The sequence below is a fragment of the Urocitellus parryii genome, chromosome 4 (assembly GCF_045843805.1).
Source record: "Urocitellus parryii isolate mUroPar1 chromosome 4, mUroPar1.hap1, whole genome shotgun sequence".
NCBI lineage: Eukaryota > Metazoa > Chordata > Mammalia > Rodentia > Sciuridae > Urocitellus > Urocitellus parryii.
The window spans coordinates 100,710,103-100,826,772 of NC_135534.1; the positions used below are offsets into that span (position 1 = coordinate 100,710,103).

Sequence of the window (116,670 nt, forward strand, 5' to 3'; positions counted from 1 at the left end):
AGGCCCTGGATTTGATCCTCAGCACCACATATAAATAAATAAATAAATAAAGTTATAAAAAAAAATTGATACAGTCATATATATATGTATATATATGTATATATATACATATATATATATTGCTGTACATTATTTCTCTGGGTGGTGGGCTTATAGTGTTTATTCTCTTTCCATGTTTTCAACAATAAACATGTACTGTTGGATTAAAATGTTATCCTTCTTGGAAAAAAAAAAAAGATATCTTAGGAGAGCTAACCTCAAGTAGGCACTGACTCTATGATTCCTGCCAATTTTATGTGTCTGTGGGACAATCTGCTTATCCTAGTGAAGCAAGGGCAAATTTCTGTCCTGTATGCAAAGGAAAGGAAACCTGGATTAAGAAAAGTTGCTGAAGGACAGATGTAATATCTTGGGATGGGCCAATCAACTTCCTTTTAGTAGACTTGTATGCCTTAATTTGAATTTTTTTTTTTTTTTTTTTTTTTTTTTTTTTGGTACTAGGAATTGAACTCAGGCTTTCGGCCACTGAGCCACAACCCTAGCCCTATTTTGTATTTTATTTAGAGACAGGGTTTCACTGGGTTGCTTAGCGCTTTGCTGTTGCTGAAGCTGGATTTGAACTCTAAATCCTCCTGCCTCAGCCTCCTGAGCTGCTGGGATTACAGGTGTGCTCCACCAGGCCTGGCCTTACTTTGAATTCTTAATGTCACTAATAATAAATGCCCAATGACATAGAAAGACCTACAGATAAAATTTCTGAAAACTTGTATTGCATATTTATTGAGCAGTTACTATGTGGCAAACACAATGCTAGGTCTGGAAATCCAAAAACCATGAATAAATAATCAGAGGAAAATATGATATTTACTGTTTTGAAGGTATATGAAGGGATGGATCCAGATTTACTGGAACCTAAATCTTATACAGTTGCAGGGAGGGGGAGGACTCCTTAAGAAAAAGAATATAAAATAATATACAAAATTAGGTTCAGTCTTACTACCCCTTAGCAAGGTGCAAAAGGCAGAGGAAATATTGAAGGAAGAGTACCCAGTCTGGATGAATTAGGGAATTTTACAGTAAGGAGGAAGCTTTGAGAATCCAAATAAGTGCTACTTTGCAGTTGAGGTTCTCTGATCTTCTTTCAGGAAACCAATAAATATAGACCTACAAACAACAGCATAAGTTCATGCCTCTCCTCAGGTATAAAGACCACTTAAAGGTGAAGACTTTCTCAGAGTCCAAAGAAAAGAAGCAAGAGCCAGAGGAAGAACAAAAAGCACACAGAATGGATAAGGATTGCTATGCACAATCAGTGTATGCAGGAATAAATGAATGCTTGAATAAATAAAAATAATAATAATTAATGAATGGGTTTTGTTTTCTGTCACCTTACTGTTATGGTTTGAGATACAAAGTGTCCCCCAAAGATTCATGTGTTCAAGTCTTGGTCCCCAATGCAGCAAAGTTTAGAAGTGGGACTTTTGGAAATAACTGGATCAATGGGGCTCTGGCCTCATCAATAGGTTAATCCATTGATAGCTGAATGGACTATTGGGAAGTCATGGAAAGTGTAAGAGGTGGGACCTAGTAAAAGAGTAAGTCCTCGGGCATGCCCCCACGGACTGTTATCTTGTCCCTGTTCTCTCCCTCTCTCTCTCTCTCTATCTCCTTCCTGGGTGCCACTACTGAATAGCTTTTCTCCACCACATCCTTTTACCATGAAATTCTGCCTCACCTCAGGCCAAAGCAATGGAGCCAGCCAATCATGGCCTGAAATGATGAGCCAAAATCTTTCCTCATCTAAGTTGTTTCCTCATGTATTTGTCACAGTGGCGAAGATCTAACACACTGACTTCTTACTAGTTCACATTTATCATGGGTTTATAGGTCTCTCTATTCACAAATTTTCACAGATCATCAGAAAACAGCAGAAAAATCAGGAGCAATGTTAGGATTCCTCCCAATCTATCATGGTTCACACATACGAGGCATATCTGTATTATGAAAGGAAAGTATCAAACAACTCTTGCCATGAATAGTACAAGCAGAGAACATTTCCAAGTTTGCACATGTTATTAAAAAAAAACAACAGAAGGAGGCTACAATTTGAAAAGACATACTATGTATTTCAAAATAGTCACTTTGGGGGCTGAGATATAGCTTAGTAGTAGAGTGCTTGCACAGCATACATGAGACCCTGGGTTCAATCCCTAGCACCATGCACATACAATTCTTTGGTGGGGAAGAGTGTGAATGTGGATGAAACAAAACTGTTAAGAGCAGATAATTTTTGAGGCTGGGTGAGATATGGGATTCATCCATTTTTCTACTTTTGCATATGTTTTAAATTTTATGAAAACATAAAAAAGAGCATTCCAGATGCTGCTGCTTGCCTCCCTCCCCTGTGCCATTGACAATCACTGGCATACCAGACTACCTCAAGACCTCAGTTAGGAAAAGTCAAAACCTTCCTTTCTCAGGAGGTGCTTTCACTCTGCTGGCTGCCCACACCTGTGCTTTCACTCCATATTTAGTGTATTGTGTGAAGTAGGCTAAACCATGAGGGGAACACAATTGATCAGACATTTGTGACTTCAGTAAAATAAATCCTGGTTTTCTTCTGTTTTGCCATAAAGACTAAGACCAACATGCTGTTTCACCGGTAGGCAGGGGAAGGGCAGAAAAATCACCACTGCAGCTGGGGACAAGAACATGAAACTTCCGAAGTCCAAGCCCTCTGCTTCAGGTGTGGTATCTGTTGCCTGCTAACCAGAACTTGCAGTTATCTAATGAGGCTATATGGTGGCAGTGTGAAAATGAAATACAGATAAAGCATCCAGACCAAAGTCTGACATTTAGTCATACTGAGTAAATGCATATTATTTCCTTTCCTCTTCAATCCTGCTACTTGGCAGCAACAACAAGCAAGAATGGAAGCTGGTATGATTACCATCTGTTTTTAGCAGCCTTCCTAGCAGGAACAGCTGCAGCTGCAGCCCCCCGGGAAGGAAGCACTTCCCTTGAGGTGTGTCTAGGTAGGTAACTTGAACTGGGAAAATTCTAATTTTTTTAAATGACAATATTTGTGGGCTTTCTGTTTACAAAAATATTAAATGAGTCCGGCATAATGGCTCAGTGGTCAAGAGTTCCTGAGTTCAATCGCCAGTATCAAAAATAAATAAATAAATAGATAAGAAGAGCTGGGAATGTGACTCAGTGGTTAAGTGCCCCTGGGTTCGATCACTGGTACAAAAAAAATAAATGATAAATTCATTAAATAATACATAGAAAAGCACAAATAAATAAAAAGCTATCCATAATCCTACTATCAATATAAGCAGGGTTAACTTTTTATCTGATAAACACACACATACATATCATGTGTTTTACATATACACATATACCCTTTTTATAAAAATGAAATTGCATTCTGTATGATTATATACTATTGGTCATCTGTTTTCCTCAGTTAACAACATGAATGAATGATATGTCGAAATACATTCTGCAGTCATATATAACTAAAAAGAACAAATGAAAAAATATTTTTTAAATAAAAACAAACAAACAAAAAAAAACACAGTGATGCCACCAGATGGACTTCCATGGAGTTGCTGGTGCTGAGAGACCAAGCCAATTATAAAAAGCAATTGTTAGCACTACAGAAACCTATGTTACAAGTTTTCTTAATCACAAAATATCCATTTAATTAAAATGTGTAAAATAAAGAAAAACAACAACAACATTAAAAATCCTTTTCATGTCATTAAAATCTCGTATAGCATCACTTTAAAATGACTGCCTGGTATTAAAATTTACCATTATTAACAACCTTTCAACAGACATTTCATAATTATTTGTATATGTTCACCAAAAAAACTAGATAAATTCCTAGAGATAGGGTGCTGGATCAAAGTTTGCACATATTTAAAACTATAAAACATGAAGTCCTATTGCCTTCCAAAAAAGATTAAATCAATGTATATCCCCAGAACATTTTTCTTGAGATCTCAGAGATGGGGAGTGATTTTAAGTTTATGAACTATTGATGGCTTGCCATATGGCTTTTTACCTTTCATGAGACCCTCCGCCAAAATCCACACCTACATGCTATCTTGGACACACCCGCTAAACCCAAACATTGCCAAGTTCCTGACACCTGCCTCAGCTGCTGCCTAGAAAACTAATACAGGAACCCTCTACAAATGTGCAAGACTTTCCACCCCAGTCTCCTAAAAATAGTCCCTGCCAAGGAGTTCCTGAGGCACTCATACTCCTCTGCCACTGGAGAGGAAACAACTATGGCCTGGAGTTTCCGAGGGAGAGTCCAGCTTGGGGGACTGCTTCTTTCTTTCCTTGGCTGGGTCTGCTCCTGTGTCACCACAATCCTGCCCCAGTGGAAGACTCTCAATCTGGAATTGAACGAAATGGAGACCTGGATTATGGGGCTTTGGGAGGCCTGTGTGAATCAGGAGGAAGTTGGCACAGTGTGCAAAGGCTTTGAGTCCTTCTTGTCTCTGCCCCAAGAGCTCCAGGTATCCCGAATCCTCATGGTAGCCTCCCATGGGCTGGGACTGTTGGGCCTTCTGCTTTCTGGCTGTGGATCTGAATGCTTTCAGTTTCACAGGATACATTGGATATTTAAGAGGCGGCTATGCCTCTTGGGAGGATCCTTGGAAGCATCAGCTTCAGCCACTACCCTCTTTCCAGTCTCCTGGGTGGCCTATGCCACAATCCGAGACTTCTGGGATGACAGTATCCCTGAGATTGTACCACGGTGGGAGTTTGGAGATGCCCTCTACCTGGGCTGGGCTGCTGGTATTTTCCTGGCTCTTGGTGGACTAATCCTCATCTTCTCCGTGTGCCTGGGAAAAGAAGATGTGCCTTCTCCGTGGATGGCCCATCACACAGCCCCACCATCCTGCATTCAACCAGAGGAATTTGATGGCTCCTTCCACCTCACCCCAAGACCTATGAACCTGCTCATCTAGGACTGGAGTCTGCCAAGGAATCTCTGCAATAAAGAAATGTCAGTAGAAATCCTTCTCTTCCTTATCCTTTATCACTTCTTTTTTGCTCACCTACTTTTGGGGGAAGGTTGCCATCCCATCTGTTGAGAACTTGATTATCTTGGTGATACAGTGATCTTCATTTCAAGAATGAAAAATTAAAGGTACAGTGTCTAACAAACATGTTTATCTCATTTTGAGAGTTTATTTATATGAAAGTGCTTTCAACAGAGCACAATGGCACATGCCTGTTATCCCAGCAATTTGAGATCCTGAAGCAGGAGGATTACAACTTTGAGGCCAGCTTCAGCAACTTAACCAGGCTCTCAACAATTTAGAGAGATCCTATCTCAAAAAGGGCTGGGGATGTGGCTCAATGGTAAAGTGCCCCAGGCTTCAATCCACGGTACCAAAAACTATGCTTTCAAATTCATTAATTATATGTTTGATCCTTTTATTACTAAAAAAAATATATTACAAAGTTACATCCATCACAGAAAAACCTAGTGTGAAGAGGCACGTGTATATAGCTTGAAAAGATGACAAAAGTGCTTTGGCAAAGAAAAATGAATTTTTGACCCATATAGTACCTTAGGATAAAAATCTTTCTCAGGGCACAGTTTAAAAGGGATATTCACAATAGACTTTTGCTGTCTTATAGATTCTTAATATCCTAGAGGGGAGATGGTAGCCTCCCCTGGGCTGGGACTGTTGGGCCTTCTGCTTTCTGGCTGTGGGTCTGAATGCTTCCAGTTTCACAGGATACAATGGATATTTAAGAGGCGACTATGCCTCTTGGAAGGATCCTGGTTTCTGCTACATTGTGAAGCCATATGAGTGCTCTGCTGTTATCCTCTCTTGAAGGTAATAATCAGAGTAAGTGAGAGACAGGGTGACCAATCCTTCTGATTTTCCTAGGACTTTGTAATTCCACTGTTAAAATGAGAAAAGTCTTGCGTACATTGGGACAAACTGTTTACCAGAGGGTGACTGTGCCCATTCCTAGCCAATGTAGATATGTATTATCACACATTTATCAGCTTCTTGAAAATATATTTAACGTGTGCAAAATCACTTTATAAACCCCTTAAAATTTAACTCAATGTTAACAGACCTACCCAAGCTGTGGCTATAAATGAAGTCCCTTTCCTAACAATAATCCCGGTTCTTGTTCTTTCCCACCTGCACAGATGGGCTCTTTCCTGACTGCACGACTCTGGGGCCTCTTGGAGTATTTCTGCAGGTCCTACAGGAGGAGCCTCCTGTTGCTCCTAAACCTGTCTACTGCAATCACCCTGCATATCCACCCTGCTCCCCTCACTACCCCACTCCCACTCTCACTCCCATATTCAGATGAAGAAGAGTCACCACTGACCCTGCCAACAATTTAGTTAAGGGTGATGGTTCCCAGAGTCTCCAAATAGGTCATTTCTCTAGGTTCAGGCACACACTGGATTCCATACAGAAGTAGGAGACTTCCCTTCCCCAGCGGGAACTGAAGCGTCATGATGTCTCTTGCCTCTCAATAAAATAGCTTCAGCATCATGAGATAGCCACTACTCAAGAAGGAGTACACACACAAACAAATTTGCCTAAGTAGCCCACGTCAGTATCCTCCTTAGAAAAGCACCACCCTTTTTCCCTGAGGAAATAGTCTGCAGAAGTACAACTTTATATTCAGCAATTTTTAACTTTCTACCCTGAGCAGGTTTCTCTGGGATTCATATTTTCTCTGGAAAGGTTTTTTTTTCTTTAGTATGTTCATTTGTATGCATCCACTTGACATATACAAATCCAGAGCCAGGCATGGTGGCAAACACCAGTAATCCCAGCAACTCCAGAGGCTAAGGCAGGAGGATCACAAGTTTAAAGCCAGCCTCAGCAACTTAGCAAGACCCTGTATCTAAATAAAAAATATAAAGGGCTAGTAATGTGGCTCAGCACCCCTGGATTCAATGCCTGGTACTAAAAATAAATAAATAGATAGATAAATTTTTTCTTAAAAATCCAGATATCCCAGATAAATACACCTCTCAGGACAAAGGCCAGTCTGCATCAAGGATTATTCTGGCCTTCCCAGGTAAGTCAGAAAACTGCTTTCAATGCCTGTTTTTTTCAGCTACCCCTTCTCAATAGTGACAAAGCTCTTTGGGCCAAGTTTCAATGAAGAACGAGATTCAAATCTCCTTCTGTCCCTACAGTGTCTACAAGAAGGGACTATCACTCACCCATCTGATCATTTATTCTCTCATTTAATAAATGTGTATTCCGAATCTACCATGTACCAGGAACTATATTGGAAACCAAGAATGAAATAGTAAATAAGACAAAATGAATTTCTGCTCCTCATTTGGGCAATCAGGGGAGGCAGATATTAATGTAAAATCACTCAAATAAGTGTAAATTATAACTGTTAACAAATTTCACAAAGTTCAAAAGGTATATGGTTCTATCAGATCATGTAATTGGAGGAACCAGACTTAGTCAGGGAATCATGAGCAAGCTCCCTAAGGAAGAGGTAATTTTTTTAATTGCCCATGGACCTTTATTTTTTTTACTTATATGTGGTGCTGAGGATCAAACCCAGTGCCTCACACATGCTAGGCCAGCGTTCTACCACTGAGCCACAACCCCAGCCCAGGAAGAGGTAATTTTAAAAGGTAAAATAGTGGAGAGCAGTTCCTGATGAAGAGAAAAAAAAGTATAGGGTGAGACTAGTGATGTAGGAAGGAGCCAGACCTTGTGGTGCCCTGTAGGCCACAATAAAGGATATGCTCATCTCTATTCTCAGGATCATAGGAAGCCAAGCATGTGGCCTGGGAACAAAAGCTCAGCACCATTTGACTGCAGCAGTAATTTGCTCTGTTTGTTTTCCGGTACTAGGGATTGAGCCCAGAAGTGCTTAACTGCTGAGCAAAATCCCCAGTCCTTTTTAATATTTTATTTAGAAGCAAGGTCTCACTGAGTTGCTTCAGGACTCAATAAATTGCTGAGACTGGCTCAAGATCCTCCTGTCTAAGCCTCCTGAGCTGCTGGGATCATAGGCTTGTGCCACAGATCTGGCTTGCTTCCTGTTTTCTAACAGCTTGTCCCTGTACATTTCCCCAAAACAGACTTAGTTGTGTAGGGTTTAAGAGTGTTCAAATCACTTTTGTGAATCTTGGTCATCTTATGTAACATATCTTGAAATTTTTTTTCATGCAAAGAAAGCAGCTATTATTGCGTTTGTGTTGTCTATGAGGAAATTGAGATTCAGGATTTAGGCAACATGTTCATGGCAATTATTAGCTGGGTGAGGACTCAAACCCAGGTTTTGATGTCATGGCAGGCCATCTTTTTTCTCCCCAGCCAGCTGCTTTACAGGATAGGCTATCTAGACCATCCACAAGTACAAAGAAAAAACTAACACAGAAGCAGAAGGGAAAAAAAAAAAGACCTACCAATACCAAGACAAACTTCCTTTGTGCTTATGTTTAGGTCCCATCAGGGTCTTTGTTGCCAGATGGCTCACCTGCTCCTGCTGGTGGCTTTCCCCAACATCCTTATCCCATTAATTCCATGTTCCCAGGTGCTGAGGACATTTTTTTCAACAGCATCTGATTACGCAACCAAAGATTTGTTAAGAAAATATTCTGTCTTCTCAACTATCCTTCTAAAGGACACAAAAGTTTTTGTTGTTGTTCTTTTTTTTTGTTGTTTTGTTTTGTTTTAATGGACAAGTGGGTGGGACTGATGAATCACAAGTGTTCAACAGCATTTTATCCCCAGGAGTGAATGTGATAAGCATTCTGGTGAGAATCTACTTTCAGACAAAAAGTCTGAGGAAGGAGACACTTTTCACCTAAAACTGCTACTTTTTTTGATGAGAGGGGAGGAGGCAGGTACTGGGGATTGAAACCAGGGGTACTTAACCACTGAGCCACACTACAGCACTTTTTATATTTTATTTAGAGACAGGGTCTTCCTGAGTTGTTTAGGGCCTCACTAAATTGCTGAGGCTGGCTTTGAACTCACAATGATCCTCTGCCTCACTCCTGAGCTGTTGGGATTCCAGGCATGCACCATCGCACCAGGCAAAATGCTACTGTTTTTATCCATCTGCACTGAAGGTGAAAATAATGAGAAATAAAAATAAAACTAATTCAATCTTTAGCACAACCTTTTCTCATTTAGATCTGTGACAAATTATCTAAGGTTGAAAATATTTATCGTGATTATACATAGAAGATATGTAGTTATGTGTATGATAAAAATAAGGGAACATAAATCAATCAGCATTTCAAATCAAAGCTTTTATTATGTGCAAAATATTGTTTAAAAAAAGGCAACCACAAACAACTCAGGGATTAACCAATTTAATGCAGTTAGAATTCTGTGTGATTTGGTGCTGTCCTCTCTACCATCCTATCATTGGGCCTGAAAATTTCACCATTAGTAGTTAAGGTATGTCCCAAGATCCCTATTAAAATATTCATATGTTACCCCTCTGGGCCTCTGAGACCAGCTCCAGGGAAAGCACCATAAGAAGGAAACTGATGTGGGTTAGATACACATGGGATGAGAGGAAATTTGGAAATGGTTTCACAGGCTTCTGGTCAGGAAGTGTTTTGTATTAACCAGGGTTAGCACAGTTGGAAAATGTTGGATTGCAGGCACTAGCCTTTAACAGGAAACTGAAAGAAGCTGGAGTTTATTTTCCATTCTACCATTGATTGATGTATTTTCCCAAGCAAGTCATTATCCTCATCTCATCTGCATTTATAAGATGTAGAATAGACTTTTCAGTTGCCTACATTTTGAATAAAGTCTCAAAGTCACATGCCATGGGTGATTTGCATCTCAAGAAAGGCTCAATACATTGCCACTTAGAGGTGTCCAAATGGCCAGCCTTAAACCCAATAGCCTATGAAAGAAATGCATCCAGGTTCATTAAGGGAGAATTATAGGAAGGGGATTCATAAGAGTTGAGAGTATTATGATGTTCTGTGCCCTCCCCATGAGGAATGGGGTAGACATACCTCAAAAGAATTACCTGAATAAGTGTTGTTCCCAGGAAGGAAGCCTGATACCCCATCCCACTGCCACCAAGCTGCAGAAACTCTGGGCCCATTCCTACTGCCACCAGAATGGAGTTCACCAAAGTTCTTGGGAATGCCTGACTTGAGATGTAAAGGCCCAGAAACTGGTGCCTGAGCACCACTGACCACCACAGCAGGCTGGCTGGAGCAGGATAGTGGCAGTGCTCTGCCTCTTACTGGGGTGAGGTGAGCATTCCACAGCCTAAGTGGACTCTGAGGAAGGGAGTTCAAGCAATATTGTCCTAGGGGACTATGGAAGGAGAAGGGGACTAGAGCTGAGAGACAATGTAAGACCAGCCAGAAAGCCCCAAAGGTGTCAGGGAATGGAGTGTGGATGTTTTCTACAGGGTTCTCTGAAGCGTCCTCAAAACCTCCTATACTACAAGAGTTAATCACTGGCTTCCTACCTAAGGACACTGGATCAAGGGTTAATTATAAAGTTTTTGAAAAAAAAAATTTTTTTTTTTAAAGAGAGAGTGAGAGAGGGGAGAGAGATAGAGAGAATTTTTAATATTTATTTTTTAGTTCTCGGCGGACACAACATCTTTGTTGGCATGTGGTGCTGAGGATCGAACCCGGGCCGCACGCATGCCAGGCGAGCGCGCTACCGCTTGAGCCACATCCCCAGCCCTGAAAAAAAATTTTAAAAAAATTTTTGGTAGTTGTAGATGGACAGAATGCCTTTATTTTGTTTATTTTTATGTGGTGCTAAGGATGGAACCCAATGCCTCATGCATGGTAGGCAAGTACTCTGCCACTTAGCTACAGCCTCAGCTCTGAAAAAGTTTTTTTAAAGTCCTTTGCCTTCTTCTCCCAGAAACTCTTCTCCCCCAGGTCTAGGGGAACCAAACTGGGGGTAAGAAGAGGGAATGGAGGAAAGTGGGAGAGAGCTTATGACTCCTTCCTTACTGTTCTTGCCTCAACTTCAGGGTAAGGCCTAGACTAGAGACGGGAAGCTCTAAAACAAATGGGTGAGAGTGAACTTTGGATGTACCCTGGTCTAAACTTTATAATACACAAAAATAATCATTTTCATACTCACACATGAAGATAAAGCTATGAGACCTTCTTGAGATGCTGTCAAAGGAAATTAGAAGGTAAATCCAAAAGACCATCTTGAAGGTAGCAGTGATGCATCATATTCTATCAAGTCCAGGCCATTCAATTAAATGATTAAAGAAAAATATATCTAAAGTAGGAAAGGAATCCGATGATATTCCAAAATTTTTATATCCAGCATGATCCCCAAACCCTTCAATAATAACCCTTTCAGTCAGGTTGATTAATATGAACACATCCATTCTCGAGAGGCCCATAATCTTGTGGACATCTACATTATGCCCCAATCATTCATGCATAATGTCCTATGCAGGTCAGGACAACCCTTAAAATTCTTGCCCCATGATGAATTTCCCCATGATGAATTGCACCTGGAGCTCTACTTTACACTGAGTCATTGTTATTTCTGTTCTTTCCTTTAACCCTACAAAAATAAAAACAACTTAGTAAGTATTTTACTGTTTGATAGACCAGAAAAACAATTTTAGCCAGTATTTAAACTAAGCTGTCTCAGATTCTAATGTCACTATACTTGCCATAGAACCACATCTTAAAACAAACATGGATCCTGTAGTTTTATAAAGGAAAGCTATAAAACTGCTTAATTCATGAATGAGTTCTGTCTGTTCCTTAAGTAGAGTCAACATGACTTCATAGCTGGGTAGAATGGCTCATACCTGTACTGCCAGCTACTCAGGAGGCTGACACCAGAGGATAACTTGAAACGAGAAGTTCAGGGCCAGCTTGGGCAGCATAGCAAGACCCTGTCTCAAGATGGTGGAACAAGAAGGACATCATTACCCTAGGTACATGTATGACTGCACATATGGTGCGACACTACATCATGTACAACCAGAGAAATGAAAAGTTGTGCTGCAACTGTGTACAATGAATCAAAATGCATTCTGCTGTCATATATACCTGATTAAAATAAATTAAATAAAAAATACATAAATAAAACAAGAAGATGACTTAAGACTGTACTACTTTCAGGTCATCACTGGGATTCTCTTTGTTAAAAATCTAAATACTAATCTAGAAAGATTATGTTCAGCAAGCAGTGATACTTCCAGCCCACCATCAGGACTAGATAGAAAAACTGGCCATTCATGAATGCTATTAATACCAGGATCAACATATTTAATTTTCAAAGCTCACTTCAGGCAGCTTCTGGGTACTTTTGTGTCCACTTATCAATTCCAAGTAACCTAAAATCTTTAGACTGCTTCTATCTCCTAATGGTATTCAGAGTTAATTTACTCTTCATTATTTATCATCACAACTTCTTGTCCTGCTGGTATAACAGGGGCAATCCAGGTTTACTTATTTTATTTTTTAGAAGGAAGAGACCAGATTTTGCCATGGGGGACCTGGAGTTCTTAAACAGATTCTATTGGCCTAATGGTCAACAGAGAGAGCTTAAGTGTTGTCATGACCAGCTGACAACCTAATAGGCAATGCAGCAATCAAGTGTGCTCAAAAAAGACATAGAAATGCCCTTAAAATATCTCTTAAGCCAGCTCTACTCTCTCTTGTAGATTCCTATGTCACTTGATTGTTCAACTATTTAAAAAAGAATGCAGGATGGGAGGTGAAGGGGCAGAGAACATAGAGAATTACTTTCTAGGCTCAGGAAAAAGTAATATCATGACTGAATAGTTTAGACTTTGAACCTAAGGAACTGTACACTTATGACAATTATAAAGTTTAATTACATACAAAATGATACATTTTTCTGTTTCCATCAAAGTCAAGTTTAATATGAAGAATGTGCAGAAGATAAAATACATCAAGTCAAAAACTATAAAACTTGAAGAGGCCAGGCATGGTGGCACACTTCTGTAATTCCAACTACTCTGAAGGCAGAGGTAGGAGGACCACAAGTTCAAGGCCAGTCTCAGGAATGCAGTGAGACTCCTTCACAAAATGGAAAATACAAAGGGCTGAGGATGTAGCTCAGTGGTAAAATGCCACTGGGATCAATTCCCAGTACCCGCCCCCAATATATTTTCACTTTTTATTTTAAGACAGGGTCTCTAAGTTGCTGAGGCTGACCTCAAACTTGGCATCTTCCTGCCTCAGCCTCCCAAGTTTCTAGGATTATAGGTATGTATCATTACACCTGATTTGTAGACCTTTTATAAAACCACCGAATTCAGTGAGGATGACAACACAAAAGTCACTTTCTTAGTGGGCAAAAAAGTTCTATGAAGGAGTGGTTCTCAATTGTGTATCAGAATCACCAGTGACTTTTTTTTTGTTTTAAAACTTAACAGCATAGCAATTGGACACAATGGCACACGCCTATAATCCCAGGGGCTCAGGAAGCTATAACAGGAGGATGCCAGCCTCAGCAATGGGATGCGGTAAGCAACTCGGTGAGACCCTGTCTCTAAATAAAATACAAAGTAGGGCTGGGGATGTGGCTCAGTGTTCAATCAGGTACCAAAAAATAAATGAACATACAAATAACTTAACAGTGTTAAGGGCCCAGTCCAAATCTAAGACATATCCAAATCTGTAGGGTTGAGACCTTGGCAGCTGTGTTTTTAAAGTGACACAGCTGATTCTACATTGGCAGCCAAGATTAAAACCAAGTGCTGAAGAGTTTTGGATTAAAAAAGCAGGATTGTATTCAAGAGAAAAATAAACAAAGCAATACGTGGTTATTTGAAAAGATTAATAAACCCCTAAAAATACTAACCAAAAAGAAAAGCAAGAAGATATAAATCACCCAGTATCAGCAATGAAAGAGAAACATCACAAAAACCCTAGTCATTGGGCTGGGGTTGTGGCTCAGCAGTAGAGCGCTCACCCAGCATGTGTGAGGTACTGGGTTTGATCCTCAGCACCACATAAAAATGAAATAAAGATATTGTGTGTCCACCAACAACTAAAAAACAAAATATTTTTAAAAAACCCTAGTTCTTAAAACACACATAAAGACACATGTGCACACACACACTTCATGCTATTATAAACTTTGTTAATTATAATTTTGGATGAAATGAATGAATTTCTAAAAAATTTTCCACAAGATTCAAGAGGAATTTAAAAAAATCAAAAACCCAATATATGTGTGTGTATATAAATATCAAAGAAACTGAATCCATAATTTTGCATTCCCACAAAACACACAATGACAATTATTGTAGGCTGAACTGGCTTCAGCCTATAATAATAATAATAATGAATGCTCCCAGACACTGAAGAAAGAACCCCTATTTTATCCAAACTCACCCAACTCATTCAGTAAGGCCAAAATAATCTTGATACCAAAACCATGACAAGAACATTATGAGAATAAAATGAAAGGCCACTCTCTCTCAAGAATATATAGAAGTCCTAAGCAAAATTCTACCTACATATAAAAACAATCATGATCAAATCCAGATTTTTCTGACAATGCATGGTTGATTTAAATTTGAAATCAATAAATATAATTCAAATAGTAACAAAATATTGGAAGATTAATTCTATCTATATGTACATAAAGCATTTGACAAAATTCAAGACTTTTTTTCAACTTTTTAAAAAACTTAAGATTAAAAAAACACACTCAGCAAACTAGGAATAGATGGATCTTTCTTTACCTAGCAAGTGGAATTTACAGCAATCCTACTTAATGTTGAACAGGGCAAAGATCATCACCATTTCTATTCAGCATTGTACCAAAGTGTGATCAGGCAAGAAAAATAAATAAAGAGTTGTAAGAATTCAAAATAAATATCACCATTCACAGATAACACAGTTGTGTATAAAAGAAATATTTAAAAATCTACAGATAAATTATTAGAGTAACTTAATTTATCAAGATCATTGGATGAGCCAAAATAAACATTTATTTCTCAAAAAAAAAAAAAAAAAGATCATTGGATGCAGAGATGATACAGTAACATCAATTTGTTTCTAGATACCAGCAAGAAATAATAAAGAACACAATTTTGGGGCTGGAGATGTGGCTCAGTGGTGGAGCACTTGCCTAGAATGTGTGAGGCACAGGGTTCATTCGATCCTCAACACTGCTTATAAATAAATAAAATAAAGAATGCAATTTTTGCCTGTAATTCCAGCTGCTTGGCAGGAGAATTTCAAGTTCAAGGCCAGCCTCAGCAATTCAGTGAGACCCTAAGCAACTTAGCGAGATACAATTTCAAAATAAAAAGGGTTGGGGATGTAGCTCAGTGGCAAAGAACCCCTGGATTCAGTCCCCTGGACCAAAAAAAAAAAAAAAAAGTAATTTAAAAATTTGAAGCACTAGACCACCAGAGAAAGAAATGTTTTTGTTGTTTTTGAGTTCCAGGAATTGAATTCAGGGGCACTCAACCACTAAGCCACAGCCACAGCTCTATTTTTTGTATTTTATTTAGACACAGGGTCTCATTTAGTTGCTTAGTGCCCTGCTTTTGCTGAGGATGGCTTTGAATTTACTACCCTCCTGCTTCAGCCAACCCAGCCTCTGGAATTACAGGAGTACATCACCATGCCCAGCAAGAATTTAATTTTTAAAATGACATTTACAAAGCTTGAAAATCATCAAAAGCCTAAGAATAAGTCTGTTGGAAGATGTGGAAGCCCTTTATGTAGAAATTAAGAAAACCTAGCCATGCATAGCACCATACACCTAAAACTCTAGTGACTTGGGAGACTGAGCAAGAAGGATCACAAGTTCGAGGTCAGCCTAGGCAACTTAGTGAGTTCAGTGGTACAGCACACCTGGGTTCAAATCTCCAATCCCCAGTATCTCTCTCTCTCTCTCTCTCACACACACACACACACACACACACACACACACACACACATCAGCAGACATCAACACCAGAATCTCAATTCTCCCCACATTATCTAATCATCATAAACCTTATCAAAATCTCTAGATATGAGTGTGCTGTTGTGAAACCAATCCTAAAATTTATATGGAAATGTAAAGGACCAACATTAGTCAAGACAATCTTGAAAAAGTAAAAAACTGGAGAATTTATGATATTGGAAATCAAAACTTATTGTATTAGTACAGTAGACAAATTGGCTAATGGAATAGATAAAAGAACTCAAATAAAAGAACAAAGACTTTAGACTTATGATAAAGATGGCAGTGTAGAGCACTGGGAAAAGGAAAGTGTTTTCATGCGGGGTCAATCAATTAAATGTGAAAAGCAAAAAGTGAAATTTCAAAATGAAAATCCAGAATATCTTCATGACCTTGAGCAATAATTTCTTCAACATGACAAGATAAGCACTAATCATGAAGCAAAAGACAAGTGGCTGGGGTTGTGGCTCAGTGGTAGAGTGCTTGCCTAGCATGCATGTTCGATCCTGAGCACCACATAAAAAAACAAAACCTAAACAAACAAAATAGAGATATTGTGTCCATCTACAACTAAGAATATTTTTTAAAAAGACTAATAAAGTGGGCTACATTAATATCAAAATTATTTAAATAAAAGACACCAAGAGCCACGGAGTGGGAGATAATACATGCAACATATACAACCATTAAAATTTTTGCAACCAGAAGAATGCATGCAGCTAGGCATGGTGGCATGCACCTGCAATCCCAGTGTCTAAGGAGGCTGAGACAGGAAAATCTCAAGTTCAAAGTCTCAGCAACTGCAAGATGCTAAGCAAGTCAGTCAGAGCCTGTCTCTAAATAAAATACGAAATAGGACTGGGAATGTGGCTCAGTGGCTGCGTGCCCCTGAGTTAAAATAAAAAGAAAAAGAATACCATAAAAAAAAAAAGACAAACAACAAGAGGCAAAAAAAAAAAAAAAAAAAAAAACCCACTAGGTACTTCACAAGATAATGACTAAAGGACAATAGGTAAATAAAGAAATGCACAAGATCATTGGTATGTAGGAAAGTTCAAAATAAAGCCACGAGACATCACAGAACATCAGAATTGCTAAACTTAAAAATTCTGACAAAATGTTGACAAGGATATGGAACAACTGGAAATCATGAACTGCTGGTGGGAACTTAATTTGGTATACTCACTTTGAAAAATTGGCAGTACCTAATAAAGATATATCTGTATCCAGATATTCCTATGAACAAGTAATTCCACTCCTAATTTTGTACCAACAGAAATACATTTTTGTGTGCATCAAAAGAAATATATGAATGGTTTTTGGTAGCATCATGCATAATAACCAAAATCTGGTAATAACACAAATGATAATTTGTACAATTTTGAGATGTACTCATATAATGAAATACAATATATTGAACAATGAAAATTAATCAACTATAGCTTCATGAATTCTGGTTCAATTAATTCCCTCTTCTATCCCTGCTACATTCACAATTCTCCATATAATTCCCTTTTTGCTTTTTATGGTACAGAAATTCAAACCCAGGGGTACTCTACCTCTGAGCTGTATCCCCAATCCTTTTTTTTTTTTTAATTTTAATACTGGGTCTAAGTTGCTGAGGTTGGCCTAGAACTTGTGATCCTCCTGCTTCAGACCCCCACCCCGCCCACCCCCCAGTCACTGGGATTACAAGTCTGCACTTACATGCCTGGCTTTACATCCAATTTCTGCCTCTTGTTCACTTATTATTTTGCTGAAAATTCTTGCATGCTCTTTTGGGGTTACCACATATCTAAACCAAAATAGCTATTATGTATCTACCTGGACTTCTTTCCTGAAGTGAGCAAGTTAAAAATTTGTTTAAATGCTTCCCACTTCTTGAAGATAGCAAAATAACAAGAGGATTGTAATCCCAGTTAACTGTGGAAAATGCAAACCTAGTCTAAAGGGGATCTATGTTGCAATCCAATATCCTGCTCAAACTCTTCAATTTTAGGTTAAGGGCTTGTAAACTGCTTCTTCATCCTCCTCATGCTCTCCTTCCCCTTGCCCTTTTTTCTACTGCTTAAAAAAATGTAAAAGTTGTGTTAGGATGGTAAAAAAACTATCTGAGACCTTAATTTGTGGAGCCCTGTAGGAAACGATGCTCTACCCAAAGGAAGTCAGCTATGTGGGGGAAAAAATGGTGTCAGCACTCCCTCTGGTGGTCTGAGTGGATCCAAAGAAAACAGAGAGGGAGCAACAGAAACTACACCATCTATGTGTTCCTTTCTTGGCCAAATGTAGATTTTCAACAGCTGACCAGGAAATAATTAACAAACAAAAAGGACAAAACAAAGTATTTTACAACATGCACAACTAACAGTCGTTAAAAGAACAGATGATGAAGACAGACACACCAAGGATTAGTATTCTAACCTTGGAAAACCATGGTACCTACCTACCATCATCACAGGGTTGTTATTTTATGTATATATTTATGAATTTATGGTACTGGAGATTGAACCCAGGGTTGCTGCTACTGAGCTATATGCCAAGGATTTGCATATTTTATTCTGAGGCTGAGTCTCACTAAAATTGCCCAGATTAGCCTTTAACTTGTAATTCTCCTGCCTCAGTCCCTGAATGACTGGGATTACTGGTGTGTACCACCATGCCCAGCCCAGGGCTAATATCATTGAAGCACTTTGCATACAGTACTTAATAATGACAGGGATTAATAAGTGAAAGGCAAAGGGTGGTGAATAGGATTTCAAATAGTAAAATGGGTAAGATAACTTCCCTTGAAACAAACCTTTATGAGGAACTGGAAAACACAAAAGCTCTTCTGAATATCTATAAAAGATGGGCCACTACTAAGAAATTCAGGGGGTTTTTTTGGAACTATAGATTGAACCCAAGGGTATTTAACCACTGAATCACATCCCCAGTCCTTTTTATTTTGAGACAGGATCTTACTAAGTTGTTTATGGTCTTGCCAAGTTGCTGAGGCTGGCTTTGAACTTGAGATGCTAATGAGCCAATATGTCACGCACAAGAAATTCAGTTTTAAGAAAAAAATGTTTTTTCATTCTAGAACTTAACAAATTACAAAGTGAATATGCTTACACATTCATTTGCAATGCAAATGGGCAAATGACATGAGAAGGTTCTGCTCAGGAACTGAATGCATTTGCTCTTTCAAATGCTGGCACCTCCTGACCCATCAAGTTTCTCAACTCTATTATGTTTTTTAATATTTATTTTTTTACTTATAGGTGGACACAATATTTTATTTTTATGGGGTGCTGAGGATAAAACCCAGTGCCTCACGCATGGTAGGCGAGTGCTCTACCTCTGAGCCACAACCTCAGCCCGAGTTCCTCAACTTTTTAATCTGCCCTTTTCTTTTAAAGAAGAAAAATTGAAATGTTTACGGAGTCCATCCATTTTCAAAATGGAAAAATGTATTTAAATAAGGGTCATACTGCACACCAAAGGTAAAACAAATACTTTATTGCACATTTATAAAATCTGCATAGTTGTATTAAGTGTTCTTCCCTCCCATGATTCCTCCCTTAATTTTTAAAATTTGTTAAAACATAATTCCCAATTAAAAGTCCTTTAAAAACAGTTTTCTCTCTACATATACATATATATAGATAGATAGATATTCTTTTTCTTTTTACAAATCCACATCCCTTAGTTTTTAAAAGCAAAAAAAGAGGAATCAAACAAAGTGTTCTTATTATAGTCTTAGGCAGCAGCCTTAGACAATCCTTCTTGACAATTTTCAGATACCAGAAAACTCTGCCTAAATGTTTAACAACTATTTAAAACGCTATCTTTAATCAAGCTTCACAATGCTATTCTGTCAAAGTCCTCAATTGCTTTTCTTTCATTCTCTCAGGACTGAGTATGAGGTTTTCTGGTTTATTTAAAAATATAAAAGACAGAGAAGAAAGAAAGGAGAGGCAGTTTTCCTTTGACTTTTTGGCATCTTACTGCCATGTGACCTTATATTCTACCCACATGTAAAAGGGTAGAGAGGTTCATCAGCAACACATTTTATCATCCCCTGTCAAAAGCCAAGCAACATTACTACTTTCTTGTAGTTTAGCATTTTTAAATGTCATTTGGATTTGATAAAATAGTAGCTGTTCATTTGGTTTGGGGGTCTGATGAGTCACTCTTATGTTCTGCTGTCAAAAATATTTAGGCCTTTAGAATAATTTGAAAAGAGACAAGAGGCTTAGAAAAGCCCAAGCATTATAGTTCAAAGGCATTTCAGGTCTTCAGGCATAACTCAATACTTTAATACCTGGTTCCTGTCTTATCTTGGTGAAATAGCTTTCATGATTCTGTACCTAAAAAGTGCAATTTTATCTTTAATCCTCCTTTAAATGCACAACATGGGTGGGGTGTGAAACCGAATATTACTCGACCACTTAATCCCTTTCCCCAGGTGAACAGTGTGACTCTGACCATAATAGGTAGGCAGCCAGAGACCACAGCAAGCCTTGAACATTAGTGAACTTATTTCACTGTCACAGCTGAAACTCCTTGAATTGACTCCATCACAGCTGCAAATCTGCTACAAAGGTCATAAGGAGAATTGGGTCGAATAGTTGGAGGCTCCTTCAAGACGATGATTTCTGTAGAAGGATCCAGAAGCCTAGGCAGAAACTCCCCTAAGCACAGTTGCAGATTTTCTGTAAAATAGATGGTCACACATAGAGTTAACTACATCTCCAAGTAAAAAATAATAAGCCTACAACTATATGGTAAGGTCTTCAGACAGCTCATTACCCAATCTCAAAGTTCAAAGCTAACAACAAACATTGATTCCTTTAGAACAATCAGGAACAAAGATCTACCTGCCAAATATACCAAATATACTGCTGTAAACTATGTGTTGTTGGCAGTTACATCACATATTCACTTTATTGTGGACAGGTCTTCTAATCAAGTGTACTTTTAAAATTTGAGAAAGTGGATGTGATACCCTGTACCATACAGATAATGGTGCTATTTTCTTTCAAATGCTTAAAATACACCATTGTGTATACACTACATTAAGTAAAGCTTACACATGGCCTAAGTAAACTGCAAATATTAAAAGGATGGGTCTGCATACTAATTTATTAGTCTTGAGGTCATCACAGTTTGTGATATTCTTATAACTTCAAGCCACAGGAAAAATTAAGAGCCCAGACTCACACCTCATATTTCCATACAGCAGATCCACTTAACTCACATGCTGGTGAGTTCCAACATCCTAAAGGGCTTAACACCCAGTGCTAAAACCTGACCATAGAAATTTATAGAATTCCTAAAACCATAGAAATTATTATAGGTGCCAACACACCTGCAATATCTTGCCCAAGGTAAGAACACCAATGGTTTCTCATGACCTCAATAGCATCCAGATCATCCTTGGAGATGTCATTATTAATAATAAGGTGAATGCAGGGAATTATCAACTCATTCATCACATTAATGCCTTCTGTTACAGAGTGGTCATCATTTGTTTCAAAGAGAGAAGCCGCTCTGGCGTTCAGCTCCTACAGATAAAATACAGAGTAGGGGGAGATAAAGTCTGAAAAAGATAAATATTTATTTAGTAAGAGTTTAAACAAGTAGTTCCCACATTTTACTGCACAATGGAATCACCTAGGGATCTTTAAAAAACACTGATGCTGCCATGCACAGTGGCACATGTCTGTAATCCCAGCTACCGGGAAGGCTGAGACAGGAAGATCCCGAGTTTGAGGCCAGCCTGGGAGACTGAGCAAGATCATGTTTCAAAATAAAATTTAAAAAGGCTAGAGATGTAGCTCTGTGGAAGAGCACCCCTAGGTTCAATCCCTAGTACCAGGGCAGAAGGACCACTGATGCCTGGTTCCCAGGCCAAATATGCTGATTTAATTAGCATGTGAGTGATTGGGGCATCAGGATTTTATAATAAAGGTTCCCCAAGTGATTCTAATGCAATCTAGTTAGTGATCTGCTAACCTAAACTTATATGTCAAGGTCATGCTTAATATCTGCTTATACCAAAAGACTAATTTAATAGTTCTCAATCTCCACTGAGCATTAGAATCATCTGCAGAAGACACACCAATGAGCAGGCCTCTCCATAGAATTCTGGTTTAACTGTTTGGGGAGGGACCTGAATAATAACTACATATGAAAGCTCCCTATGTGATTCTGATATATTTAGGGGTTGAAAGCCAGTAATGAATAAGACTAAATCCCTGTTTCTGTGCTACTCTGTAAGCTGCATAGGATGTTTAAGATGTTAATCTGTGTTATAAAAGCATTGGCTCTAATAAAATTCAGATCTGTCAAATTTTCGTGCCCCCTTTTCCAGTTTCAAAGTAGCATGTCACACCTATAACTGATACAGAAAACAAAATATAAATCAGAAAATGAAACTGGTGAGATGAACATGTCATGATTTAGCATCCTCTGCTTGTTATTAAGAAGATCAGACAGTGGTAGGAATGATGGCCTACTTGTCAAGGGCCAAGCTCCTGGGTATCAGGGAAAATGAACACGAGCACACAATCAGAAGGCAAGACCCTCAATAGTTCTCTCAAGGAGGAGCAGGGTATGCACCCTTGGGTAGGCAGAGGGTATTGATTAGATCTGCCTTTCTGTGTTGCTGAATGCAAAACAGGCCAGAGTAGGTTTAGTTTTAACTGGCATATCACAATGATGCCAGCATGACAGTAGGACTAATTATTATGCTTCTTACCTTAAAAAAAAAGAAAAAAACAAAAACAAAACAAACAAACAAAAAACCCCTGTGGAGTCCCTAAAACTTTCATCTGTTAGCTTAGTAGGGAACAGTAGAAAAAAAATACCACACATGCACTCTATGTGTCAGTCTCAAGGAAAACAGCTGAATAAGAAAAGTCTCTCTGCTCAGTGAACTTACCATGTAGCAGGGAAGTAAGGCCATCAAAACCACAATGCAGGCACACAGGAAGGGCACAAAAAGGGACAGCTGGCTCTCATCTTAACTTCTATTACAGGTTGAAGAATGATATTCACTTAAGGTATTATAAAAGAACCTGTCCCAATGTAAAACTGCTCACAAGAATTGGAAAAAAAAAAATCCAAAATCTGCTAGAGATAATTCTTGTTTAAGTTATATCTCACCATGGTTCCAACAGCAGAGATAAACACACACATACACATTCACACATCTTCTTAAGGCTTCACAAAGAGTACAAACCAGAAGGCATTTTCTTCGGTACAAAGCAATCACTGACTCCTTCACCCCCCTGCGGGGCCCCTTCATTAGCAGAGCAGCATTGCTCTGGTAGGCGTACACCAGGTAGGACAGTGCTTCTTGGTACCTTAGAAAACAGAGATAAACCACAGCTGAGTTCTTCTCCACCAAAATTTAGGGATTAGACCCAACTGTTTCTTAATACAAAAATCTACTTGGTTGCAATTATAGAAAAATCTTAAAGATGAGCTCAGCTTGATATACTAAGAGGAGCCTCTGGGCCAAGAACCATGGCCATCCTCAGCTCTTCTAAAAATTTGTCAAGAAACCCAAGACAAATCTGGAAACTTCTCTAGGTCTCAGTTTTTCCTCTTTCTAAATCAAAGAAGGGAACTAGATGCTCACTGGGGTACATGACAACTTCAAAAACTCATTAATTTTCTGAGTACATTCTTATTTGTCACAGAGAAAGTCTGGGAAACTGGGAATGTGACTCAATGGTAAGCATTTGGCCACATGCAGGGGCTCTGGGTTCAATCCCCAGCACCACCAAAACAAAATGGCACTATGTATCACTTTACTAGTAAATTTATGCTTATTTGAAGAATGAAATTAAATGTGTGATGTTCACAGCAAAACTGAAGTGAAGCACCGGAAAAAGTGATGCAGTGCATTAATGTGTGATGAGGAAGGTCATGGCTGTGACTCTAGGTGAGCATCAGCAAGTAACAGTGTCCTGACCAAGTTTTTAATAAAATCAAAGGCCAACAACATACTTTCCTTTTTGATAGAGTTCCAGTCCTGTTAGGAGATACACAGACACCTTTCGAAACAAACTATAATCTTCATGCCACTTCTGAAAAGGAATGACAGTTATTAATGATTTGATCTCAGTACTCTACTGCTGCATTTCCCACACTGAGCTTTAAATTCAGTACAAATATTTATTGAGCACATTTGGCCACGTCCAAAACAACAAATACAACTTTTATATAAAACCCTATTCAAGGCTGGGCACAATGGCACACTCTTATAAGTCCAGCCGCCCAAGACGCTGAGGCAGAAGAAATGCAAGTTTGATGACAGCCTGGGCAACTTAGAGACACCTGTTTCAAAAATAAAAAGAAAAAAAAAAGGACTGGGGTTATAGCTCAATGGTAGAGCATCCCTGGGTTAACTCCTCAGTACTGCAAAGAAATAAAGAAAAAGAGAAAACTACTCAACATTTAGAATAAAAGTCTACCACTGACCTTAGTTTTAAACGTTCTATTTCTTTCACTGAGGAACAGAAATATTTCACATGAGCTTTAGAATTTATTCTCTGAATTTCCAACAATCGTATCAAAAAGTCCTAACAAGACCATCCAGGGAGGATCAAAGTACAAGGCTATTGCACGTCACACAGAACCACCTCATGCTTAGTGTGAGACAAGCATACTTTGGTGGTAGAATAGTTTCTTAGAATACAATGACTTTTTAAAAAATTATAGCTGTATGTATTTTAATACATATTAGAAAACAGCATCATTTTTTAAAATCCAAAAGCGTCTTTTTAAGAAATTTTATTGCCTACAAGGCTCAAGTAGGTACTTAAAAGGAAATGAAACTGCATCATTCTAAAAGGAGTATGGAAATAGAGAGACCTCTATTCTGAGGGTAAGTAAAGACTGTTTATCTATTCTTTCCTGATTCTGTGGTGGGGAGAGAAACAAGTCCAGTCTGTGATAATACAAAATTGTTAATTTTGCCTCAGGTACCATTTGCCTTCAGAATAAATAGTTTTGCTGTAATGGTGAAATTAAAAAAAAAGACTTCACCTTATACTCATCCATGTTCATGTCATCAGGACCAATTTCCTTTAGTTTAGCCTGAGCCACCTTCATAATACTGATTGATCTGCATGAGAGAAAGTTAACCAAGTAATGAATGGGTGCCAGGCCAAACCTCTTCCTAATATAGATGGAGGCTGAATCACCTGAGTACACCCTTCTCACCTTTCATCATAGCTAAGATTTTTATCTGCAAACTGTTCCAAAAGGGTTCGTTCTACTACTCTTTTGGGTGCTTCATTTTGGAAAAAGTAGACAAGGACATGCTGGAGTCGAGGGTCACTGTGCGAGGTAGGTGTCTCTTTAGAAAGCTGGTAGAGCCTCGAGTATTCTTCATGGAATGCCTATTAAAGTCAGAATTTATAGTTAGAAAAGGGTATATTTGCAGACTTCTGCACACAAAAAATGATGCCCAAGGTCTGGAGAATCTCATAACTTCATGATAATGCTAAGGAATTCTTCTCATTGAGGAATTATAAAAGTAATTAGGGAACCTTTTAAGTTGTCTGCATATCATAAAGGATGAAACTGGCATCACAAATTATAAGAGAAATTTTTTTCAAGTTCTTAAAAAATAAAAAATAATGAGTTGATTTTTTTGTTTTTAGAAATCTATACAAATGTAACCTAATTCAAGAATCTTAAATTTTATTCAAATACCTTAACGCTGTGACATACTTTCTTATAATAAGGCCTCCAAATCACAAAGGCAACAGTATCACCTACAGTTTTAGTAATGGACATCTACTAACAAAAGCAACAGCCCCTGTAGGCTAGTTGTAACAGACAGTGGCACTGCTAACAGGCTGGGTGAGTGCCAAGAGGAGAGGAGCCAATAGTATTGTGGGACAGCTTGCTCATTAGTTGGACATGAAGGGAAGGTTTATATTTCACTTGAATGATCTAAATTAAAAAACACATTTCTCCACATTTATAATTACTGCCCCAATATTAGGATAGCTGGTTTAAATATTATAATTTTGAAAACAGAGATACCTTAATAAGCCCTGCTTCAGACCCATCTCGGTCAAAGGTCTGACGGGCTTTAGCTATGGCCAGGATGACCCCTTGCATGGCAGGGCTCAGCATCACCTACCACAAGAGGGCACAAAACAGAGAGAAAAAGGAAAGAAAGGTTCAAAAGAAGACTGTATGAAAGCAAGGTAAAGAGAGTGCTAAAAGAAAGTAGAGCAGTGTGCTCCTTGGCCAGCACTGATACAAGTTTCAATACTCTATTCCTATGTACATGCATAGCCTCTGCCCCTTATAGAACATAAACACAGCGCCCATGATGAGCTATTCCTCTATTATACATTTCTAACTGAACAAGATGACGATGTATGTCCAAAATTATCTCCAATATGGCACTGCTGAAGAATTGAATTAAACTATAGCTCTTGAGGGGAACTGTCTAGGACCCAATTGTAATTTAGTTCTGTAACTTTGGGGACACAGCTTAAATACACATGTACTTTAGAGCTGTAGTTGGATAAGTGGCATATTAAAACAGTCTGGAAACTAGGAGCTACACAAATATGACTATAAAATGAAAAACTTCCAATGATGATTTAGGGGAAAAAATAAAATAAAACAAAACAAAACAAAACACCCATAGGAAAAAATGGAAATCTGAGAGATAGGATTCATGACTATTTTATGTGTAGTAAAAATGAATACCTTGGGATTCTACAGCTGCTTCAACAAAACTTTGAAAATAGCTTTCTTGATAAAGAATTGAAAGCAAAAACAACTTTAATCCAGATTTGTTTTGCTCATTGGACAAATTTCTATTTAGAGGAAAAACAATTGACTAATATAAACCATAAAAATTCCCTAGAAGGAAATTCTTATTCATAATACCAAAATAAGAATTAAATTCTACCTTTCTGAGCCATCTAGATTCTGAAGTGGTTCCCCTAAGTATAATACTGAATATAAATATATATACACATACAGAAAGAAACAGTGCACAGTAGAAATAAAATTAACTTTTAAAAAGTAGCAATTAAGGTCAAAACCATATAGGACTTCTTGTCAATTATTTGTTTCAATGAAAAATATTAGCTGTTATTTCCAGATACTTTTTTTTGGTACCAGGGATTGAACCCAGGGATGCTTAACCACTGTGCCACATCCCCAGAGTTTTTTATTTTTTACTTTGAGACAGGGTCTCGCCAAGTTGCTTAGGGCCTCACTGAGTTGCTCAGGCTAGCCTTGAACTTGCGATCCTCCTGCCTCAGCCTCCTGAGCTACTGGGATTACCAGGCATGTGCCACCGTGCCTGGCTGCCAGACACCTTTTAAAAGTATACTGTCACATGAGAAGGAAATATAAGACTGACAACAAACAGCTAATTCCTACACTCATCTTTGTACCTCCTCATCATATCCATCTGCATCAGATCTAACCAGAATCCTTCCCACACTGGGAATTTCGACTTCAGAGACCTCAGAATTAGGCTGGGCAGCAGACTCTGCATCATTAGCCTTTGGGGGCTGCTCTGACTGCTCTGCAAGGTTTGTTTCCTGGGGCATGGGCTTCTTGGGTTCAGCTTCCTTAAGCTGTGGCAGCAGAATGGAAAAAAAGAGTAAGGAAAAAAAAAAAAAAACAGGAGAAATAAAGAGGGGTTGGTTAAATGCAGAAGAGACACAGAATAACAGAAATGTGAGACAGTTGGCATTTACTGTTGAAAGTCAGACATTCTTGAATCTCAGCCTCCTAGTCAGTCTTACCTCACTCAGTGCTGCTTCTACACCACTCTTCTCATAGGCATGTGCTGTGTTTGCAATTGCCTGGGCTGTTTGTTCCTTCACAATCACAGCATGCTCAGATGACAAGCAGCGAGCCCCATGAGAAGAGGCTGCTGGAGGGTCTGACAAAGAACCAAAGACATTAGCTTCCACTGATAAATAATGACTAGGACTCTCAGATATCTGGCAAGCAGAATGGATACACAGTTTAATACACAACACTTCTAACACACCTTTTAAAGAGAAACTAGTGATAACAAGAAATGGCTATTTCAGCAAAAACCCACTGATGATTCTGTTAAATTATGCTCTCAACTTTGTCATATTTCTTTACACCCAGAAGACTCCCCGCAAAATCCTTCTGTAAGGAAGATCTTCTTTGGAGGACAGCTCTCATAAAGTCTACCTATCAATCTATTATAGTTTCCCTTACAACCTGAGAAATTAGCAAAACTATATGTACAAAGGACAGGTAGTCTTCTGATATTATTTCTATTCATCAGAAATCACATTCTGAAGTCACAAATTTACTCTATCTGGTTATGCAAAGCCAATTATAAATGAAACATTGTAAAGATAAAAGTATTGCTTGATCAGCTGGGGTACATAGGGCTGTCTGGTGTGCAACTTACATGCTATTAAAACACGGACATATGCCCTTCTCAGATACCTTGTGAGGTAGAGAAATCCTGTGATGTGGAGCTGGTGGAGGATTCCATTTGAGGAATTTTGCAAGACTGTTCTTCTTCCCACTCTTCTACTTCCTGCTCAAACCGCCAGTTGTCTTCTTGAATGTAATGTTTGAGTTCAACAGACAGTGCTTCTACTTCTCCTAACATCCGATCAGCTTCATTTGGGGCTGCCTCTGAGAAAAACCAAAGACAGAATTAAATGGAGTACCATCCAGAAAACATCTCTTAAGAATCAAAAGTTCCTTTCCAGAAAGGAAGAAAACAGAACATTTCATCTTTTGACTTGCCCCTAATTAAAAACACATACATACATGTGCAATTAATCAGAAATACTGACACTATATCAAGAATACAGATAATAATAATAAATTCTGCAGAGGATGTGGAGGAAAAGGAACACTATTAAGCTGTTGGGAGCATTGTAAATTAGTACAACCACTATGGAAATCAGTATAGAGATTCCTCAAAAGAATAGTTATGGTATCACCATATGACCCAGCTATACAACTCCTTGGTATTCATCCTAAAGAATTAAACCATATTACAGTGATACACGCATACTCATGTTTAAAGCAGCACAATTCACAACAGCCAAACTATGGAACCAGCCTAGGTGTCCATCAATGCATGAACAGACAAGGAAAATATGGTCTATATACAACAATGGAGTTTAATTCAACCATAAAGAAAAATGAAATTATATCATCTGCAGGAAAATGGAACTAAACACCATTATGATAAGTCAAACTCAGAAGGACAAGGATCGTTATGTTTTCTCTCATATGTGAAAGCTACAAAGGAATACGGAAAAGAAAGGTTGGGGTGGGGATCTCATAAAAATCAAAGGGAAATCAGTAGAAAAAAGGGGTGAGGGTGGAGGAGGGGTAAGTGCTGGGAAGTGATATTGGTCAAATTGTATTATTATACTGTGTGCTTGGATGCACGTGTAACAACAAATCCTATCTTTTATGTACAATTATAATGCACAAGTAAAAACATGTGGAAGGAAAGAAATACTGACAATATAAGGTCAGAAAGCACAGCATATCAGTGACAGTGCCTGGCATAGTAGTAGGTAGGCACTTATTAAATACTCGCTAAATGAATGAAGGAATAAATGATACAGAGTAAAAAGGATTTGGAATCATGATCAATCACTGGGTATACCAAACATTTCTTGGAAATTAAAAAAAAAAAATCAAGATACAATGGTAACGTTAAGCTAAAAAGTTTTATCAATTGAGCCATTGTACTTATTGATAAGAATGTCCACCTATCTCTAGAGGGTTAAATAGAAATTTCAAGGCATTTCTGTTTCCTCAAGTTTCACTCAATCAAAGCCCTATTATAAAGCAATATGCAGCAATGGTTCAGATGGTCTATAATATCTGGCTCATCAAAAGCTATGATGAAAAACTGCAAGCTTATCAAGGACACATTAAATCTCTTTCTAATCCTGTGACTAAACTGAAACAAAACCTATAGCAGAACAACACATTCACTTATTGATTGGCATCAACTAGCCTTTTCACTAAGCAAACAAAAGTTTCTACTTGTTTGTTTCTACAATATAAAAAGGAATAATGCAAGGAATAGCAAGGCTCCTACATATTACCAACAGCTAGTATAGTCATTTGTACAATAACTCCAACAAGCAGCTATTTGTTCCTTTACACTGTAAACATGTGATTTTGAACACTGTTTATTACTAAATGAACATTCTCTTCATCCCATATTCTTAAACCACACTAGCATATCAGGAAGATAATGTGCTGCCTGGACAAAATGCCTTGCATGTTTGTTTGTTTGTTTTGGGGGAATACTGGGGATTGAATTCAGGGGCACTCAACCACTGAACCCCATCCCCATCCCTATTTTGTATTTTATTTAGAGACAGGGTCTCACTGAGTGCTTAGTGCCTCACTTTTGTTGAGGTTGGCTTTGAACTAGTGATCCTCCTGTCTTAGCCTCTAGAGCCACTGAGGCATTGGGATTTCAGGCATGCACCACCGCGCCCTGGCTCATGTTTTTTTCTTTTTAAAAAAAATATTTCTTTATTTATGTATCTTTAGTTTTAGGTGGATATATTAGTTTGTTTTTATGTGGTGCCGAGGATCGAACCCAGTGCCTCATGCAGGCTAGGCGAGCACTCTACCACTGAGCCACCACCCCAGCCCCCTAGCTCATGTTTTCTTACTTTTGCACACTAACAGAGTTTGAGTACTAAAAGAATGAGCGCCTCCCTCCACCCGGGTCCCCTCACTCCCCCATTCCCCTGGTGGTACAGGGTTTGAATCTAGGGACTTGCACATGCTAGGCAAGCACTCTGAGCTATAATGCCCTGTCTTTTTGAGACAGGGTCTTCCTCAGTCTCTGAGAAAAAAAGCCTTCTATTATTTTACACATAAAATGCTGGTCATAAAGGTCACTCACAGAAGACTGAAAGGAAGAGAGAATAATATAAATAGAATTAGGAGTCAGATCTGAATTTAAATCTATGGCCTGACATTTATTTAATGGCTATAGAATCTAGACAATTGTAGACTCCCTGAAAGCTTGCTACCTAGCTGGAAAATGAGGATTATAAGGATTTCTACCCTGCCTACCTCCCTTTTAGAGTTATATTATAGATATAAATTTGAAAGAATGTATTAAGGAATAAAATACTAATAAATAATAATTATCATTGCTCTTAGTATTATGAGAAATGAGACTGTTTAGGAAAATATGCCTTTAAAATTTAGCTGTCCTAAAGGTGCAAAACTGTATGTGTAAGAATGTCACTAAGCCAGGCACAGTGGTATAATCCCAGTGGCTCAGGAAGCAGGAAGATCGTGAGTTCAAAGACCGCTTCAGCAAAAGCGAGGGCTAAGCAACTCAGTGAGACCTGTCTCTGAATAAAATACAAAATAGGGCTGGGGATGTGGCTCAGTGGCCAAGTGCCTCTGAGTTCAATCCTTGGTAAAAAAAAAAAAAAAAAAAGATCTCACTAAAAAGACACGGAGGAACTAGAGATAATTAAAAACTCTATCAATGGGAGGCTGATCAAATAAACTGTGTCACATACAATGGAATTATTATACAGTTGTTCAAAAAAATGAGGACCTATTTTTGAAATTATAGAGATCATTAAACACTCTATTAATGAAACAGGTGCAGAACTGAACAGAAAAATATCCGTTGGCAGGGTCAATGAGGGAGACAGGATAGATAAATACAATCTAGCATACACAGAGAACATTTCTTAAAGACTATATACTGTATACTTGCCGAAGAGCAGGGCCACTTGTCAAGGATAGAAGTAGAAAAGCAAATTCATTTTTCCTCTTTTCTACTGCTTGTATCTTTTAAGTGAAATATTAATTACATAACAATAAATTTATGCAAAAGAAATATGAGACCATCCTCCTCCCTGGGTGGTACAGATTTCCCCCAGTCTCTGGGTTCTGTTAAAGATCTTTTTACCTGCATTAAAGTGGGGTAGCTTGTCATTAATATACATCAGACAGTAAGCACTAACATTTCTCAGGCCACCATAGGAATCTCTTTCAAGTTCTTCCCAGGAAGATTCAGTAACAGATATATCATTGTACTTCAGCCAGATCTGCCGGGGTTGATTATAGATATAGGCCCAGTAGTGTCCAGCATTTGCTTGTCCTTCATGAACAAGAACTGCATGTAAGCGATAAGGCACCTGCAAATCAGAAAGGAAATTCCTCAGTTAGATTAAGCAAAGTAATCTGATAAAGTTTAGGTTATTCAAATGCAAAAACTGTTTCCAATTATCAGATAAATGAAAAATGACCATTCATGCATGTATTTGATAAAGGGGTTCATTTCAAACATCTTGTTAATTCAAGATGAACTAACAAAAACTCAGCCTTGGAATCTTTCAAGGATACCTCAGTTCCAGAATCTTTAAAACCAGACAGCTGAATTAGATAACCTCTCTGAAAGCTCTTTTAACTCGAAACTGCTCTATTATGATTAAAGATCTAAAACCAAAGATAATGTAGTTTACTTACCCTTCCAACTCAAAAGTCAGGTTTTTTTTTTTATTTTTTATTTTTGGTACCAGGGACTTAACTCAGGGGCACTCGACCACTGAGCCTCATCCCCACCCCTATTATGTATTTTATTTAGAGAAAGGGTCTCACTGAGTTGCTTAGCACCTCGCTTTTGCTGAGGCTGGCTTTGAACTCATGATCCTTCTGCCTCAGCTTCCGGAGTACTGAGATTACAGGCATGTGCTACCATGTCCAGCTCAAAAGTCAGTTTGTTTAAAAATAGAACAGCCTTAGCTATTTACATTGAGAAAATGTTTACCATATTTGGGACTTAAACACAAGTCTGGCAGCTATCTTGTTTTAGTCCTATTTTATTGGTACCAAAATTTAAGTTAGCATATTTCATTATAAATTAGTCACATGCTCCTTATATTTCTTCTTGTGAGTGAATACTGGGTAAGCCCATGTATTGTTTCAACATTTGAAAAGTGCTTTTTTTTTTTCCCAATATGGAAAAAATAGAACAATGCTTAAATTCTAAGTATTGGTGAAAGAAAGAAAAGTTAGTTATAGAATCAAATTAAACTTACACTTAATCAGTACCTTGACATGTTTTCATTGGTGGTGAAGATTTTGGAAATAACACAAAAGAGACAACGGGGAACCCCCGAGATTCACATGGTACATTTCTGTTATGCAACAGAATTGGGCTCACTGCCGTTCTAGAAGCAGAGCTCTCCTCCTGCAGCCATTCTGCCCGTGGTCCATTCACACAGATGCCTCTGCAAGGCCATGCCCAGAATGCTATTCTGAACAAAAATTTGTGTAGACAATAAGAATTTCTGTCCTTCCTGGCTTCCATTTGAAGTTTAAGTTATTCAAGATACAAAGCTTGAAAGCACACTGCTAAAAAAGGTTCTCAAAGGACCATGATACTCTTAAAATTGATGGATAATTGGTTCCTAAGTCATTTTCCCCCCCACTGAACTCCTTAAATTACAATTTTGTGAGAAATATTTATTAATATTTGAAAGTAAACCTTTCTGTAAGATGAAAGATACCACATGGCAGAATCAAAACAATGATGTTTTAGGTTCTACTGCAGGCAAAAGATACATTGCTTTCTTTAACCTAATCAAAGGAATCAGTATCTATCTTGTTCATTCCATTTTTGAGTGTGTGGTGCTAAGGACTGAACCTAGGGCACTGTAGCACTGAGTCACATGCCAAGTCCTTTTTATTTTTAGACAGCATCTTGCTAAGTTACCCAGGCAGGCCTAAAACTTGCAATCCTCCTGTCTTAGCCTCTTGAGTAGCAGGGATTATAGTTGTGTGCCACCACACTGGCTCAAGTTTATTCTCATATTTCAGGAAAATTCCTATTTGTTTAAAAGAAAAACATCATATTTTCCTGTTGCATCTACCATTAGCACATGCCATGACTCTTTTCCCACCATTTTTATTCTAACCTGCTGAAGGAGAGGATCACAGTACATCTGCTCAATAGTCTGGGTGGCGCTTGCAATACAACTCTTTAAATCTGTTAAAAAAGAACACTTTGTTAAAATCAACTCACTCAGCTAAGCAGACAGTATTGCTTAAGTGTACACAAAGTTCTTATGATTTTGATTTCCTGCTGTGAACCACAAAGTAGTAACAGTTTTAAAGCAGCTCATGTTTTAGGATATGAAGGGTTTTTTAAATTAGTTTTTAAAACTGATACCAATATTCCTTTTCTTTTCTTTTAGTACTGAGGATTGAACCCAGAGGTATTTAACCACTAAGCCACATCCCCCACTTTCAACTTTTAATAGAGACAGGGTCTTGCTAAGTTTCTTAGGGCCTCACTAAGTCACTAAGTTTGGCCTTAAACTTGAATCTTCCTTCCTCAGCCTCCCTAGTCACTAGAATTACAGATGTATGCCACTGTGCCCAGCTAAAATGTTTAAAAGAGGAAACTTTATTAGGAAATTAAGTTGGGCATAAAATACTATGTCTCAGTGATAGGATCTGAAAAAAAAAGGTAGGGCTATATTTCTTTGAATAAGAACTTGGGAGGAATTTCAAGTTTTACTTGTCTCTTTGCTCCTTAAAGGAGAAAGAAAGGGAAGGGATAATCTGAGCAATAAGGCAATGAGACCAAAGGACTTTTAAAAACAAAATGATGAATAATTCAATTTTACATCGTGTGCAACAACTAAATATTCATTGCCCCATTAAACTTCAGTACAGCATGCTTTACATGGAAAAGACTTAAAAGAAGAAATCCAAAAATTCTAAGATTGGATCAACTGAAACCAAGGTCTGAAAAACTACTGTAGGAACAGAAATGATCAAACAGAAAATTATGTACTTGGGATTTAGCTCAGTAGCACAGCATGTGCACAGCATGCAGGAAGCCCTGGGTTTGATGCCCAGTACTCTGAGAAAGATGGAAAACATGCAAGAAAGCAAGCAATCAAACAAAGAAGAGAAGGGAAGGGAAGGGAAGGGAAGGGAAGGGAAGGGAAGGGAAGGGAGACAAGGAAAAAAATGAGGGAGGGAAGAAGGAAGGGTGGAAAAGGGAAAGAAGAATGGAGAAGAGATAGGAGGGATAGAGGAAGAAGGAAAAGTAATCAGACCTGAGCAAAAATAATCATGGGTGTGTAAATTTCTACAGATTACCAGAAATTTTGAAGAGGGAATCTTGGAGTCATCTTTCCACAGCTATATAATGGGGGAGTGAACCAATTGTATAGGGCATAAAAGGTGAAAAAGAAATCACAATTACTGAGTCAAAATTCAACAGCCTGTATGTAATAGCAGGAAGTGCATCCAGGGTACCCAGCTTCCAAATATTCAACCAAGAAAAGGCAAAGAGTAGTTGACAAGTTTTAAAAATGCCAACCTTGTATATCTTGTTCAATCTCATTCCTCCATCTCTGAAGACAGGTTTTAACAAAGTTCTTTTCCTCATCCGTGACTGTTCGAGGAGCTGGGTGTGCAGGCATTCCCAGGGAAGACCGAGGGGAAGTTAGGGGCCTACTTGCTACCTCAGTCTTGTGTAGAGAGTCTTCAGGAGAAGAAAAGGTACTTTCAACATCCTGAGAAGAGCATTCTGGACTTGTACTAAAGGAAGACAAAAATCATGCTCATATGATAATTTCCAAAATATATCTTAGCCTAAATTAATGTGCTTTGGAAAACAAGCTGATAAATGGAAAAGCACAGCTAGTATTTAATTTATTTTAGTTTATTTAGTATTTAATATTAACCTTATAAAGATACTAAGCCAAAATTTTTCTTACATGAATCATCCCCCCCTCCTTTTTGGTACCAGAACTTAAACCCAGAGCTCTTAACCTTTGAACCACATTTCCAGCCCTTTTTATATTTTTATTTTGGTGGTGGTGGTGGTAGATAACCAGAGATTGAACTCAGGAACACTCAGCCACTGAGCCACATCCCCAGCCCTATTTTGTATTTTATTTAGAGACAGGGTCTCACTGAGTCACTTAGTGCCTTGCTTTTTCTGAGGCTGGCTTTGAACCTAAGATCCTCCTGCCTCAGCCTCCTAAGCGCTTCTGGGATTACAGGCATGCGCCATCAGCTCCTTTTTTATTTAAGACAGAGTCTTGACAGGTTGCTTATGGTGGCTTTGAACTTGAAATCCTACTGCCTTAGCCTCCCAAATCACTGGGAGGCATGTGCCACTGTGACCAGTAGAATCATCTCATTGAACACAACTTGGTTATGAAGCAGATACTATCACTTCTCCCTATTTTATTAAGCACAAACCTAATGTTTAAAGAAATTAAGCAATTTAACAATGATGGAAAAGCATTAAGCTCATTTTTGCCTGAGTTTATGGTTAATGTTCTTTAATCACTAATTACAATGCTCCTCATGAAGAAAGACCAGAAGGGAGATGGAAAGAGAAGGCTAGGACTAGAAGGAGCAAGGAATCAATGACAGTTTCCAAAATGTAACTGAGTAAAGTAAAACACCTTGTCTAGGAACAAAATTCACAAAAACAAGAAAAATGAAGAACATACACTAGGTGGCTGGTCACTTGGGAGAACTCAGAGAATAGGGCCACATGTCAAGAATTCAAGCTCTCCTACTCCTAAGCTAAATGCCCAAGGAAAAGGGATCAGCGTCAAATAAAAATTTCTCATTTAAAGAACTTTTGTAAATTTTAATTTACTTGCTAATCAATTATCATCAGAGTAAAACTACATATAGACATACCAGTAGGAATACAAAGTAATATTTCATAGGTTACTTGAAACTATAGTTCCTTTAGTTTTGATTTAAAAGGAAGCCTGTTTTCCCGAGGACCCATATATACATAAATATAGAAAACTAAGCCCCACATAAGCAAGAAAGCAGATGTTTCAATTCCAGACAAGGTCTTACACATGCACACATCCCTATAAATTTAAAATCAAATAACATACTAATATTTATTAATATGGAGGGTTAGAGAGAATGATTAGTTTTTTTATATTAAAGTCCTTTTTGGAAAAAATGAATACTAATATTTTAATTAGCCATGACACACACATATCAAATGTGATCCAGGCTGACCCTACTGGCTCCTTTAAATTATAAAGATTATTATACAATCAGAAGGCCATTCTGACATGGCCTCCCTGTTTCTTCAATATATACACACACACAACCCTCTAGTCTGTCCTCTTCAATTCCTTCCTTCCTCCCTCCCTCTCTCCTTTCCTCCCTCCCTCCCTTCCTTTCTCTTTCTTTTTGAGGGGGATAGGGCAGTACTAGGGATTGAATCCAGAGGTATTCTACCACGGAGCTACATCCTCAGCCCTTGTGAGATAGGGTCTTGCTAAATTGTGGAAACAGGACTCAAACTTTTGATCTTCTGGCTTTGGCCTCTGGAGATGCAGAGATTACAGGCACACATCACTGCATTTAGCTCTCCTCTTCAATTCCTAACCAGTCTGTCTCGTTTTAATTCTCTACTCATGAATACATCTCTTTCCTTGATGTTTACTTAGCCCTACTAACTTCACAGTAGATGGGAAAATAAGAGATTTTGGAAGAACAGAGGTTAACCTTCGGGAGAAAGGTCTTTAGTGGCAGCTGGCTCACAGCAAGATAGTCTTTGAAGAGTACGAACACATTCCCAGACAGGAAGAAACTTCTGCAACTATCCCACCCATCCTGGGGGCAAGATAAGTGCACTGGAGGGAATTACGAACACTGTCACTCAAGCAACAGTAGGGAAAATCTTACAGCTCCTTGAGCTCTGGTGGAGTGAGTTGCTCATTAGGTGGAAAGCTGATGCATAGTTAAATTAAACCAGAAAAATCAATACATACCATTTTTTAAAATTTGTTTTCATTACCTTTCCTTAGATGTCAGGTCAGAAACCGGGCAGTGCATTGAAGGAAGTGGTAACCTCATACATGTGTCATTTTGCAATGGACAGCTCTCTGAAGCAGGTTTCGTACTGGCAAATTCAATAACGTATTTCAGCATGTCTGGAAGTGGAAACCGAGTGGGGCCCGAGCCATATTTCACATACCTAAGAGGCAAAGACAATGGTACTCCACTGCCCAAGTTTTGTGTTTTTAAGACTTGTTGCCAAAAGGTCTATCATGTGGAGGGTCAGTAGAAAAGTTTATTCCTATAGGCATACAATATTTCATAGGTTACTTGAACAATCTATAGAGTAAAATTTTCAATGAAAGTAAAAATGTAACAATTGAATGCTTTCTATTTGGTAGGAAACATTTCAAATCATAATCAAAATCACGCCAAATATGCCTTTTCTTGCTGTCATTTTGCATTTAAGATCTGGTCATAAAAATAAATCATTTTTAACAGAAAATATATATGTTACTAGATAATCTGATAATAGCAGAAGTGATGGCAAAGAAATATGTCTAAGAAATAGAGCAGTTCTCCAAGGATCTTCTACCTTTACATATTTGAGATCCTTTTCAATTAAAGCAGTATTTCTCTTTGGCAGGCAGATTCTATTTCTTCTTTAAATTAGTGAAGATGAAGAGGTATGACATATTTCCTTGCCATCACTTCTGCTATTATCAGATTATCTAGTAACTATATATTTGAGTACTAGTTACTAGTACTCAAATCTGAAAAATAATCCTAGTGAACTACGTGAACTACCACTCAAGGGTTTTTTCTTTGTTGCCCTTTGGACCAACTATTTCACAATTGAGAAAAATACAAGAAAGAAGTCTAGAAATTAGAATGATGTACTGATAAAGACCAGAGACTAAGAAAACTGGCAAATGGCTCTTATGTAGCATCTTAAGTACCCTATTATTCATACACTCATTCAATGGCACAGGCCAGGCTAAATTATTGAAGATTTCTATATAAATAATAATTTCCGCAAGTATGTGAGCAAAATAATAAATACATTAATATCTAGTATTCTACCATTATTAGCATATTACTTTAGACTCACTAAAGAGATATAGTTTAATGAATTCTTAAGTTCACTAAAGTAGATAAGAGTTTGAATGGTATGATAATCAACCTGACTGGTTCCCATAGGTAATCCCATAACTCTGGGTTTCCATTTTACAAAAGAATAGTCACTTCACAGTTTTCTTCTCTAAATACAGTAGAAGAAAGTAACAAGTACGAAACAGGTAGAAAACTGTCTGTTTCTAAACCCAAATTGGACATTATAAAATGAAAATACTACTGGAAAATAAAGGACAATGCAACTCAAAGTCAACCACATATTAGAGGACAGACTGCAAAGGCTATCTTAGCAAAGGCAGAAAGAGATCAATCATACCTCTTCATCTTCACTAATTTAAAGAAGAAATAGAATCTGCCTGCCAAAGAGAGATACTGCTTTAATTGAAAAGGATCTCAAATATGTAAAGGTAGAAGATCCTTGGAGAACTGCTCTATTTCTTAGACAAATTTCCTTGCCATCACTTCTGCTATTATCAGATTATCTAAACTCTGCTGGTCTTCTGAACTTCATACACAATACAGCATTAGTAATCATTATAAAATTATAAGCCATCATTTTACATCTTTAATTCTTCCTAAATTTGTTGCTTTTTCTTTTCTTCTTTTTGGGTGGTACTGGGCATTGTACCCGGGGCAACCCTGGATACAACCCCATCCCTTTTTATTTTTTATTTTGAGACAGGGCCTCACCAAATTGCTGAAGTGGCCTTGAACTTGAGATCCTCCTGCCTCAGCCTCCCAAGTCACTGGGATTACAGGTGTGTACTACTATGCCTGGAAGTTGGTTGCATTTTAATACAGTACTTATATAACACATCAGTGAAAAATCTTCTCTAAGAAATTGTTTTTAATTTTATGACATAATTATTTTTATGTTCTTCTACTATATTCCTTTAGACAATTTTTAGGGCCAACTTCATACAATGCAGTACCTGATCTGGTTAGCAGAATCAGAGCAAAAGTTTCCTGAAAAAAGGTAACTATATTGTATACCAGGAATCTTATTTTCAATATTATATCAAGGTAATCTTAGAGAAAAATGGTAAACATTTGTTGTGTGTGTGTGTGTGTGTGTGTGTGTGTGTGTGTGTGTATGCATGGTGCTGGGGATTGAATCTAGGGTCCTGTGCATGTGAGGAAAGCACTCTACCTACAGAGCTATATCCCCAGCCCTAAAACTTTTACTCTTCAACAGTAAAAGTAATCTATACCCCTGGTTTTAAAAAATGCAAATATAAAAAAGTACACAACAAACCTTAAAAGTCATAGACCTCTAATACAATTATTACAATAATAATAATAATAAACATTGTAATAATGAAATTATCTAGCCAGACACAGTGGTGCACACCTATAACCCCAGAAACCCAGAAAGCTAAGGTAGGAGACCTCAAGGTCAAGGCCAGCAACTTGGTGAGACACTGTCTTAAAAAAATAAAAAGGGGCTGGGGATGTAGTTCAGTGGTAGAGTGCCCCTACATTTAATCCCCAGTTCTCCCAAGAAAAACAAAAACAAAACAAAACCCTGAAATTGAAAGTCTATTTCAACAGTAATATTATACTAAGAAAACAATAGTAATATTATATTAAGAAAAATGTTCCTGTACTCTATTTTAAAATCTAAATAATTCAGGGATGGCACCAGTGAGAAATGACTATCTCCCAAATTAACAAGTGAATTACAACTTTGGATAGGGAACACGTGAAATCACTTCTTTAAAAACCCCTTCTTCCCTCTTATGGGCAGAATCACAGACTCTGTGACAGAAGTCCTCTGTTTCTTCTTTGCAAGCAAAACAATAAGATTCCTTTTTATTTAAAAAGAAAAAAGTCGGAATAAACCAGATGCTTTATCAGTTCCTGGTTCCTCCTATTGTTATAAAATATCAAGCATGTTTTGTCCTATAAAAATAATTTTAAGGGTTGGGGTTGTGGCTCAGTAGTAGAGTGCTTGCCTAGCACATGCAAGGCCCTGGGTTCGATTCTCAGCACCACATAAAAATAAATAAATAAAATAAAGGTACTGTGTCCAACTACAACTAAAAAATAAATATTAAAAAAAATAATTTTTAAAAACTATTAGTATTGCAGAGTATCATTAACACACTAAAATAAATTACTGCCATACTTGAAGTCCTATAAATCAAAAACTACCAGGACAGTATTTGAGGAGGTAATATTCAGTGAAGTCTCTATTCAGACAAATACATACTGGAAAAGTTCTTCCTGGATGAAAGGAAGGTGAGGGGTGCAGAATCTGCTGTGGGCCTGGGATAAAAAGTGCTACCTCTCAGGGAAAGGAATGCTTAATCAATGAAGTGAATAGAAGTAGGACAGTGGGAGGAGACAAATGGTTAAATAGATGAAGGGGGAAAGCCACTAACAGTGTATGGGATTTCCTTTGAAAATACAAAGACAATGGAATCTACCTAGACTAGAAGGAAATTGTATTCAATACTCATAAGAAAATCAGGGTGATTCCACTAAAAGTCAATACTAAATTTTAAAAAAAGCAAAGATTCCTCCATAAAGGAAGGAACCTTGTATGAATCATAAATTTATATTAGCCCTTTTAATCAGCACCACTCTAGGTAAAACAGCATTATTTTTCCTTTTTTGGATACTTTAGAAACTGCTGTCCCTAGACAAGTGAAATGGAGCAATGTGACAGTTGCTTCTCTTATGTTTGTAAAGACAGCAGAGGGAGTAGAAAAAGTGGAAAGCTATATATACATAAAATGAGAACAAGGGTTGCCCTAAGTATACTGCCAATAACTAACTTGTGACTTGGTCATTTAAGTCCTCTGGAACTATCTTTTACCCATGGATAATATTAGTGGGTCCAAATGGTTTACTTCACCCTTAGGGGGGAAAAATTCTTAGCTATTTTATGAAATACCTAGTTATTACTTAAATTCTAAATTAACTTTCAAATATAAACAACTACCCCATCTTCATATTCTACTCTTCATTATTTATTTCCAAGCACAAAAGTATCACAAACTTACCTTTCCAATTTTTGCTGCAGAACTTTTATTTCCTCCTTCAACTTTCGAATATTCTCTCTCTTATTTCGAATAAGCTCCTTGCTCCTATACATGTACCTAAGCAAATGATAATCCCACAAACACAATTAATGACACAAACCCTCTGTAATGTTAAGAAATGAAAGGAAATCTACCAAATAGTACTATGTCCATGTATGAATATACCACAATGAATCCCACTTATATATAAAGTTATGATGCACTAATTAAAATAATAATACCAGAAGGGAGATCAGTAAGTAGAGCAAGCAGATAAGAGGAGGATGAAGGACAGGGAAAAGGAAGGTACCAGGGATTCAGACTGATCAAATTATGTTATATGCATGTACAAAAATGACACAATGAATCCCACTACTATGTATAATTATAACACACCAATAAACAAATACTAGAGAAACAAGAAAACTCCTTTAATAAGATAAAGGACATCTATGAAAATGTACAACTAACCAGGCATTGTGGCACACAACTGTAATCTCAGCAACTCAGGAGGCTGAGATAGGAGGATTGAGGTTCAAAGACAGCCTCAGCAACTCAGCAAGACCCAGTCTCAAAATAAAAGATAAAAAGGGCTAGGAATGTGGCTCAGTGACTAAGCAACCCTGGTACACAAAAGAAGAAAAGAAAAACGCACAGCTAATACCATGCTTAATAGTGAAAGACAGGCACATCTGCCCTAAGATTAGGCACAAGGCAAGGATGACCACTCTCATCACATCTATTCAATGTTTTACTGAGGGCATAGCCACTATAATAAAGTAAGAGAAAGAAATAAAAGTATAAATAGTAAAGAAAGAAGTAAAGCTGCCTTTATTTGCAGATGACATAACTGTCTATGTAAAATATTTCAAGGAATTTTTAAAAATCAAAATAGTGAGTTTACTAAGGCCAAAGAATATAATGTCCATTTAATTAAAAAATATAAAAAACTCAATTGCATTTCAGTATGCTCATGAAGAACAAATGGGGGACTGAGGCTGTAGCTCAGTGGCAGAGCAGTTGCCTAGCATGTGTGAGGCAATGGGTTTGATCCTTAGCACTACATAAAAAATAAACAAATAAAGGCATGTTGTCCATATACAATGACAAAAATAAATAAATGAAGAAAGAAAGAAAGAAAGAAAGAAAGAAAGAAAGAAAGAAAGAAAGAAAGAAAGAAAGAAAAGAAGGCAGTCATGGCAGCACATGCCTGTAATCTCAGTGACTAAGGAGGCATGAAGACACTAAGTTCAAGGCCAACCCCAGCAACTAGGCAAGACCCTGTCTCAAAAATAAAAAGAACCAGGGATGTAGCTCAGTAGGAGAGCATCCCTGGATCCAATCCCTAGTACTGGGGGTGAGGAGGGGACAAATAAAAAGTGAAATTAAAAAATATATACATTATCACAACATCAAAAGCATGATTTATTTAGGGGTAAATTTAACTGTTGAGCTAAATGGAGCTAACTATGTCATGTTCATGAATTGAAGGACTTAATATTATTTATTTATCTTCAAATATATCCATAGGTGCAGTACAAATCCAAATGAAAATCCTAATAATAATTAGGTAGAAACTGACAGGCTGATAAAGCTTATACAGAAATGCAGTCAGAACAGGCAAAACTACTTTGATACTACCTAATATCAAGATTTAAAACATGGATCTGGAGACCATCATGCTAAGTAAAATAAGCCAATCCCAAAGAATCAAAGGTCGAATGTTCTCTCTGATATGTGGGTGCTAACATACAACAGAAGTTCAGTGAATTAGACAAAGGGGAATGTGGGGAAGGAAGGGATGAAGGGAACAGGAAAGACAGTAGAATGAACAGGACATAACTTTCCTATGTTCATATATGAACTCCACATTATGTACAACCACAGAATAGGATCCTAATTAGAATAATTAATTTGACATATTGTACATGTCACTCTACTGTCATGAATATCTAAAAAGAACAAATTAGAAAAAGATTTAAAACAGAACCTCTTAAAAAAATTTTTTTAAAAGATCAGAAAAAAACAAACAAAACCACAGAGCTACTTTAATCAAGACAATGTTACACTGAAATAAGATCAAACCGTAGACAAAACAGACATCAGAAATACATGCTTCCATCCCTCTCCAAAACCCCCTTATCTCATAATATATATATAAAAATAAAACCTAAATGAGCTATAGACATCATATGAAAGCTAAAACAAAATTCCTAGGAGAAAAAAAATCAGACCATCTTTGTGACCTTGCAAGAATTTCTTGAACATAAAGAGTACTAACTTAAAAAAAAAAAAAAATGATACACCAGACTTCATCAAAATCCTAACTTCCACTCTTCAAGACACTGGTAATAAAACAGACAAGCAGAGAGAAAAAAATATTTGGATTTCTAACCAAAACAGTAAAGAACTCTTACAATTCAGTACTAAGACAACTGACCCAACTGTAAAGTAGACAAAAGATGTGAAGACATCACAAACAAACCAAAAAACCCAAACCACACACATACATGACTATTAATTAAGCACAACAAAATGCTCAACATCTGGGGATATAGCTCAGTTGGTAAAATGCTTGCCTCACATGTACAAAGGCCTGAGTTCAATCCCCAGCACCCCCCCCCAACAATGCTCAATATAATTACTTATAAGGAAATTATAAAGCAAATGAAAAATACAATATTTCTACACATCTAGAATAGCTAGAATTAAAAAGACTTAATTCCAAGCACTGGTGAAGATTTGGCAAATTGGAGCTCTCATAGTCTACTGGTGGGAACATGAAATTACATAATCACTTTAGGAAACAGTACAATAATTTCTTAAAAAGAGAAATGTACACTTTACATATAACCCATCAACATCCACGCCTAGATATTTTATTCAAGATAATTAAAAACTACACTAAAGCCTGTATGTTAATGCCCATGGCAGCTTTATTCATAATAGCCTAAAACTGCATACATTTGAAATATCAACCAATATTTCTGGTGAATAGAAAAAAATTGTAGTACATATATACAATAGAACATTATTAAACAGGGGCTGGGGGTGTATCTCAGAGGAAGAGCATATACTTGGCTGTGCAAGGCCCTGAGTTCAATCCCTAGCACTAAAAAATTAACAAATAAAAAAGTACTGTTCAACAAAAGGAATGAACTATTGGTATATGCAACATAGGTAAATCCAAAAGCATTATCCTAAGGAAAAGAATATAGCCATAATAGAGTACATACTAAATATTAATGTCACTAACACAACACTCTGGAAATGGCAAAATTATAGCTTCAGAAAAAAAGTGGTTGACAAAGCCTGGAGGTGGGAGAAAGGAACTGACTACAAAGGGGCAGAGGGGATATTCTAGGTTATAGAAAGGTTCTCTATCATGACTATGATGGTGGTTATTTGATTATTTATTTATATATGTCAAAACATATTGGTGGGTGGGCTGGAGATGTGGCTCAGCGGTAGCGCGCTCGCCTGGCATGCGTGCGACCCGGGTTCGATCCTCAGCACCACATACCAACAAAGATGTTGTGTCCGCCGAGAACTAAAAAATAAATGTTAAAAATTCTCTCTCTCTCTCTCTCTCCTCTCTCACTCTCTCTATTAAAAAAAAAAAAAAAAAAAAAAACATATTGGTGGGGCTGGGGATATAGCTCAGTTGATAGAGTGCTCACCTTGCATCCATAAGACCCTGGGTTCAATCCTCAGCACCACAAAAACAAAAACATACTGGAAATACACCAAAGAATGGTGACTTTGGGGATGTCAACTGTACCTCATTAAATCAGACTGTAAAGAGATTAAAACTGTAATTTAAGTTTCTCTAGGAGTCCCTCTATCACCACTCCAGGAATACAGATAGTATTCAGAAGAAAAAGAACTATACTATGGCTACTCCATATAAGGTTCCTTACTGCCAAAACAGTAGGACTTTCACCTGCAGTCTACAACTCAAATCTTGGTCCAGAGATCAGAACCATTATTTACATTACCTTGGAAGCTTGTTAGAAATAAAAATGCCTAGGCCCCAACCCAGATCCACCACATCCAAATTTGCAAATTATCAAGACCACAAAAGATTACATGTTCATTTCTACTGTTGCATTACATCAGGAGACAATCAACCAGAATCTTACCTGTCCATATAAATAATCTGAGGAAATTCCAGCTTATTATGAATTTTCTCTGGCTGCCCAAGGGACTGATTGAACTCAAATCTGGAAAGTTCAAAGGTCAACACTGGAGGTAGTTTTGTAAACCAACGCTATGTTCCGGGATGGAATATGAGAAAAAGTAACACTAATTTTAGACAACAGCAATAAATTTAAAATACCCCTCATCAAACTTTATTCTTGTGATATAGAATTATTCAAATCAAGCTCATACTAACATTTTTTATCCCCAATATTAAAGGAAAATAAACACTTAGAATCATGCTCTAAGAGAATATGATTAAACAGTTCTCAAGATTCCAAACACCAGCCAGTCAACAGCATTTTATTCAACCATCACTCTTAGAAATAACTGCCCTGAGTATATGAATTGACCAAGCATCTATACAATTCTTTCATTAAATGAGTCAATCAATATTCAAAAACAAGGTTCAAAAGCTGAAGAAAACAGCCTAATCAAAGAATTGGAAATAATGATCTAAACAGCTTACAACTAAGGAGATAACTGCAGGAATCATCTAAGAAGACGAATTTTTTTTTTGATTTGCATTTCTTTTTTTTTTAGAAGACTAATATTATACATATATTAAACACTATTTATACTCTATTATCCATAATTCGAATTCCCTTTATGTCTAAAAAGGAAACTTGAAATAGCTTCATGATTTTATGATTCCTCAAGATTCTGAAGGGGAAAAAACAACTCTAAATTCCAATGTACAGATATCTCATAAGAAAGCAAGTGAAGGGTTGGGAATGTAACTTAGTGGTGGAGTGCTTGCTTTTAGTATGTTCAAGGATCTGGGTTCAATTCTAGTAACACACACACACACACACACACACACACACACACACACACACACTCTTCTGTGTGAGACAATCAAGTTGATCTAAAATGGTAGGGTAGCTGTTACCTAGAGTTTCAAGGAAGAAAAACACTGACTTAAAAAGTTCAACTGTCACTAATCCTAGGGAGGAAAGGCATTTCTGTTTAATTCACCTGTATGGCAAAGGTTCCTATGAACAGCTTCAAAACCATTATTTTGCTAATGGTACAAACAGTGTTCCCCCTTCAGTTGATCTGTTGGCACTACAAGGTGCATCCAGACAAGACTGACTACCCAGGATTAAATCTAAAAATAAATAAGCATAATGACTTGTTTTCATAGTTTCAGGCCTTGAATATTGAGGCCTGAGTAGCTAGTGGCCACTCCCTCTCTTGTGTAAGAAAATGCATCAGGCTTACAAAGATGCTAGGCCTCCTGGTAGAACTTCTTTCCTTTGAAGGCTGGAGAGACAGTGCTTTCTCAAGAGTTTCAACGCAGCTTAATGAGAATACGTGAAGGCTAATGTTAGGCTCCCTAGAGTTTAAGAAAGCGCCTTCTTTCCCCTACAGTAATTCCTGAGTTGGACTCTTGTACAAGCCACAATTTTGCCTCACAATTTTTAGAGGCAAACTATGTTGTGTTGACAATCATGCTACAAATAATTCTAACTCCATTGGAAATGTAAAATATTAATTACTCCTGCTCCCACTTTCTTTCCAACCCACCAAAAAACAAAAACAAAAACCCCACATAAATAAATAAAAGTTAAATTTAAAAAATTGTAAACGTAAAGGCAGAATTTACAATTGAGAACAATAAATACCATAATAGGGAAAATATTCTAAATGGCATACCATAGGAGTTAATCACTGTACTTTTACCCTCCGAAAATATGGAGGCAGTGGGTTCTCCCTACTCAGGTACAGGTAGGCTTCAACAAAAAGAGAGAAACTTGATCATACTTAAAATATCAGAAGCAGCATATAACCTTTACATGATTAACTCAAATTCATAGTTTTAGTGAAGAATTTATTTATCAAAGCACTGAGAAACACTGACTCAAATCAATGATGAGAGACTTAAGACAAATTCAAACTCTATTCAGTGTAAAGTTACTTAATATGTGATGGGAAACTAGCTTGCCTACATGTTCAGTCCTACAATTAATTGGTTTTGTCATCAACAAAGCAAGTAAAACTATGCACCTTACCTCTTGTCCATACTTCACAGAATGCTCAGAAGGAAGAAGCTCAATGTCACCCTCCACCATGGCCCCTTCCAAACATTCGTGTAAGTTGTGATAACCGTTTACCTGGAGGGGATACTGGCCAAAGGTCTCATTGTTACAAAAGGGCTTTCCTAGGCAAAAAGAGAGACACCTTTTTAAATGCCATCACAGACAATTAGGTAAAAACTACTTTCTGGCTCCAGACAGACAGTAATTTCTTAAATTTAGCAGCCTTCCAAGTTCTGGTTGGTAGTGCACTTCAGCCTGGTGGGCAACCTCTAATGTGCCAGTAGACCCAGACCTGGACAATCAAGAATTGCTGCCAAGGCAAAAACGAACAGATATGCCTATCTATATCAAAGACTATCCCACCACTTGTGAATTAAGTCTTGCCAGGAATACCCTTACCTGACGGAGTCCAAAGATCTAGATCCAACTATCAATTTACAAGAGTAAAAGACAGTGTTAAGTGTATCAAGGGAGGAAACTGATTCATAGTGGGGTAGGGAGGGGGAGTATGGGAGGAATAGAGGAACTCTAGATAAGGCAGAGGGGTGGGAGGGAAAAGAAGAGGGCAAGGGATTAGAAAGGATGATGAAAATGCGATAGACATCACCATCCAAAGTACATGTATGAAAACACGAATTGGTGTCAACATATTTTATGTACAACCTGAGATATGAAAAATTGTGTTGTATATGTGTAATAAGAATTATAATGCATTCCACTGATATTTATTTTTTTAAAAAATCAATAAAAAAAATCAATCAATCAATCAATGTATCATGGGAATGCAAACAGTAAAATTTCAGGCTCTGGGAAAACAAGTTTCTCCAAAACATATACTTCAAGAAAAAAAAGGGGGGCTGGGGATGTGGCTCAAGCGGTAGCGCACTCGCCTGGCATGCGTGTGGCCCGGGTTCGATCCTCAGCACCACATACAAAGATGTTGTGTCCTCCGAGAACTAAAAAATAAATATTAAAAAAAAAAAAAAAAGATTGCCATTCTGGGAGCTGGGGCTCAGTGGTGGAGCCCTTGCTTAGCATGTGTGAGGCACTGGGCTTGATTCTCAGCACCACGAAAAAATAAATACATAAATAAAGTTATTTAAAAAGAAAAAAAAATGGAGGCAGTCTATAGATATTGAAAGGAGACTTAAGACATCCAATGAATCACATTTGTATCTTGATTGAACAAAAACAAATACAAACTTTTCTTTAAAAATTATGCAATGAAAGCCAAGAGTGGTTGCTCACATTTGTAATCCCAGAGATTCAGATTTAGGTAGGAGGATTGCAAGCTCAAGGCCAGCATGGGCAACTTAGTGAGATCCTGTCTCAAAAAATAAAAAGGGTCCAGGAGCAGTAGTGCACACCAGTAATCCCAGCCCTCTTGGAGGCTAATGAGGATCACAAGTTCAAAGCCAGCCTCAGCAATTACAAGGCACCAAGGAACTCAGTGAAACTAGTTTCTAATTAAAATACAAAATAGAGCTGGGGATGTGGCTGAGGGGTTGAGTGACCCCTGAGTTAAATTCCCAGTACTGACTTCCCAAAATAAAATTAAAAAATAAAAAGAGGTAGGGGGTACAGCTCAGTGGTACAGTGTCTTAGTTCAATCCCCAGTACCACAATCAATCAATAAATGAATGAATTGGGAATTTAAATACTGACTAGATATCTGATATTTTAAAAAATGCTACTTTTGGGAGAAGTAAATGGGTTCTATTTTAAAACATTATCAAGGGCTAGAGGTAGCTCAGTGACTGAGTGCACACTTACCAAGCATAAAGTTTCTGTGTTCAATTCCAAATAAATAAATAGATAGATTGATTGACTAATTGATTTAAAAATAAAAAGACTATCAGAGTAAAAGTAAAATGGGGTTAGATGGAGAATGACTAGCTGTGGGCTAATGCAGCTATTGAATTCAAGAGGCTTTTTGATACTGCTCTATTTGTATGCCTTTAAAGTTCTCCCTGGTTTAAAAAAAAAAAAAGAATAAACATTATGTGTCCAGCATGCAGCAGGCAGGCCTCTAGAGTTGACGAGTATTTCTGGAAGTTTAACTTAATATAACTTTTTGAGATTAAATTATTATATCACAAATATCAACAGAGAAAATGGAATTAAGATCACTGTGCATCTGATATTAATGCTAAATTGGACTGTGCAAATATTAAACAATTTATATACAATATAACAACTATAAGGATTGTGCCTGCTTTACAGTTAAAGAGATTGAGGAACCAGGAGCTCATATAATTCCATAATTCCATAGACACTAAGAGGCAAAACCAATATGCAGACCTAGGTTTCTCTGACTTTCAAGTCTATTTATTACACTACCTCCCTAAGAGGACAGAATTATAAGGATATGGTAACAGGTCTAGAATTAACATCTGAGGCAGAAAATTTACCTTCACGAACCCCTTCAGTCAGGAAAGTACCGTAGAATAGCTGCACCATGGGATTTTCAGATTTGTTCCTAGGGTTGCTGCTTTTTAAAAAGGAAGACAATTCTGAATTTATTGTGCTACACAAAACCCAAGCATCATTCAAAAACAAAAGTAGTGCATTTTTATCAATCACAAAGAACCAGCCCAGGTATATTCTACAATAAATAATGAATTAGCTCAGCTGAAACATTTATTGAACAATATGCTTGGCACTGCGCTGAAGACACAAAGACAATAAGGCACGATCCCTGGCCTTAAGGAGCTTTAAAAAAGTCTATTAAGGGAGTCACACATGCAGACAAATACATGTATTTGTATGCACTATGTGTGTGTGTATACATATGTATACACACATATATATCTGTATCTATCTATGTTCAACGACAGATGTATACAAAGTACAGAAGTAGTATAGAGTAAGAATGAGCTCCTATGCAGCATGGTTTACCTTTTTTGAGATACATTTTATAGGCACAGGTTATAACTTCAATAAAGGTATCAGTTAGGGCCCTTTAGTAAAAAAGTTGTAGGTTAATGGGATTGTCTATATTCACAGAGGAGGAAAGCCTAAGCGATAGGGATATGTAAGAAAAAGTTCAGCGGTTATCCTGTGAGGCTTGGTAAAAACAAAAACAAAACAACAGCAGCGATTTCTACTTGAAAAGAATGATTTTCCCCCATATCAGTATTCTCAGTGGCCACTGTGAGTTGGAAGGATGTACAGACCCTCAACACTCACTTAACATTAACAGCCAGCTGGAATGCGTCCTCCAACCAATCCAGGAGCTTGTGTGTGAATTCACTCACATCTTGCTATAAGAGAGGCACAAATTGCATAAGCGTTAGATGCAATAGTATACTTAGGGAAATGAAAGCTTGCCCTTAATCCCCCCAATGAATTAAGATTCTACTACTAGGAAGACATTTATTTTTTAGGGCCAAATGTCACAAAAATATAGAAATAAGGAGAACCCAGCGACCAGAGACAAAACAGAAGGTGCATGAAGCAACCTCTGACTAAACTGTGCCTAAGATACTGGAATTCTACCACTTCCAACGGCATCTGATTTTGACAAAGAAAAAACAAACGAAATCTTCTAAGTAGGCTTTTTTTTAAGGCTCAAAGAACAGACTGTAGTATTCCAGAACAACGTGAGATTGGAACAGAGAAAGGCAACTTTTATACAATGTTTTCAGAATGCTATGTAGCTGCAGGAAAAAAAGTTTTTAAATGTATGTGATGAAGAAGCTGATCAAATAGTGACAGTTCTGCTTTTTATTAGGAGGTGTGAAAGGAAAATATTAATATCTTAAAAAAAAAGAGTGCTCAGAAAAGCTACTAACCTCAGGTGTAGATGATTTTAAAAATAGCATTTCTATCTGGGGCATCCTAAAACAAAGGTACAGGGTCACTTTTCTCAGTCACCCTTTGCTACGGCTCACTTTTAGATATTTTCCAACCTCCTTCCTTTTGCTTCAATCTCTGAGTAAGTCTACTATTCTTTTTTTTTACTTCTTTTTCCCTTAAGAACTGCAAACAACCCCCTACATAAAACACATTCTCTTCATCTCTCTGTCTCCCAGGTGCATTCTTACCACCTGTTCTGTGAGCAAAATAAATACAAAAACTAGCACCCATAGTCCTGCTTAGTCATGTTCACAACTTGTCACACATTTGAAATAAGCAATGTCATGGTAACAGTAATAGGACATGACTTCTAACTGGAGAGCTTCAGAGAAAATGAGAACAAGGTTCCTAGTTAGTACCTGTTGTTCCTCTGAGGATCGGAATGCTCCCTTTAGCAGATCCAGGGCAGCAGAAGGGTCTACAAATTTTCGATTTGATCCCATCATCAGAGCAAACAAATACTGAAGCTCTTGCATAAAGACGATATTTCTCTTTTCCTACAGAAAATACAGCCATATGTACTCTTATAACATCTTTCTTGGAAAATTAAAAAATATAAAGAAAAGAGTTCTAAATAACTCTAATTCGTATTTACCTAGTTCTAGGTCAGAGTCTCAGGCCTCAAACTACGTCACAGAGATTCTAATAAGGACTTGCCTACAGGTTTAACTCGAAACTGAAAAATAATCATATAGAAGCCAAAGAGATAATATTATTGGAAAGACAGATACATCCATTTTCTGAAGCTTCTGCTTTCCCTCTGTCAGAAGACTGGATTACACTAAGGAGAAATCCAGGCAAGGTTTAGATGGCTGGGAGGAGACTACGCCCTATGGCAAGAGCAGACTAAAATCTCTTCTAATAAGGTCCAAGCCTCTTCACTGGGTTGTCTATTCTGCATTGTTTGACCTGAGCAGTCAATGGCAGAGGGAAGGACACTACACATAAAATAGGTGTTCTGAGTGTCCCCATCCCAGGAAGCACTGCTGAGGCTAGCAGGTGGCTTATCACACTTTCCTGGAAGTGTTTCTAACTTCATTCCTACTTAATTTACTATTTTTGCAAATCCTTATTTCTTATTACAAATAAGGAAAACAGTCACTTAGAAATGAAAACAAATATTAGCAAGAGCCAAAGAGAATTATGGTCATCATCTTGAGTCAAAAATTTAAAAGGCTTTAGGATGAAAGGAGCTAAATGAGATAAAGAAACTCCTCAGCAGAAGCTTACCGTGTGGCTTCGGCATTTTTCAAGAACATTTTGTGGAAGATTATAGCTGAGAACAAGTCTTCGAAATTCAGGCAACTGAAAGAGAGACTAAAAGAAAGAAGGAAATGAAGCCATAGCCTTTCATTCAAAATAACTGCTGCAGCCAGGCACAGAGGTGCATATCTGTAATCCCAGCGTCTCAGAAGGCTGAGGCAGAAGGATTGCGAGTTTAAAGCCAGCCTCAGCAAAAAGTGAGGCACTAAGCAACTCAGTGAGACCCTGTATCTAAATAAAATACAAAATAGGACTGGGGAGGGCTGGAGTTGGATCTCAGTGGTAGAGCACTTGCCTAGCAAGTGTAAGGCACTGGGTTCGATCCTCAGCAGCACATAAAAATAAATAAATAAAATAAAGATATTGTGTCCATCTACAGCTTAAAAGAAAAAAAACTTGGGCTGGGGATGTGACTCAGTGGTCAAGTGCCTCTGAGTTCAATTCCTGGTAGCCCCTTTGTACACCCCACCAAAAAACAAAATAACTGCTGCAAAAATAAATATATAAATAAAATACACCTATTTCTTTCATTTATAAAACTTTCATATATAAAACTATGTATAAGTGTCAACCTAACAAATCTTATTCTGTTATTTCTAAGGAAATAATAGAATATACACAAAAATTAACAAGAATGTTAACCCTTAAAGGTTAAAAATATATAGAAACAAACTAAGGCCTATAAGGAGGAATAGATTAAATAAATTATACTACATTTATACAACAAATGATTAAGTAATCATTAAAATATTGTAGTACTGGGCATGGTGGTGCACACCTGTAATCCCAGCGGCTCAGGAGGCTGAGGCAGGAAGATGGCAAGGTCAAAGCCAGCCTCAGCAATTTAGCGAGGCCTGGGGTCAACTCAGCAAGACTCTGTTTCTAGATAAAATAAAAAAGAGAGCTGGGGATGTGGCTCAGTGGCCAAGCATCCCTGGGTTTAATTCCTAGTACCACACACACACACACACACACACACACCCCCAAAAAAGCAAAAAACTGTAGAAGCTGACCACAGTGGCACATACTTGTTAATCCCAGAAGCTCAGGAGGCTGAAACAGGAGGACTGCAAGTTTGAGGCCCTTAGCTACTTAATGAGACCCTGTCTCAGAATAAAAAATTTAAAAAAAAGTTGGGGGGGACTGGAGCTATAATTCAGGGTGCCTCTAGGTTCAACCCCCAGCACCAAAATAAATAAACAAACATTTAGAAAATTGTTTTCATGAAATGGACTACACAGCAGTAAAACGAATGAACAAGAGCTATGTGTATCAACATGGATAAATCTCAGAAATATATTTTGTGTGAAAGAGTAACAGAAAAATGTATAATACTGCTTATGTGAAGTTTAATTACACAAAACAATACTTAAGGGGTTGGACTTGTGGCTCAGTGGTAGAGCACTTGCCTAGCATGTGTGAGGCACTGGGTTCAATCGCCAGCACCACATAAAAATAAAATAAAGGTATTGTGTCCATCTACAACTGAAAAAAAAAAAAAAAAAACCAAAAAATAATACTATATATTTTTTGTGGCTACATACATGCATGGTTATGTCTGTGAGGGAGGGAGGCTGTGGCAATTGGGACTCAACAACACAGGGATCTATAATACTCATCTCTACAATAGGGTGATGAGTATAGCAGAATTTGCTACTTTCTGCTTTATTAAGAATATTATATTTTTTAAAGTTTAACATTAGACATGTCTGGCTGACAGGACTGAGGAAAAGAATTCTCTGTTTATTATTTGTAAATCACATATTCTTCTATTTTTTTAAGTTAATTTTAAAAATTCCCTTGTATGAATGTAATCTCTAACTCCAGCATACTCTTCAAATGAAAACCCCTCCAGCCTGCAACATTGAAACTCTTGAAGCAGCATCCTGGCAGATAGTAAGGAAACTTTGGAATCAGAACTAAGTAAGATATTTTTCAGTATGCCAAAACCTCAGGTGTACTTCCTAATGTCAGATAAAGAATCAAAACTGCACATCTAACTGGAGCCCACCAACTAGCTCTCCATCTGCCCTCACCCTCTTATTATCCTCATGGGCGGCAGCCAAAATAATGCAGGCACATTTGAGCCCTGCTGCTCCAGCACAGTTCCACATGGGGCCAGGCCAGCTGTGTGGTTCTAGCTAGCCTCAGCCATGCTGTTTCTCTCCTCTTTCCACCTCACCCTCCACACACACATCTCCATCCCTATTGTATATATCCCTACTGTGCCAGCGACCCTACCACACTCACCAGAGTTTCTGTTCTACATGAGGAAAATGGCTTTACAGTCTCAGCTACCTCACTCTACCTCATCATCATCTGGCTTTCCCTGAAGAGGCTATCATTATTTCCCACTGTCTCTCCCAACCCCCTCTTTTCAGTACTGGGGCTAAAACTCTGGGGAATTTTACCATAAAGCTACATCCCCAGCCCTTTGTTTAAAAAATTTTATTTTGATACAGGGTCTCATTAAGTTGCCCAGGTTGGCCTAAAACTTGAGATTCTCCTGATTCAGCCTCCCTAGTCATGGAGATTACAGGCATGTACCACCAAGCTCAGCTAAATGACCACTCCAAACTTCCACTGCTCCAAACTACTAAGAGATTTGAACCATCAATTTTCTGATCTGAAGTCTGATGCCTTATCCATAGGCCACATGGTTCCACATCATCACTACTCTTTAAAAACCCAAAAAACTATGAGCTAATATGACCCATTATCAATACAGTTCTCTCTCCAACATCGGTTTACTCTCCTGTGTTTTTCGCATCATTTACACTCTTCTCCTCGTCCAGTCTGATTCTTTGTCTTTTCTTAAGCATTCACATCCAATAAGTCCCAAGGCCACTGGACTCTACCTTGGGATACTATTTATAACCACTTCTAATGAAACCCCATCGCTGCTCACCTGAATCTGTGTAGTCTGCCTCTAGAACTTCCCCTCCACCAACTCAATGCCACATAGATTCCTCTGATTACCTCTAATGACAAAAATTAAGTTGATTTACTGAAGACTGACATCTGGTAACAGTTCTCCTTGTTACTCCAAGTCCTGCATTTTCCTAGGCAACTTTAGTCAATATCCACTCCATGGGGACATCTGAAGCCCTGCCTTCAGATGATATACCAATAATCCAAGCCGTTTTCTACTTCCATGGCTGCTAGCCTGATCCATGCTATCATTACCTCTCAATGGAGGAATGCAATGGATCTCTGTCCTAGCATCCTTGCCGACTTCACTCTGCTCTCACCACAGTAGCCAGAGTAGGCCTTTCAACACTTGGGTCAGAGTTAACCACTCTTCTGTTCAGGACCTTCCTATCTGGTAAGATTCACCCCTTTGTTCTTAGCATCCAGTAACTTGGGATTCTTGGATGTTCCATGAACACACCAAGCCCACTTCCACCTTAGGGCTATTGCTGTATGGATTCCCTTACCTGGAATTTTTTCTCCTGATCACACATGACTCTCTCCCTCACCTCCTATGTATCTACCATTGGCTCCAATCTCATCCCCTCAGTGAGACCTACCTAACAAGTTACCATTTTTTCTTCCTCTTCTGCAACAATTCCAATCTCCTTTATTCTGCTCTTCTATTGCACCAGCCACAATCTAACACATTATAGGCATTTATTTAACTAGTTGATCATTCGGCTACTTTTTAGTCTGTTCATCTTACCTCATGAGAATTGAAATTCAATAAAGGTACAACTATTTTTTGTTTTGTTTCCTTCCTATTATCTTAAGAGCCTAGAATAGTGCTAGGCATAAGGTAGGATGTTCTACTATTTGTGAAGGGAAATCATGCACATTCACGCAGCACAGAGATCTCTAGGTTTCATGAGAATCTTATCAATAGTGTCATATTCCTCCACTCCAGTTTTACTTCCACATTCAAGGCCACACACCAAGGATATGTCAACATCTGAAAATGTGCAATTCTTAGATCAGATATTCAGAAAATCCCCAAAACTCTCCGTCCACAACGCATCTTCTTACTCATTTGTTCAATTACCCACAGGACACCTGTTCCTTGCTTTTACTAGGGATCCATGCAAACTGATCTTGTCCTTGCTCCTTAACCATTAGTTCTTTATTTAGTGCTTTATTTCTCCCTCAAGCTAGCTTTGATCCCATGCTTTTCAATACCCTCATTAAATTCTCAGACTGGCCCACCACAGTCCTTTCATCAGGCACCCAGTAAATCCTTCAACCTAAATGAATTGAATTTTCCACTTAAAAGCTTCGTAGTGTTGCTAAGGCAAAATCCTGATAAAAATAGGACATAGTGATATCACTGTTTGTTTAAAGTCAACAACTTCAAACAAACTCTCAAATTTCTTAAAATTCTACTACAGGCCGAGTATCAATTATGCCTGGGATCAGAAGTGTTCCAGATTTTTAGGTTTTCTGAATTTTGGAATATCTGCAGACTTTGTAGGCTGAAGTATCTACAATCCCAAAATCTGCAATCTAAAATGTCCTGAAATGCTCAAAAAGTTTTGAATTTTGGATTTTGAATTTTTGGATTAGGGATACTCAATCCATATTATACTCTAGTGCCAACTGGTTTTCACATCATCTCCAACAACTATTTAAAATTTTCACTCCTTTTAAAATCTGACCATGATAGGACACAGTGCAGTATGCCTGCAACCCCAGCTGTTCAGGAAGCTAAGACAGGAGGACTGCAAATTCCAGGTGAGCCTCAGTAACTTAGAACCTATGTTAAAATAAAAAAGGCAGGGTCTGTTACTCAGTGGTGAAGCATCCCTGGGTTCACTTTCTAGTACCCCTGCACCAACCCTGCCACATACAAGCCATTTCACACATGAATAAATTTAATATAAACTACTTTAATTCAATTTAATTTGTAGACATCTTTCTTCCTTCTTCCTTCCCCTATTACTCCCTTGACCTAATCCATTGTAAGAACAATCTTTTCCTGTCTACTCTCAATCTTGGAGCTCTCATGCTTTTTTAGAAGCCTTACTCTGTTATCCCCTGTGTCTACTGGATCTTTTTAACATTTCTCACAGGAGTGAAGGCTGACTCCAGGCTGGGGATATAGCTCAGTTGGTAGAGTTGGTTAGTTAGTCTCTCCCCCACTGCCCCACTCCACAAGAACTCACTGATGTTCCTAATTTCACATTATCTTTGGGCAGTCTATTCTCAACACAGATGCCCATGATCTTTTTAAAGCAGAAATAGGTTTGTATTAGTCCTCTGCGCCAACCTTCCAAAACTTTCCCATCTCATACACAATTCTCAAGTCCTCCTCATGATCCCAAGCTCCTGACTGCCCCGCTTCCTGACCCCATTACTTCCTCTACTAACCCACCAGTTCTAGCTCTTCCTCACATGTTAAACAAGCCCCTGAGCCTGTATTACTTTACTTGCTATACCCTCCATGTGAATGTTCTTTAGGTAAGCAGCCCATTCCCCCACCACCTTCAGACTACTACTCAAACACCCATCCAAACAGAAAAGCCATCCCTGTCCACTCCACTTAAATAGTACCTCTTCCCTGGTAACTGAACCTTCTCTCAAACCCTCACCTCATCCTGTGTCTTTATAGCACTTAAAACTATTTGACACATGCTTTATTTGTGGCCTCTTGCTGTTTTTTGTTTCTGCAATACTGGGGATTGAACCCAGAGTTTGGCGCATGCTAGGCAAGTGCTCTACCACTGAGGTATATCCACACATCCTCACTTTTTAAATTTTTATTTATTTTGTAGTACTGGGAATTGAACACAGGGGCACTCTACCACTAAGTTACATCACCAGTCCTTTTATTTTTTGAGACAGTCTTGCTAGATTTTTGAGGGTGGCCTCAAACTTATGATTCTCCTGCCTCATTTGCTAAGATTACAGGCATGTGCCACCACACACAACTTCCAACTCTTTTTTGGGGGAAGGGGGGGCAGTCCCACTCTTTCTTTTCCCCCTTAAAGAAATTTATTTATTTATTTATTGTGTTGTTGGGGATTGAACCCATGGCCTTGCACACGTGAGAGAAGTACTCTACCAACTGAGCTATATTCCCAGCCCGGAGTCCCACTCTTTTAAAAGTAAACTCCATAAGAGTAGGGACTGTTGTTTTATTCAATGTTATTTCCTCAGTGCCTAAAATAAGGCTAGGTGTACTGTAAGCTAAATGTACTATGTAAAAGCAGAACAAAAAGATTCTATTTTTCTGACTTGAGCAGCTAGATAGATACCATGTACCATGATGGAGACAACTGCAGACAGGTATCAGGAGTAGCTATGTTAAGTTTAATATGCCCATGAGATACTTCTGAAGAGCCTCTACTCTCTAGGTGCATGCATCCACTCCCTTGGTTTTACTATAATCTATAAGGCATTGATTCCCAAAACTGCATCTGCAACCTACACTTTTTTTCTCAACTAGAGTTCACAGTTAACTGCCAACATGGTATCTCCCTATGGATGTCTTACAGGAATACCTCAAACTCAGGATGTCTAAACCAAAACTGAAATTCACTTTTTTTTTTTTTTTTTTTTTTTGTGTGTGTGTGTGTGTGTGTGGTGCTAGGGATTGAACCCAAGGCCTTGTGCATGTTAGGCAAGCACTGTACCAACTGAGCTATATCCCCAGCCCTGAAATCTACTCTTAAAACACAAATCATTTCTCCTCTAGTGTGAAATGGCACTATTTATCCACTGGCTTACTCAAGCTAGAAACCCAACTCTCTCTTCCAGATATTGCTCACCAAAGCATACAGATATGACCACTTCAAGGATGTTTTACTTCAATTCTCTCACAACTTCTGCCAGTTCCCTTCTCTAATCTGCCTTCATCTCCTCTCTGGTTACCCAAGACAGCCTCTCAATAACTTATTTCTCCTTGTTTATGCTCACTCTGCTGTAATACAGTAGTCACTTATTGCTGACCCAAAACACTTATTCAATACATGTTCAACCATTTTTTTTCTTTCTTTCTTTCTTGTTATTTTTATTTTTTTCCAAAGTTTGAACTGATCCTAAGGGTGCTTTACCACTGACCTATAGCTACATGCCCTTTTAAGATTTTGAGACAAGAGTCTCAATAAGTTGCCCAGACTGCCCTCAAACCTGTGATCCTCCTGCCTCAGACTTCCCAGTTGCTGGGATTACAGGTGTGTAGCACCATTCCTGGTTAGATTTCATTTTTAGTATTGCCCAGTTTAGACTTAGAGCATCTAAATTCAAAACACATGAAAGCAACCAAAACACAATAATAACACAGGAAAAACTATCCAGTTTTACATACCTGCTTTAATTTTTTTTCAAGTTATATCTCACATTTCAGTTTAACAAATCATAAAAGTATTGCCAGAAGACACAGCTGTCTTCTAAAAATATCATACCTGAATGACAGCACTGAACCAGCATGTATTGCCAACATTTTTCAGCCCAACTGGCCAACCATCAGCTCTCCTCCAGTCATTTGGATTGGGGTTTTCTCCCCAGACTTCACAGCGTTTTCTCTTTGAGCGTTTAATTTCTGCAGAGATTGCCTCATGCATCCTATATTGTGTCAACATACCACACATCAAAAAAGAAAATACTTAAAGAATAATAGAGTATATGGAGGATGCTGGTGACCTTTCATAAATCATTCAAAATGCCCGAAAAATTAATTATTGGGTAATTATCAGCTATATAGTATCTATGGGAACTACAAAATGTAGGTGAAAAGCAAGGATTAAACAGAAACTTCAATCCTTCCATCACAGGGACTATGACTAATAAGGTCCATATGGTTACTATATTAAAAGTTTTCCATTTTAATCACAGCACCCTAAGTGCTTGCCATTGAAAGAGGAAAGAGAGAAGTGTGGTACAGCTAAGAGTGACCAAACTGCCCAGCACACGACACCCTGTGGTATGTTTCTCTGAAAGAAACAACTCAGCAGTGCAAGAAAGTAAGCATGTTCAGAAATGACAGTCCACCACTGGAAAAGGATGTCTGTAAACAGCACCAAGCAATCATCAAATTAATACCAATTCACACAGTATATACCCCAGTCACTTCTGAAGCAGGATGGTTGAGTACTAAATTTCATTTATTTCTTTTCTTTCTTTCTTTCTTTTTTTTGTTTGAGACAGGGTCTTACTAAATTGCTGAGGTTGCCTCAAATTTGTGATTCTTCTGCTTCAACCTCCTAAGCAGCTAGGATTACAGGTGTGCACCATGACATATGGCTGATAACTTTCAACTGGAGTATAAAAACCCTCCTCACATTTGGTTTTAAATGTAAACCAAACGGTAAAGCACGCTAATGTGCACTGCTTCTCCTAAAAGCAATTTGACTCAAGTGCCATTAAAGGAATTTGGTGGAATTATTCCTGAGTGGCATGCACAGAGCTGTTCGCCTCTGACCTACACATAAATGTGGGGAGCATAGAATATAAATTAAAGCAATAACCTGTTAAGCTCTCTTTCATCCGCTTGAATTTTCGGGGACTCCAGCAGACTCAAAGCGATGGCAGCCTGAAGATCATCTTTGTTATCATGAGTCAGGTCTATCACTTCTATAAAATAAATAGAAATTTAATTAGTCCACACCACGAAGAAAACTGCCCTTCTGTCTGCAGTATTAAAAAAAAAAAGTAAAAACACTCCCCAAACAGATATACTCTCTAGCTGTCCCTATAATGGCTCATCTGTGTAAGAACAATTTCATTACTCTGTCCAGAGTCAAATGAATAACTTAAATGCTACACTGTAACCTTATACTAGCCAACAGTACAGAAATAAGCTATTAAAATGTAGGAATCAAATACCCTCTTCTAAAGTGTCTTTCCACATAGTGAGAAATAAATCCCACACCTGTAAGTTAAATACATAGCCTCTATTTATCATAAAAAATTCACTAAATATAAAACATTCAAGGAACAGATTTTCAATGTCACACTAACTATTTCATTCATACTAACTATTCAAAATGGAAAACATATTCAACTCATTTTAGGAAGTTAGCATAATAGTATACACATAAAAACCTGTCAACAACAGTAAGAAAAAAATTACAAACTCATAAATGACCACAGGGACAAAAAAAACCCAAAATATTAGAAACAGAATTCAATAATTCGATTATCACTCCTTTTTCGTGGGATCAGGGATTGAATCCAGTATACTTTACCACTGAGCTACATCCTGAGCCCTTTTCATTTTTTAATTTGAGATAGTGTCTTGTTAAGTTATTTAGGGCCTCACTAAGTTGCTGAGGCTGGCCTTGAACTTGTAATCCTGGAAGTATAGGGGGACACCCAAGCATGCCCATCTGTTATGACGCTTTTTATCATGGCTTTAGAAGTCCTAACTAGTACAAAAGGAACTTAGAGACTGAACCAAGTGCAGTGGCACATACCTGTAATTCCAGCTATTTAGGAATCTGAAATGGGACTGCTTTGAGATAAGGAGTTTAAGACCAGTCTTAAACAATGTAGTGAGACATCTTAACTAACTAACTAAACACATACATACATACATACTAGATAATAAGCAAAGCAATAATCATCCACAGATGATAACAATCTACAAGGGAAACCCAAAATTATCTATAAAAAATAGTTCTAATTAGTGACTAAATTTAGCTCAGTGGTAGAGTGGTTACCTGGCATGAACAATATTTTAGGTTTAATCCCCAGCACCACAAAAAATAGGTGAATAACAGACCAATGTATAAAAGGTTAAATTAATTTCTATACACCAGCAATGAAGAACATTTCATCTAAAATGAAAGACAGTACCTATAGATACACAAAACTGCACTAATCAAAACTGTGCCAGGCACAGTTGTGCACACCTGTATCCCAGCTTCTTAACGAAGAAAGTTCACAGATTCAAGGCCAGCCTGGACAACTCAGTGAGGCCCTGTCTCACAAAAAAAGGGGGCTGGGGATATAGGTCAGTACCACACACACACACACACACACACACACAAACACAAAAGATCATGCTACTTGGCATACAATAAACATAAAGATCATCAGTAAAGTAGCAGAAGGGAAGAGGGAAAGGGAACTTGGGCACACTGAGGACTAAAATGGAATGTTGAGAGCCACAGCCAAAGGGGCCCCAGCAAACTTCCAGCTGCCAGCAAACTTCCAGCTGCCAGCAAACTTCCAGCTGCCGGCTGATGCTCACAGTGGCCCCAGCAACATCTAGCTGATTGGCTCCTCTGCGGTGATGTTCATTGGGCTGTTTCCCTGCCCTTCAGACTACGGAACTGCTCATTGGGGGACTTCTTTGGCTCCGCCCACGCGACCCAGCCAATCGGCCTCAAGAGCAGGAGGATTGTGGGAGGTGGAGTGGTTTGTGTGGTGAGAGGCTTGTGGAAGCCGGTGGTGGCAGTTGGGCTCTGAGGGTTTTTCCTGAGGAGCTGTTTTGCTTGGCGTTTGTAGTTCTAAAAATAAAGTTAGTTTCTTTTGACAAGTGGCTCCTAAATTGTGCCCAGCCAGACTGCGGCATTTGGTGGCCCGTACGGGGAACGAACCCGCGACCTTGGCGTTATCAGCACCAGTTATGAGGATCGGCAGCAACAACTTGCATATGATCCTGGTGTATACTCACAAATTGCTGTAGATGCACTTAAGGCATGGAAGACTTTACAAGGACATGGAGGTTTACAAGGTCAATTATCTAAGATAATACAAGGAGCTAGTGAACCTTACGCTGAATTTGTAGATAGGCTTATTCAAACAGCTACCAGAGTTTTTGGGAATACAGAACAAGCAATGCCATTAATAAAACAACTGGCTTATGACCAAGCAAATCGTTGGTGCAGAGATATCATTAGACCATGGAAACAGGAAGATTTAAACACATATATTAAATTATGTAGAGACATTAATGAACAAGAGCAAGTCATGGCAGCTGTAGTAAAACAGGCTTTAGATGCCAGAGACATTAATGAACAAGGGCAAATCGTGGCAGCTGCAGTAAAACAGGCTTTAGATTCCAGGCCAAGAACATGCTACAATTGTGAACAAACAGGACATTTTAAAAGGAATTGCCCCATAGGAGGAGGGTTTAACAAAACTAGGTATCAAAGGAGTAGAATACCGGGTATTTGCCCACGATGCCGCAGAGGAGCCAATCAGCTAGATGTTGCTGGGGCCACTGTGGAGTAAATCAAATTCCATGCATGTATGATTTTGTCCAGCAATGGAGTAAATTTTGATTTACTCCAGCAATGGAGTAAATCAAATTCCATGCATGTATGATTTTGTCCAAATGAACTTATTATGTATAATATAATGCTCTAATTAAAAAAAAAAAAGCCAGGCATGATGGCATATGCTTGTTGGAGAGTGCTTGCCTAGCATGCCCAAGGCCCTGGGTTCAATCCCCAGCACCAATAAAAACATAAAAAACTTTTGGGGGCTGGGGAGTGACTCAGTGGTGGAGCGCCCACCTAGCATGTGCAAAGCTCTGAGTTCAATACAAAAAATTTAAAGAAAATTAAAAATAAAAAATAAAACCTTTGGGCTTCAAAGGACACCATTAAGAAAGTGCAGTCAACCCACAGGAGAAAATTTTTGCAAAACGTGTCCCTGAAAAGGTACAAATGCACATTTGAGGTCAGCCTCAGCATCTTAGAGAGATCCTGTCTCAAAATAAACAATAGCGAGGGCTGGGATGTGGAGCTTAGTGGTTAAGCACCCCTGGGTTCAATCCCCAGGACCCAAAAGAAAGAAAAAGAACAAAGAAAATGAAAAAAGAATGGGGTTATCAGAGGCTAGGAGGAGGAAGGAAAGAGGTTGTTCAATTGGTATAGTTTCACATTTTTTAAAATTTTTTTATTTGTTTTAATTAGTTACACATGATAGTACAATGATCTTGACATATCATACATTTGAATCAGATGGGGTATAATTTCTCATTTTTCTGAGTGTACAGGTTTACAGTTTAAGGCTAGCCTGGACAATTTAGGAAGATCCTGTCTCAAAATAATAAATAAAAAGAGCTAAAGACATAGCTTAGTGGCAAAGTAACCCTGGGTTCAATGCCCAGTACCACCAAAAAATACATGTTTCATATACACATACGTATTATATGTTATAGATATTATATGTAATATATGCTGTGAGTTGAAAATTATTATATGTAGGGCTGGGGATGTGGCTCAAGCGGTAGTGCGCTCGCCTGGCATGCATGCATCCTGGGTTCGATCCTCAGCACCACATACAAACAAAGATGTTGTGTCTGCCAAAAACTAAAAAATAAATATTAAAATTCTCTCCCCCCCTTTAAAAAAAAGAAAATTATTATATGCATATATACACATACATACATACATACATAGATGTACATATATATATCCACACATACACACAGCAGCATTATTCAGAATAGCTCAAAATTTCAAACAGGCCAAATGTCCACTTATACCATCTGACTCAGCTGGTGGTTCCTTCTTCCCAGAAGCCTCCTTGGCTTTCAGAGTACCACCCTCCAGGTTTTCCCTCCATACTCATCACCTCCCTAGACTGGGAACATTCAGCTGCTGAAATTTTACCTTTTCTACACCACTTCCTTGGAGACTTGGCTCATTAATCGCACACCTTTACATAGCATTTCCTGATTCCATGCTTACCTAGCTCTAGTCAGGATCTCTCCCCTGAACTTCACACCTGGGTCTCCTCACTTTCTGGACATCTCCATCTGAATATCAGGTATTTCAAACTTAGTATTATCAGAAATGATCCCTTCATCTTCGTCCTAAACCTGCTTCACCAGTGATTATCCCTCTTAGATAAGTGCAGCTCTATCTTTTCAGTGATGCTCAGGAAAAAAAACAAAAAACAAAAAAACCTTTCTCTCACAATCCTTATCTCTGCAGTAAGCAAATTCTATGGATTTTATCTAAAAAGCACCAGACAGCTGTTAGAATGCAAGTACTTCTCACCCATCCACAACTGCCTGCTGGCCCAAGCCTCCATCACCTGAACAGCCTCCCGAATGGTCCTGGGCTCTCTGACCTGACTCATGGCTCCTTACTACCCTCTCCTCCACATTCTATTCTTAACACTGCAGTCAGAATGGCCTCTAGAAAATGGAAACCAGCTTACCTCACTCTTTGTTCTAAACTCTCAAGGGCTGTCCACTTAACTGGGAGTATCAGCCAGCACTTACAAAGGATGCACATGACTCACCTCCAGTTCCTCCACTGTTCTTTTTATAGTGGGGACTGAACTCAGGGGTGCTTCACCACTAATCTAGATCCCTAGTATTTTTTATTTTGAGACAGAGTCTCATTAAGTTGCTTAGGGCCTGGCTAAATTGCTACGGCTGGGCTCAAACTCGGGATCCTCCTGCGTCAGCCTCCAGAATTGCTGGGATTACAGGTGTGCACCACCACATTTGGATACTCCACAGTTCTTAGTGCCCTCCCAACTCACTCAGCCTCAGCTTGGCCTTCTTGTGGACTTAATCCCCAGGACCACCAGAGTGTCTGGCACATAGCTAGTGCTCACTGATTAAGTACTAAATAATGAATGAATTAAAAAAAAAAATTTAGGGGCTGGGGTTGTAGCTCAGCGGTAGAGTGCTCGCCTGGCACGTGCAGGACCCTGGGATCGATCCTCATCACCACATAAAAATAAATAAGTGAAATAAAGGGCTGGGGATGTGGCTCAAGTGGTAGAGCGCTCGCCTGGCAAGAGTGTGGCCCAGGTTCAATCCTCAGCACCAAAAAAAAAAAAAAAAAAAAAGTGAAATAAAGGTATTGTGTCCAACTACAACTAAAAAATAAATATTTTTTTAAAAATTTTTAAGCTCACAATTATGCCTGCTACATAGCAATGACTCAAGAGTTAGCTATTCAAAGGGTTGATAGGCTTTGTAGAGAACTCATACACACAAATTTTGTGCAAATTCATAGAGAGAGAGACCTACTTGCTAATACTTCTTTGTTGGCAGCACTCCCCTCTACTTCAGATGGTTCTGTAGCAACAGTGTCTTGACTGGGCTCCTTAACTCTCTCATCAGTGAGCAGGCTGACAGCCTGAGTGATGTCACCATTACTGGCCTAAGGGGAGAAAAACAAAAAACATTTCAAAAGCAAAGAATCAAAGTGTAAGGTAAGTAGAAAGATAGTTTGGGGGTTATACCTCCCTACTACGGTGGTGACAATGAGTAAGTCTAGGTGTAACTCTAGGTATAAGGTAGACAAAGCAAGTATGAGCCAGGTGTGGTGGCGCAAATCTGTAAGAGGCTGAGGCAGGAGGATCACAAGTTCAAGACCACCCTGGGCATTTTAGTGAGATCTGTCTCAAAAAGAATGAGGAATGTAGCTAAGTAGTAAAGTGTTTGTTTAGCATGTAGGATGCTCTGGGCTAAATCCTCAGTGACAACAACAACAAAAAAAAAAAACAAAGAAGAGAAAAAGTATGGTGGAGTACAATGAGTCTAATTTGCTTGAAGGTATAATCAACACCCAGTTACAGGAGTTAAGTTTCTATGCTCTGATTCCCATAACATGCAAACAAAAGCAAAATCTTGATGTATATTTGTCATTGTTTCAAATCTTATTATTCCTGATTTCACAAAATAGTTCAAGTTCAATGTGTCAAATGAGAGCCGACAAGTAACAGAGATTCTGAAGAGTCAGCCTCTAAAATAATAAGCAGTTACCATATTTTATAATAGATATAATATTGGTTTTTGAGATAGAAGGATTGAAAGTTTAAAGCCAGCCTCAGCAACTTAGTGAGGCCCTAAGCAACTTAACAAAACCCTGTTGCAAAATAAAAAAACAAAAAGCATTGGGTATATGGCTCAGTGGTAATCCTAGGTTCAATGTCCAGTACACCCCCAGATATATATGTATATGCAAATTATTTATAGCACACGCTTATACATATAGGTTTGGAATTTTCCATTAGAAAAAATTTCTGGGCTGGGGTTGTAGCTCAGTGGTAGAGCGCTTGCCTCACATGCATGAGGCCCCGGGTTCGATCCTTAGCACCACATAAATAAAAATAAAGATAATGTGTCCATCTATAAATAAAAACAATTTAAAAAAAAGAAAAATTTTCTAAGGGCTGCAATGTAGCTCAGTGGCTTTTGCATTCACAAAGCCCTGGGTTTGACCCCCAGTTTCAAAAAAAAAAAAAAAAAGAACCCCACCAAAAAAAAAGATTAAAAAAAAGAAAAAATGTCTAAATTTACCACAGTATAGTGAAAAAACTGAACATCACGTACCCATCACTTTGCTTCAACAATTATCAAGTCATGATCAATCTTGTTTTATCTATACTGCCTACCCCTTCCCAGGCATTCTGAAGCAAAGTCTAAGCATCTTATCATTTCACTGGTCAACATTTTAGATTGCATCTTTTTAAAAATACAGGCCACAAAGTCTAAGAGTAATGATATTGTCAGGTGCTTTGGCGCAGGCCTATAATCAGTTTGTAATCCCAGCAACTCCAGAGGATGAGACAGGGGGATTGCAAGTACAAACCCAGCCTTGGCAAATTAGCAAGGCCCTAAGCAATTCAGTGAAACACTGTCTCAAAATAAAAAATACAAAGGACTAGGGATTTGGCTCAGTGGTTAAGTGCCCTGGGTTTAATCCCCAGTACCAGAGGGGATGGAGGTGGGAGGGTATTTCCTTGACTCAAATATTATTTGGTTTGCAGGTTTCAATCAGGACCTATATAAGGTTTGTACAATGTAACTGGTTGATATGACTCTTAAATCTCTTTGACTTTGTAGGGTTTCTCCAAAAGTGTCCCCCATCCCTTTACAATTAACATACTGAAGAAACTGGGCCATTTACCTGTTCAATTTCTGTCCCTTATGTGTATTTTTATTTTGGCATAAAGATAGCTTGAACTGACACAAGTACTATACAGACAACTATTTTAAAGGCTGTTGACTAAAAGAGGTCTACAAACCAACCTTTAGAGCTTCGTGAAGAAAGGAAGGATCTTGAATGCCTGTGATTTCTCTCAGTTGATTTAACAGCATTTGGCAGCTCTATATTTGAGATGGGGGAAAAAAAGACATGTCAATCAGAAAATAAAACTGGGCACATCTTGGATAGATAGGCCTGAGACATGCATTTTTTACTCTGAAGAACTGACAAGATCCATCTAACAAGGAACTGACTGCCAGATATATCCTGAAATGCCAAATCTATTAATTTTTTAAAAGCCTAATCAAGGCAAATGCCATGGGCACTTACAAAATATGAAGAAAAAAAAGTAAAACTACCAATAAATAAAACATTTAAAAATGTAGTAGTTTAGCTGAATGGATGCTTAGGTTTTGCTTTCTGTAAGTGTGCATAAATAGGTCATATAAGGAGTCCAGGGAATTTGCATGGATATGAGGAGCAGCTATTTTAAGCTTGACTGCACATGCCACTTGTGTGTGTCATTTTTCACTGACAATGTTTCCAATCATATAACTTACAAATGATTAGTACCACCAACATCATATTTAAAACTTCAGAGCTGATTAAACAGAAGTATAGCTAAAGTTAGAGTTTTCTAAATGATGAAATATTTATTCCAAAAGAATGAACTATGGTTAAGCTCAACAGCTTTTCTTTTAAAAAAGAAAAACATGACAAAGAAAAAAAAATGACCTATGAAATGTGTTCTCTTCTGATATGCATCATGGAAAAATCTAACTAGGGGGCTGAGGTTGTGGCTTAGTGGTAGAGCGATTGCCCGGCACGTGTGAGGCACTGGGTTCCATCCTCAGCACCATATAAAATTAAATAAATAAAATAAAGGTATGTGTCTATCTACAACCCAAATAAAAAATTTTAAAAAACCTAACTGGTTAACTTTAAGCTATAAGATACGTTTTTAACTCCTTTTTAGCCTTAAAGTCTTTCAAACTATCAATTTATATTGTTTCTCACAGTCAAAACTTAACACAAAATACTTATTTACAAGTATAGCTTGATTTAAATAACTTGAGACATAATGATCTTTTAGATGCATATTAAAAACAATCAAGCTCAAAATTAATTCAGTGAAAAGAAATCTAATTTATACCACGACTAAGGTGATACCAGAATAAAGTTCTGACTCAAAACTCTATGCTTCAACATTATATTAACTTCAATTAGTAATAGAACTCAAAGAGAGTCTATGTTTACTGCCAGCTGTAACAGAAACAGTATCCTGCCTTCTTCAACAGCTGAGGGCTCAACAATGCAACACTTAAGTATCACACAACTAGAAATAACTAACTGAAACATCCCTCCACAGTCCTTGAAAAAGCATCAACGGCCTTTCTGTTCTCGTCATAGGCCACAGTCAGAGGCTAGAAATGGAACCCTATCCTGCTATGGTCAGCAGTCTTTGAGGCCATGGGTCTTGTTAAAGCCAGTCATTGTACACAAGGGAGGGTGATTATCAGACTAAAAGGTGTTATTTAGCCTTGACAGAAGTTGAAAACCACCATGTGATTTTCACAACAATAAGGTATTAAAACTTTTTTCCAAACTAATTCTAATTTCATTTGATTTTGCTGTGTAAAAGTATGTGAATCTAGGTATTCCAATCAAATGCAAATTTATAAAAGACCAAAATCAACATACCCTCAAAAGGGTTTGGGGACATAAGTAGCGTATTAATACCAAATTGACTAAGAAGGTAACAATGGAATAGATAATCACATTTTCATATGAAATTCTTGATTTACAGAAAATAATCCCAGTAAAAACTAATATATAAACTGGGCATGGTGGCATGTGCCTGTAATCCTAGCCACCTGGGGGGCTGAAGCAGGAGGATCACAATTTAGAGGCCAGTTTCAACAACTTAGTAAGACACAGTCTCAAAATAAAAAATAAAAAGGGCTGAGGATGTAGATCAGTGGTAGAGTACCCCTGGGTTCAATACCCAGTATAAAAAAAAAAAAAGATATAACATATGCTGCTTACTTCTAGACAGGTGCCATTCTAAACACTTTGCATGCATGTATTAAATTTAGAAACAAATTCCTTTATTCACTTACTTTTATGTGTTGCTGAGGATCAACCCAGTGCCTCACACATATTAGGCGAGCACTCTACTACTGAGCTACAACTACAGCCACGTATTAACTCATGTAACCATTTAGCTCTTATAACAAATCTGTGAGATGTGAATTATGACCATTTGACAGAGAACTGAGGCACACAGAGTAGGTCCAGTAACTTACACAGGATATTGCTAGCCAAGAATTAGGCTGTTTTTGTTGTTGTTGTTGTTTGGGACTGGGGATTGAACTCAGGGATACCCGACCACTGAGCCACATCCCCAGCCCTATTTTGTATTTTATTTACAGACAGGGTCTCACTGAGTTGCTTAGTGTGCCTCGCTTTTTGCTGAGCCTGGCTTTGAACTCATGATCTTCCTGTCTCAGCCTCCCAAACTTCTGGGATTACAGGCATGTACCATAGTGCCTGGCTCAGGCTGGGATTTGAACCCAGGCTGCCTGACTCCATATCCGGCACTTACACTGTAAAGGTAAAATTTCTAAGCTGATTCCGAGCTGCAAAAGCTTGAGTTAAAGTGTAAAAGACTGGGCATTGTAAAGCTTCTAAATGGCAAGGCCTGGGCTAAAAAGTAAAGACTAGGTATTGTTAAAATTCTTCTGCTACCCCCGGAACCTGTAATCTCTGTAGCTGTTAGGACAATGCTGGAACTGCCCAGTAAATATCTCCATTGATTCCCTGGTTGTTTAATAGCTAAGGGCTCCAGGTAGCATGGCACGTAAGCATCTAGGCTCCAAAACCAATCAGTTTAAATGTGTACCCGGCTTAGGAGTGACCAATCACCCCCGCCCACCCTGTTCCCGCCAATGAATGTACTAATCCCGTCTCAGAGTTGTTGTTCAATTTTCCCGCGCCTCATGATGATTTGTTCTGATGTATGCAAAGCCCCCCACCCTCTCCAAAAAGTGTACTTAAGCTCTGCTTGACCTCTGCTCTGGGCTGCTCTCCCTTCTTGAGTGAGCACAGAGCCCCAGCGCGCTGGAACGGATCCCCAATAAATCCCCCTCTGCAATTGCATGAAGTAAGTCTCTTGTGTGGTCTCTCCCTCCGACGATCCGCCGGACCCCTTTACAACACCATATCATGCTGTGCTTCCAACAGCACCAATGGCTAGGAACCAATCCTTCAACTAGAGTCTTGGAGGACATTCAAGATCCAAATTACACCAGGTCTTATAATGTTGCTCCTATTATCTCTGGTAACACCTCTCCCATTGGTGAATTATAGAAGACAACCTACAGTCAAGGGTTTACTTCACCTTAGTTCCTTCACACAGTCCTTTCAAAAACTCTGGCCCACACTATTCTTTCTCTTTTCTAAACCCCCATATTGAGGAAACAATGAGCCTGTAAATGAATGGGGCATTTAGTTCAATTGTTTTACATAGGAAATTCTTTTCTCTAGTAAAGCAATAATCATACAACATAACTGCCCAATTTGAATTTATCCTTAAGATAGTGCTGATAATGACTGCAACTAGCATTTACTGAAACCCAGGTGCCTTATATAACATATAATCCTTGTAACAATCCTAAAAGTCAGGCAATATGTAAATTAAGATTTATAAAACCTATTTATGAGCTAGGTGCAGTAGCACATGCCTATAATCCCAGCAACTGGAGAGACTGAGACAGAAGAATGGTAAATGAGGCCAGTCTTTAGAATTTAGTAAGATCCTGTCTCAAAATAAAAAACAAAAAGGGCTGGGGGTGGAGGTGTAGCTCAGTGGTAAGAGCAATCCTGGGTTCCACCCCCAGTACAGGGGGGGAAAAAACTATCATCAGATGTTTTGAGTTAAAATATAAATCAAAGATGGCCATTAACCAAGTGCAGGCCCATCTGTAATCCAAGTGGCTTGAGAGGCTGAGTCAGGAGAATTTTGAGTTTAAAGTCAGCCTTAGCAATGATGAGGCACCAAGCAACTCAGTGAGACCCTGGAGGTATGGCTCAGTGGTTGACTACCCCTGAGTGCAATCCTTGCAAAAACCCCACACCTTGCAAAAAAAAAAAAAAAAAAGACAGATATTAAGAGTGTGAATTTAAAAAAAGTATGAATCATAGATTTCACAAGGCTTATTCTATGCTATTGATACACATACCCAACTGCTTGATTGCATTGACTTGATTCCATCCTATAAATATTTAACTAAAATTCTCAGCAAGTACCTACCTTCAAAATCCTAATAAAACTATTAAATGCTGACTTTATAGTAACAGACAAACTAAATTCATCAGGATTCTACTGTACTAAAAGTTCTATTTTTCTGGAACTTTAAAGAAAGCAGATATAAATGTTACCTTCCCTCTAACTACACTGCTATATATAAAGTACACACCCAACAGGAGACAAGACAAAGCCTGTGCTCCAGTCACAATGAAGCCAAACGTTAGCAAGAACCAACAGGTCTGCATTTCCTTGACTAAGTTCACACTGTTTTCACAAACAAGTCCTCTTTTTTTTCCTGCCCAGAGGCAGGAAAAATAGGAGAGTGCACACACACACCCTTCTCAACTTTCAGACCTCAACTACTCAATGGCTTTAGGGCAATTCAGTCTACAGTTCATAACCGAGAGATTTTCTTAAAAGCAATAACCCACTTCGCAATAAGCAACAAACAGGATTTTATTAACAGAAAAAAAATTAAGCTATCAAGTGTCTGTCACAAACAATTGGTCTAATCCTACTGCAACTAAGTTAAAACTCTGATCAAATAAAGAAACACTACTAATTACTAACATAGTCATTTTCTAAATTATTTCAAACAGAGATGCTACTTCATCATTCTGATAAACACATTTTCTGATTTTAATTGTGTAGTCTTACAAAGACTTCTAAATTTTATGTATGTTCCTTTACACAAAAGAACAACGAAGGTGTACCTAATAAAATTCCCTACAAAGTTAACCAATTGGTTTTCTAATTTTAAAACTTCAGTACCCAAAGCAAGAAAACAAAAAAACAAACAAAACCCTAAATAGGAGTCAAAGAAAAAAAATAAAATAAAGCAAACATAAAATAGTGTTGTCTTAACAACAGTTTCTTAACAATGCACTCTAAGAATGCTGTTAACCTTTCTGACTTTGACAAAAAATGCCACAAAGCCCTGACATTTTTTTCAGTTTTTCTCCCAGCAACAACCCTATGTTGTGCAATTTATTCACTGGGAAGAACCTAATGTAGTCATAACAACATGACTTGTAAAAATGACAAATAGCAGCTTTTTGTGGATGATAAAATTCCCTGACCTGGACTATTTAATAATTTACTTGACTGATAAAAATACCAGTTTCAGTTCATCAACTGGCTTAAAAATTTCAAAGGCATTTAAATAATTTTAGCATTTAGCTGCTCTTATATGATGTAGGTTGGTTTAAACTAAAACCTTAAAAAATGAGAATAATAAATCATTATTTACTTGTAAAAAATTTTTTACCTTTTTCACATCCACTGATTAAGAAATTCCAAAAGTACAAAAGGATATAAAGTGAAAAAGAAAGTATCTCCTCCCTCGAGTTCCATTCCTAAAGGGTTAAACACTACTCATGGTTTCTATCTTTCCAGAAACCGTCTATACCCATGAGTATTTTTTTTATACTATACATAATGTTCTACACTGCTTCTTTCTTGCTTTAGAATACATTAAGACAATATTTTCTCATTTCCTTGAATATATGACCCAACCAAATATAGAAAATGAGTCTGGGAAGTCATTACAGTGGAATGAATCTCCAAAAATTAAGGAAAATATCATTATCATAAGTTTCTGCTAGAGATGAAAGTAGGAAAATATCAGAGGAAAGTAAGAAATCAAATTTTCATGATTATAGTTTTAGAAATCTAACAATTAAACTTTAAGTTACTATTAGGTTGGTCTCTGCGGAATTTGTTTTTTATAAATAGCAGCAATCAGGGAGGTGATGTGACACGGGATTATGAAAGGTACTAAATGTCAGGATGAGTTTAGATTTAATGTGATGAACAATGGATAATCATAAGACGAGATATGGGGGGGCAGTGTTTAAGCAGATTAATCTAGCACACATGAACAACTAGTTCAAAGTAAGGATGAGATCAGGGAAAGAAAGTTTAACTACTGTAAGCCAAAGGGATAATACCCAAATCATTTGTGATGAGAGGCAGGATGCTAATAGGAAAAAGAGGAAGGTAGACTACACTTTGAATAACTCAAAGAATGAAGAAATAAAGCTTAGTCAAATATTTGTAAGTGGATGCCTATGAGAATGCTATTGCCAATAACCTAAAAGGAAACAAACAGAGAAAACAGCATGATCATTTTTTCTTTTTTGGTACTGAGGATTGAACTCAGGGGCACTCCACCACTGAGCCACATCCCCACCTATTCTGTATTTTATTTAGACACAGGGTCTCACTGAGTTGATAGTGCCTCACCTGGTCATTGCTAAGGCACTGTCTCAGCCTCTTGAGCCACTTGGATTACAGGCATGCCGGCAGCATGATCATTTTGATTGCTAGAGAAAAGCACTGGACAGCATCCAACATCGTTCATGACAAAAGATCCAGAAAACTAGGGATTGAAGGGAATTTCCTAACATAATAAAGGGTCTTAAACAAACTAAACAAACAAACAAACAAAAACCCCAAACACAGGTGCTTAGCACAATGACACACACCTGAAATCCCAGCAATTCAGGAGGTAGAGGCAGGAGGATCCCAAGTTTGAGGCCAGCCTCAGCATCTCAGAAAGGCCCTAAGTAACTTAGCAAAATCTTATGTCAAAATAAAGGGTTGGGGATGTCAGTGGTAGAAACTCTCCAGGTTCAAGCCTCAGTATCAAAACAAACAACAAAAACCCACAGGTAACATTGTATTCAATAGTGAAAGACAAAGTTTTACCCTTGAAATCAGGGACAAGACAAAGATGCCCACTTTTACCATTACTATACCACATTTTACTGAAAGTTCTAGACAGAGAAATGGGCAAGAAAAAAATAATAATTAAGGTTACTAGAAGTAAGAATTAATAAATTAAGCAAAATTGCAGGATATAAAATGACATGCAAAAATTAAATGTTCTTCCTCTATACAGCAGCAATGTACAACCCAAAAGGAAATCAAGAAAATGATTTCATTTATAATAATATCATAAAATATCTAGGAATAAATTTAACCACAGAGGTGAAAGATTTGTGCAAACTACAAAGCATTGCTCAAAGAAGTTATATAAGACCTAAATAATTTAAAAAGATACCCATCTTCATGAACTGAAAGACTGTACTAGTGTTCTTCAAAGTAAAAAACCAACAGGGGATATGTGTGTATGCAGAAATAGAGTTAAAGAATTGGTTCACATGACTATTCATTCAAGCTGAAGAATTGGGAGACCAGTGGTGTTGTTCTAGCCCAAGTCTGAGGCTCAGAATCAGGAGAACTGAAAACGTAAATTTCAGTGGAAATCCAAAGGCCTGAGAAATAGGAAAGCTAAGAGATGTAAGTTCCAGGTTGAGTGTGAAGCTTGAAGAACAAGGAGAATTGATGGTGGAAGTTGAAGTACAAGGACAAAAGACTAAAGTCTCTGCTCCAGCAGTCAGGCAGGGAAAATGTCGTCATCGTCGTCATCATCATCATCATTCTACATCATCATCATCATCATCATCATCATTCTACCTCATCATCATCATCATCATCATCATCATTCTACCTCATCATCATCATCATCATCATCATCATCATCATTCTACCAGGGACTGAAACCAGGGGTGCTAACCACTGAGTCACATCCCCAGTCCCTTTTATTTATTTTGAGATAGGGTCTCGCTAAGTTGCTTCAGGCCTAAATTGCAGAGGCTGCGTTTGAACTTGTGATCCTCTTGCTGCCTCAACCTCCCTCAGCCTCCCAAGTCGCTGGGACTACAGGTGTGTGCCACCACCTAGTCTCAAAGTTTCCTCTTTTTTTTTAAATTTTATTTTTTTTTATTGGTTGTTCACAACATTACAAAGCTCTTGACATCATATTTCATACAAGAGATTGAAGTGGGTTATGAACTCCCAATTTTACCCCAAATGCAGATTGCAGAATCACGTCAGTTACACATCCACAATTTTACATAATGCCCTATTAGTAATTGTAGTATTCTGCTACCTTTCCTATCCCCTACTATCCCCCCTCCCCTTCCCTCACATCTTCTCTTTCTATCCCGTCTACTGTAATTCATTTCTCTCCTTGTTTATTTTCCCATTCCCCTCACAACCTCTTATATGTAATTTTGTATAGCAATGAGGGTCTCCCTTCAGTTCCATGCAATTTCCCTTTTCTCTCCCTTTCCCTCCCATCTCATGTCTGTTTAAAGTTAATCTTTTCTTCCTGCTCTTCCTCCCTACTCTGTTCATAGTTGCTCTCATTATATCAAAGAAGACATTAGGTATTTGTTTTTTAGGGATTGGCTAGCTTCACTAAGCATAATCTGCTCTAGTGCCATCCATTTCCCTGCAAATTCCATGATTTTGTCATTTTTAGTGCTGTGTAATATTCCATGGTGTATAAATGCCACATTTTTTTTTTATCCATTCATCTATTGAAGGGCATCTGGGTTGGTTCCACAAACTAGCTATTGTGAATTGTGCTGCTATGAACATCGATGTGGCAGTATCCCTGTAGCATGCTCTTTTAAGGTCTTCAGGGAATAGTCCGAGAAGGGCAATAGCAGGGTCAAATGGTGGTTCCATTCCCAGCTTTCCCAGGAATCTCCATACTGCTTTCCAAATTGGCCGCACCAATTTGCAGTCCCACCAGCAATGTACAAGTGTACCCTTTTCTCCACATCCTCGCCAGCACTTGTTGTTTGACTTCATAGTGGCTGCCAATCTTACTGGAGTGAGATGGTATCTTAGGGTGGTTTTGATTTGCATTTCTCTGACTGCTAGAGATGGTGAACAATTTTTCATGTACTTGTTGATTGATTGTATGTCCTCCTCTGAGAAGTGTCTGTTCAGGTCCTTGGCCCATTTGTTGATTGGGTTATTTGTTATCTTATTGTCTAATTTTTTGAGTTCTTTGTATACTCTGGATATTAGGGCTCTATCTGAAGTGTGAGGAGTAAAAATTTGTTCCCAGGATGTAGGCTCCCTATTTACCTCTCTTATTGTTTCTCTTGCTGAGAAAAAACTTTTTAGTTTAAGTAAGTCCCATTTGTTGATTCTTGTTATTAACTCTTGTGCTATGGGTTTCCTATTAAGGAATTTGAAGCCTGACCCCACAATATGTAGATCTGAGCCAACTTTTTCTTCTATCAGACGCAGAGTCTCTGATTTGATATCAAGCTCCTTGATCCATTTTGAGTTAACTTTTGTGCATGGCGAGAGAAAGGGATTCAGTTTCATTTTGTTGCATATGGATTTCCAGTTTTCCCAGCACCATTTGTTGAAGATGCTATCCTTCCTCCATTGCATGCTTTTAGCCCCTTTATCAAATATAAGATAGTTGTAACTTTGTGGATTAGTCTCTGTATCCTCTATTCTATACCATTGGTCCACCCGCCTGTTTTGGTACCAGTACCATGCTGTTTTTGTCACTATTGCTCTGTAATATAGTTTGAAATCTGGTATCGCTATACCGCCTGATTCATACTTCCTGCTTAGAATTCCTTTTGCTATTCGGGGTCTTTTATTTTTCCATATGAATTTCATGATTGCTTTATCTATTTCTATAAGAAATGCCATTGGGATTTTGATTGGCATTGCATTAAACCTATAGAGAACTTTTGGTAATATCGCCATTTTGATAATGTTAGTTCTGCCTATCCATGAACAGGGTATATTTTTCCATCGTCTAAGATATTCTTCTACTTCTCTCTTTAGGGTTCTGTAGTTTTCATTGTATAAATCTTTCACCTCTTTTGTTAGGTTGATTCCCAAGTATTTTAATTTTTTTGAGGATATTGTGAATGGAGTGTTTTTCCTCATTTCCGTTTCAGAAGTTTTGTCACTGATATATAGAAATGCCTTTGATTTATGTGTGTTAATTTTATATCCTGCCACTTTGCTGAATTCATTTATTAGTTCTAGTAGTTTCTTTGTAGACCCTTTTGGGTCTTCTAGGACAGGGATGCCCTCTCTAGAGACAGGGATGCCCTCTCTCTCACCACTTCTATTTAATTTAGTCCTTGAAATACTAGCCAGAGCAATTAGACAAAGTTTCCTCTTAATCAGAATTTCTGTGCTACTTAGGTCTTCAATCAATCGGATAGGGCCCACCCACATTAGAGAAAGCAATTTGCTTTATCCAGTCTACTGATTCAATCTCATTCTCATCCCAAAATACCCTCACATACACACCTAAAATAATACCTGGACAAATGTCTGGGAACCCCAAAGCCCAATAAAATTAGCACATAATATTAACCATCAGAACAACTTATTACCAAGATAGCAACACCACCAAAATGATCTACAAATTCAATGCAATTCTATCAAAATTCCAATGGCCTCTTGGAGAAATGGAAAAGGTGATCCTCAGATTCACACAGAATTCCAACAGACCCTGAAAGGCCAATACAATATTGAAAACAGAAAAGTCAGAGGACTCACACTTCCTAGTTTTGAAATTTTTCTAAAAAGCTACACTGATCATAATACTCTAGTATGGCATAAGAACGGACATACAGAAAAATGAAAGTTGAGAGTCCAGAAAGTTCATTTATCTATGGTCAACTGATTTTCAACAAGGGTATCAATATCATTTAATGGGAAAAACAGTCTCATCAACAAATGGTTCTGGGCAACTGAATATATCTATAAGCAAAAGAATGATACTGAACCCATGTCACATAAATAAACAGAAATTAACTCAAAATGGATCAATGACCTAAATTTAAGAGTTAAAAGTATAAAACTATGAAAGAAAACATAGAGGCAAATCTTCATAACCTTGGATTTGATAATGGATTCTTAATATGACACCAAAAGTATGAGCAATAAAAGGGGAAAACATACTGAATCTGGGTATAATATTGTAGTTCAGTGGGAGAGTACTTGCCCAGCACATGAAGCCCTGGTCCAATACCCAGTATTATACACACAAAAAAAATAGCAAATTAGACTTCATCAAAATTAAACACTTTTGTGCATTAGAGGACATTATTAAGAAAGCAAAATGAGCCAGGTTCCATAGCATATAGACTCAGCAGCACATGCCTGTAATCTCAAGAGGATCAGGAGACTGAGGCAGGAAGATCACAAGTTCAAAGCCAGCCTCAGTAATTTAACAAGGCCCTAATCAAGTTGGCGAGATACTGTCTCAAAATAAAAAATAAAAAGGGCTTGGGAAGCTGGATGTGGTGGCTCACGCTTATAATCCCAGCGGCTTAGGAGGCTGAGGAAGGAGGATCAGGAGTTCAAAGCCTCACCAACAGCGAGGCACTAAGTAACTCAGTGAGACCCTGCCTCTAAATAAAATACAAAAAAAGGCTTGGGAAGTGATTAAGCACCCCTCAGTTCAATCCCTAGTACCAATAAATCAATAAACAAATAAATAAATAGGGTGAATGCAGCTCAGGGTACAGTACTACTAGGTTCAAGACCCAGTGTGGGGCTGGGGATGTGGCTCAAGCGGTAGCGCGCTCGCCTGGCATGCGTGCGACCCGGGTTCAATCCTCGGCACCACATACCAACAAAGATGTTGTGTCCGCCGAGAACTAAAAAATAAAAATATTAAAAAAAAAAAAAAGACCCAGTGTGTGGGAATAGGTGGGGGTGTTGGGAGGGGAGGGGGAAAAATGGAATGAGCAAAAATTTGAAAAGACATTTTAAGAAGATAAACAGATGGACAATAAATTTGTGAAAAGATGTTAACAACATAAGTCATGTGAGAAATACAAATCAAAACCACAATGATTGGGGGGGCTGGGGTTGTGGCTCAGGGTAGAGCGCTTGCCTAATTTGTGTGAGGCCCTGGGTTTGATCCTCAGCACCATAAATAAATAAATAAAGGTATTGTGTCAACTACAACTAAAAAAATATTTATTAATTAAAAAAACAATGATTTACCATTTCACACTTACAAGGATGGCTATTATCAAACAAAAAAGGACAAAAACAGAAAACAGCAAAGTGTTTTTTGTTTTTTTGTTTGTTTTTGGTACTAGGGATTGAATCCAGGGGTGCTTTACCTCTGAGCTATATCTCAGTCCATTTTTATTTTGGCACAGAATCTCACTAAATTGCTTAGGAACTTCCTAATTTAGCGAGTCTGGCCTTAAACTTGCAATCCCTCAATCTCAGCCTCCTGAGTGACTGAGATTACATGTGTGTACCTATATGCCCAGCTAGTAAAGTTTGGTTAAGATATAGAGAAACTACAATCCTGTGCATTACTGGTGGGAATGTAAAATGGAGCAGCTGCTATGGAAAACAGCTTAGCAGTCTCCCAAAAAGTTAAACATAGAATGACCATATGTCTCAGGAATTCCACTTCTAGGTATGTATCCCAAAGAACTGAAAAAAGGTATTTAAATACTCATATACAAATATTCATAGCACTTGCTGGGTATAGTGGCATGCACCTGTAATCCCAACCAGTCAGGAAGCTGAGGCAGAAGGATTACAAATTCAAAGCCAGCATCAACAATTTAGGGAGGCCATAAGTAACTTAGTAAGACTTGCAATTTACATGGGTGTATATGTATGTGTATACATGTATACTTATATATATATTTATATATACATGCACATATACATGTTTGTGTGCATGTGAGTGCATGTATGTATGTGAACCTGAGGCACTTTACCCATTGCACTACATCCCCAGGATCACAAGTTTGAGGACAGCCTCAGCAACTTAGTGAGACCCTGTTTCAAAATATAAAAATAAAAGGGCTGGGGATGTAGCTCAGTAGTAAAGCATCCCTGAGTTCAATCTCCACCACCACACACAAAAAAAATTTTTGTAAAAAATATACACACGGGGCTGGGGCTATAGCTCAGCAGCAAAGCACTTGCCTAGCATGCGTGAGGCACTGGGTTTGATCCTCTGCACCACATAAAAAATAAACAAATAAAATAAAGGCATTCTGTCCACCTACAACTACAAAAAAAAAAAAATTTTTAAATACACACACAGGAAGTTTTTAGGAGAAAGAAAATAACAGATAAGAAGAATAAAACCAAAGTCCAAGATAAATACCAATTAAAAAGTGCTAAGGGCTGGGGTTGTGGGTCAGCAGTAGAGCACTCGCCTAGCATTCTGGGTTTGATCCTCAGCATCACATAAAAATAAATAAATAAAATAAAGGAATTGTGTCCAACTACAACTAAAAAATAAATATTTTTTTAAAAAGTGGTAATAAGGGATCATAAAAACAAAATAATAATTAAAACACCACCACAGAGCTGGGGATGTAGCTCAAGCGGTAGCCTGCTCGTCTGGCATGCATGCGGCCCATGTTCGATCCTCAGCACCACATACAAACAAAGATGTTGTGTCCCCTGAAAACTAAAAAATAAATATTAAAATTTAAAAAAAAAACTACCACACACAGATAAACAATTAAAGCATGAGAATGAGACTGGATATTCAACCAAGGGAGAATGGCATGAATTACTACTGCTACTGAAAGGCCACAGATGCACTGATTTGATCAGAAAGTGGTCAATCACTGGTTACTTTATTTTTTTGGTACTGGGGATTGAACTCAGGGTGCTCTACCACTGAGCTATACCCCCAGGCCTTTATTATTATTTTTCCAGCAATTTTGAGACACTCTTCCTAAATTGCCCAGGCTGGCTTTGAACTTATAATAATCCTTCTACCTCAGATTCCCAAGTAATAACGGGGTTTATAGGCATGCACCTGGATACCACTTTAATGACGGGTTACTTCTCCGAGATCTGTTTCATTCAAGAATAACTAATTCTTACTAAAGCCTACTTTGGCAAGACTCACCATTAGCCTAGGTGGATGCTGATTATGTAAAACCACTGATTTCCCTACTACTCAATCATATGCTACTGGATCAGCCTCTCTGCAGGCCTCTGGGCAATCAGCCTTCTCCTTGTTGAACTCCAGACTGATCCCCAAAGCCATTTGCAAGTGTTGTTGCCACCTCAATCTCTATGGTACTATAGGAACTAAACTAACCTGGCTTTGTCTCCCATCAGCTAAGACTTAATCCTGCACAGGTGTCTGTCTGTCTGTCTGTCTGTCTCTCTCTGGCAGTACTGGGAATTGAACCCAGGGTGCAAGCAGTCTAGTACTCAGCTATGCCCCTAATCCTTGGGTCTCTATTTTCCAAGTTTTCTACATAAAGTCTGAATTATACTGTCACTGGAAAAATGTTTTAAAAAAGAAACAGGTAAATTTTTCTTCTTGTGTTTTAGAATAGAATTATCGTATTCATTGTCTCACTTTCAGGTTTTGAACATGTTATCAAGAATAATGGATTTTATGTGTTTGTGGTCTGAGAGATGAATTATTGAAATAAATACTACAAATGCATCAATTATCCTCCTGTACTGATGTATAAATTCCTTTCATTGGCTGTACCCAAGGGGGAAAAAAAAAAGGAAAAGAAATGAAAGACACAGTTTGGAAACTGAGTTCCAAAGGTAAACCAAAAAAAAAAAAAAAAAAAAGAAGTGAACAAAACAACAGGTGGAGAGGGCAACAGAGAATTTTGTTGTTTCAGGATTGAGGACATGTGTGCACAACAAAATGGGAATTAATCCCATTCATAGCTTTTTCAAAATTTAATGCGCAAATGAATCATGCAGGAATCTTGTCAAAAGACAGAATCTAATCAATAGATCCAGAGTGAAGGTCCAAGCAATGGTGTGCCAATCTCAGCGTGTGCTTATTTCCCTGGCCATTAATATTCTCACCCTGGTGGTCTCAAACAATCAACACGAGGTCACTAAACACAGAACTGGGAAGAGACATACACAATCTGCTTGAAAAGCAGTACAAGCTGGCTCTAGCACATCCAACACAATCACCATTTCTGTCCTAAGTAATGCAGATGCCTCTGGTCCATTTAAGTAGCAAAGGAGTAGACAGTAAAGTTTCTGGTGGGTAGGCTAGAATAAAGGAGAATAATAAAGGATAAATCACATAAAAGAATAAACAGAGACATCTACATGAGGATTTCTCAAGCTCCGCACAATTTACATTTTGGGCCTGTTGTGGGGGCTATCCTATACATTCTAGGATGTTGAGCAGCATTCCTGACTTTTACCCACTAGATGCCAGTAGCCTCTTCCCATAGCAATTACAATCAAAATCACCTCCAAACATTGTCAAACACTCCTGGAGTGCAAAAATCTCACTCTACTACACATTACTAATCTAGGTTTATTTCTAAGAAATGATAGAATAAGAAGGGAAATATAATTCTTCCACTAAAATTAGAGACAATCAATGAGATGCTGGGGGCAAGGCATTTGAACAAAACATGAAACTACTTAGACATCAGGGAGCTCAGTCAAACATAGGAAAGAAAATTATGTTTAGAAAGAGTGCAAGGGAAAAGCCAAGCCTGGTGGCGTATGCCTGTAATCCCAGCCACTCAGGAGGGGAGAATCACAAGTTCAAGGCCAACCAAACAACTAGAAGTGAGGACCTCAGCAATTCGGAGAAACCCTGTCTCACAATAAAAAAACAAAAAGGGCTGGGGATGTGGCTCAGTGGTTGAGTGCCCCTGGGTTCAATCCCCAGTGCCAAAAGAAAAAGAAAAGAAAGAGTGCAAGTGAAAGATTAGGAGTTTAAAACATTAGGAGGAAATCCACAGAGAAGACATTAAGAGATTAATGGGAAGGTTCTGGCCTAGGGCAATGGCTCCATCAACTAAGAGACAGAACCAGAGATATCTCAGACTCTTGGACTCAATTGCCTGGGTTCGATCTGGCTGTACAATTTCTAGGCAAGGACTCAACCAATTGAGCTGTTTCCCCAACCCCCTGGCTGTACAATTTCTGAGCTGGGTCACCTTAGATATTTTAAAAAGTATAAGCCTTCTCATAGAATTTCCATAAATATTAGTTACAGTGGCAGACATCTGTAATCCTAGCAGCTCAGGAGGCTGAGGCAGGAGGATCGTTAGTTCAAAGCCAGCCTCAGCAAAATCGAGGCACTAAGCAACTCAATGTGACCCTGTCTCAAAATAAAAAACAAAATAGGGGGCTGGAGATGTGGCTCAATGGTTGAGTGCCCCTCAGTTCAATCCCCAGCACCACCAAAAAAATAAAATAATTTCTATAAATATTGAGACAAAAATTTATTAAGTTCTAAGCACAGGGTCTAGCACACAATAAATCTCAATTACTGGTACTAACTATTACAGGTATCAGCATCATTATTTTTCTTGGAAGGCACTTGCTTCCACTTTGCTATTGGTTTAAATTTATTTAATGAAACAAAACACATAGAAAGACCTTGCCTGGATGGGCTGGAGCTGTAGCTCAGTGGTAGAGCACTTGCCTAGCATATGTGAGGCACTGGGTTCAATTCTCAGCACTGCACATAAATACATAAATAAATAAATGTCCATTGACATATTTTTAAAAGAAGAAAGAAAGAGTGCCTGGTAAGAGCCTATCTGTCAACATGTCTTATAAATACTGTTGTTACTGAGTGAACAATAACTGTAGCTGAGTATGAGAATTGTGAAGCCAACCAATCATTGACCTACTGATGTTCCAAAAGCCACAATTAGTGAGACAATGTAAAAGGAAATGAAAACTTAATAAATGAAGAGAAAGCATAAAAGGACATTACATTCACTAAAATTAACACATTTTAAAAGGGCTTGAGCTATCCTAAAGAATGTGTAATGTCAGCCTGCTAGACACCCTACAACTCAAAAGGCTGAGGCAGGAAGATAGATTCAAGTTCAAGGCAAGCCTTGGCAACTCGGCAATACCCTATCTCAAAATAAAAAGGACTGATGATGTAGCCCAGCGGTGGAGTCCCCTGGGTTCAATCCCCAGTACCATCCCTGCCCCCCACAAAAAGTGTGATGTCAACCCTTAGTACTGCTGCCAAGGATGAGAGGTTTATAAGAACCAAACTGGGGGTAGGGGTGTCTCAGTTATAGAGCGCTTGCCTAGCCCATGTGAGACACTGGGTTCAATCCTCAGGACCACATAAAAATAAATAAGATAAAGGTACTGTGTCCATTTACAACTAAAAGAATTAAAAATAAATAAATAAAAAGGAACCAAACTGATTTCAAGTTGTTTACACTACAAGTTGTTTACACTGTAACAAGTAAACTTTCCTGCTGGTTTTTATGTACATCAACAACTAATTAATATATAGGAATCTGTCAATAAGTAACCTTTTAGAAATAATCAGTCTATAATCTGGGGATTTAGTAATATCACAAAGTGGCCACTCTGAGATTTCAGTACACACTGAGAGTGTATTTCAAGAGAATTACATTTTTCTCTCACTAAAATTCTTGGGGGGGGGGGGCTATAAAGGGTTTTGTCTTCTTAACTGACCAATAAGGGAAGGGAAGGATTGTAGGTTTTAAATAGCCTTTCAGTGTCAGGGGAGGATAGCTCTTCTCAACTATAACAATTAAATATCTTTTAACAGAAAGGTAGAATGCCTCAGAATTCAAAATAAAAGAATCTATTCTAGAAGAAATTATTAAAATCTTCCAAGATGTAAAAAGGTAAAAGTTCCTTCAATCTAAACTGCTAACTTCAAGAATTCACATTAGGAAAAAAAAGGGCGCGGGGTGGCAGCGGCGGGGTGGGGGGTGGGGGGGGGAGACGACATTATCAAGCATTCCAAGCTTATCATCTGTCAGTATTGGGCGAATCACTGGGAAGAACAGTAAATGTCATCACTCTGCAGGCCGCCAAAGATCAGGACGCTGCAGCCAGTAGCCACCACAGTGCCAAGCCTTCCCAAAATAACTATGACTTATATACAAATGCTCATCAAACACCCCACATACAAACTCTCAAATGGTGAGTGCTGAAACAGGGGTCACTTCTCAAACTATGGCAAAGATAAATGAAGATGTCACTGATTAACAGGCACATGACATGGTCTTACATGACAGTCCCAACAAATTTAAATATGACTTGCTCTCCCTTAAAATAGTCTATTATCTAAATCAATATAACTGTCTAGAAACCAACATTTTCCCACCTGTTTTTAAGTCACTGTCCTAAAAAACAAATAGAACTGATCTCTGAAACCAAACAAGAGAAAAATCCTGGTTGAAATTCCAAAGGCACTGAGCATCTAACAATAATATTTCCATTAGAAATCAGCACATAAAACACCATTCACATACTTTCACTTTGGAGCCCAGGACCTGGAGATATCTTTTTCTACATAAGTTTTAAAAAGTGTGTGCATGTTATATACTCCAAGTTTTCTGAGTGCATCAGAAGAATAAAAAGGCACAAAAGGTTTCTCCTTCAGCACTTTATGACACCTCTGTATTACATTTTAGAAAACTTCTCACTTCCAAACTTGTATTTGAATATTTGCATAGATTTCCCATTCTGTCTTGAACCATAAGTGTAGTACTGAGGGGTGAGGAGGTGGTTAAGTTATAACATTCCAAAGTAACATTAGAAGATATTCTTAAATTCCCCACTTCCCAAGTTTCCTCATAGCCTTTTGATTTTCTCTCAAATCACTGTTCTTTTACTCTCACCATCTTATCCCAGAAATCCTTGTACTGATTTCAAACTTAGATATGAAGTAGGTAGAGCAAAATCAGTATAACTTCTGTTCCATCACCCTATTCCTCCACCCTCCTTCAAAATCTAGAAATGAATGCAATAATTAGGGAGGCTGCTCTGTTTCAAAAAAAGAAAAGGAGAGGGAATTCAGAAAGAAAAGCGAGCTGGAAAGGAGGAAGGTAGTGTGTTAGGACCCCTAGTTTTCTACACTTCGTTGAACCTCGGCTTTAAGCGAGATAACTTCGGTCTTCTTTACACTCTTTAAAACAACACTGCCATAAAACTGACTTGAGTAAAAACAAAAACAACCCATGCCGCCCCTTTCAGAAGTTCTCACTCCTGATCGGGGCCCAGGAGCACTCTCCTTAGTGACCCTGATGCATACAACCCCACGTGCAGCCCTTTATATTAGGGTTTCCAAAATAACCTAATTACCTTCACCATCATCAGCTCGCTCACAGACCCAAAAATGAAGTCCTCAACCCGAGTCTCGCAAGGACCGCAACCTAGCCCAAAGGCCAGTCCCGACGCAGCCTGCGGACCCCTGCCCGCCCGCGTGGCGCACCCCGCTGCCCCCAGCCCCGCACCCTGCAGGCCTCGCCTGCCCCGTCGGGCCTCCAGCGCGCCAGCGCCCGGCGACGCTGGCGTCCCGTCCCACGCTCCCCTCTCGGGCCACGGGGCGGCCCCCAGGCTCCCACGCGCGTCGCTGGCCCACCGATCCGAGGCCGTCCGCCGCTCCGGCCGCATCGTCCTGTTGCAGCTCCGCAGTCATGGTTGAGGCACCCTTCCGCGGGTCACCGGGATCCCACCGCCACCGCTGCCAGTGCAGGAGCACAGAAAGCCCCGCCCGCGCCCAGCGCCCGGCGCCCTGCGGGGTCCAGGTCCCGCCCCCGCCCGCAGCGCGCGCCGGAGGCCCAACCCACACGCCCCGCCCCCGGCCTGCGCGCGCACCCAAGGCGCGGCCGAGGCCAGAGTCTCGGCGCGTTCTCACGCACGCCGGGTTCTGACCCCGCGCCGGCCACGTGATCCAGGCCCCGCCCTCATGATAACGGTCGGCAAACGCCTCAGGGGCTTAGGGTCTGCGGGGGGGGGGGGGGGGGGGGGGGGCGTGGGAGAGGAGTGGTTTGGGGCTTTTAGGACCCTGCGTTCCGATGTCACGTTCTCTTCCCTCTGCGGGGAGAACCTACTCATTTCTCAGACTGAGCTTTGGCTCCAGCCTCCCCTCAGAAGAGTTACTGTGGGCTGTTGCCCAGGAACACATTAAAGAGGCTCTCCCACAAGGCCTTGTAGCTATTTCCCAGTCCACTGTACAAAAAAACTTGTTCACGGTCTTTAAGAGAAAGAGAGGTGGAGGCGGAGCGCGGTGCTTTGTCTAAAACCAACAGCCTCATTCACGGATGCCCAGCATGGTTTCCTTAACCCTGACCTGACCATGGTGAGCAAGAATTGTCAAGTGTCCCATTTCAGATCTTCAGGCATTCAAACTGAAATTTTGTTGCATTTTGAGCCAGGTATTTATCCTGTTGGTTCAAAAGCTCAGATGCCTTAGTTGAATTGTAGATTCAACAACTTGGGGGAGATCGCAACTATTAAACCATCTTCCACATTTTCACAAAAGTCTGATGGTTGCCACACTTACTGTCTCCACATCTGTGTGGAGGCTGGGTTTGAAAGAGCCACTGTTAACAGTGCTGCTTATACCATTGCTTTAGGCTGGTCCTGAAGTGGCACTTTCAGTGCAAATTGTATTTGAATAGTAGTGAAGCCAGAATGAACACAAGCAGTATTGATAGGTAAATCAGGTCAGGTCAGATCAGATCAAGGAGGCAAATTCCGGCCTGGGAAGATGGAGCAAGATTAAAATGTTAATGCCTTCTGAGCCCTTCCTCCACCCTTATGCAGAAAACCTGCCCCAGGGGCAACCTGTTGCTAGGGTAACCTGTCCCAGGGATTGTCCCTCTCCACAGGGAGTTAACAAAAGTTGTTAATGCACAGTGGGCCCTCTTCCTGCTTGGCGCCTCCAGCCCATCTGCTTCTCACCTTTTGGCGGCGATTCCACCTGAGCATCTCCTGGCCTAGTCTGTACACAGGAAGGAGAGACAGTGGAAGGGGAAGAGACCCTGCGAACAAAAGAAGCCTAAAACAAAACAAAAAAAGCAGAACACCCTCACTTTCTAGGATACCAGCTATGGCCTCCTTCTCCCTCTTGGGAGAAGTCTATGTTACCTCCTTCTAAATAAACCCTGCTTTATATGCTTGCCTCCGTGCTTCTCTAGTGTTATACTTCAATGTGTGAGGAAGCAGGACTCATCACAGATAACCAACCAGTGGAATTGGTAGCCTTTCCTGTGTTTCTGGCATTGTTGTCCCTGTGCTTATGATGTTCTACCTGTAAACCTACAGTCTGCATATGAGCACAGCTTGTGGCTTAAGGAAATGGATAACAGGTCAGCTATAGCCTCATTACTCCTAGGAATGTGGACTGGGACTGCTGGCTACTCCCATCACCAGGAGATACAGGGATCACCTGTCCCTAGCAAATAAATAGCAAATTAACATTGATATTCGTGATGCTACCTTAGAATCTTCCATGATTGACAGTCATCCTATGGTCATGCATAATGGTGGTAGAACTTTTCACGCATGGCTTTGTCCAATTCCTCCCACTCTGTGAGTAATAAAAACCATGTTCATGGCCTGGACCTGGCTATCACTGAAGAACAAGTAGATTTCTGAGTCCAGTTTATTTGCAGCATTATGTATTTCTACACTCTTTGGAACAACCCTTATTGATTTTTGTACTTGCATTTTTGGATTGCTTATTTAATGTGTGTATATTGTGTCAACAATTCCTAGGCATAGCCAGGCTCAGTGGTGCAAGCCTGTAATCCCAGCAGTTTGGGAAGCAGAGGCAGGAAGATTGCGAGTTCAAAGCCAGCCTCAGCAAAAGTGAGGTGCTAAGCAACTCAGTGAGACCTTGTCTCTAAATAAAATACAAAATAGGGCTGGGGATGTGGCTCCGTGGTTTAGTGCCTGTCATGACTAGTTATCTAGCAGCGTTGCTGCCACCATCGTTCTCCTCTCTGGGGGTTTTCTTGTCTCCTGGAGGGTGGATTTTGGAAATTTCTTATTGCTTGCCCTCTAGTCTGGTTGTCCCTTCCCTGCAGGTTTCTGTTTCTCTGATTTCTCCACTGTGGGTTGGGTTGTGAACCCGAGCCTAGTGAGGTCCAGGGCTGAGTGGTGTTTTTTGGAAAACTTTCATTGTCACCTTGTATTCTATAGCCCTTTTGTGGCCTATTATTAAATTGTGGCCTAGTATTAGTAAATGAGATCCTGTTCGGTAGCCTCCACTGTCCTTGAGGTTTCCTAGTTATCAGGAAGGTAGATTTAGGCATTTTTGATATTCTGAGTTTCTAATTGTAATAAAGGTTAATTGTTTACATCCCTGTCCCTGTAGCTCTCTAGCTTGTTTAAAATATTCTAGTCTCAATTATGAACTGACAGCCTGAAAGCACCGCTGTTAATGTGAGTCTAAGTTCTTGAGGAGTGCCATTAATTATTATCCTTTTAATTGCCACAGTCATAGGGCATCTGAGTGGGGTGGTGCAACTGCCATATGTCCTAAATATAATGCCTATTTTTCTTCAGAGTTGGATAGCTTCCTTTACTATCCTCAAATTGGACTGTGTTTCGAAAGACTATAAATCTACTTGTGAGAAGGCCATCCTCCAAGCGGCCCCCACCCACTCAAAAAGCCAGCGGTTTCTATTAGGACCTGCAAATCATCCTGTATTACTGGATGTTCTAAAATGCCCATTAAATTCTGCATTTCTTCCCCAGATAATGTAATAGAATTGGCTCCCCTATTCCATAATTTTGCTAAAACATCTCCATCTTTATTTTCTCTCTCAAAATCTTGCCTATACTGTTGGATTTCACTCCAGTTGAGGGCGCACACTTCAGTCGAGCTTTGTACTCTATTCCCCAGTGATAGAGAGCTGGCTTTGTCTTCAATATTCCGGAAAAACGGATTATTTCTGTTTCCGGCTGTAGCCTTTCTTAGTAGTCACTTCCCATTCAATCTATCTTCATCAACATCATTTATGACCTTACAACAGGATTTCAGGAATTTCCTTTTTCGCCGCTTGCACTAAAACGGGTTCCCGGGCAGTCATTGGTATGGTAAATGTAGTCCCCCTCTGATATTTTGGCATCTTTTCCTGCACTAATTTCTCGCACGTTCTTCAATCCGATTAGGATTTCAATTCCTTTTTTCCTTCGCTTCTTAAATTTTTTCAATAAACCTGGTACCTTTAAACATTTAAACATGTTTTTTCTTTTTTTAGATTATCAAATCTAAAATAAATTTATTGATTGTCTTGTTCATATGCCAACGAATCCTTCCCCATTTATCTATATTTTGTCTCTGCGTCTCTATTCTTCATTCTACTAAATTATATAGTCTTTTACACACCCATCTACTCATCACCCTCGGGGCATCCTCGCTCACAGTCGGCTTTGGTCTCTTGATCTTAGCAGGTTCCCCTCAGCGATTGACTGCCCAGATGTGGCTTCAACCGGTTTTGCCACACTTGCCCCTTTGGCTCTGCTGGCCTTTGGTTAGTTTGTCCCAGTCCAGCTCCTCCTACCCGATTTTAGGACTTTGCAGCCCGTGCCTTTGCAGGAATGTCCCACTTGTGGAATTCCCCCAAAGGCTGGATTATAATCTGTCGTCTGTTACTACCTGCCCAGCTCTTGTGATCTTTACAAAGACAAAATATTCTTAAAATCCTCCTAACTATGCCAACTGTCAGGATCAGTTAGTAACTGACTCAGGCTGGGGTGTAATTAGATACAATCAAATCTACTTTATTGATGCTCATCACACTTCAGACACACATCCTAATTCTAAATCCTGACTGAGTATATATACCCAAGGGTCCTAGGTGCTCACCTGTGGGTACTTTCAGAAAAGTCTTTTTTTTTTTTTTTGGGGGGGGGGGGGGCTGGGGATTTAACTCAGGAGCGTTTGACCACTAAGCCACATCCCTAGCCCTATTTTGTATTTTATTTAGAGTATAGGGTTCACTGAGTTGCTTAGCACCTTTTGTTGAAGCTGTCTTTGAATTTGCCATCCTCCTGCCTCAGCCTCCCTCCGCTGGGATTACAGGCATGCGCCATAGAACCCAGCCCAGAAAAGTCTTTTTGTCGGTTAAAAAATAAATGGATTTCTGACCTTCCTGAAGTGTGTACTATAGTACACACTCATTAACTTTACTGAAAGTTATTTCAATTCTCAAAGAATTGAGATAACTTTCAGTAAAGTTAATGAGTTCATTTTAGAAGTATTTGATTTGGTAATCAAAATAGTCTCTTGTTTCTCTAAAACATGTATAGAAATGCTAAAAGCTCTTAAATCATGAATTATGATTTGTGAAAACCTTCAGTTTTGGTGATCTGATTTTCTTTTTATAAGACTGCAAAAATGGGGTTGGGATTGTGGCTCAGTGATAGAGTGCTCTCCTAACACAATGAGGCTCTGAGTTTGATCATCAACACCACATAAAAATAAATAAATAAAATAAAGTCATTGTGTCCATCTACAACTAAAGAAAAATATTTTTTAAAAAACTGCAAAAATGATGCTAGGTGTGGTGATGCAAACCTGTAAACCCAGAGAGAGACTCAGGAGACTGAGGCAAGAGGATTGCAAGTTGAAAGCCAGCCTCAGCAACTTGGTGAGACTTGTCTAAAGAAAAAGGCGGGGGGGGGGGGGGGGGGGGGGGGGCACTGGAGATTTAGCTCAGTAGTAAAGCACCCCTGGGTTCAGTCCCCATTCTAATTAAAAAATAAATAAAAGGCAAGAAAAAAATAAAGCCTTTAGATAAAGAGTTAATACTAAAATGGAGAATCAGAAATAAGCCCATAAACCAGGATTTGTGGCACACAAGTTCAAATCCAGCATCTTAGACCCTATGTCAAAATTATTATTATTTTTTTTTTGAGAGAGAGAGAGAGAGATAGAGAGAGAGAGCGTTTTTAGTATTTATTTTTCAGTTTTCGGTGGACACAACATCTTTGTATGTGGTGCTGAGGATTGAACCCAGGCCGCACGCATGCCAGGCGAGCACGCTGCCACTTGAGCCACATCCCCAGCCCTCAAAATTATTTTAATCTATTCTAAACTGAATTCCCAGAGCTTCTGCTTTTATTTATTTATTTATTATTATTATTATTATTATTTTTAGCAGCAGTGGGGATTGAGCCCTGTGGCTGTAATCCAAGTGGCGCAGGAGGATCATGCGTTCAAAGCCAGGCTCAGCAATTTAGAAGACTGTAAGCAACTCAGCGAGACCCTGTCTCTAAATAAAATATTAAAAAGGGGTGGAGATGTGGCTCAGCGGTTAAGCATTCCTGGGTTCCATCCCCAGCAGCAAAAAAAAAAAAAAAAAAAAAAAGAGAGAGAGAGAAGAAAAAAAAAAAGTTGCAGGGCTGTGGGGATATAGGGATGTAGCTCAATGATAGAGTGACCCTTGATTCCATCCTTAATAATGTTACAGGAGTCTTAGACCAGAGGCCTGATTCTGGTGATCCAATAAATCAGGTCCAGCAACTCACCACACAAACCTAACAGAAAATGATGAAAAACATGAAAGGAACTTCAATCAGTGTGGCAACATCAGGAAAACAAGGGGACCCACAGTCTTATCCCTGTCTTCAAGGGGCTGACAATGACTTTGAGGTTCTATAGAGAAAGGGAAAGAGGGCAGGGATTGGGCACTGGGGAGGATTTTCATAGTTGCCAAAGCAGGTGGTCTTGATTAGGTGTGGTCTATCCATCTTTAGCTCAGGATTGGTCAGGTGGGGACTTCAAGTGGGATAAGAAAGTTGCCATTGCCAGGAAGATATCTTCAGCTCATCAGAAGATGTTTATCAAGTGGACCTGTTATTGTTCATGGAATCCAAGGGGACTCAGAGCAATTGAGAAGATGCAAAATGGAGGCAGAGATGCCAAGTCTTTAATTCTGCTTTTAGCCAACTATCCACATTTAAAGACAAAACCAAATCTAAGATCTTGTCAGTACTGCAAACAAACAAACCATAAATTTCTGCACACTTGGTTTCTGCAAATGGCCCAGAATTAAAGACCAGTGGGGATAAGAGGGAGTTTTAATAAATAATGTTCACACAGTTGCTCATACTTTAAAACTTCATTTCGGATTCCTATTTTGCATCATAAACAAATCAATTTTGGGCAGATTAATGACTTAAATGTAAAAATAAAAATTTAAAATTTTTTCAGTGCTCTATTGGAAAATGGCTATGCTTTGGGGATAAAGGAGGTTTTCTTTAATCAAACATACACATTCTCTCTCTCTCTCTCTCTCTCTCTCTCTCTCTCTCTCTCTCACACACACACACACACACACACACACACACACACTCACACCCCACGATCTACAAAAGGAAAGAATAATTAAAAATTTTCTAGGGCTGGGGTTGTGGCTCAGCAGTGGAGTGCTCCCCTCCTATGTTCAGGGCCCAGGGTTTGATTCTCAGCACCACATAAAAATAAATAAACAAAATAGAAGTATTGTGTCCAACTACAACTAAAAAATAAATATTAAAAAAATTTTTTTTCTACTTCTTTTTTTTTTCCCTTTTTTGCAGTGTGGGGATGGAACCCAGGGCCTTGCACATAGTAGGCAAATGCTCTACCACTGAGCTACATCCTCAGCCCTAATTATCCTAAATTCAAGAATTTCTCAGCCAGATGCAATGCGCTTTACACCTGTAATTCCAGCAATTTAGGAAGCTAAGGCAAGTGGATCATAAATTTGAAGTGAACCTCAGCAACTTAGACCCTATTTCAAAAAAAAAAAAAAAGAGCTGGGGATGTGGGGATGTAGCTCAATGAATGTAGTCCCTGCGTTCAATCTGCAGTACAAAGAGAATAATTTCTCTTCATCAAAAGGTACAATGAAGCTGGGCATGGTGGCACATGCCTATAATCCCAGTGGCTCAGGAAGCTGAGGCAGGTTGATCACGAGTTCAAAGTCAGCTTCAGCAACTTTTTGAGGCCCTCAGCAACTCAGTGAGACACTGTCTCTAAATAAAATTTAAAAAGAACTGAATGTGACTCAGTGGTTAAGTGCCACTTAAGTTCAATCCCCAGTACCAAAAAAAGGAAAAAAAAAGTACCAGGAAGACAGCTAAACCATTCACAAACTGGAAGAAAATATAATACAAAAACTGATAAAAATAGTAATATCTAGAACAAAGTTGCTCAACCTTGTTACTATAAACATATTGGTCCAGCTAATTCTTTGTTATGTGGAATCGTCCTTTGTCTTGTAGGTTTCCTGGCCTCTACCTAAGTAGATGCCATTTGTGGTTACCAAAAACATCTTAAGACATTGCCAAATGTATTTTTTAAAAATATTTATTTTTTAGTTGTAATTGGACACAATACCTTTATTTTATTTATTTATTTTTATGTGGTGCTGAGGATAGAACCCAGAGCCTCGCACGTGCTAGGTGAGCGCTCTACCGCTGAGCCACAACCCCAGCCCCTGCCAACTGCATTTTGAAATGAGAACTCTCCTTCAGTTGAGAACTACTGATCTAAAATAGTGGGAGGGGCTGGGGATACAGCTCTGTTGGTAGAGTGCATGCCTTCCATGCACAAGACCCTGGGTTCAATCCCCAGCACACACAAAATAAATAAATGAAATAGGTGGGAAAATATTACAGTTAAAATGATAATGAAAGAGGGAAAAAAAGGTCTTAACAGAATAGCAAACCCAATCATATGAAGATGCTGAATTTTTTGGTAAATCATGGGTTAAAATACAAAGATACCATTTCATGCTTACAATTGGCAAAAATTTTTAAATGCCACAATAACAAGTGCTTATTCGGTTGTAGAATGTTTACTGAACATGCATGAGGCCGGGTGTTAAATCCCCAGTATCACACACACACACCCATACAACACCATAGAATTTGAAATTATGTATGCCTCATAGCCAGTAATTTCTCTCTTAAGTGTCCTAGAAAACTTTGCACATTTGTACCAGGATATATGTGCAAAAAATGTTCATAGCACTTTTTAAACAAAACAGGAAAGCAATGTATGTGAACAGTGAAATTCATAAATTGTATAGATATCGGATAGCAGTAAGAGTGAATACTATACAGCTATATAACATCTTGGAGGAATCTCAGGGATACAGTGTTGTGGGGCAAAAAAAAAAATAAATTTCAGAAGATGATATATAATATGATTCAATTTATACAAATCACAAAACAATATGTTGTCTAGGGAAAAAAACACATGAGTAAACTACAAATAAAAGCAAAAACATTATAAACACAAAATTTGGAATAGTAGCTTGGTACAATGGCCCACATCTGGAATCCCAGTGACTTAGGAGGCTGAGTAGGAGGATCTCAAGTTTGAAGCCAGACTCAGCAACTTAGTGAAGCCCTAAGCAACTTAGGGAGACCCTTGATGCTGGTGATGAGAATCAATTAGGTCCAAGTTCTGTTACCCCAGATGTGAAGATTTAACACCCCAGAAATGCGGAGACAAGTGTAGAAAGCAAAGGACAGAATAAAGATAGACTTCTCCTCTGGGGAGGAAGAAGGGAATCCAGAGCTGTATCCAAAGAAGTGGGGTGTCTTGCCCCTTTTATACTTTCTTAGATTTCCTTTGTTCTCATGGCTTCTCCTCCCTGAATCCTGCACAGATGACCAACAGGTGGGTCAAAGGTGGGCAGGAAGGGAGCAGCCCAGAAGGCTTTAATTTACAACTCCTACAATTCCTTGCAGGGAGGAACAATCCCCTGCAAACAGGTCACCTTGGCAACTAGTGGAGAAGGAGGGGGAAGGGCTTTGGAGATATTAGCATTTGGTTTTCTTTCCTGAATAGCCCCCATCTTCTGATCAGGCCCTATTTTTATTGCCTACAATGACTGTTTTTTTTTTTTTTTTTTTTTTTTTGTCCCCCAGGTTTCCCTAACACATGGTTCAATCCCCAGTACCCAAAACCAAACAAACAAAAAGATAGATTGATTCAGAATAGTAGATTCAAGGGAAGGGAAGGAATAGAATGGGGAAAGGGCATAAACAGAACCTCACAGATTAATGATACTGTTAGGTCAGTTTGAGGTGATTAAGCAACGCATGCGCAAAAAGAATCACCAATCAGGCGCCAACAGAACTGCCTGTGGGGTCTCCTGGCCAATCATGGATCTTAGCCAGCTCCCCCTACCAATCCCAGTAGGACAAGGGACTCTGAAACCCCATTTTTCTGTCCCAAGCTCTCCCTTCAGGCCCTAAGCCCAATAAAAATTTCAGTTCTGTGGAGACCCCTGTGCCTCTCCTCAGATCCACCCTGTTGGTCTGAGGGTCTTGTCCAGGAGTGAAATCTCAATAAAGCCTTGTGCTGCAGCCCTTTTAAATCTGCCTCCTTTTGATCACCTGTCCTTATACTGTTCAATTTTCATAACCAGGTTGTAGATATGTGGTGTTTATTATATCATTTTACATACATTTTATAAAAACTCAAAAACAAGCCAGGCCCAATGGCATACAACTGTAATCCCAGTGGCTCAGGAGGCAGAAGATGGAGGATTGCAAGTTCAAGGCCAACCTTGGCAATTTAATGAGACTCTGTTTCTAAATAAATAAACAAATGAATGAATAGGGTTGGGGATGTCCCTCCGTGGTTAAGTGCCCCTGGGTTCAATCCCTGGTACAAAAAAAATAAAAAAGAGCTGGGCTTAATGGCACATACCTGTAAACCCAGTGACTCAGGTGGCTGTGTCAGGGGTATCACATTTTTAAGGCCAACCTTGGCAATTAAGCAAGATTCTCAGCAATTTAGTGAGAGCCTGTCTCAAAATAAAAACTTAAAAAGGACTGAGGGATGTGGCTTAGTGGTAGAACACCCCTGAGGTCAATTTTCAGCACCAAACAAGGGCTGGGGATGTGGTTCAGTGGAAAAGCGCCCCTGGGTCCTATCTTCAGTCAAAATAATAATAATAATAATAATTAGTACTAATTTATCTTTAGAAATGCCATTGTTTTTACTAGTTCTGAAAGAAAAAGTATCATTTTTAGAGGAAATAATAGCTAACATTACTGAGTTTATACACCAGTATTCTGGGAGCTTTGCATATATGAACTCATTTTATCCTCAGAATATATTATGAAGTAAGTGCTATTTTTATTTCTATCTGTTTTACAAATGAAGAAACCACCACGAAAGTAATTTACCCAAGATCTTATTACCAAAAGCTCAGCCCTTATTCCCCATGCCAATCCAATAACAAGGACACAGTTCCGAGACAAAGGAAAAAGAATGTTTATTGCTTTGCTAGTAAAGGAGAAGTATCTAGGACCCCTGTCCCAGAGGCTGTGATTCTGCCCATTAGAGGCAGTGTTGGGGAGCTTTTAAAGAGGCAATCAAAGACTCCATTCCATGCATTCTCTGTTGGAGTTTTAATTCACTTATTAATTTGGGTGATAATCATTTCTGAGGTATTCTAGTGCCATCCCCAAAGTCTGAATTATTTCATTCCTGTGGTGGGAATGACAGATAGGGAAGAAAGTTAATCCTCAAGGACAGATAGGGAAGAAAGTTAATCCTGAGATTAGAAAGGGATAGAGAGGAGGAAGGAGAGAGGAAGAGAAAGAAACATGTCCATTTTAAAATAAAGTTGCAGTGGGCTGGGGTTGTGGCTTAGTGGTAGAGTGCTTGTCTAGCCTGTGTAAGCACCACACATAAATAAAGGTATTGTGCCCATCTACAACTAAAAAAAAAGAAAAGTTTCAGTGCCAGAGCAGCAAGTGCTACATTCAAAGCATAAAACGGATCATTGTTAAATGATTATCAGTAACGCCTCCTTTCTCAAACTTCAAGTTTAGATGGTGGAACAGTTTCATTTTAAACTTGACCAATAGTCCCAGGGAATACTATAATAGTATTTCCCAAATCCTTACAAATATAACTAAAACACACATCCCCAGCCAACATTGATATGCTTGCATCATTAACAAGCACTAGTTACTCTGTTTTTAATGAACACAAGCGGAAGAATGGAGGGCACCTTACTGACAGTAGGAGGAATCATAGCCTGGAGTTCCATTTTCTTAAGCAATTTAAGACAACTTCTTTTATCACTTAAAGCCAAGGTAACTGAGGGCCAACCCTGAAGATACAGAGAAAACGGGTTGAAAGGAAGGAAAAAGCATTTGATAGTCCCTGCCACAGGGTAAAAGCCAAGGGCCAAATTGGACTAGCTCTTTCTGTTCCCATTTAAGAGTTTGGAATTTTCAGAGCAGGGCACAATGGTGCTGTTCAGTAATCTCAGGGACTTGGGAAGGTGGGAGGATCACAAATTCAAAGCCATCCTGGACAATTTAGCCAGACCCTATCTCAAAATAAAAAGGGCTTCAGATATAGCTTAATGGGATATAGCACCCCCTAGATTCAAATCCCCAGTAATACAAAAACCTGTGAAGTCCTGGAGCTATTGTTTCTTGTTTTTTTTTTTTTTTTTTTTTGTAGTGTTTGTTGCCTTCTAATTTCTCCAGAGTAATTCATAGCAACAAATTTAAAACCACTAACTGTAGTAGTAAGTGCCTATAATTCTAGCTGCTCCAGAGGCTGAGACAGGAGAAGCACAAGTTTGAGGCCAGCATGGGCAATTTAGCAATTTAGAGATAGAGAAAACAAGTTGTTGAAAGGATTTTAAAAATAAATAAAAGGGGCTGGGGAATGTAGCTCAGCGATAGAGCACCCTAGGTTCAATTTCTGGTACCACAAAAAAAAAAAGAAAAAAAAAAAAGAAAAGAAAGGAAAACCAAAGGTAAGGAACAGGATGTTAAATAGGCTGTCTGAACACTTGAGCCACTTTTGTGAGGAGTTGCAAACCTGAAGAGTATCAGTTACTTTAATGAGTACAAGCAAGTATTGGGTCCTGGAGCTAGCCAAATCAGAGAGCTGTTCTGTGCAAATGAAAGCACTCTCTTATTTCGAAATGGGAAGGTTTAGCAAAGTTTTCAGCTCAAAATTATTAGTCATATCACCTTAAGTGAAGGTTTCTCAACTTTTTGTTCCTTCATCTGTGAAAATTTGAGTAGCAACCAACAATTAACATATTATGCTGTATCTTATTATTTCATTGTCAAGACAAAGAGAATGGGATGATGGCAAAAGCAACCCTATCTGACTTGACAATGAGTGGGTCCTTCAGGGTATGAATGATCTGTCTTATCTGAAGAACATGATAAAAATATTTTGAACATTATAAATTCACAGTTGAGTAAGTTTTAATTTTTTACAAAAATTAAACATGCATTGCTCAAACTTGAGATGGTAGTTAAAATGCCCCCTTTCTATTACTGTGTGGACACTCCTAAAAGAAGCCTATACATTCACAGCAAATTCTAGAAATTGTTAGTAAAACATGTTTTGAAACAGAAATTTGTTTAACAATGGTGATTTTGTTTTCTTTTTTTGAGGGCCTTGCACATTCTAGGTAAGTGCTCTACCACTGAACTATATCCTCAGACTTCAAAGGTGATTTTTTTTTCATTCTTTCTTTTTTTTTTTTTTTTTGTATTAGGGATTGAACTCAGGGGCACTCGGCCAATGAGCCACATCCTCAGCCCTATTTTGTATTTTATTTAGAGACAGGGTCTCACTGAGTTGCTTAGTGCCTCACTTTTGCTGAGGCTGGATTTGAACTCACAGTCCTCCTGCCTCAGCCTACTGAGCTGCAGGATTCCAGGTGTGGGCCACCACGACCATTGAAGATTATATTTTTGCTGCATATGAGAAAAGCTATGCTATAGATTTTGCTTTTTATACCCATATACATGATAGTTGTGAATCTACGTGTTGGTTATTATAAAAACTTAAAGCCTGAACCATTTAATTGATGTACACTGAATCTTCATCTTAAACTAAGTTACTTAGGGCTAACTTTCCTTTTCACAAATGACAGACGAAATAGTTTCCTTCTCACAAAAGAACTCACATTTTATACATGTATTTATTTCATAGTTTGTTATTTTTTACTTTCAATTTTGGAAAAAAAAATCTATTTTTATGATTATGTTTAGTCTATAACAAATAATACTTATTATCCCTTGTATCACTGAAATTGTATTGCCTTTTATTTTTTTATAAAATATATTATCTTTTTATTTATTTATTTATTTATTTATTTATTTATTTTTAGTTTGAGTATCTCTATATATATTTTTACTTTTTTTTTGGTATAGATAATTGAAATCTGTTTAATGTATTTTTTAATTCTTTATCAGTATTGCTTGTATAGAAAATATAAAATATTTTCATGTAAGTTATTTTTTGTCAACATGAAGCATGGATTATTCATAATATTTTCACATATATATTCCTATATATGTTTATATACATTCACACACATACACACACACACACACACACACACATATATATATATATGAATATACCCTAATGGCAACCAAATTTCTGCTCATACATTTTCATATATATTCAATTACATAATCATAAACTATACTAAAACAAATTGTAAACATTCATCTCAAAAGAAAAATAACTATATACAGGTTTATATCCATTTAAATACTTTCATGTGTATTTTTACATATATATTCATATTGTATTCCTATATATGGTTAAAAATGTTCAATCCCTAAACTAGCCCTAATTATTTTTCTACGTTAGTCCTATACCTACCAATACACCTCAGAGAAACCTCTCTCTATATAAACCATAACATTTTACATGAATGTACATATGTATTTGGGGATGTAAGTCCATAAATTCACATAAAAATCCATAGATATTTTATATAGATACATATTTCCATAGGCATAACCTAGATTTCACATGTAAGGTAACAATATTGCTTACCTTAAAAATATCCATAGATAAAAGTATGTGTGTGTGTGTATGTGTATATATATATATATATATATATATATATATATATATATTTTTTTTTTTTTAATTAGTTGTTGATGAACCTTTATTTTATTTATTTGCATGTGGTGCTGAGAATCAAACCCAGTGCCTCACAAATGCTAGGCAAGCATGCTACCACTGAGCCACAACCCCACCCCACATATAAATTTTGATATATATTACTTCTATATTCATATTTATATTCATATATATTGATATATATGTTCCAAAAGTAACCTGTCCCCTAAGCCAAAGTTGTAACTCAGAATTAAACCTAATCCTATCCATAATCCATAATTGTGAGCCTTTTAAACAAAAATTATAAGTTACTAAATGTCCATATGTACTTTCACATATATTTTCTGTATACATTTGCATACATTCATGTACCTTAGTGGAAACCCAAATCCTACCCATATATTTTCATATATATTCAGTTACATAATCATATCCTATATCTTACCAAAACTGTAAACATTTATCTCAAAAGAAAAATAACTATATACAAATCCATATCCATGTAAATAGTTTCATGTATATTTATATATATTCACATTTTTATTTATATATATGGTTAAATATGGTTAAAAATGTTCAAACCCAGGGGCTGGGGATATAACTCAGTTGGTAGAGTGCTTACCTCACATGTACAAGGCCCTGGGTTCAGTCTCCAGCAACAACAACAACAACAACAAAAAATTCAAACCCAGTATTATTGTGTTGTGGTCTATTTGATTCTTGAAATTGAGAAGAGTTTGTTTGATGTATGTAGATACTCCATTGTTTGGGGCATAAATATTTGATTGTTATGTCTTGTTCATGTATAATTCCCTTAAACAGTATGAAATGTCCTTCTTTGTCCCTTCTGATTAACTTTGGCTTAATGTCCACTTTATCTGATATGAGGAAAGAAACCCCTGCTTGTTTACAAGATCCGTGTGAGTGATGTTTTCCCCATCCTTTCACCTTAAGTCTGTGGATGTCTTTGCCTATGAGGTGAGTCTCTTGGAGAGAATATGTTGTTGGGTCTTGTTTTTAATTCAATCAGTCAGTCTATGTCTTTTGACTGATGAGTTTAGGCCATTAATGTTCAAGGTTATTATTGAGATATGATTTTGTTTGTGGTCATTTCGGTTTATTTCTGGTTTTAAATTTGAATTAGTTTCTCTTTGACCATTCTCTTTGGTCTCTCTTTGCTGATTTTTACTTTTTTTTTTCATCTTCATGGAATATTTTGTTGAGAATATTCTGAAATGCAGGCCTTCTGATTGTGAATTATTTTTATTTTTATTTATCATGGAAGGTTTTTATTTCATCCTCAAATCTGATACTAAATTTTGCTGAATATAGGATTCTTGGTTGGCATTCATTTTCTTGGTGTGTGTTATTCCAGGACCTTTTAGCTTTGAGGGTCTGGGTTGAGAAATCAGTTGAGATCCATATGAGTTTCCCACTATATGTGATCTGATGTTTTTCCTATACTTATTTTGTATGCTAGGCATTTTTATTATTATGTGCCTTCATGTGTGTCTGTTGTAATTTTGTATATTTGGGATCCTATACGTCTCTTGTATTTGATTTTCTATTTCATTCTTTAGATTTGGGGAAATTTCTGATATTATTTCATTGAAAAAGATTGTGCATTCCTTTGGTTTGTATCTCCACACATTCATCTATCCTGATAAATCTTAAATTTGGTCACTTCATGTTATCCCATATTTCTTGGAAGTTCTGTTCATGGTTTCTTAACATCTCTCCATGGTTAACTCTATATTCAAGATTATATATTTTGTCTTCATTGCCTAAAACTGTCTTCCAAGTGGCCTAGTCTGTTGGTGATGCTTTCTATTAAATTCTTAATTTGGTTTATTGTTTCCTTCATTTCAAGGATTTCTGGTGTTGTTTTTTTTTTTTTTCCAGAATCTCTATCTCTTTATTGAAGTGAACTTTTGCCACCTGTATTTGCTCTCTTTACATCATCCTTTACTTCACAGATCAGTTTAACTATGTACATTCTAACATTCTAAACCCCTTCTCTGACATTTCTTCCACTGTGGTGTCAATGGATTCTGTTATTAGAGTATCTTGGTTTGCTTGGGCAATTTGTTCCCTTGCTTTTTCATGTTGTTTGTTTGTCTCATCATCTAACAGTATGAATCTGAAGCAGTATAGTTTCTACCCTGTGGACTTATAGCATCCCTGAAGGTTTCCAGTACCTAAGCAGAGACAAATAATAACAATGACTAATACAAACAATTTTAGCATTAATCCAAATAGTTCCCACTATGATGTCTACAATGTTAACTATCACAATAAACAGAAATGATATGATCAGTTATTTCATATAAAAAGTAGCAAGTTTGCAAAAGGGTTTGCATTTTCAAATGGAGGACAGGAAGAGAACAGAATTGACACGGGATATGATGATTATGAGGGAAAAGGAGAAGACAGAAGTAAAAGATTAAAGGAAGAGTAAAAGAGAGAACAATAGACATTGGCTGTTAGCAGAGAATCAAGGGACAGGTAGGAGAAAAAATAGATAAAGCAAATTTTTTTGAAAAATTAAAGAATACAAAACAAAACTAAAATATACTACTCAAACATCCTAGCTCAGAAAATATTGATCCATGTAAAATAACTGGCTTCAAAAATGCTAGAGATAAGAAGAAAAAAAAAAAAAGGAAACCATATAAATGTCCATGTACCATTAACATCACAATTAAGCAGTGAAAAAAAACTAAAAAAAAAAAGAAAAAGAAAAGAAAAGAAAAAAATCTTGATGAAAAGTTAAAGAATTCTTTCCATTGGAGTTCAAAATATTCTTAGTTTCTGTTCTCGGCAGTTTTAGGTGGGGTCTTCTGGAGTGTGGTGCTCCACCCTCTGGATTTCTGGCATGGGAGAAATAATACCATAGTGGAGTTCCTGGAGGCAGGGTTTCTAGGTTTAGGGGGATCCAGGCTCTTCACTGAATGCTAATTGGTCTGGAGATTTTAAATCTACGCACCTCCAGGGCCCAGTACTTGCTGGTCCAGGCTGGAAGGCTTTACTCCAGATATCTCCCTTGGGTTGCACTTGTGTGATGGGGGAGCCAATTCTTTCTCCCCTACATCACGTGAAGACCCTACATTTCCTGGTCTTGGCTTCAGTCTCCAAACAATCTCTCCCACCCCAGACCTTCCCTCATCCAGATGCCTCTCTTGCAGCCAGTCCTGCAAACAGATGGATTGGAGGGGGAGGGATAGAGCTGGGTAGGTTTCCATGACCAGTTGTCCACAGTGTAAATCTCTCTCCATCTTTGATTTTAAGCACACTCTTATGTCCTGCAACATGTGTTCACTGGGCTTATATTTCGGGCCAGGCTTGGGTTTTCCAGGAATCGGCTTTCTCTGTTGCCAGCCCCCCACCCTAGCCGAAGCTGCAAAATGTTTTCTTCCTTTGTCCTCCACATGCTGCCTGGAGAGATGGCAGCTTCTTTCCCCACATGTGGATTTGGTGCAACAAGTTCTTTGGGTTTGTTAGACAATGTCCTTGGTCTCTAAATGCTCTGCTCTGTACCCAGACACATCTCAGGCCTCCCCAAAATGTGGGTTCCTCATCCCTCTGAATGGAAAGCGAGCAATGAGAGGCAGGTAAGCCAGAAATGAAAGACGGAGGCCAGACAGAGATTCACACGAGAGTTTATTTGTCAGAGCTGACAAATAAAGGCCATCTCTCTATAGGAGAGAGAGGCAAATTGACCTTGAGTTCTGGGACTTTTATGGGGGAGGCAATGCAGGGCAGTTAGGGGTTGGGTTGGTATGAGGGAGTAGTGATCCTTTCTCAGAAAGGCCCTTGGGTGGGAAAGTGAAACTTTTTCCCTAAAATGGCAGCCATCACTTAAGATGGCCATCTAGATGCTAAGCAAGGACCCTATACCCTCCACTATGTTCACAGAAGGACCCCTCTGGCTGGAACTCTGGCCCAGCTGTGGCAGTGGCTGTGCCACGGGGATTTTTTCCTTATTATATTCAACCTCCTGAGTCCCCAGACTGCTTGGGATGTCCAATTTTAAGTTCCAGTAAAGTCCCTCCCTTTTGTTTTGGTTCACCCACCTTGCAGAGAAGCTGCCTGTCTGCTTTATTGGTTTCACACCATGGAGCAGCCAGGAATGTGACCTCCTCTATTCCACCATCTTGGATCTTTGCATTGCCTTTTAAAATAACGTTTAAGCAGTTGTTATGGTGCACACCTGTAATACCAGCAACTCAGGAGGCTGAGATAGGATGATTGGAAGTTGGAGACCAGCCTGAGCAACTTAGCAAGAACCTGTGTCAAAATAAAAAAGACTTGGGGTTTGGCTCAGAGGTAGAGTGCCCCTAAGTTCAGTTTCTAGTACTGCTATAAATAAATAAATAAAGCTTAAGAAGTGAATGAAGGGGCTGGGGTTGTGGCTCAGCGGTAGAATGCTCATTGCGCATGTGTAAGGAGGCACTGGGTTCAACTTTCTGCACCACATAAAAATAAATAAAATAAAGGTGTTGTGTCCATCTACAACTAAAAAAATAATTAAAAAAAAAAAAACTATGTGAAGCAATAGTACTGCTTTTGTTATGGAAGAACAAGATCCTAGATAGCAATCATAAACCCTGAACAACAACAACAACAACAACAACAACAACAAACTACCTGAAGAGTCTGAGATTGAGCAGAAATTAAAAGAATGAAAATGTGCACCAAAGTCCTGGCAAAGGGTGTGTGTCCATTTTTGCAGCTTTATTCAGACAAGAGGCACAGACACAGCATGACACAGAGTGGTTGAAACTCTAACAGAAAACCAATCAGGCTTAGGAAACAATCTAAACCATAACTTGGGACAGAGACAGACACCAAAAATTGAGGGAGGGAATTGACTTAATAGAAGGCTGCATATTTCTACATAAAGAAATATTTGTTGGCGTACACCTGTAATCCCAGCAGTTTGGGAGGCTGAGACAGGAGGATCTTGAGTTCAAAACCAGCCTCAGCAAAAGCAAGGCACTCGCTAAACAACTCAGTGAGACCATGTCTCTGAATAAATTACAAAATAGAGCTGGAGATGTGGCTCAGTGGTTGAGTGCCCCTGAGTTCAATCCCTGGTATCCCACTCTCCCCGCCCCCCCAAAAAAAAAGAAAAGAAAAAAATATTTATAACATTGTTTCATGGGGCTGGGGGTATAGCTTAGTGGTAGAGAGCTTGCTCAGTATGTGCCAAACCCTGGGTTCAATCCCCAACACTGGAAAACAAATAAATAGGTGATTTAAAATAGGTTTAATTTTTTTTTATTAATCCTTAAAAGGTAGAAAAAAAGGAACATAAAAACAAAATCAAGCAGGGTTTAGGGGCACCCGCCTGTAATCCCAGCAGCTTCCGAGGCTGAGGCAGGAGGCTTGCAAGTTCAAAGCCAGCCTCAGCAAAAGCAAGGTGCTAAGCAACTCAGTGAGACCCTGTCTCTAAATAAAATACAAAATAAGGCTGGGGATGTGGCTCAGTGGTTGAGTGTCCCTGAGTTCAATCCCCAGTACCAAAAAAAAAAAAAAAAAAAAAAGAAAGAAAAAGAAAAAGAAAAAGAAAAAGAAAAAGAAAAAAGAAAATAAGAGAACATAAAAGGACTGGGGATATACCTCAGTTGGTAGAGTGTTTGCCTCACATGCACAAGTCTCTGGGTTAAATCCCCAGCACCATAGGGAAAAATAAAAAAGAAAGAGAACAAATAAAAGCCAGGTGTGGTGGTGCATGCCTGCAATCTCAGCCACTCAGGAGGCTGAGGCAGGAGGATCGAGCGTTCAAAGCCAGGTCGCTTGGAACTTAACTGTCTTCTGGAATAAGAAATGAAGTGCCAAAAAAAAAAAATAATAATAATAAAGAAACGTAGTGCCCTCCATACATCCATGCGGTCTCTGCAGTAGAAACCGTTCATGGTCTCTGCCATCTTTTCAGCTCCTAGTACTATTTCTGTGCTTTCCTCTGGGCTTCTGTGTGCTATTGATTCCAAAGCCCATGGCTGGGATTTTTGCTGGATACTTCCCTTAAGCCACTAAAACTTTGAACAGGAGAAGAGCCGGAAATATATAGGAGTTCACTCCCTGAGGCCCCACCCCACTCCACCTTACCCCTTAGACTAGCAGGAGATTATGGGAGCCAGGTTCCCCAAGTGGTTTCCCTGCAGGTTCAGGCTGAAACCATCCTTTGTCCTTCTGGATTTCTACCCTACTTATAAAATAAATCACTTGTATGCATGTACAAATGTATGACAATGAACCCAAGTATTATGTATAATTAAAATATATCAATAAAAAATCAGAAACAAAGAAAGATAGTTCTATATAAATCCTGATCACAGGTATGCTTCAGGGAGATAGTCATCTTTTTATAATTTTATTCCTTCTCTCTATATTAAAATTCGATATGCACCTGTTATCCCAGCTACTCCAGAGGCTGAGGTAGGAAGATCATAAGTTCAAGGTCAGCTTGGGCTATTAAGCCAGACTCTGTTTCAAAATAAAATAAAACAACAACAACAAAATGCCTGGGGATGTAGCTCAGTAGTAGAGCACTTGCCTAACATGCTCAAGATCCTGGGTTCATAAACAAAATGAAAATAAAACTCAATTTGGGGCTGGGGTTGTAGTTCAGTAGTAGAGTGCTTTCCTCGAATGTGTGAGGCACTGGGTTCGATTCTTCGCACCACATATAAATAAATAATAAAAGTCCATTGACAACTGATTAAAAAATTTTAAAAAACCCCTCAAAATAGCTTTTTAATAACACTGTTTAATAACTTTTCCGGAGTGGAATGTCACTCTTAGGAAGAGAGCAAAGAAGTCACCCCTTAATAAATCACTGAGTCTGTTTCTCTGGAAACATGGGAACCCCAAGGGAGCTAGAGTTTGGAGGAGAAAGTGTAAAGTGGTAAGTGGGGCAGGGGTGGAGAGGAGGAGCATTTCGGTGGAAGAGCTCCCTGGTTTCAATTCCCAGTACCACACACATACAAAAGTGCACTATATAATACAATTTGAGACAGGCTGTATGTTACATAGTTTTCTGGCTGCATAGAATTTGTGAAGGCAGGCGTGACTACACCACAAGGTGGCGCTCTAACTGCATTTACAGCCACAAACTGACATTCTGGGAGCTTTGCAGTTCCCCACTCCGGCACTCAGTCTTTAAAGGGCTCTAACTAGAGGTCTGTCACACTCCAGCCATAGTCAGCCAGCCTATCATTAGTGCCAAGCCTTCCTCCTGGAGCAATGACAGTGTAAATTTCAGCAATGGCAGAAAGGGGACAAATACAGCTGTTGTGCATTTTAGAATAATTGCCACAGACCATTTGGAGACAACGTTATAATCACAGCTCTTATACAGACTTATACAATATTTCACTTTCCTATTTTAATCTCCCTCAACACTCTGTATCATGAACTTGTGAATCTATTCAACACACGGGAGTCAGGAATTATCTGCCCCCAGTTTTACAAAGTGAGCTTTTCTCCCCCAGGAGGCACGGTGCTCTCATCTCACTGTCCTGCCATTCCTTCTTCTGGCAACCCTTCTCACCCCACTGACCGTGCTCTGCACAAATGCCATTCTCGAAAAGGCTCTCCCTACTCCTGCTTCAAGTCTGGGCTTCTTTATTTACCTTCAGCTTCTCCAGTTCATCCATATGTTGGCATTTTTCTCATATATTCTAAGTGGTTTTTTTTTTTTTAATCTGTCCCCTCCACTCCAAGTTCCTTGAGCTTTCTTATCTATATATCTCCAGTGTATACCACAATCCCCCCCACAGAGTGAGTGGGTGGATGAATGAATAAATAAAACAAATTCTGAAAGATCAAAGACCTTGTCCCATCTTGAATCCACGGCAGAGATGGAAACATTCAGACATTGAGACTCGAAAACCAAAATGTCTTACTAGCTGTTGTGATTGACTGTATCTAGATCTCACCTTAGAAAACTCCTAAATGGGCCTAAATGGAAAAGTCCAGGCCTTACAGTGAGCCACAGATCAGGAGAGATTCCCCAGTGCTGGTACATCAAGACTCCATAGCCCCCAATCTGAATGGAAGGTCTGAACAACATGGCTTACTAAATGAGATTATCTTCCATACACTGTAGTCAAACAGTTTCTTAAAATGGAAATAATTGGGAATACAAACAGAAACGACAAACTTCGGAGTTCCTCCTAATTTCTTCTATGTCTGTCTTCCTCTGGCTTTGTGGGGGACATCTGACATCCCTCCTCCTCCTCCTCCTCCTCCTCCTCCTCCTCCTCCTCCTCCTCCTTTTCATGTAATAATGTGGTTTTTGTTTCTTTGTTTTTGTAATACTGGGAATTGAACCTAGGGGCACACTATCACTGAGCTATATCCTCAGTCCTTTTGAATTTTTATTTTGAGACAGGATCTCACTAAATTGCCAAGGCTGGCCTTGAACTTGCAATCTTCCTGCCTCACCCTCCCAAGTAGCTGGGGTTTCAGGTATGCACCACTGTTCCTGGCGGCGATGTGTTTTATTTTAAATTTACTTTAATTGAAAAAAATAAAATTGTATATTTTTGGTGCACAACATAATGTTTGAAGTATGTAACATTGTGGAATGGCTAAATCAAGCTAATTAACATGTGCATTACTTCATGTAATTTTTTTTTGTGTGTAGTAAAAACAATTAAAATCTACTCTCTTGGCAATTTGCAAGAATCTAATACACTGTTATTAACTATATTTATATAATAGATCTCTTGAATTTATTCCTGCTGTCTAAGTAAAATATATACCCTTTGACCAACATCTCCCCGACTTCCCCTGCAGCCACTCAGTCCCTGGTAATCACAATTCCACTCTTCAGCTTCTGTGAGTTTACCTTTTCAAAATTTCCCACATGAGTGAGTTCATACTGTATTTGTCTGTCTATGCCTGCTTTATTTCACTTAACGTAATGGGAGATATCTTACTTCCAGGGACTTCAAGACCCCTAAACTTAGGGCAGCCTCTGAGAAAATCAGTGGGAAGCAGGATCCACCTGCGTGTGTCTTGGGCTTGTCCTTTGCCATGCTTTCTCAGTGGTCCTGGGGTCAACCGAGCAGAAGCCATCCTACTCTGAGCCCAGGATGTCATTCTCGCCCATCTTTGGTGAGGTAGGTGGTGAAAGGATGGTACCTGAGATGTGGCTGTAAGAAAGTTGGACCCCTTTGGTGTCCTCTTTCTTGCAGAAGCCAAAATTATTTTGTTTGTTAACTGTTCCTTCTCTCTCTTCCTTCCATTTATTTGATTTTCCTCTAGATCAGAATTTCATAAATATTTCCTTCTGAAACACTTACTAACATTCAGTGGGTGCCAAGCTCTGTGCCAGAAATATAAAGATGAACACAACAACAGTGTTTTATTCATGGTATTCACAGAATTCTAGAGGAGACAGAAAAGTGGAAAAATGTCCACAATACCATTGAGTAAATGAGATAATGGAGGCATAGATCAGCCTTGGAAGATCAAGGGAGTGGCTGTGGTATGTTATTTGATGTTTAGTAACCACCTAGTGGGAATCACCCTGATTTACAGTGTTTGCTGATTCCCATGTAGCAAATTCTCCCGTCATGGCCAGTTTTCACCCATTGAGTTGAGAAGGAATGTACATGGCTGGCTCTTTTGTTGCCATAACAGCACATCCCCATGATATTGGCCTTCTGCATCCCTGAGCAGAGAATCCACCCACGTTGTGCCTGGACTTCTCACCTACACAGCTCTGAGCCAAGAATTAGGTTCTGTTTTAAGCCACTTAAGTTTGTTGTAGTTTGCCCTACACCAATAGAAAATGAACCCAGTGCTGATTACACTCCTTTTACAGATGTGAAAACTAAGGCTTAGAGGAAGTAAGGAATTTGGTCAAGGCCATGAACATCCGGCAAGTAGTAGAGCTGAGAAACAAAATGAGGTGTGTCTGATTTCAAGGCTTGGGACTGAGCTCCATTGGCCCATGACTCCCCATAGAAAGCCACGAAGAGTCAGAACCATGGGAGACTCTTCATTCATGCATGCATTTATTTATTATTTATTTGGGACCAGAAAATAATGAGCATTATTATTAAACACGAAATTCTGATCTAGAGGAAAATCAAATGTTGAGTGTGGATTTGAACTTTGAAGTGCCACTTCAGTGGTTAGCTTGATATTTATTTCAGAGGACAATGCTATAGAGTAACAGAAATTACATATGGGACTCTACTCGTTAAATGTTTGAGTTTGGCTAGAGTGTCCATTTCTGCTTTTCTCCTCCAGCCTGACCAGATGTGCTTAGAAAATTCAGTTCTCCCTGAATATGTACATCTGTCAAAACTCCTGTCAATTTCAGCACGACTGCCAAGGGAGTGAACAAAGAGAGTTAGCGATTAACTTCAAAGAACTTTGTTGGAGAGGAATAAAGATATTTAAGGCCTATTTTGTGAACTAATTGCATTTGCATATTTATGGGATTTACTGATATAGCAGTAATTAAAAACTATTTAGTAGTCTTAAAGGACACATAACTCAGTTGCTGTTTGCATAATAAACACTTCCTTATTATGTTTGCATAATAAACCTTCTCCCCCTGCTTCTTCCAAAAGACATTGGTGCATCTAAGTGATGCCATATCTTACTTGAAAATAATGAAGAAACATAGTACACAAGCTCACAGAACTGTGGAAAGAAGCTTCTGAGAGAACTACACTTCTAGGTACTCTTAGCTATAGGCTTGGCTTGGGCTGCTGTTAGAGAATGCAGATTCAACCCTCAGATGAAGTCTCTGTTTATTTCGCCCAAGTGAAATTCCTTAAAGGGCCTGAAAGCATAGTCCCTCATGACTCCAAGTTTTTGTCTAATTATAGTCATCTGCTTGTAAGGCCTGAATGAGATTCACCCCAATATTCATCCTTCCTAAAAAGATGTGCAAGGGAATGATCAGACACAATGTGAATAAAAAACTTTCTCTGGATGAGAAGTGCTGCATTTAAGGAGAGGGAGAAGAGACAGCTTTCATGAAAAATTAAAGGTTGTGATGAGGGACAATACCAAATCAAAACGTGTTGAATAAACAAACTAAATCCAGACAGGACAATAAGGTTAGGAAAAGAGAGCTGAGCCAGGAGATGGTACAGAGCAGGGCCATTAAGAGAAGACCAGGAAGCATCTGAAGACAAGTCACACAAAACCTTTTCCATCCAGGCAGGATTAATCATCCATGAGGTGTAATGGGCAGGATCACCAGACTGTTGTTAAATTAGCTAATGAAGGTTGTAATGTACCTATATTACACATCATTAGCAATGGCCTTCCAGTAGCAGATGGGCATATGAGAAAGTTGTGAAGAAAAGGGAGGGAAGCATGTCCCGGAAGGTTTGACTTAGAGTCATAGCTTAAAAAAATTCGTGGCAAGAATACGATGTTGATCATCGTTTCAATTAAACTTTTGTATAAAGAGAAGCTTCTGCATTCCTTTTCCATAAAAGCACTGCCTACATGGCTATGATGTCTGGCTTTTCCTTTCTCTTGTCTTGATCCATCTCATAGATAGATGCTGACAATTTGGAGAACTGATACCAGTGCTGGGACGTTGGGGACCAGATCAATCCTTTGTGAGCTTATCTCTTGATGAAGCCCCATTTATCTGCCCACTATCTCTAAAGGAAATTTCTCAAATAAATTTCCCATAACTTTGTGTTGAAGTTCCTCTCCCAGGTTACATTTAAATTTCTTTTTTTTTTTCATCTGAAATACTTTCAAATGTACAGCAAAATGGAAAGGACAGTAGAAAGAACTCCCACCTCCTGTTCCTCCTCATACAACCATTTGAGAGTATGGCCCACGTGACTACATCATCACACTTGAATACATAGAGTATTGTTCTTCCAAAGAAGGACATTCTTTCACATAATCTCAACACAATCAAAATCAGGAAGTCAACATTGCCACATTATACTATCTAATTCATACGCTCCATTCAGTCTTCATCAATTCCTCCCATAGTGTTCCTTGTAACAACAAGATCCAATCCAGAATCACATGTTGCCCATAGTCGTTTTTTAGTCAGAGTCTTCATTGCTGAGACTAAAGGACACAACCAGCACAACTGTAGAGGAGGGAAATTTATTTGAGGGCTCATGGTTTCGGAGGTCTCAATCCACAGAGAGCAGGCTCCATTCCTCAGGGCTCAAGGTGAGGATGAACATCATGGTGGAAGAGTGGCAGAGGGAAGCAGCTCCCATCATGGTGATTAGGAAACAGAAAAGACACACTCTCCAGATACGAAATTTGTATGCCCCCATTGTACCACTTCTTCCAGCCACATCCCACCTGCCTCCAGTTACCACTCAGTTCATTCCATCAGGGATCAATGAACAGATTAGGTTAAAGCTATAACCCAATCATTTCCCCTCCAAACCTTCTTGTGTTGTCTCACATGTGAGCTTTTGGGGGACATCTCATATCCAAACCGTAATAATTGTCATGACTCTTTGGTCTCCCTTTATTTGATACAATTCTTCGGTCTTTTCTTAAATTTCATAACCTTAGTTTTTTGAATATTTCATGCCTGATTTTTTTTTTTTTTTTTTTTTTTAGAATGCCCCATAGTATGGGGTTGACTCATGTTTTCTCCTGAGTAGATTCAAGTTAAGAATTTTGGGCACGATTGCAACAGAAGAGCTCCTGTGTCGACTCAATTCATTCTGTCTCATGCCACACATGATCAACTGTTAATTTTCATCATTTGATTAAGTCTGCTAGCTTTCTCCACTGAAGGGTGTTGTTTTTTAATCTTTGTAATTAATAAGTGTACAAATGTGCCATTCCTCATCAAACTTTCCACCAACTAGTTTTAGCATTCATGGAAGTTTGTTGGGTGAACTAATTGTTATTATGAAGATTCCATTATGCCTTCTACATTTATTGATCGGCATTTTCATCTAATGGAGTTCTTTCTCTTCTTCCTATTCACTTGCTTATTTAAATCAGTATGAATTTGTGGATTTAGTTTTATCTAGTGGGTTACAATTTGTTATTATCATTATTAATTTTTATGCTCAAATTGTACCAGATTTGGCCACTGGGAGTCCCTGTCATTTTATTATGTCCCCATCTTTTTTTTTTTTTTTTTTTTTGCCCTGTAATTCTTTTAGTATCTTTTTGCTTTCTAGTACATAAGATGTTCTGGGTTCCCTTATACTCTCCCTGCATCAGTTTGGGCAGCAGTAATTTCTCCACTTTTTTTTCCCCTGTGAGTATGGTATTTAGAAACTAAGATCTGGGTACCAAGTGTGCTCATTACTCTTGGGGTCTCACTGCTCCCAGGGCCTCTAGTGTACAGAGCTAGGAAATATATATGTATGTATGAAAATGTGTACACATACATTTATATTTGTATTTATTTCTGTGTTTAGCTAAATATAATACACTGAAAATCATCAGTTCACACTGACACTTCCAAAACCAACTCAACCCCATAATCCTCTCCTTTATTCCCTTTCATATTTGTAACTTCCTCTATCAACAATAGGAAGCCAATCAGGCTATATTTTATTGGTAGATAAAATTAGGAGGAGAACTTCATGGATTCTAAACAAAGGGACTGAGTAATTAGGAGAACAGGAGCCCAATATATTCTGCCTCACCCCTCACTTTGCTCT

General features: G+C 38.6%; 2 protein-coding genes across 6 annotated transcripts; one reads left to right on the top strand and one right to left on the bottom strand.

The window, feature by feature from the left end:
- The first annotated feature begins 4,301 nt into the window (after positions 1–4,301).
- Positions 4,302–4,991, top strand: Cldn25 (claudin 25). The gene has a single exon (XM_026392618.2). The coding sequence runs from the start codon at positions 4,302–4,304 to the stop codon at positions 4,989–4,991; it is 690 nt and encodes a 229-aa protein (XP_026248403.2).
- A 14,448-nt stretch (positions 4,992–19,439) lies between these two features.
- On the bottom strand, positions 19,440–88,882 carry Usp28 (ubiquitin specific peptidase 28). Of its 5 annotated transcripts, none has more exons than XM_026392612.2 (26): positions 88,730–88,882; positions 69,239–69,316; positions 67,232–67,364; positions 61,752–61,857; positions 60,690–60,849; positions 53,284–53,370; positions 52,413–52,550; positions 51,385–51,458; positions 50,607–50,683; positions 48,169–48,317; positions 46,096–46,223; positions 41,936–42,031; positions 37,813–37,992; positions 35,344–35,564; positions 33,926–33,996; positions 31,915–32,143; positions 28,428–28,622; positions 27,740–27,879; positions 27,383–27,568; positions 26,004–26,099; positions 25,173–25,351; positions 24,996–25,074; positions 23,955–24,034; positions 23,182–23,305; positions 21,307–21,502; positions 19,440–20,650 (listed from the first exon to the last, which is right to left on the bottom strand). In XM_026392612.2, the coding sequence occupies exons 1-26, from the start codon at positions 88,784–88,786 to the stop codon at positions 20,475–20,477; spliced, it is 3,435 nt and encodes a 1,144-aa protein (XP_026248397.1). In that variant the 5' UTR covers positions 88,787–88,882; the 3' UTR covers positions 19,440–20,474. The 5 variants fall into 5 exon arrangements, with proteins under 5 accessions (XP_026248397.1, XP_026248399.1, XP_026248396.1 ...); XM_026392614.2 differs by having other exon boundaries at positions 27,455–27,568; positions 50,607–50,686; XM_026392611.2 differs by having other exon boundaries at positions 50,607–50,686.
- Positions 88,883–116,670: the final 27,788 nt, after the last annotated feature.

Coding starts and splice junctions, on each gene's coding strand:
- Cldn25 (XM_026392618.2), top strand. CDS start 4,302: ATGGCCTGGAGTTTCCGAGGGAGAGTCCAGCTTGGGGGACTGCTTCTT.
- Usp28 (XM_026392611.2), bottom strand. CDS start 88,786: ATGACTGCGGAGCTGCAACAGGACGATGCGGCCGGAGCGGCGGACGGC. Junction 52,551..53,283: donor AAAAATGCCGAAGCCACACG/GTAAGCTTCTGC, acceptor TATTTTCTGTAG/GAAAAGAGAAATATCGTCTT. Junction 33,997..35,343: donor GATTGAACAAGATATACAAG/GTTGGCATTTTT, acceptor CTTTTTTAACAG/ATTTAAAGAGTTGTATTGCA.